General features: G+C 40.7%; 2 protein-coding genes across 2 annotated transcripts; both read right to left on the bottom strand.

Annotated features, from left to right (window-relative positions):
- Positions 1–26646: 26646 nt before the first annotated feature.
- Positions 26647–28476, bottom strand: NOG (noggin). The gene has a single exon (XM_005146155.4). The coding sequence runs from the start codon at positions 27932–27934 to the stop codon at positions 27263–27265; it is 672 nt and encodes a 223-aa protein (XP_005146212.1). The 5' UTR covers positions 27935–28476; the 3' UTR covers positions 26647–27262.
- A 27116-nt stretch (positions 28477–55592) lies between these two features.
- Positions 55593–112655, bottom strand: ANKFN1 (ankyrin repeat and fibronectin type III domain containing 1). Its single transcript, XM_013128315.3, has 17 exons — positions 112464–112655; positions 106992–107202; positions 102455–102649; positions 100935–101048; positions 86818–86915; positions 86303–86393; positions 82615–82722; positions 76061–76160; positions 74774–74906; positions 74087–74203; positions 70657–70872; positions 68395–68561; positions 66813–66963; positions 64882–65050; positions 61339–61505; positions 57911–58130; positions 55593–56402 (listed from the first exon to the last, which is right to left on the bottom strand). The coding sequence occupies exons 1-17, from the start codon at positions 112647–112649 to the stop codon at positions 55609–55611; spliced, it is 3237 nt and encodes a 1078-aa protein (XP_012983769.2). The 5' UTR covers positions 112650–112655; the 3' UTR covers positions 55593–55608.
- Between the last annotated feature and the right edge of the window lie 31524 nt (positions 112656–144179).

The following is a 144179-nucleotide window of genomic DNA, read 5'->3' as shown; positions in this document are numbered from 1 at the left end:
ATGGCAGAAACTACTCTTGACAGCTACCTGGAGAGCTGAGAGAAATCCAGGCTAGAAGATAAGAACTGTGTTTTATAGGAACTGTTTAGTATTAGCACCTACTCTTAAGCATTTCTTGCAAAACAAAAGTTAAGTCCCTCTGAATTTTCATGTGCAAAAATTAGAGAAGAAAACAAAAAGTTAACAATTCCAGAGTAACAGTTAGTGTAAAACTGCTGGATAAGCTTTAAATCTCTGAATCAGAGGGATTAGCAGCCAGTTATCTCACGTTCCAAGTAACTGTCCCAGCTAACACTTTACTGGCTATTTCGAAATGAGTGGAAGGAACAGTTTGTCCTTCTCCAATTTTGACCCAAAATTCCTTCCTAAATATAAGAATGTTGAATTAAAATTCAGAATCTGTTGTGATAAACTGGTATTTTTCTATGGAAAACAACAGAACAACAGAACTGCAACAATCGCAGTTGCAGTCTGTGGTGGTCAATGCTTTCATCAAAGCACCCATGTCACACACTGAGTCAGGAACCCCTGAAATGCAGATCACTCTCTAGTGTGCCCTCTTCTACTGGCTAAATCCACACAGTTCAGCTGATGTCCTAGTTTGTATCTGCATTTATCCTTATCATAGCAATCCATGGGCAAAATTAAGAGTGGGACTCTAAAAATTTGCTTCCATTTCTTAAATAAGTACATTTGGGATGTTCTCATCTGCCCTACTGTGATTACATGTAAGAGCACAGGTCAGATCATCATGGGCAGGATTTGACAACTCTCTGCGGTAAGTTCACCAGTGCAGTACTCTGATACTTCCAGTTGATATGGGTTGGACAGCTACATCTTTTTTCACTAATATCCGTATATTCCTCCATAGTTTTTCCCTGTAGGTGTCCTATTGCTCATGGGATAAAAATGAATTGTCTGTTAGAGGATGGAGAGACAGCGTCAGAGTTAAGTGCTCTACAAGCAAAGGGCTCCAGAAGTTCTCTGTGAATGCGGCAAAAGAGCCCTTCAAATTCCAACAACACAATTTTGTTCCTGATACTCTGCCCAGCTCTTCTATGCTGAGTTCCCATGGATTCAGCTTACAGCTTAATTCAGCCTCCTAATTACACCTGTGTAGTCCAGTGACCGGGTATTAAGAGACTGTTGGAAAACACAAGTGCTATTTCTGGCTTACAAAGTAAACTATAAGTTTACTTACCCCTTCCGCTTCCTTCCTTAGGTGAGGCCTTTAGTAAAGATTCTCAATGTTTTGTAGCCAGGTGAGTGACATTCCTCCTGATTTTCACCAGCAGAGAACTAGGCTTTGGCAAACTGTTTTATGTAGACAGGGATTACTGAAACAGTAATTAGTGCCTTTCTGAAGGCATAAACTATTCTGTTGAAGACATCTCCTGATGGAAGGGAAGGTTAGGGAAGGGGTGAAGCGATCTTGGATATGGATCCTGAAATTACTTAAATTCCACAAATCCTTGCACTTCAGTTTTGACTCAGAATGTTTAAGAACAGGGTGTAAAACCAAGGACTGGTTCCACAGCTGGTGTAAACTGGCATATATCCATTTACGTCAACCTTAAATGTGCTCCAGAAAGGTCACAATACCTGGAGAGTGTAAATAATTAGGTCTGTGGGTCAACAAAACCTGCCAACTCGAATTAGCTGTCAGGCCACTTGAGTTTAAGCCAAACATTGACTATTCATTGGAGAATGCTCTTCACAGTTGCTGAGACATCAGTGTTATTGCAGGTAAATATTTTCCCTGCAAAGTCCTATCTGATGGTCACTCTTTACACTTTCCCAAGGAGCAAACGCTAAATTCTTTCCTGAAGATTCTTCCTCCTTTATTGGGTTTTAGGTTGTATTTACGTCAGTGAAAGCCAGGAGGAGGAGTGATGGAGAGCTCTTTATGGGGTTCTGCAATGAGTGGTTGTAAAAACCCTCTAGCAGTTGGGTGCAGACAGCACAGTTTTCACCAGGAAAGAAAGCCTATTCCATGATCAGTCACTTTTTTCACTCAGTTTTCCTTAAGATATTCAACTGGCATTTCATTCCTAGTGGAACATTCCCCATCAGCAATTTCCATAACAATTGTCTTGCAGAACATGGTATGAATAAATGACGATGTGTAATAACGTGGATTAGAGTTTAATCATTGTGAGATAGATATATTCCAAGCAGTATTTGAAACTCATTTATATACAGGCCTAGAAATAAAGACCCTGTCTGGATCTTGACATTTTACTTGGCATTTTAAGGCTAAGTTTTTAAAAGGGGAAAGAAAATGTGGATATATATATATAAAAGTGCATATAATAAATATAAATTTATATATTTATATATATATATAATATGCACTTACAGCAGCTACATTGATGTTTACTGTAGATGTCTACTTTGTCTAACATCACTGGAAACCTATTTGTGGTTAGGAAGATGTTGCTGCATTTTCCACACGTGAACAGCCACTTCCCTATGGAGTGGCCTAAAATCTGTGCTGAAAATGCTGCAGTAGGTGCATGCCTGAGTGTGCCACTCGCCTAGGTGCAGTCTTGTGATACAAGAGTCTCTATTCAGGGCTTCAAGTTGGTTTTAAGAGTGTAGGTGTAGTCCATACTTCAAATCCCATTATAGACTGTCACCCAGCGGAAGCCTATTTCAGGTGCACCCTACTACTGTACCAGCATTGCTTCTGGTGTCCAGGGAACACTATCAATTATACCAATGCTGTTGGATCAGCTGTTGCTTTCTGAAACTGTCTCAGCAACTGTCCTTGCTCTAACCCCACAGCATTAACAGCATTACTGTAAATCTCCATTGACTCCCATTAGTCTTTCCATTAGACTTTTCATTAGACTTTTCTGGACTTCCAGAACTCTCTCTGGGAGGAAAAATGAAACAACAAATAACATTATCAGATGAGTTGTGGGAGGCTTGGCTAATGCTGGTCAAGCAGCACAGGCATTATTTATATACTGCAGTTAATTTCATATAACTGTAGCATCATTTCATTCTGTCCAGAGCCCTTTTTGCCTCCTGATGGTAATTTATATCTATTACAGCATTACAAAGTGTTTGAAGAAGTGATGTAGCAGACAGAATGATAATGTCTTCTTAGATAAAACCCCAGACTCTTACAACAGTTTGTAAATATTTACTGGCCTCTGTTTGCTTTCTTGTCCTAAGAACTGTGTCCAACTTTGTAACCACAGTAGTGAGAGATACATATTGAAATACAAAACTCCTAAATGACTATCCTAATGTCTTCATGCAAATCCCAAAGCCAAGCCCTTACATACAAACACTAAGTATTAAAAGGGATGGCAATACAAAGTATGTGCTGAAGAGAGGGCCTGTAACAGGCATATAAATGCAATCTGCTCAGAACTGACACAGTTCAAAATGGATTTGAAAGAAATGTTTAAAGGGTCAGGGCTAAACTCTGGCTACTGAGAATTTCAGTTTAACTGATAGTGCTACTCGAGGTTATAATGGCTGAGGGATGTGGCCACTGCCTAAAAATAGGAAGAGAAAGACTGGAACAGCTGTCACAGGGAATTCTGCTTTCTAGAAATGATCTATTGTGACAGTCATGGTGAATATAAGATTCCTTTACAGATGAACAAAAGGGATGGGGATTTCTGTGAGACAGGAAATGTCAAAGAACAATGATACTCAAGATGATGGTTTCAAAATCATACTGAGTAAAGCTGAGAGCTGTACCTTTCAGAGCTGCTCTAACTTCATAAGTGTGACGTTAGCAGGATTTATGAGGTTGCCACAGTACCCACTCAGAACTGGAGTGTAACCTGTACGTGGGTTACACGTACATGGATGTGCATTTCAGGACTTGGAAGGAGTCACTGGGAAGCACACTGGGCATTACAAGCTTTTGGAAATAAGCTATTCCTAGAATTACTTCAGGTCACATTGCCATAGATGGCTTAGTATTTGCCACGAGTAGCTCTTAACACACACACACACGCACACACACGCACACACACACGCACACACACACGCACACACAGGCACACAAACCCCAAGATTCCCAAGGAATAGCAGGTAAGGACTAGCAAGGGGATCTTATTTATTATTTGCATTTCTAAGGTATGCTTTGATATCGAGAGATTAGTGATCTAGTTTCTAATGACCTGATTTCAAGTCTTTGGTGTGCTTACCTCCCCTGTCTTACTGCTTCTGTTTTTTGACTTTCATATCACTTCAGTACATGCTTGACTTCAAGAAGATGACACTTTTCTTAAGGCAAAAGGATTATGTACATCTTTGAAGCTATTCAGGTGGTAAAGTTTCAGACCCTCCGCAAGTGACAGGAAGGTTACGTACTCTTTGTGTTCCTGGGAGCCAAGTGCAAAGCTCCCAGCCAGGTTCTCCTGTTGCTACTAATGCTACTACAGCACCATGTATATCAGCAGCAGAGCTCACAGAACCATGCCAGCCACTGACACTCCAGAGGAACATTGTTACTTGGCAGCTTGCACGGTGGCACATGATGAAAAGGGCACAGCATTGTGCCCTGGGTATCACAGGACTGGCCAGCCTGCTCTCCAGGGTAAAACAGAGCAAGACTGAGATGCCCTGGCAGAGCCATGCAGGGAAGTCTGCATAAGGCCTACCCCACTACATCTGACTCGAGCCACTATTATTAATCACTCACTTTCATGAGCAGTAAATTCACCCATAAAATTTAATTAGAAAGAAATCTGTAAATGCATTTTTAAAATAAGGCATAAAATACAAATGCCCATTAAGGGAGTGACATAAACACCCACTCGGAGCTTTACTGGGGAGCCAAGGAGGAGGGTTTCTTTGTTGTTGTTGTTCTGTAGTAAGTTTTAACATACTATAAAAAATGAGCATCAAGAAGCATTGTTTTGAAGGGGTAAATTATACACCCTCTGAAAGAGATCTCTGTAAGCTCAGTGCCCAAAACTGAACATGCTATTAAGCAGACTAAACAGTAGGCACAACATAACTTTGTATCATTAGAGACCTCCCATATATTTGCCTAGAAGCGAATGCTCTGAGTTGACTAAGCTGTTTTGCTTTGGTATTGAATAATAATTACATTTCTAGAAAGATTCAGCCCCAAATATTAAGCATTCCAGCCAGTCTTTCCAAAAGCAGAGGGAGCAGCTGCTAACGTATAGATACGGCTGTACCTAGGAGAGGTGAACGTTGTAGGAGTCATTCTGCATTGACACCAAACCCTTTCACATCACTGCTGTGCCAGGAAGGGCTCATGTGGGCCTGCTGCCAGGGCAGAGTAACGGAGCGCTGGTGGAACAAGGATGAAGCCATGCATGGCAAGAGACCTTTTTGGCCAACTTGTCCCCTTTGCCCCCCCAAATCACTGAACTTTGTATTGCTTGTTTGTACTGCTCAAGACATTTGCAAAATAAACTTTTTCATAGATGATTTATATGCAGAGAAGTTAAAAACAAACTGACCTTTCTCACCCATCAAGTAGTGCAAGCTTGTTCTTGTATCCGATTGCCTACTTTAAACAAGTGAGATTGCTCTTTGTTACGCATGGATATGCTTTTGTATGTGCCCACTTAGACTAAGTTCTGGGAGGAAAAGCAGCGTGGGGGTTTTGCAAGATGTGAGCCCATTTATCAGATGGAACTGCTGAGAAAAATCACCACTGATCTTTTCTGGAAAAACAATGTTACATAAGTGCTCCTGTAACTTCTCCCGTTTCATAAGTAACCTGGCAAGTTGGGTAATGCACATTCTGGGTACCATTCGACAGAAATATTTCTAATAATCCTCTCTGTGTACAAAGCAGTATTGCCTCATCCTGCTCTGGCATTTAATCTACTAGTTACTATTTTCAGACAGGCTATTTCCAAATCCAAATAAAAACAACAATCTCACACTTATACAGTGCCTTTCATCCTAGAAGATTCCAAAGAGCTCTGCAGAATTAAAACGAAACAGGCGTGTTGGACATAGGGTGGCTTCATTCATCACTGACATGCAGCCAGCCCTCGGGGGAGCAGGGTTAGTAGCAACAGCTCAGAGCAACACCACAGAGCAGTTTACAGCACAAGAGAATCAGAGAGCATGAATCTCTTCTTCCACATCTTACTGCAGTTACACTGAGTTCTGTGATGTTATTTGTGATTTGCACATGATGGTAAACATGTTAGGCTGTAGCTCAGTAGGAATGAAAAGGAACATTCACCTCCATAGCAACACCCTGCTCCCTTTGCCACCCAGCGCGCCAGAGATGTGACTGTGTTCAAATCTGTGAAGGGCAGAACAGGGGAAGAGCAGCATAGACTTGACAGGCACCTGAAGAAAATCGATGGGATGTGGATATCATCCCCATAAAAGCCATATACAGAATAAAACTTCCCCCAGCCTGCATTCTCTTTTTCACAGAGCTTTGTGTGCTCAAATATCTGAAGGCCATCCTGGCCAACACACAACTGGGAAAGGTCTACTGAAGGCCAGAGCCAATGTAACAGCTGCATGGCCACATCTTCCCTTGAATCGGAAATCTCTGGGATAGTCCTTGAAAGCATTCCAGCAGGGACAGACTCCACTATTACTGCAGCACCGTGGGAGCGTTTGGGAGGCAGCCACCCTTGGTTCCTGACTCCCAGGTCCAATGTAATCTGTTATTATTTACCTTCAGCACCTGCAGTGCCAGCTGACAGCACCAGGAATCCCAGCTCCGGAGCACATGTGTAACCAGGAGTTAGGATCTGTTCTCTCCCTGCCCACACACACTTTTACCAACCTGATACGGAGGTATGAGAACCTTTTTTCCAGGCTGTTTTTCTGCTGCCTCCAAGTGTCACAGCATAACTCAGTCAGGCTGTACCAGGATCCAGAGCTGGCCATATTATAATCTCATTTAAAGATACGAAGCCATAATTAGTGAACTGTGAATAACCATTCTGTATTATGATGTCTAATACTTGTCTTGGCTAATGCAAGTACAGGGCAAAGGGTATAATCTTATTTATATATATCAATGAACTGAATATATGTCTTTTCAAAACCCCTGAAATACTTTTGCCTGCACAACTTAATCTGTGGCACCAAACCTGCACATTAACTGCTTAGACTATGTCATGCCTTGATTTAAAGAAAAAAAAAGAAGGGGAAAAAAAGCACCAAACTTCCTTGTTAACCCTCTTACCAGGCTAATACTCCATTGAAAATCCCCTTGGTTGTAATGGATTTTGGTTTTTATACATACTTTATACAGCAGCGTATTAAAGTGGCTTTTTATAAACACAACACATAAGTAGCCTTGGTTGGGGTTTTTTTGTACCCTAAATCTCTACCAAGTCTGTTATATAAATGCTACTGTTCTAAAAATAAAAGAAACCCCAACAAACCAGCCAGGGAAATGGTCCGTTATCACTCACTGCATTAGGCTGCTAATGATGGCAAATCAGGGCTTGCTATTGATGGGTGAAATAAACCTCCTTACAAAGAGAACCCATCTTTACCTGGTCAGCACCTCGGTTCCCAGCCTGAGTTCAGGAAATCTTTGAAGGGCATCTTTAAGTACATGCTTCTTGCATCAACAGGTCTTAAAGATTATGCATTTACAAAATAGCACTGACTAAATGGGGTTTTGGTATGTGTATAGATGTTCTCTTGAGCTGAATAGCCATTACTGTTTCTGGTGTAAAACTTCTGGTTTATCCTTCAAAAGAAGGTGTTCTCACACCCTTCATTTAATGGAAATTTGCTTGGGCATTGCTTTGTCAGGTACTTAAGAGTAATGGGGGAGAGGAAAGTATAATTAATATAGAGCTATAAAATCAAGCATCATAAATTAGTCCACTTTGACCAACTACAGCACTCCATTATTCAAAGTGATTCTATTTGCCCCAGGCAAATAGCCTTCAGGAGCTGCAAAGGAGCAGCCAATGGCTCCTTTTCTCTCTCTTCCTTGGACTGATCTAGAGGATCCCTCATGGGGTGGAGCATGCTGGTCTGGGCAAGGATGTTTTGCTGTTGTCTGAGGTGGTCCAGTTCAGTACAGGGACTAACAGGGACTCTGCAAGTGCCACAATGCTTGTGCAGCCATAGGCATGCACTGCCCTGGCTGGTGCCAAGGACAGGAGGAACCACGACAGTTCCCACCTCCACTCTGGTAGTGGAGCTCCACACACTAGTGACAGAGCACTTGCTTGTTGCCCAAAGCTATTTTCACCCTGAAAATGTTTGTTAGCATACCACACTGTACCCTGCAGGCAAGAGCCAAGGGTTTGTAAGCTCTCAGTAGAGCTTTCAGAGGTGTGCACCCATAGCAGTATTTTACTGCCTGTGGCTGAAAATTTATAGCTCACTGTGCTGGTTTTGTTTAGGTCACACATCAGATTTTACTGACTTGAAGTAAAATTTTGTGTGGATACATAGGAACAAGTATTGTAACATATGCCCCAAACTTCAGTGTATAAATTGTGTCCCAGTTGCTTTTGAATAAACCAAGGGTATGATTTCAATCCTTACACATGATGTAATCTTTAGCACTTGTGGACTGGCACCTTACTCAGAGAACTTGTAAATAAAGACTACTGTAGTACACAAGCTCGTCTGGGTTTTGGAGACTGTGAAGAGTTCTGGTTTGTGTTGTTGATATCTGTCACAAGCTCCTTCACAGTCTCACTTCAGCATAGTGAAGTGGATGTTTTCACACCAGGAGGAGATGCGGCTCAATGGGAAGAGCTTCTACTCTGGCTTCTGTTCCTCGCTTTGTGACAGAGGAACTCTGACTAACAACGGCCTTTGATATCTCAGTGGATTCTCTGCAAACATCTAGAAATGCGTCTGCTTTGGAATGGCAGCATGATAAGCAACTTGAAAAGTACTTCAAACCCCCCCCCCCCAGCTTCAGTGGCCAAATACAGAAATGACAAAACCAAAGATTTGAGCTGTATCATTCTCACTCTATTTTGCAACTCTATCACTCGACAGGCAGAAAGCATTGAGAGCAATGCATTCCATAGACACCATTGTATCAGTTACAGATAACTAGGGTTTGTGTTCATCCAGTCCCACCAAAGACTGAGAGTCCCATTTGACTGGGCGCTCTCTAAAACCCCAGTACCAGGCTGAACATTCCACACTGTCATAGGAAAGGTGAGTTGTCTGGGAAGCTTGTTGCAGAGCTGGAAATTCAACTGAGCCCCCCACATCCCAGTTTTGGACAGAACAATGTGCATCTTCCCATTCAGTGCTGAGTCTGATGGTACAGGCCTGCAGTGAGATCTGTATGTCATCTTGTAACTGCTGTGGGAAATGAAAGCCCACAGCTGGCCCTTTTCTCTCTTCATGGGGAATAAGAGATATTCTCAGTGTGGATCTTTCCACAGGCTGAGATATTCTACCTACAGCTTTTCTTCTAGGAGAAAATATTCTAGGCATTTGCTTAATAATTTTAGCATTTCTCACTCATTTGTCTTTTTTTCCCCTTCAAATCCTGTCATGAGAATAAAAATAAATTCCATTCCAAATGGAACGTTTTCTTTAATCCTATAAAGAACGAGTATAATTGATTCAACTATAAAATTTATAGGCATGGAATCAATGCTTATTATAGCCCAAACATGCCAGGTCACTTCTTTGTGGCTGGTTTAAAGCTGTTCCGTTACGTCTAATGTTCAATGAAAATGCTTTAGTCTGAACATGAAAAGGTGAGATTATATTACATCTGCATGGCTGGTAGGGTCTGATTTCAGGGTTTCACACAGAAGACCCTCCATTGTTTTCTTTATACCTCCTCTCTGGGGTAAAACTAACTTTTTGACAGTCACAGTAAGTAGCTGCTATAATGCAGACACTAATTCAAAGTGGAGCTGTATTACTCCTTAAATAGTTCAGACTTTGCCTTTATGTTTTGGTGGTCAGGAAAACACTGAAAAATGGAGTATGAATGGAACTTAATCATGGCAGTGATGGCAAATCTTTTCAGTCTCTCTTAATTTTTCTCTTCTCAGACATCTACCTTCAGGGCTAGTTGAAAAGATGCAAGTGTTAAGCAGGCACAGTCATCCTGTAACTACAGCTCTACTCTTCTGACTATTAAACATTCCTACACACTTAAAGTTTGCAATTAAGCTACTAAACTTTTCAGCAGATGTTTTTTCTAAGCAGCAAAGTGGTTCTAACTTTTCTGCTGGCGTAGAACAAAGCAATCACATAAAACTAATGGTGGAACATTTAGTAGGGGTATTTATTAGAGCTGGATCCAGTCAAACAGACTGGAGAACCTCAGATTGAGCAGATTCCTGTTTTCTTACTACTTTGTTATTTCATTGTTGGGGTGTGCTTGGTGTAGATGTAATACTTCTGAAACAAAGCTGTGTGGCAGTGCTGTGATTGCATGGTGTGCCTGGGCTCTTATGCAGTGGTATCTTTAGGTTTCAGTTCCTGGCCCAAAGTTTGCCCTTGGTTGAACAGGTGTAATTCCCATTGAACCAAGTGGGAATTCCACAGTTTTAAATAAAAACAGCTCTTGATCCATTATCCACTTACATGCACTGTGTCCAGGGGCCAAGATACACAGAATTGACAAGTGATTGGGGGTTCCTCAAGAACTTGAAGCTTTACTACACAGGGCTGAAATAAAGCAGTGTTTCAGACAGCAGGGAGCATGTGGCAGTTTCATTTGTCTGAATTTCACCACTCAGAATAAAAGCCTTTAAAATCACCAGTCACTTTCCAGAAAACCCCAACTCCCCCCCCAGTTTATAGATCCTACCAGTGTTAAAGCCTAACTAAATCCCTGTGTTGGCTGCCAGGATCCTGGATGTCAGTTTTCAAGGCATATATTGCCCCAGACTAGTCTGTAAATAATTCTTAGTTTTATTCAGGACTTGAAAACCACATCACTAGGGGGCTGGACTTGTGGTTATTCATTTGCATATTCTATGTTTTGACCTAAATTGAGTTAAATGCGCAGGGAGAAGAAATGAGAGTCAGATTTCATTAAGAAAATAAAGCAGCTCGTGTGAAACTGACGTCTAGTGATGGAAAAATATGCAACTGAACTGAGGCCTTCACTGGTTATTTAACTAAAACAAGGTCTCCTTAATGACAAACACTCCCATCTTCAACTGCATCACAGACACTAATGGAAAAACTTGGCATCTCTCATTGTATGGGAATACGAGGCAGAACTGGTGAGGACTTTTTCCTGCCATGCCCTTGCCAACTGTACATTCCATCTGACTGAGGATTACTGATAATTTTTGGCAACTTCGTGGCTACAGAGGACTCTTCTGTACAACTATTTATTTATCCAGGCCTTCAGGAATTTATTTTTAACAGAACTTTTCAAAACGCTGTAAATACAAATATGCTAATTGTATTAACAAAAGGATTCCTACACCAAGCCTACTCTCTATTTGCAAGCATACTTTGGGGGCAAGCTCCTCAGTTGGTGTAGGTTGGTAGAGCTGCTCTCGCTTTGGTGGATGCCTGCCAAATTTACAACACTTGAGGATCTTTCCCAGTAAAGCAAAATGCTTATAAAAACCTGAACAAAAGGGAGTATTTAGACATATGTATATTCTTTCCTTAGCAGGGAAAATTTAACAGCCATGTCTCTGCAGCTACAAAAGGGACCTGATTTGCCAAGGCAGCATATATAGCATATACATGCCCTTTTTACAAGGGTGTGTAGTGATAGGACAAGGGGGAATGGTTTTAACTGGCCAGAGGGGAGACTGAGATGAGCTCTTAGGCAGAAGCTCTTCCCTGTGAGGGTGCTGAGGTGCTGGCACAGGGTGCCCAGAGAAGCTGTGGCTGCCCCATCCCTGGCAGTGTTCAAGGCCAGGTTGGATACAGGGGCTTGGAGCAGCTGCTCCAGTGGAAGGGGACTGGAACTGGATGAGCTTTAAGGTGTGAATGGGAAGGGGAAAGGGAAGGAGTGATGAAAGGAGAAACACCCTGCTGAGCTGAGCACGAGCAGGCAGCAGGGTTTATCTGAGCCGGGGACAGCAATGAGGGGCTGAGCTTGCCTAAAGTGGCTTTAAGCCACCACTTCATTAACTGGCATTTACTTTCTACCAAACCAGACAGAACCGACTCCAGCAGAGCCCTGGGCCACCTCTATCAGGGCATGCAGACATACCCAGTTAGATTATTGCTTGTCAGAAGACTCTGACAAAGCTGAGAACTGAGCTCTGGCCTCCTGTGTCCCCATCCAGAGCACAGGCTGTCATTCCCTACATGTCCTGGAAAATCTCAGGACTAGATTAGAAACGATTACTTTCACCACAAAAAATTCAATGACAACTTTTTGGTTTTGAGGGAGAGAAAGCTGAAATGTTTCAGTTTTGAATGAAGTTCTTCCCCTCTGCTGTTGGGTACTGAAAACCAAAGAATTTTTACAAGCAAATCTGATTTTTTTCCCTGGTTTTAACAGAAAGTTTGTTACCCAATCAGAGCCTCACAACTTCTTCAGCATCTGAACCTGAACATTTTCAGATGCAGTGCTAAGAGAAAAAAAGGACAAGATTTTTGAGAAGAGCAACTTTCCATTAAACATCACAGCAAAAGGGACAGTTTCCTGTGTTTTCTTCCTCTTCTTCATCAAAATGATGAGTGGTGGGAAGGGAGAAAGGGGCTGTGTCCCAGAAGCTCCACTCCAGGACTGGCTCTGGGAGGCAGTCACGTAGACTCGACACTAGTCACAGCCCTATCCCAGTCCCCTCCTCATCCTGAGCAGGGAGCTGGAATTGCTTTTGACCTGCATCTGCACTAAGCTGCCTACACACAAGGGGCTCACCAGCCATGGCTTCCTCTTCTCACCAGCTTGTTTCCAAAGGGGTGATGCACCCACATTCAGGCAGTCAGCCCGCTCCAGGCAGGATCACTGGCACTTCAGAAGGGTTAGGCTGTGTGTTTAGTGGGCAGCTGGCACTCATTTACCTTTCATGTCTCCTGAACTGCTTTTGCTATGCTGTTATACAGCCTGTGTGAAAATTCTGACCATGATTTAGGGCAAATAAGTTGGGTGGTCAACAGGCTGTTGTTATCTGTGCTCTGCCTCTCCTAACTTCCACTGCAATTAGAAACGCTAAAACCAGCTCAGGAACCTGACTTGTGTACCTGACATTACTACTACCACCAGCCAATAGCTGGCTTTAGATTGAATCTCCTGTGTTCAGTTTTCAAGTTAGTCATCATTACCTTTGCCGAATTAAGAGTACATGCACAGACTATGACCAAAGCTACACACAATAACGCAGTGAGCACATGCCTCAGCGCTGAGTGGCCCCTGTGTAGGCTCACCAGGGGCTGTGCTGCTCTGAAGCAGGAAAAGCATTATTTGACAAAAAGCAAAAAATTCTGATCTAAAAGATTTAATTATTTTAAAATGTAAAATAAAATATCCATAAAGTAACCTAAAGAACTTAAACGTTCCCTTCGAGGGAAATTCTCTCTTTTTAAAATTATCCCTTTTCCTAATAAACTAGTAATTTATGTAATCCATATAAAACCACTAACACTCATTCTTCTATTTTTAAATAACTTTGGAGAGCTTTCCCAAGGCTTATTTTATTTTTATGAGAAGGATTAAAAATCATGATGGGACAGATTCTTCCACACTTCTATCTGCTAACAACCAGCATACTCCTGCCATAATGCCAGCGACTAGCAGCTGGGGATGTGTCGTCGGGTGGAATTTGCACCACTCCACTGGCTGCAGTGCAGTAATACCAGGCTGACAGATTCACAGCTCTGAAAGCAACGCCATCTGATTTGGAGCTTGCTGAACAAGTCATAAATCAAATGATCTTTATGTTTCTAGACAAACATGTCAGAAAAAACAAGGATAAAGGATCTCTGTAAGGAGCTATTTGTTCTATCCAGCTTAATATTTGTATTGCTTCACAACAAGCCTGCTTATTGTGATTTGTTGAACTGCACAGGAGGAAGCTTTACCCTTTCAAAGTCAGTCCAAGCTGCATCCCTGTTTTTCACCCAGGGAAGGATGATGGGAAGAAGCGACAGCTGAGTCACCATCCTTCCTGGGGTTCACACTTCCAGGGATGCCACTGTGCTCCAACCCATCCCTAAAACACGCACAAAGCACAATCTACCCTTAAGTAACTCGACATCCGTGGCTTAAAGGAGCTTTAGTTTTGGATCCAGTTTCAGGCTAAAGTGCGGCAAGACTGAGTGAATGAATGACACTGGAAATAACAGGGTATCTCAGATGGCATTGCAGACACAGAATGAGAGGAGCATGCCGCCCTCACCTCTCAAATGGGTGAAGTCTACTCAGATAAGAAAACCCTGCCTGCTCTCTCATACCCCTCCCCTGCCCCTTATTTCTCTCTCAAATAATTCAGATGTTTTGGCCCTTCTAGACAAAAACTGGAGCTTTAAATTAAAATGTCATCTGTTAGTAAAGAAACCAAGCTATGTTTTTCATTCCTGAGAAAGGACTCACTTATGCTTATAAGTTGCTAGTGATTAAGCAACTGGTATATTTTCACACTCATTAAAAGAAACACGGTGTGTTCGCCTTTCTAAGAAAAGGCATCTTGTTTGTAATACTGTAATACATTGGGAACACCTTCTAATTGGCTTCTAGTACCCCGTGCCAAAATTCAGACACAAGTTTGTTTATTTACACAAGGAAAAAAATACAACATTGTATAATTAGCCGAGTAATGGACTCCTAAATTCAGCAACGCAGAGGAATGCAAAACTGACAAAGTTTTTAAGATTCCATTTTGGTTTATGAAATATCTCAATAGGTAGCCCAGACTGCATCACGGCTATTGTAGCCACGCGCTGCTCAATGTGCTGTTTGTGTGGAGATGGAAAACTTTGACATGTTTGATTTTTATGCAAGTCAATTAACTTGTTTTTTAAAACTGTAAGGGCATGCTTTGCAAATAAGATTACTTACTATAAATTATGAGAACATAGGGCTCCATTCAGACAAAAATGTTACACACCCCTTACACATGCATAAGTCTGCAGAATATAGTTCTGCACCCTGACAACCTATTCAGCTAGGGGTAGGAGCTTATTTTGGTCTATTCCATGGGGGCTTTCCTAAAAAGATATGAACAAAAGGGGATAGAGACTTAATTAGAATGTCTCTCTACACCCCACCTTCCTTTGCACCACCCAGGCAATTCCAACAGGCCAAAACCTCTCCTTATGTGGTGAAGGGAGAATTTATTTTTTCAGTTAAGTCAGCCCACAGCAGAATTAGCAATGGTATGTCCCCCTAACCACAGCACAGACAGACATTTGGCCATTCCCACCTGTGAGTTCTGCTCTCAACGCTCACACTTAAGCAGGTCTATTGACTGCAGGCATGTCCATCTGTTAACATTACATTCATTGTGCTTTGGTCCCAGCTAAGATGGGACCCTTACACCAAGACACAGAGGTGAGCTGTCCCTAGAAGAAACAACCCTGAACACCAGACATGGCACACCACTAGCACAAGTGAAGGTGGCAGAGGACTACAGTCAGCACGAATCATGTTCGTTTATAATGCAACAGGCATTGGGTCAAAACTTCTTGCTTCCAAAATGCAGGTTCTTCAATGGGTGCATGAGAAACTCAGGATGTCTATTTGGCATTCAAAATACAACATAAAGAACAGCAGATATGTACTTGGGGCTTGGAGGCAACCACAGTGCCAACACATACACAAAGCAAATCCAGAGACAAGTATGAGTCAGAGAGAGAAAACTACAGAATTTTGTCCAGGTCTCTTCCCCATTTACACATGTGGAGAATCTTTACCTAAGCAAATAACCCCATTGATCACATACGTGAACAGGAATTACTTGCAGGAAGGATGGTCACTTCATCTGATCCGTGCTCTATACACATTATTATATAAAGCCAACTCTGACTAAGTCCAAGACTTGTTCCTATTAGCTCTGAACATAGGAGAGACGCAGGCACAGGAGACGACACAGCAGAGTGTTTTGTCTTCTTTGCCAGCTTCAGTCTAGGTAATGAAGTCATTCTTATTTGAGTTTGATGCTAGATTGTTGGATCTAATTTAAAGTCTGCAGCACAGATAGTCCTTATTGCAGATTACTCATTTCCTTGAAATGAGTTTTACCTCAACAAAAAGGCTAAAACCAGGGAGGGAAGACTGAGAAGATTAAGGGACAAATGGCTTTCCTTGTCCCCTGCCTACATTCTGGACAATTCTTTCCACAGACAGTTTGCTATCAGAGCCAACTTGTAGCTTAGCGCAGCAAACTCACACTCATAGAGTCACACACATCCTCAGGAATACATGCATGCACACAGCCATTCAGAACAGGAGTTTCAGCCAACAGTCCTTCTGAAGTTAAGACTCCCATAACTGTGTTCGGAATAATGTCAGATGCTAGTCTGGTTAGGAATCAGCCATGGCATTTACCAGAACTGACCTGCCACATAAGGAAAGATACCTCCCATTCATCAGGGGACCCAGCGTGGCTACGTGCCTCTGAGCAGCCTTACAATGTCGGGTCAACTGTTGTTACTGGCAAGACACTGCTGTGGAAAGCCTGCAACAGAATCAGGGACTCATCACTACCAGTATGTGTTGCTATGGACACCATTGAAGAAAAGCAAAATCATTTGAGAAGGAAATAAAAGACTCTTTTCCACCAATAGTGACAGACACTCTAATAGGTTAGTGATCCTGGTGGAATGCTAATCAACAGCACATAGAAAGAGTTGGAAGTCACGCAACTTTTAATACTCCAAGTTAAGGAATATAACAGTAAATTCACGCAATACATGGCCATGCACACAGGATTTATACCAATACTGAAAACACAGGCATCACGTGTTAATGCCACAGATAAATCAGATAATACTTCTGTCTTACAAGTCTTTCTTCTCCAGGATCTCAGCTACAAGCCATATCCACCTGAAGAGTCCACCTACATGGTCCCACTGAAGCAAACACTTGAATGGAGCCGCATTCCTTGCTTGCATAGAACTGAACAGATCCCCCGACAGCAGCAGAGCTGTGCTGATTTACTGCAGCGATGGATCTGGCATCTCATTTGAGCTGTGAGACAATGTGAGTTTTCCATTCCTCACAGCTCTGGTGAATAATTTAAATACATGCTTGGAGTTCACCAAAAATAATACATTTACAACATTTTTGGTGAGCTGAAAAGTAAGAAATGCTGGCTCAGAATCACACAAACTGCTCTGTTCAGTCTTCAAGAGTTTCATTTTGATTGAGATGGGATTTTGGCTTACATAGGTTAAGCAGGAATGGATTTTTGTAACAGAATTAAACGAGAACTTTTAAACTGAAAAAAAAGTCCTTTTAAATTAAAAAATCAATCGGTGACACTGTGAAACACCAGAAAAAGGATTTGATTTAAAAGAAATAGTTTGATGTTTCAGACCTGGCCACTGGCCACATTTTTCAGCTGATGGGAATCTGTAAAATGTTACCCTGCCACTGAGTCACCATATTTGCCCCAGAAACACTGCTGAAATATTTTTCTCAGCTGTAAATCTATTGACCTCAGTTAAGACAATTTGCACAAGCAGGGCCAGGAGCATTTACTGTTTTAACAGAACCTGAACTATTCTGAGCAATTTACAGCAGAAATACAGAAGCAGGGACATGTTCTCAAAGGGACCTTCAATCTGGTTTCATTTGCAGGGCAATGAAATTACTCCAAAATCCTAAGAAGAGGGACAGGGGTTACAGAATAACCTCTCTAATTGCTCAGGGACACTAGAAGGCAGAAAAATCCTTTGAAATAAATAACATGCCTGACTCATATACTCCAAGTGCCATGGCAGAAATGATGCTCAAGAGCATCTGAGGCAGAAGATTAGAGGATGATTTGAAACGGGGCTATTTAATACTTGCAGTAGAGCTACTCATGGATTTTTAAAGGACAGAAGACTCATTGCACTGTACTGTGGATGCCTCTATATGCTCACTCAGTTATGAATATTAAATTGCTGACAATAACAGAACCCAAAAGCTATGTTGGGAAGAGACCAAGTATCTCCCACTACTAAGGTAAGCTGAAGCACAAGCTCAGCTGCTATTAAAAATCAAAGATCCAACCCAAGGCCTCACCCCTTGGGACAGACGGACAGAGCAAGGTTCAGGTCATGTCTCTCAGCCTATTCAAAGCTGATGTCACCAGGCATACAAGACAACGCTCCCCAGAAATGGGAGGGTCAGGTTAGTGCTGTCCAGGTTTGGCTCCAGAAACATTTGGCAAATGAGCTCCAGCAATTCACTTGCAAGACATAAATCCACAGGAAACCAGGTTTCACATGTTCCATGGCTTAATGTATTATAAATATTGCAATTTCCCCTCAGTGTTCAAGTGATTGTTTCCAATGAGCAGCACAGCAGGTCACTAGAGGTTGCAGTAGTAGCTGTCCCGAACCTGAACATTCAAAGGCATCTAGCACACTTGCAAAATACATATATTGTATTCTTTTCTAAAAGCAAGTCTGCACAGGGAACAGAAGCCTCCTACTGCTGACAGATTTCTTCAGGTCAAGTGGCAGCAGTCTCTGCACAGAGACCAGAGATCCTGCAAGATACTGACAGGCAATATTAGACCAGTGAAATGATGTTTATCCTCTGCCCCTCAACAGTACTGCTTTACACTATGGAGTGACCAAAGGAGTCCTTTGAATTGCAGGCTTTCATCTTAACTCTTGCAAAACAGCAAAGGCTATACTGAAAGTTTCTCATGAGCTCTTCAAGAGTGAGCAGTATAGCTTTAGGATCCAATTATTTTGCAGAAGGGATGATAAAAAAGACCACGTTTTGCTTTGCTTTCAGAGAAAACTGATGAAATTCCACAAAGCTAAACGTGCAAAAGAAAACAACAGATTTCACAAAACATCTACTGTTTGGTCAAAAATATTATAAGCACAAAATTACAACCACTTTCAGGGAAAATAAGGTAACAAAGAGAAACTCAGAGCTCATTACTGTTCTGTCAAAGGCAGAAAGACTTTAGGCAATAAGAAATAGAAAAAGAACCTTCTGAAAAGTCTTTGCTTATTTTATAATAGATTGAGAGCTTCAATTGCCATAGAATAACTGTACTGAAGTCTATCCACTGTATCTGCAGGGGCTGATGGAGAGCTGAAATGAAGGAGGGAGTGGACTCAACTGCTCCTTCAGGATGTGGCAGCATCAACCACGCTGGTGGGAGGCAGGAGGAGGGAAAAAGGTGAAGAGAGAGCAGCATTTCCTTACCTCTACTTCCTTCATCCTCCCTTTTCCCAGCTTCCCATTCTCCCAGATCCATCCTGGAGAGAAATATGCCTTTGAATCTAATTCTTTTGCTTTAGGATTTTTCTTGTCTGTTGAGAAACTCTTCTTTTTCTCATGACTTCAGAGTGAGCACATTGGAAATGGGATTTTCTGCAGCCCTTAGGAAAGTTATGGACCTAAATCCTACTTTTTTTTTTTATGTGCATCTATTAGCTCTTTTTGGGAAAAAAAGAATAAATCTTACTATAACCAGTTATAAAACTCACAGATCAGACAGACACTTGAGCAGTGAGGCCACATCTGCTGCTTCACTGCACGATGTTATCACTGTTTCCTACTGCGAGATGCAAATTCCTGCATCCAAACTCCAGCCATAGGGTTTTTCCCCCCCCATAGGTATCTGCTTGTTGAACAAGATGCCTAATGTTAGGCACCCAGGCCTGCAAATGTTAACCTTCAAGTCTGTTGGCATCTCTCAGAAGCTTAGGAGTAAGAGGAACCTGGTATGGCTGTCTGAAAAGTTTCTTTCAGATTGCTTTAAGTGGCTTGCGGATGATTACAGTCTGAGCATTTGACTCCATGCCACTTCATTACACTTACTCATTTTTTTGTTTGTACCATAGATGGGAAATTAAAAATGATCTCTTTAGAAACTCTGATATTTAATTTCCCATAAGATATGAGAGATATTCAGGGCAGTGTCTGGAAAAAAATTAGGATAATAAGGTGTATAAATCTCTGCTTCATTTGAAACAACGCATAAAAGCCAACCCCACATTAATTTTTTTGCTGAAGGAACTTCAATAAGTTTTAAAGTAAGTGTTTCATTTACTGCCACATGCCACACATACATGGCAAACAGTTTATACAAACCACAACACTCAGCTGTTCCTGGTTAGGTAAAACAGCCCTCCCCTGAACACCCAGGCTGCTCTGGGTTCCCTCGGGACTCGGATACAGGGTGCTGGGTGTTCTGGCCTGGTCCAAGGGAGAACCCATGTTCAGGTTTTACTTCAATTGGGTGAGCAGCCCTCTGTGGCGGTGCTCATGGAGCCCACGTTGAGTAAGTGCTTAAGATTTTGTTGGCTCAGACCAGAATGCTCTGTACTTTTGAAGACAGCTTAAGTATAGCATAACTATCCCTGACCTGGTGGTCCAGCCTTAATGCCTTCTTCATGTAGTTCTTAATGAACTTTATTAGACTTGCCAGTTAACTAGAATACTCCACTTGTATATACACAAGTGTGTTGGGGTTGTGTGAAAAGGTTTTGGTAGCAGGGGGGCCACAGGGCTGGCTTCTGTGAGAAGCTGCTAGAAGCTTCCCCTATGTGCAATGGAGGCAATGCCAGACTACTTTAAGTCAAGTCTGTTTTGCCTGAGCCAGTAACTGGTGAGTGATCTCTCCCTGTCCTTATCTCAACCCACAAGCCTTTGCTTGTATTTCCTCTTCCTACCCAGCTGAGGAGAGGGGTGACAGAGCAGCTCTGGTGGGCACTGAGCATCAAGCCAATCTGAGCCCACCACAACAACGTAACATCCGAATCCAGCAAACTACTGAATGAAAAAGGACTCTTCACACCCTTCCGAAGCCAACAGCCTATGAACAGATACAACCAGACAGAGGAGAGAGACCCAAGTGTTTCTAAGGCCATGAGAAAGATTTCTAATGTAGCACTGAGACTTAAGGCTTGGCTGTAACTTCAGTGAGGTTCATTTCCATGACATCTGATGTTCAAGTCAATGACCTCATTTCCTGTGCAAGCATCACCTACAAACCAAAATTTGTATCCACTGATCCCCAAAGGACACGATGAACTTGGAAGTCCACTTGATTTTAGAAGATAGCATTTCAGCTTCACTCACTGGCCTATAAAATCCCTCTATGATTTATTCATGTTTAAAATAGTATTTATGCAATCTGCTTCAGTATTCTGTTGCTGTATGAGAGAAAGAGTGCCCCTGGAGGAACAAATCAATGAGAACGGCAAAAAACCCTGACTAGATGTGCAGTATCTCTAAATATCCAAAGCAAACTGGGAGGGGGAGTGAAGAAAAATGATTTTCTGTCCATTTTTCACTCACAGACAATATTATGAAGTGCTTGGAACACCAGAAAGTTTGTTTTGAAACAGAGGAGTGATGTTTACACTGGCCCTTACATAAATATGCACTGGGTTTATATACTTCTCTTTCCTAATGCTTGAACTTAAAAACAGTTATTTATTGCTGAGAAAAGGTGATGGATTTTTTTATTGCACAGGTACAACACAGCAGCCTCGCAAAGCATATCCTGAATCCCAGCTTGTTCCATCCTTTGTTCAGAGCTGCATGATTGGAGGTCCTATGAAAGGGTAACCTCTAACCTGAGCCCTGAGAGGTTGTGCTGCCTTAACTAAAGCAGAGCCACCCAGCGAGCAGGAGGCATTTGTACTGGTAGGCATATTACTATCAAGTAATGCGCACCACACCGTGCAGCAGGACTCCTGCTTAATACAGTGGGGCATGGCCCTTGCATCTGCTGCATCTTCCTCTGGACCAAAAGGTAGGTAATACGTTGCCAAGTATAATGCAAGCCAGGTAATAAGCTGCCAGGTATAGGTCAAATATAAAGATATTACTATGCCAGAAAGAAAATAGTATTAGTGTTGTGTCTATAGAAGGGACTATACTGGTTATATTCTCCTACATTAATCCCTCCCCCACAAACCAAACAGAAACCCCTCAACAACAATATACCCTTATTGCTACTAAATCGCAAACACAGATCAAACATCCTCATTCCTGCTTCATTTTGCTCTTCGGATTGATATTCCTTGTGAGTATGTCGGTTCTGGTGGTGGCTTTGTGATCTGGATCCTGCTTGGTAGGATCTATGCAGAGACCAACAACTCATTCTACACAACCCACTATGCAGGCATCAGATGACTGTGGCTTTCAGTTACTACCTCTGGACTGAAGCCAGAAGCCTAGCGGTGAAAAGCTCTTTATACCATTACCAATCCCCCGAGCCACCCAGTCCTTCTCCATTGCATACAGGTTTTTAGTGTTGTGCCTTAAGATCTGTTCTGGTTCTGAGTAACGTTCTTTGTGATGGGAGTCTTGCCACTCCCCCTCTCATGAGGGGGAAAAAAAACCCAAGGAGGGAGTGTGAAGCCTATTTTCAAACTGTTATGATTATCTGATGCAGCTACTACTCTTGGATTCTCTAAGGGAGAGACATGAGTCCCGGGGAATGTCTGTCTTAGGTGAGGAGTAGGCTCCAGCCTAGTCAGTGCTAAGATCTGTGTGCCTCAGTCAGTACTGCTGCCTTCAGCTTAATGGTAGCTCTTGCATCACTGGCTCAGAACCATACCTAATGTCAGCACAAATATACCCTGGAGAATGCAGAACATATACCCAATGAGGCCCTGAACAGCTATTCTCAGCTGGTTTCCATATAAACTATCCACCTGAAGAGTCAGAGGCTGAATTGCACCATCTCTGCAGCTCCTGTCCTCCAGTTCAGCAGAGAACAAAGTGACTCAGCGTGACATTACCCCAGTGCAGATTTCTCTTCCAGTATCTTTTCTCTCAGACTCTTCTGAAAGCACATCACAGAGCAGCTGCTTTTCCCCACAGAGAACTAGCTGCAGCAGGCTTAACAGTAATACATTGGTACCCAGCCTTCACCAAAGAGGGCTGTAAGCTGCTGATCCTGCAATAACACCTCTAAGGATTTAGAGTCTTTAATGTTGATTGCTGAATATTTCTGTTCCCCTCTGAACCATTCCAACAGTTGTTTCAAGTGAATGTATTCATTCCTTTCCTTTTAACCATTGGAGCTTCTCGCTTGGTCTGGGAGCAAGGAAGAGGGAATGAAAGGGTCTCTTCAAATTTGCTGTAGCTGCTCTCTTAAAAGAGAGCATTGACACAGGTTCTGCAGCTCTCGCATGTAGCAAGGCTCCCAGAGGACTTGCATGCACAGAAAACTGCAGGATCCTTGTGGGCACTCCAGGAAGAGTGTGGCTATTCTCCCTGTTGGATGAGAGTATCGTATCTATTCCTAGCATGGATCTACCAGGTGGCAGCATTCCCCTGCCAACATACCTTTGGTTTGGCTTACTTTGAAAGCTATGATGTGATATTATATGATGACGTCATTATATTTATTTCTACTTTCAATGAAGATTCCTGGCAAATCTCCGACCTGGAATATCTTCTTTTTAATGGCTCCAAGATCCCTGCAGCTTGGTGCAGATTACATTTATATAACACAACCCAAGTCAGGTGAACTTGCTAGGAGTGTTTTTTGCAGCTGCTGATGTTACTAAATTAAGATTATTTCTCCATTAAAACTATGGAAGAGGAGAAAGGTATCCAGTATTTCTACAAACACTGCTGGGGGAATGTCTAGCTGTGGTTATTTCTGCGATGACTCCATCATGCACTCATGCAATCTCAAGCATTTATCTTTGTGGTGGTGTTTTGAAAATGCTAGATGAATCAATTGGATTTTTTTCAGTTAAGTACATGTGTAAGGACACAACCCTGTGATGGTTTGATGTGTAACAAGCTTCTCCTGGCTGGGTCTTTTTCTTCACACTACCAGGACTAACTTTGATTGAGCTTATTACAAATGTTGGACATCTTTAGTCTATGTTTTCAATCCTTTTATCAACTGTATTACTCCCAGCCCTTCCAAATCTGCCTGCACCATCACAACTTTCATTAAAAGTCACATGCTCTTCCTGATAAACACAAGTATGAAGCATTTGAAAGTCCTACATAAGGTACTGCTCTGCACTGGCAAAATCAATGTCTTGGATGCCAAATCCAACCCCATCAAGCCACCTCCCTTGAACACCAGGCCTTAACTTTCTTTAGTAGATTTGAATAAGCACACGGTGTGAAAGAACAAATTCTCATGGACAAAGACTCACTGCAGTAACAACAAAGGTGAAGTCCTAGACTCCTCACAAGGAGATGTAGCAAAGGTTAAATGACTCAACTGATGCTATACAGTCTGTGGTGTAGAAATTAATCTCAATTTCCAATATTACACTTTAAACCACTATAATTGCAAAAGTAGGAACTGAAGAGTAGCTAGAAGCAAACTTTCAACCTTTCCCTTCTTATTTTTTCCCCACAGTGATGTCTGTGAGGTCTTATGATGCCACTACAAAGATCAGCAAACAAAAATTGGCTGTGGTATGAATTGATTTCCATTTAAAAGAGCCATAATTCAATTTCGCTTTAAAAACATATTACAAAATCTAATATTAAGAAGATTTGCATAGAAACATTAATCAGAAAGATATTTTATTTGTTTGGCTTTAAACACTTCCACTGCAAGCCAAACATTTCAACACTGGGGCAGGAGGACCAGAAAGTGAACCTGACCAGAAACAACAGTGCAAACTATGAGTTTATTTTTGCTCTACCAGCAGACAAAATCTAGTTAGTTACTTAAAAAGAAAAGAAAGTCATGGGCCTTGTGCATGGGGAAACCTGTTTTTTTTAACCCCAAATATTCTGGTCAATTTATTAGTAATGGGGCACTCTTAGTTGAGAAAGGATGTAAGAACATACATCCTACAGATCACAATGACTATCGGATTAAAGAGAAGACAGATACGGTGATGGATATTTAGACTACATTAAGAAGACTCTTCTTTCACACTCACATAACACTCACAAACCCACACACATCTCTGCACACATAAAGACTGAGGCTCTATAAGCAAACAGCGCGTGGTGGTTCCCAGCTGAAGCCTCTGTTTGCCCCATGGCTGGGCTCACAGGCAGATAAATCACAGGGTGAGTCCCTTCGCTCAGCAGTGCCAATATCACTTCAGTAAAGTTTGCTAATGGGGCAAAGGACCTGGTATTGTAATCCAGTGACATTTTCAACCTTCGCAGAACTTTTGTTGACATTCCCGAGTCCCTGGCTGCCATCCCAGCATGAAATAGTTTCTGTTCACATAATTCTCGTGTTTACCACTCATGAAAAACTCTTGCTTTGGGCTTTTTTTTAAATAAACTTTTTCTTTTCCTTTTTTTTTTTTGCAAGTGAAACTCTGTCTAAAAAAATATTGGCCCCAGGCACACAAGGTTTTGCATAAATTCAGATGTGATGAATGGCTGATTTTAATGTTATTTGGGTATTTGTCAGAACCTAACAAATATACATGGTAATGGTGGTTCATAAACTTAAACATCTCAATATACCCTTTCTTCTAGAAATAAATTACGTTTGTTTGCCCTGCCTGGAGTCCTAAGGTAGCCGACATTAGGAATATTTTAAATGTGATCATCCATCCAGCGTGTCTTTCAGGCGCCACGAAGATTAAATGAAAGAATCATAAGATGAAGGTCTTTAACTTTTAATCCTTTTACAATGAACCCTTAGATAGACATGGGGGCAGGGTGCCTTCTATGTGAGTAATAATGCCTCTGTTCCTCTTCACTAGGTTAATGAATACCCTAAATGTCCCAAGATCTGATTTTTCCCCCCCCTTCCCAAACCATTGAAATTAGAAGCAAAGAGACGGGTGGTAAAATGCAGCGAACGAGCGAGAGAAGAAATGAATATGCATTCGGAGACAGGCGAGCTAAACGTCAGAGAAAGCAGGGCTGGCTTGTGGCACTGGCAGTCCCACGAGTTAAAGATAATGACACAGATGCCCTCAGTTTGGGGGAAACAAAACAGAAAGGTTTTTGGTTCCAACACAAATACGGAACAGGGTTTCCTGCGCTGTCAGAGCCTCTGAAGCGCACGTGGACAGTTTGTTTTTGCAGTTGGTATCTATGAGATACGGACCGCCGGGGCTCCCAGCACGGAACACTCAAACACGGGTTCGACCGAGCCACGGGCCAGTTAGGAGCCCGTGGGCCGGGGCCGTTCCCACCACGGCTTCCCGGCGGCCCCGGGCCAGCCCGGTGCTCCGGTCCCCGAGCAGAGCCGTCAGTGCGAACAGCACCGACGGGAGCCCAAGAGTTAACCGGGCTGCGAGGGGCGACGGCGGCCGGGCGGGGAGGGGTGCGAGGCTGTCATAGGATCGGGCTAATAACGTGTCTGCGCTGAAAGCCCCCAGAGCCCAAGGGTCAAGTTTCAGCAGTGTCCCACCACAATGGTAGGTGTGAAAGACACGTGTCCCCTTGTAAATGAAATGTCAAGCGGTTAAAAAAGAACCCCCCAAGCCAGCTGCCGCCGGGCCGCCCGCCTGCGCGCTGCGCTCAGCGCCTCCGCGGGGGGCGGTGCGGCGCGGAGCCGGCGGGACCCCCCCGCAGCACCGCAGTGCATCCTCGGTACAGCCGCGAGCAGGTTCCCACCCCTCCCCGCAGGCGCGGAGCGGAGACATCCCCCCCCCCCCCCCCAGGGTGGGCAGCGCAGGGAGCAAACAGAACGCAACGGCTCGTGTTTTAGTGGTTGACTTTAATTCTGCACTGCGCTTTTACTACAAGGATATAAAGAATAAATAGCAGATACTCTTCATTTACATAGGATTAAGTCATTCAAACTGTTCTCTCTATTTACAATAACATTGTGCTCTAGGCGCTTATTTTTAATTTTAAATCTAAAGTCCATAAGGAAAACAAGAACAAAACCCTCACACACACGCTTTCCGAATAATGGAAAATAGCTTTAAGACGTTTTCTTATCAAAAAGTTTGGTTTCTATTTTTTAATCCTTTTATTAAAAAAAATCAACAAAAAAACCTCAAAAACTCAAAAAAAAAACCCAACAAAAATCCTACTTCGTCAAAGCGAAGCAACTTCTCTCCGGAATATAAATACCGAAAAAAAAAGATACATTAGCAACGATCAGGATAATAGTCTTAAAAATACAGTAGACGCTGATTATTTCACGTATAATACTGACCTTTTAATAGTATATTAAACCGGTGCCATATATACACACAATATACATTCTCCTACACGTTACAGTGCATTACAACGTTAACCAGAAAGCAAATGTCCCTCATGTCTGTGTGAGCCCAGGTCCCCGCGGGGCGGAGGGGCAGCGCAGCCCTAGCAGGAGCACTTGCACTCCGCGATGATGGGATACTGGATCGGGATCCATGTGCACCGCTGCCCGCCCCGGCGCTGGCACCGCCACCTCAGGATCGTCAGATGCACGGACTTGGCAGGTTTGCAGACCATGCCTTCTGGGACTGAACAAGACCGTTTACTGTAGCAGCTGCCCACTTTGACGTACCGGGGCCAAAAGCGGCTGCCGAGATCGTTCCACGTGTATAGGACCGGGCAGAAGGTCTGGGACCAGAGCCACATCTGCAGCTTCCTGCGAAGCTTCTTGCTCAGCCTGTGCTTCTTGCCCGGCTGCAGCCCGTCGTAAAACTCCAGCCCTTTGATTTCGCTGGGCATCGCTCCCGAGGGTCTCTGCCTGAGCAGCAAGTCCAGCTCAGCTAGATCGTCCACTCCGAGCCGGTCCTCGGGCAAGGAAACAGCCATAAAGTTAGGGTCGAAGTGTCCGCCCATGAGGTTCCTTAGCAAGGTCTCGTTAAGATCCTTCTCCTTGGGGTCAAAGATAGGGTCCGGGTGCTCGATTAGATCCACCAAGGGCAAGTTGTCGCTGGGAGCCGGTCGGATGTGCAGATAGTGCTGGCAGGCTCCCTGCTCCAGCCGGAGACCCAGCAGAACCACCACGGCGTATATAGTCACAAGGCACTGGGAATGATCCATCCTTGGGAGACCGCTGGGGGGGGGGGGGGGGAGGGGGGCTGGGTTCACCAAGCAGCAGGGGAAGAAGGTGCAAGCAAATACATCAGAAAACTTGTACGGGGATATCCAAAATAGCTTGTCTTTACGGGGGATCCCCTCCGCTGCCCGCACCACCAGCAAAGGCAGTCCCCTCACAAGCCCGGAGAACAAGCCCCCTGCAAACACTCTCCTTGCAGGCGTCTCGTTAAAATTTCTCCCGGTAGAGCCGCTCCAAAATTCTGCTGCAGCCGCCGCTTCTTTTCACCCTCCGGCAATCGGAGATGCGCCTTTTTTGTTGCAAATTCTGCTCTGCTGTTGCTGCTCCTCGTTGTCTGCCCGTACGTATGGGAGAAGTTGCTGCCGATTCTTCCTCCCTGCTCCTCTCCGCCGTCCGCGAAGCAGCCTCCTCAGCAGCAACAGCAGCCACGCACGTTGGCACCAGTTTGTCTGCTTTGCAAGGACCCAAAGCCTTTAAATTTCCTGCACTTTCAGCTTCATCTCCATGGAAACCACAGACTCTCTTCTAACCCACCCCACCCCCCTTAAAAAAACCCCACACACACAACACAACCCCCACTCCCACAACAGTCCCGGACCGCGCGGCTCCCCCTGCCCACACCCTCCGCAGGGGCAGGCTGAGCCGGCAGCCACCGCTACCTCCCCCCGCCTCCCGCACGCCGCCGCGCCCCGGGAGATGCTGCTCTCCCCGGGGCAGCCGCCGGGGCCCGGCCCGCTCCGCTCCTCCGGAACGCGGCTCCACCGCCGGCTCCTCACTCGGCCTCGCCGCCGCTCCCCGCCGCGCCGGTCACCCCATGGGCGCAGCCCGCGCGGCGGCGGAGCGCGGCCTCCCCCTGCGCAGGAGCGGAGGCTTCCGCGCCGGCTCCCCCGCCGCGGCCGGGGCCGCTTGCCCGGCCCCGCACATGGGTCCCGCGGCGCGCTGCCCGCCCGCCTGGCCGCCCGCCCGCCCGCGGGGCCGCCGCAGACACCTCCTCCGCCCGCGGCCCCGGCGCCGCGCGGCCGCCGCCGGCCGCCTCCCCGGGCGGAGCGAGCCCTCTGCTGGCGGCGGGCACCGGACGGCACCGGCGGCTCTGCTGCAGCGCTCGGGGATGGAGAACCCCCGGAACGAGCGTCCCGCGCCCGCAGAAACTAACGTGGAACCCCCTGCGGAGCATCCCCGGTGGGAGGAGCGGGGTCCGCGGCCGCTGCTCGCACGCCAGGGGCTGCCGCCGAGCGAGAGCCTCCCCACGGAGCCCCGAGATCCCGCTGCGGGTCGCTCCGCTCCGGCCCCCGAGCGCTTCCTAAGCATTTTGTCCAGGGAGCTCTCCGAGAGCTCTCCATCATCAGCAACACCATTTCCAGCCGTGCCCCAGCCGGCACAGACGGGAAATCCACCTCAGCAGCGGAGACAGAAAACAACGTTAAAAATTGATACTAAACGGTACATCCACCGCAGAACCGCCGCCTCGCCAAGAGCACTCGCAGGACACCGCGCTGCAAGGGGGTGAACAGGCCATTAAGGTTCCAGTAAGACTTCCTGAAGTGCTCCAATCCCATTCCTGCAGCCTAAGCACTTAGGAACCCAAGTTTAATGGGACCGAAGTTCAGCCATTCCACCTGAATTATTTATGCACTTGTTTAAATGTTAAGCTTCAAATTTAGGGTCACTTTGAAAATAATACAGATATCTTCTTACTGAGATGAACATATTTCTCTTCCTAAAATTAACAATATTTTCTCAACTATTTTCACTCTAAGTTATATTTAAACTAACTCTCACTTTGCCTTAATCCTGACCATGTAGGGTGGTTTATAAATAATAGAACTGGAATAAATGACATTAAAAAGATGGAACACTGACCCTAGCCCATCTTTAAAGGGAGCCTCAGTGACACTTGCTGCTGTGATGTGAGTCAAGGATCTGCTGGGGGTTTACTGGATTTCTTTTCACCTGGAAGTTCAGGTCTCTATCTTCATCTAGAACCTGACAAACTTTCATTGCTGAACCCTGGCATACACGTTGTCCCTGGAAGTGAGAAGCCACACCTTTGTCTTTCAAATACAACTCCCCAGAAGTCAAGGGGTAGAAGCAGATGACAGACATTCTGCTGAATTCAGGACTTAACTGGGTATGACTTTGGTGCTGAGCTGAACATGGCCAGGACACAAAGGTCCCGAGGTCTGCGCAGAGCCAGTGGGCAAGCTCAGACACAAACTGCTTCTGGCTCGAGTTTTCACACACATCTTGACCTGCTCTTGCCATAGTTCCAGTCTGCTTCCTGGGATTTAGCCTATGGAAGCTGCTCCTCTACTGCTGTCCTGGGAAGGCTTTACTCACCCCTTCTTCCACACACATTCCGTATTTTTGCCCACCTGTCAGGACAAAATGTTTCTCAAAGCAACACACAGGAGCGTCAGCCTGTGCTCAGAGCTCATCGGCTGGTCAGTCCCCTTGTTCTGGGAAGGACTGATGACTGCTTGCAAAAAGGAGCAGTTGTGGGGATGACTGCTCAATCCCAGCAAGGGTGTTAATGGTATTTTTGGGTGCCTGTCGTTTTCTCTCTTTCCTCGCTCCTACCTCCAGCCAATAAGGAGGTGACTACCAGTACTTTTGAATTCACTTTTAAACCACCTTGTTTAAACACAAAGGCATGAATAATAATATAGGTTTAAAAAAATGCATTTCAAACAGAAAGCAAAAACTCAGAAGTTACACCTAATGTCTTGTATTTCTTCTTTTATAATAAACTCATTTTTACTCAACTGGTATTTGAGAACAAGTCTTTAACTATCAGCCTCTAAAGCCTAAAAATCTAAAAAAGGTCTCTAAGGGTAAAAATAAAGCCTATAAGCTTATGTCCCGGCTATTTTGTGCCAGATCCTACATTCAAAACTGTGATCCTAAGCAAGCACTTGAAGATCTTTCTCTCCCTGCAGGAAGAAATGTTTCTGGGACAAGGCTGGCTCAGAGGGACTGCCTATTTAAGGTACAAGGAGGTTTGTTCACAGCAGAGTAGGCTGGAGCTCCATAATTCCTCAAGTGCAGGTGTCTGCTGGGGCTGCACCAGGCTCCTGGCAAGGCCATGAAAGCTCGAGGGATGCAGAAGTGACAGAAGTCGCTTGTGGCCCAAGAATTTGTTGGTGGAATGGCTGATAGCAGGACTGGGAAGAGCTGCCAGTAACAGCTCTGCCAGAAGCTGCTGTGTCAGAGGGAAAAGAAATTGGGTTATTTCAGGGTTTGCTGAAAACAGCAGTAAATGAAACCTAGAGGTAAAGGGCCTGATCAGGCGCTGTGCATGATGCCAGCCCTTCCTGGGACAGGGAGAGGGGCCAGCAGCTCACAGGGGCCCTAGATGGTCACTCTACTGGCAATGGTGCATGAAGCAGCAGAGAATACAACTCCCTTTGCCTCAGGTTTATTGGTTCTGGAGTGCTGTCAGGAGTAAAAATGTGTTTTTTTTCAGCAGACAAAGCAAATACAACCTTCAAGGCACACAGGAAGCCAATGTGGGCAAAAGTAAGACACCACTTTGCAGGGTCACATCTCTGATGAGGAGAGAAGAGGTATGCAGCCTGCACTGCTCTGCTGCTGACTCTGAAAACACATTCTGTAAGGATCTGGTTTCAGCCCACAACAGCAAGGATGCACTGAAAGAATTTAGAATAGATTTGTTTTCCGTTAAATCTACTAACGGAAACGGCCTGACCTACTTCACCCAACCCAGTGCTCAGGGACATCCCACTGCATTCAGTCCATGGTGTTCAATCAGTCTGGTCTATGAGCCAGACTGCTATCACAGGCTCAATGCATGCGCTACTCTAAAACATGGAGGGAGTCTCACAGAAAGAAAGAAACCACTACAAAACTGGGATGAAGAACTATGCCACATGTGCTTGGAAAAGCTGTGCCTTCCCTTGGAGTGGAGGCTTCCTTACAATATTCTATTCTCCCTTGCACTTAAAGATTATTTAAATCACTATGTTACTGCCTTTCACTTCCTATTTTTAACATCTATTGGCATGAAATAGTGATTATTCATCACTAAGAAAGGTAAACCAACCACACAACCAGATGAGTGCTCTGTCCAGCTCTCACATTGTGCTTTCCTAATTTGTAGTGCAGGAATGCCAATCCCTGCCTCTTTCACAGGTAGCTTGGAGAGTTTGAGGAGATCCTACCAGTAAAACTGTATCAATGCAGAGGGATATCCAGGATTTTACTAAAATTAGAGGAAACCTATGACTGATATTGCTGACAACTGAATTAAATCACTTAAATTCTAGCCTTAAATCCTAGTGAGCTTCTAGACCAGCTCCCTCTTTTCGGTCACACCCCTATACATTCTGTAAGGAACTCCTTACAGATTCATTTTCTAAACTGTGAATCCCTAAAGAAATTCTAAAGGAAATGCACAGCTTTCAGACATTTTACACAGTTCATATATGCCATATGACCATCTACCCAACCCACATTACTGGCTACCAAAAGTCATGTAAGACCTCGCCCAGGAATCCATGCACCACAGCTATGCAATCACTGTTCTACTGCTTTTAAGCTATATTCATTACTCTGGAAAGGGAGATCTTTGCTGGATGTTTGAAACATGGTGTTGCCTCTCGAGGTACCTCATCCATCTCTCTGTCTCTTTCCTGATTTACGGAAAGGGCCACAGAATAAGGATTCTGTTAATGGACCACACAATGGCAGCAGGTGATGAGCTGCTGTGAAAGAGAGCTGAATCACATACTTTAGAAGGTACACATTTTCTTGAGACAGCCCAGTTCTGCCTTGAAATCCCAACAGAATGGAGATGGGGAAGGATACATTTGGCCAAGAATCTGTATCTGCAATGATAAATGATATATAAATAATATATTTTGAAACTAAGCTCTGGGATGAATGTTTTATAGTGGAGTAAATCCTAAATGACTGATGCATTACAGCAATGAAAAAAAGCAAAACTGAAAGGAGACCCCCCACATGAAACAAGTTAGTTATTAGTCTTTAAGACTGGCTATATGCAGAGATGTATCCATTGCCTAAAAAGAGAATAAAATCTTGCAAGGTCCTTAAAGAATTGCTCTATTTTTCTCACTTCATGTCATTTCTGCTCCTAAAATACTGTACCTCCTTGATTCCCAGCCCACTCTTCTCTTGCTCCTGCATTTTTCCTAAGGTATAGACTTTTGTCTTTAGAACAGAGCTTGTGCATTCATCTGCTGATAAACTGTTTATCTTAGCTTTTATGAGGGCGCCTTGCTGCAAGCCAGCCAGAGACAGGATCCTGGGTGTTTGTCCGGGAAGTGACGGGTATTTATACCTCCCCTTGGCTCTATATATCACAGGAGGTGGAACTCCACTGTCTCCGTTTCTCGCTTTTTCTCTCAGCAGTGTCTTCTGCCGTAAATCTGAAACTCTCAGAACAAAGTTTTCTTGGCTGCAACCCCACTTGGAGGGATTGGTTCTATTTATTTATTTATTTATTCACGCAAAAGGTTTGCAACAGAGGAAAACCAAAGTTCTTCTCAATCCTCCCCCTCCTCTTCCCCACCTCACCATCCTCCTTTGCGTGCCAAATACTAACATCTCAGCCGTCAGGAGAAGAGACCAGAGCTGCTTGAGTGTCTCGCAGTTTGCAGACCAATTCATTATGAAGGGAGAGGCCAGTGGGAGAACTGGCAAAGATGAAACAGAAACCAAGGCATTTTTTATGTTAAAAAATGACACTTATATTTACAAGCAATGGCTCCTGACTGGGATCTGAATTTCCACACAGGCAATGTTGTTTATCCAAACAGACTCCCTGTAGCAGCATATATTACATATACACACACATGACAAGTAGGAATGCATTTATCCTTTTTTTTTGCCAGCCTGCTTATTAAGGAAAACATCTATTGAGATAAACCAAGTTTTTATTATTCCCTTTGTATAAAACACTAACAACAACTGAGTGACAGAGATTCAATGAAGTGAGAAATACAGCAACCCCCCCCCCAATCCAGCCCTGTGTGCATGCGAGTGATTCATTGATGCCAGCTACTGAATAACCCTGATACATAACATTTCCCACCTCTGATATTTAAAAAGACCCCCTCGCCCTTTTAGCACCAATGGAGCCCTTCAAATGTTTTATTGCTAATTGTCTAATGCTCTGTGATGAATGGCTGCTTGACTGAAAATGACAACCCCTTTTCTCCCAACTACTTCATTTCCCTGGCTCCAGTGGGGGTGAAGAGGAAAAAATAAATCCGATTACATCATATTTTCTGTTGGTTATGAATGAGGGAAAATTAAACTTATTTGAAAAGTATTCCTATCAACTAAGTCCTGAATCCCTAAGTCTCCTCCACTCAGTAAATGTTGCCTGAGATGCTGGGGCAGAATGTTCTGAGAGACTCATGGGTTTTGTGGGAGCACAAAATCCCAAAGGCAGAGTTTAATCCTGATCAGAGAGCCAGAGGGAGCAGGATTACAAATATATCTAACTCGGAAACTCTGGTCTAAATCTAAACTGGCTGCACTTTGTGCTAGCAAGAACCAATTTGGCCACAGGGTAATAAAAGAGCAGAATTTAGCTCAATATATAAAACAACTCCTGATTATAGTTTTGCCTCAAGAGTAAATGCAGCAGAGGAAGGTCCCACAAATTTGGAACCGCTGCTTTATTAGCCATCCTTAAAATTTGCTCTGGCTAGAAAATCTGCAAGGATGAAGGTGTTTTAATAAGTAGAGAAAGATGAAACAGTGCCTCTTTCCCCAGCATCCTGTATTTATCACTTCTTTCCTGCTTCTTATGCTTTAGCCCTTTAGGGAATCCGGTATCTTCAAAAAGAAGTAGATCACAATAATCAGCCAGAGTTGAGTGCACAGCATTATCCTTGCAGCCACTACACAAAGTCACAAAACATGAACCCGGTGACTGGGCTGGCTGTGAAAAGCTGTATGTTCAATAGGATACTTTTCAAAGAAACTTGTACCTTTAGTGGCAAATGGAGTGATTTCCCTTCTCTAACAAATGATGAAACGGACACACACATGGCAGTATGGGATTAATTCAGATACAGAAACAGACACAAAGGAGACTGATTCCAAACCTGCTCATGTTCAGTATGAATCTCTGGGATGTGTTTCTTTGGCTTGGGAGTTGCAAGTCTTTGCCTGTGAAGGCAAAGGGACTCAGGCGGGTAAAATAATGAATCTAGGCTTCTCAGACACAGATCTGACATTTGCTCTCTCCCTCTGACTCAGGCTTTGACTGGGTTCAGGGATTAATTAGCCCATGCAAACGAGTTAGGTTCTCTCTTCTGGCAACCTGGTCACGTAGGAAACCTCCACCCCTCCCCTTCCCCACACTCTCCATCCCCATAATGAAGCATGACTGTAGTAAAACAAGTCTTTTGATGGTGCCTCTTCTCATCACTTTCAAGACAAACAATGTCTCAGAAGCCCCCCAGCTGCTTTTATTTTTCTTATATCTACAGTTACATCTTGGGTGTGTTTACTCATCCTCATTAAATATGTTGTTCTCCCCCCCCCCCCCTTTTTTAATATCCTTCTTTTCTTGCAGTTTACACAACACATCAATTACAGGATAGAGTTAAAAAGCTTTTAGAGCCATTCTTGGGTATAGAGCAGCATCCCTCAACACCACCATCTCTATCAGAGCACTGACACGGGGTATAGCAGGAATATGACAAGCAGCCTCACCACATCACCACAAAGAAAGAAGTGGTCCCAAATTACTACTTTGCTGACAGCAAAGCATCACTTATGCGTAACCAACTTCCTTCAACAAGCCTGAGTAAGGACTTTGTCAGGTTTTTTCATTAAAAAATATTAACAAGTGACTATTACCCTCCTTTTAATGCAGATAACTTGGAGAGTCTAAGGTGGCACAGTAAGAAGAAACAACCCATCTCAGGACTAACAATCAGCTTGACATTCCCACATACACCTTGGTCTTGGGATCATTTTCTTTCAAGCAGGATTGAAATAATGACACTTCAACAGAATATCCTTTCAAGTTTGCCTCCTGGAGCCACATCCCCTTCTAAAGTACATGTCATCATAATAAACACCTCATCAGTTCAAGAAGATGCCATAATGGCATATATTTTATCTCTCTCACTGTGTGAAGATGGTGATCTTCATAAGATGATGTCTCTTTGGAACAGTTCTGGTTTTCTTTACAAAAAGATCAAAACCAAACAAAACAGAACATTGCCCTGACCACTGTGGAAGTTCCACCAGGGTTATCCCTATTGTGAACATGAGGGTTAACTGTTGTAAGTAAACTGAGCACTTCAGCTTAGGTATTGAAACAGGCCTGGACTAGGGATTCAAAGAGGTGACATTTTTCTTTGTAACAGGAAAAGAAGCAGAAGAAACAATGCCTCATTTAAAGTGTCTCAAGCTTTTTATGCCACTTTCACTTCTGATCTCTCCAGTTTCCTCTTTGAAAAAGTGGGTAGGAATAACCCTTCTCTGCGGACCCCAAACTACATCACTCACTCTAGGGGTAAAGTTCAGCTCCAGATATTGGAGTCTGTTCATCATCATTCTGTGTTAGATCTCTTAAATAAGTAAACAAAAACAAGGAGCCTTCTCCCCCCAGCCTAAGAGAGCCCTTGTGCCCAGGCTTTGGTCTTGCCCAGTGGCTTACTGTTGCAGGACCTGAAGGGAGCAGGGTGGGGGGTGAAGTGGGGGAATGGCCCTCCAACACTGGGAACTGTTTGTAAATTACCCTAAGCTTCCCTTAGTCATTATTCCATTAACTGCCTCTTGGTAGATCTGTCAGTAACTAAGCTGGGACTTATTTGTAGAGAATCAGAGGCTATTTGCTGTACTAAGTGAGCCATGAGAGCGAAAGGGTTTGGGATTTATTTGTAATTACAGTCGGGATTTTTTTCTTCTCCTTCTTGCCTGGACCCCACTGGTACTTTCATTCACATTCCCTAAGCTGAAGCTGGCGCCAGGATCACAGGCTGGCCCTGTGTTTATGTCATTGAGACTAGGACAATATTTCAGTGTGGAGCCAGACCGCAGGGATCCACTCTATAAAACCCTCACTAAAAATAGACAGCCGCCCTGCCCCCAGGCCCGCAGCCCGCCGGCACCCCGCGTGGAGCACAGCCCTCGGCCGGTCCCAACGCGGCCCCGCTCCAGCTCCAGCAGCATCCCATGGGCTCCTTGAGAGGGGATGTGGCACCTCAAGGTGCCCTGCTCCTGGCTGGGTGGGAGCATCGCCCTGAGTCCTGTTCTGCAGCAGCCTCTCACCAGCCCTGCAAAAGCTCTGCTCAGGATGCAATGTGGAGCTGGTGAGGTATCCTAAAATCCAACTGCCTTCCTGGGGTATCATGGCTGTAAGTGGGAGAGTAAGAGATACCTGAAAATACCAGTGCTTGGGACTCCTCCTTTCCCTATGTAGCCTGTAAAGGCGTTCAGAGAGACCCCAGCAGGACAAAACTGGGTCAAAGACTTCACCTCTGTCTGATAAATCTTTCCTGCAGCAAATTAAAAAAAGAGCTGAACATTTCCATCTCATAGCTGTCAATTTTATTCAAAAGCATGAACCGGGGCAAATCATTCAGCCTTTCAATGCCAGTGGTGCGTGATCCCTCAGTTTGGGAGGATAAATGTAGCTAGTAGAGTGTTTACTGATTAGTTCAACAGCTATATAGATAAGATACAAGGCAGTTAATGCACAGATTTTCAAGGTAACAGTCTGATTCTGCAGCTTAGAGCCTGACATTGGAAAATACTTCGTTCAAAAAGCCTGAAGTGACAGAAAAAGCTCACATGGATTTTAATGGACAACAGTTTTCCAAAAGGCAGCAACAAAGAGCAATCAAGCCTCCTGATTCCTTTACATCCCCATTTGTTTAGCTGCTGAAAAAGCATACCCAAAGGCAGTAGATGTGTGTATGCTCACACACACAGAGGTATCCCAAGAAGGGATGCTGCCACTGAGTGCCATCAAATGCTGATCTCCAAGAACAAACCCCCTGGAGAACAGCTTCCTTCCAGATTCCTGTCACTGAATCACTGTCCTGGCATAGGTCACGTTTATGAAATCAGTAGGAACTGGACCCAAATATGAATGCTTGCTCAAACCAGTGGCAAAACTGCAGTGTGTGCAGGGAAAAAGCCAGATGCTGAGCTGTGCCACAAAACAGCTGGAAAGGACCATCAGAGTATGTTAGCTGGAGGACCACATCCCACTCTCTCACTCAAGGCTCAGGCCAGGCTGACTGTTCTCAGCTGGGCTGATCATTCCTGATCAGGTGCAGCCATCACCTGAGCAGAGATGGTCATATGAATCTATGAGAAAGCTGGAAACTGAAAATGAGAGCTCTGAAATCCCAATAGTGCTTGCAAAATCCTGTTGTGTCACATGTGACGCTGCTTATGATGAAACAAACTACATCATTCACTGGGCAAAGAAGATATTTTGTACAGGGAGATAAGACTACCATATCATGCATTAAGAATGTAGGAAAATAATGGCTGCTTGTTGAAAGGCCACTTTCAGAACATCAAGAACACAGATACAGTAGTATACAAGGACGACTGGGGTGTTGTAAAAAGATTTATCAGACACACTGGGAAGACAATTGAACACATTTCACACAAACTGGTACATGATTTGTGCACTGTGCTGTGTGTCCCTGCTTGCTCAGTGATTATTCTGTTGAGTTCAGCTTCAGATAGTTGTTCACTCTGTACTTTAGCTAAATCTATCAGGTGAATGTTAATGCAGGGTAACGAGGATCCCTTTGCAGTAGGCATTGTGCATGCCAAATGCAATTCAGGCTCTGAATTGTGGATCATCTCAATAGATTACACAGATAAAAGGTGAGAAGATAAAAGCACATGAAGTACTGAACTGGCTTGCCCAAGGTCACAAAATAGCAAAATTGAGAAGAGGGCTCCGCTGCCTAGGAACCATTCCTATGTTTTGTAAGAGTATAATGTTGGCAGGGACAGGCCACAGGGCCTCCTGGATTTTACAGCATCATCTGATTTCACTACAATGGAAGTTAGTAATCAATTAGAAAGGGGGATCCAAATCACAGCTGCATGAAAGGCAATGGCAGAACTCCACAGTGGCTTTATCAACTGACAAGGAACATGACAGAATAAGAACTGTAGCTGCAGGAAGCAGTTGTGCAGTGTGTGAAGAATTGGCTGCTCTCTGCACAACTTCTCAAATTAATCCTCACAGCAAGGAAATACCACACAGACAAAATTTAGTTTAGAAGCAGCCTTCAAAATTTAACATAAGTGTTACGTTTTCTAGGGCTTCTCACTATTTTATGCTGAATAGTCACATGGGACAAGGACGCTCAATGGCAGATATAAGATCAGAAGGGGCTGATCCGTCACTGATCTTTACGGATCCTTCTTTAATAAAAGGTTCAATTGCATCTTTCGTATCTCTTATTAAATCCTCAATAGAAGGAAAGAAATCAGTAGGCAAATCAAATACATTTGACAAAGCTCACTATTTTATGCTGAATGAACAGTCCTGGTGACAGGGGAGCTTCACTTCAATCACCTTCAGTCAAAGTGGGATATATAAAGGAATGAAGCTGAAGGACCTTTGTGCGGAGGAAGCACATTTTTGATAATGAACTATGTTCTATCATGTGCCATCAGTGTCTGAGGAATAGTGCTGAAAAGTTCTCACACTTCATACTACAGATTTTAACTGCTTGAGCAAATGCCATTTGCTCCCTGTGTACTTCTTTCTGTAGACAGCGTGTGGACTTTCATCTTTGGAGCAAACTGATCGTGCACCTGACAGTGGGTATGCAATAAAAGATTTTGCAGAAATAGGGCTCTCTGATTTGTTACAGTAATTGGATGCTAAGTGGCAACTGAAGCAGAAGATTACAAGATAAAGGCAATGCTTGCAGGAACTGAACATCATCACAGAAAAATGAATTCTCTCCCTGAGTTCTGCCAAAGAACCCCAGTGCAGCAGCATATAAGCATATAAGCAACTGAAAACTTTTCACAGGTGGCCACTTAATGTATAGGTCTCATTTTCGACAATGCCTAAGCTATGCAGCCTCAGCTGGGACTCCATTCATAGCCGGGTGTGCACTCACAACAGCTGCAATTCAAGACAACTGGAACTGGGCTTTGAACACAAAATCCTGATACAAAATACCAGCTCTTAGGTGGCTTCCATAAGCACACCCACCATTAGGGGATACTTGGTCATTTTGGCTGTAGAGCATCTATGTCTTGGTTCTTCAGCCACAAAACAACATCACAACCATGATGAATAAAACCTGTCAAAGATTATTTATAGTATCATAATACCTAACAGCTTGGACATGGACACACAGTGTTTGTTATCGTACAAATGCATAAGAAAAAGGCATCCCTGCTCCCACAGAAGCTTATAGCAGAAGTTAAAACCATGAGGTAACATGAGGTTGCTTTCACAGAGCCAGTGCTGTGAACTGCTAGTGAATCTAAAAGTGAATAAATCCAGCTGGGTGTTGGATAGGTTGCCTCCACACAGAAATAATCATCCAGAAAGAGGTAAAAAACCTGTCTACATATGCTAGAGAAAGACACAGTGATTTGAGTTTTCCACACAAACCAAAACAAAGTCTCTACTACAGTTATTTGTTTGTTCTTTGTATTGCTGCTTAGCCAACCCAGTCAGATGTTAGAGCCCGCTCTCTCCCAAGCCCTAGGAATACATACTACGGGGATTGCTCCCACCACAAGTACCTCATTATGTGACGGCTTTTTCAGCTAATCTGAAAGGTAATAATTTATGTCAATTTTAAAAGAAAAGCTGCTCTGCCTCTGCAGACCTCTGCAAAGTGAACAAGCAGACCTGAGACTTCAGTAATCAGCTGGATTTTAGACATCTTTTCAATGCACTGCAGGTATTTGTTATGGGAGCAATCTGCAGACTCCCTTGAAAGGTTTATGGAAATGTATTCTTTTAAATCATTACTCAGCTTTTCTCCCTGCCCTCCACCATTTCAAGGCAGAAGTACATATACAGTTCTCTCTTTTCCTTGGCATCTGGACAACTCCTCTACTGTCACTGCCCTGTAGTCCTCAGCTGGCATTAAGAATTCCAAAGTAAATGAGTGTGTTGTAATCAGGAGAAAAATATTGTGTCCTGGTGGTGTTGATGTTTTTGCAGCTCAGCTTCTCAATGCCACCACAAGTTGAGCTGCATATTCCTTTACAAAAATACGCTTGCATTGGTAACTTGGCAGGCCACTGAATGGATGTTGAGTTATTTACCTGTTTACTGTTGCTAACAAAGTTCAGTTGTTGAACTTGAAATAAGGGAGAAGAGGCACCTTGACAAATAGGAGGCGGTTAGCAAGCAGGTGGTGGTCTTTATGGCAAGCAGACCTTTAAGTGCTGGTCAAAAGGCTTCTACAAGTTTCTGTGAAACTAACAAGCCTATAGTAAGAGCAGTGGATTATAGCAGAATACCTTTAAAGAGACAAAGATACTGACCAAATATCTTCTCAGTTTAAGCATGATTCAAAAAAAAAATCCACGTAAGCAAGATAAGCCTCAGCAGATATATGTTATAAATCTAACTACAGGCAACTAAAGAACAGCATGAGCCAACACTTAAAACCAGTGGAAGTACTTAAAGGAGTGTCGCTGTGCACAGTCACCCAGCCTAGAGGAACATATTACTCAGAGATCTGGAAGTGCAAGGACAGGATCTTAGAGCATGCTGTCATTTTAGCTCTGCCAACTTTCATTCCTGCTAAACTGAATCCCAAAAGGCAGGTCTTACGTGTGTTCATCTCCCAGAACCAACACTTATGGGGGCCATTCTACTTTCAGTATTTTTAATGCATTTCAAAAAGTGAAGTTCTGTCTCCACTTCCAGTAAAACTGGATGCACAAAATCCCAATTTATATATTCTGTAGCCTCAGTGCTCCTCCATTTTTGCCTGCCCCCACACCAACTGACACCAAAACAATCTTCAAAGTACACTTATCTGCACCTTCAGTTGGCACCTTCTTGCCAGCCTAGAGGGTACAGGGTAGATCCAGAGCTGTGTGTTTGTTCAGGCTGGAAGATTTAAGTCAAGATCACTCACACTGACAATACGTTTCTAATGTCCTTTCTGGAGGTCTCAGTAGAACACTGGGGCAAAGTCAGCACCAAGAGATGCTCTCACCCCTGAGCAAGGTCGCTGTGGGTCCCATACTCACTCCTGACTGTCAACAACTCAACTGATCAGACTACCTCCTTGCCCCCCAACTGTTAAGTAGCACAGAGGTATTACTGCACTACAGCTCAGGCTCTCTGTGTTCTCCAGCAGGGCTCAGTGGATTAGGACAGGGACAGAAAGGCCATAAAGGAATAGGTACAGCCCAACTGCACCATTTTTTCCACAGCTGTTGCTTTTTATTACAAAAGGGCAGTGACTATGTGCTATGAAAGTGCACAAAATATGGAGCTAATAATAAACTACTAAGCATCATGTGGAGTCTAAAACTATGCTTCATTTCAGTGGCTGCTAACATGCAGGCTGTTTAGACTAGATAACAATGTAGACCAGAATAATTCCTGTATGATTAAAGCATGGGAGACAGTAACTGTTACACCAGCAGGACTAGCTACATTATGCTGAAAATACCTATACCAAAAGTACATGGTGAAGTTATAAGGGAATGAGGACAACTGGCTCTTTTTCCACATATTGCACATAAAAGAGGGGAGCTGCTATCTTGTATCATCCAGTATGAAGAAGTATCCAACATATATTTTTAAATATAAATAATACCCCAATACAGGACATGTTCCAGAGGCAAAGTTCAATCTGTTCTTCAGTTTTGCTTATAACTTTGCACCCAGCCTTAAATAACAATAACACACCACTGGAAACCAAACAGCCATGGGCACACAAACTGAGCTGAAGTGTGACCACCTGAATTGACTTTTCTTTTAATGACTTTATACTTGTTTATTTCCTTCAACTTTCACAGTAAGTATGTGTGCACAATGAGTAACACATGCATAGGACCGAATACAAACTATTTTGAGAACATAGCTCCTCCTAATTTTTTTCATGCGAATACATGCTGTGGTAGATGTATCTTATGGCATATGTTTTAGAGTTCATCATAAGTCACATTTTTGCTTTTCCTCACTTAACAAAAGGTATTGGGAAGCAAATAATTCCTTTTCATTCCCCCCCCCCCCTTAACAATAAGAAATGTGAATTCAGAGAGGCAGTCCAGTGCAAAAGGCAAGTCAATCTTCAGTAAGTTTCTCTAAAAGTGACTTGTATTCCCTATTTCTGCCCACAACTGCTCCAATACCCAGATACCAGTCTTACAACACAGTTTCTTTTCAATGTTAGGACACCTCTAAGATTAGAAATATCCTCCTCATGAACACACACACACTGAACACGAGCTAACAGCTCTTAGTCACCTCTGGGTTAAACTAACTAGAGTTACTGAGGTATCTTGCTCTAAGGTATGTTTTCCAATCCCTGAATCACTCTTACAAATCTCTACTGATCCTTCAGAAGTCTGACTTCCAAAACAGGATGAAATACTTTACATTAATACAGATCTGTATGTGGTAAATCTGGTCATCTGGCAACGAACTAAAGTTAAAAGAATTGGTTAAACAACAAACAGAGCAGCCATTTAGCATGAACAATACCAGTGAAAGACATTGGTTTGTCACTTCAAGTAAAATTTTTAACATGAAAGCTGAAAACACTTGGAGTGTAGTCAGATAGCTGATGCTCAATACAGCTCCACTCTCTCTGGCTTTCATGGCTTCAGTGGATGCTGAAATGAATCTGCAGTTTGTTTTTATAATTAATTGCTAAAACAAAAACATTTTTTCCCAGCATAGGTTGAACGGATTTTCTCTAACCCGATTTCACAAATAACACAGAACATATTGAAAGGGAAACAGTAAAACTGTCACAAAAACAATGGACCTCTCACCAGCATGCGCATTAGTGGGCCCAACAGCACGGATCTCATTTACATCATACTTGCTCCAAATGAAAGCTATCATCAAGTGTGTAAAGGATATTCTAGTCCTAAATGGTAATGATCATTTAATTCAATGGCTTCTAAACATGCTATACTGGATGCAATCCCTGCAGAACATGACAGAACAGTGCTTGGGATAAGTTTCTTCTGAGGTGCCCCTTTTTTTCTGATATTGAGGGAGTTTGATGATTTACTTTAAGGAAAATTATTACCATAAAAACTCCAGCTGAGAAAATGTGCTTTTGAAGGCCTGTTGCATGAAGTCTTTTATTTTACCTACATTCTTACCTAAATCCTACCTTGACAGAGGCAGATGTAAGACCTGTCTTTGAATAAGTCCAGAATTGTATGTATTTATCACATACTTTACCACTACTTAAACAAGCAGTACAGTTGCAGTAGCCTCATCCTTTGAAAACCTTTAGGACGCAATGCCAGCACAAAGCTCAACACAGAAATGAGCTTACACAGAAGTAAAGCTCTATTTCAAGTCCAATGGATTAATGTAAGGAGCAAGTTCAACAGCACTAAACTCATCCTGAACATTGAACTCACAGATTGCAATGGCATCACAGGCCAGAGATGGGTTTGGCCTGCAGTGGCTATGGCTATCTAATTTAATTAACAGTTATGTTCTAAAACCCCCTCCATTTACAAGTACTAAGTAATACGGTAAATATGGAACAAATTATCAGCAACAGCAGGGGAGATTTAAAATATGCATCTTGAGCTTGGAGTCACTCAGAAACCTGTGGTGATGCAATCCCTCAAACAGAGCCATCTTTATGAGCTTCACTTTGCCAAGAATGCATGTGCAAACCATCTTCCCGAGGCTCATCCCTGCGGATGACACACAAGCCGCCCTTGGCTGCTGAAACGCCTCATCCACGTGGAGCCATGCCTGAATGGTTTTGCACCTCAGGTGTTTCCCAGTGACTTAGAGCAGTGTTGTTCAATCCCTTGGAGGTGAATACCCTTACAGCTTCACCAAGGTAGGACACAGACCTCTGCAGAGGAGGTTTAAGGCTACTGGTGGTGGCTGCAAGTTGCAGCTTGGGGGGGTCAGACCAGCCATGACTGTGCTGGTGTGCAAAGGCACACCCGGGCCGCCCCATCCGTGTCACAGCCCTCAGGGCCCTCACGGAGTTACCTCAGAGTCCCGAAAACGATAAATACCTGAGGCAGTGGCAGCAGCCATCAGTGGTTGGCGTTGAGGAGGCGATCCACACGGGCTGAGCTTCATCAATGCAGCCGCCATACCTGCAGCATGTGTCCATTGCAAGCAGCGCTTTAATAAACACTGGGGACCTTTATTCACCCCACCTGTGCAGGTCGGCCGCCATTACCTCAGCCTGCCCAGGAGGGGGCGCCGCGCCGCTACCCCGGACGCCATTTTGCCGTGTGGCGAGGGAAGCGTGTGCTCCCCAAGCGTGTCTTGCCGTGTGCGGGCAGCAGCGGGGCGGGCGCAGGGGGACATGGGGCAGCCGAGGCTGGGGGTCCGGGGCAGCGTTAGCCTATGGCTGGTACTGCGAGTGCTGCCTGAGCTCCACAGCTGCTTCCCATCGCCATGGGCTCTGGCACCGCAGCAGCACCAGGGCTTTGGGTGCCGAGGTGTGAACCTGCTAAATCTGCAGAGCTGGCCCGAGGGGCATATTTACTGTCAACCTGGTGAATGGGGACATACTGAGTTGGGCTGCTAAAAACGTGTTTCAATGGAAGATGGTCAGTAGCGTTGGAGTGGTGGTAGATTGGCCTGGAAGGTGATGTGGTTATTCATGATCCTCAGCAGACATAAAGAAGACAGGACAGGAGGTTACTAGCAAGTAAAATCCCAGCCTGTTGGCGTTGGGAGATGCTCTTGATGTGCAGGATGGGCTTGAGCTGATGTCCTGGTGCTCTGAGCACACAGGGAGCATGGAGGAGAGCCCTTCTGGGTTTGCTGCCTGCTGAAGGGGGGGCCTGGGGAGCTGAGCGGCAGAGCACAGTGTGCTTTAACTGAACTGCAAACCTCTGTGATGGTCTTCAGTAACTTTCCTATCCCGGGGTACCTAGGAAAGGGTAGCACATACTCTGTGCCTCACAGTTATGCAGGGGCTTCCTCCCCACAGCCTGTGCCACAGCCACATCTCACCGAATGCCTGTCCATAGAGACAGGCTGTGGAGCGGATACTGCAGTCAAGCTGCAGGGTCAGCTGCAGTAGGGATCCAGGCTGTGACTGCAAACACATGTGAAACACTGCATCTTCCCAGATAAAAAGGATCAACAGAAACCCCTGCAGGGCTGCGTCCACCCCTGTAAAACAGAGCGAGGGGTCGGCAGTGCCGTGTGGCTGCTTGTACAGAGTACCTGAAGCAGCCCCTCCGGCTGAGCCCGTGGTGTGTGAGTGCACACTCGGTGCATCTTACATCTGGAGACAGGCAGCGTGTAGCTCGTGTGCTGGACCTGTGCCAGGGTTAAGCCCCCAGTAGTCGAAGCTGGATCCCTGGTAGCACTCGTGATGGGAGGTCAGGCGCAATGAAAGAGCCCTAGTAGTTTGAGTAGGAACACACCAGCACCTCTCCTGATGGGAGGTCAGGCGCAGTGAGCAGGAGGGCCCCCCTCGTGCTGGCAGCTCCGTTCCAGTGTTTGGCTGGACTCCAGAAGATTAAAATAGAGCCTTAGACTGTCCCCTCGGCAGCACTGCCAGCCAGAGCCCTGACAATCCGGGGGTTGTACTCAAACGTGAGTCCCCCGGGAGCCTGGCTTTACCCTAACAGCTGAGGCACTGAGTAGGTCGAAGCAGGCTGGGTTATTGCTCCTGTGACTCAGACTCGAGGAAGAGAGGGATCAGGATGGAGCCATGAGAGAGCAGGGGATCAGAATGAGAACACAAGGCACAGAAGGGGGAAGGAGCAAGTGTGCCCCATAAGAAAGCTTGAGAAAAGCCATGTTCTGTTGGGGCTAGGTTTGAAGCATATATAGCCGTGAGATTGGGATGTTAAACTTATCAAGCCCAACTTCTGATTTAGCTCCTTTCTGTGACCATTTCAGGAACAGCTAAGCAAAAAAAAGGGCATCATTGTCCTTTCTCAAACATTTCGAAAGCAATATGGGAAAAGGTGAAGGTTGCAGGTTGTTGTGAAACACCTGTGTGTAGGTGGAGGATGCGTTAGTGGTCCAGAAATGATCACAGTGGAGGGGAACCGGAGCCACATTCTCATACGTGTGTGACTGATGTTAAGCACTTACACAAAATGCCTGATTTTCAGAAGCGAGGAGCACTCCCAAGTGCCACTAAAACCAACAGCAGCGGCAGCATTGCTTACAGAAGGGTGCTTCAACATAGTCCGCTATTAGGGATTTAGTTATCACCACTTAATGAAGGCATCCACGCTTGAAACATTTTGCCTCATGATTTTCAGAAAGTGATTAGAAACAAAACATTTTGGCATTGCCTTTTTTTCCCCCTAAAAAAGCAAATTGGTTGAAATTTTAAAACTAGGTTGCAAATACTGCCTTGATTAAGTCAAAAATTTGCTCATCTCACCAAAGGCAGGGATTTTATTTTGATATATACCAAAAAAAGTGGTTTTATTTACTGGTATTAAAGGCTGGTTTGTCTTTAGACTGACTTTAATATTAGTTTATAAAGCTCCAAAATTGCTCCCCACTTTACTGTTTCTTCTGTGTAACTGTGTACGTGAGCAGCAGAGCAGAGGACTCTACCTGATCTTTTTTTCCAGCATGTTTGCCATAATAAAAATGAATTGGATAATCAGAATAATTAGCTCTGTTATTCACACAGGTAAGGAGCAGAAATCCTACTGATTAGTTAGGGGTAATTATTAGTAATTAAACCCTCTTAAACCAGAAACATTTTACTAGCTCCTCTAAATGAACATACATTTGTTTGAAAAGAGAGTTTGAAGACAGCTGTCTGGGGAAGAGAACAATGAAGCTTGTTAATAAGGATCTTTTGTGTGTTTGCAAAACAACCACACACCCCAAATCAAACCCAAAGCTTTTATTTAAAGGCAGGATTAAAAAATGAGTTAGTAAGTTTGCTCAGAGAGATGACAGTTTATATAAGTTAATACATCTGAATAGAACAGTGAAATGGTATCTTTTGCTGTTAGAAGAGCGAGTCAGAAACATGCCGATAAGAGTTTGTTAACTTCTTTCCAGTTGGTTTAAAAGCGTTTCAGCATAGAACACAGAGGCAATTATAAACCAGCACTGTCCTTCAAGGAACCATGGCAGATGTGTTAGAAAGGTCTGGAAGGATTGCACTGTTCACTTACCTATCTTCTCATATAAAGAAGAAATCTCAGCTTGGGGCAAGCAAAACATAGGAACAACCAGGCTCTAAAAGCTGCGTGGTACATGCAGAAATGCCCCAAAGTAATTTAAGTACATGCACACAAAAATCCTTCTTTGTCTTGCAGTGTTTTTTCTAGTTAATTTCTTAGCTTACTGTACACAACTAATTACTTGGATTTGTTTTTCTTTCTTTTACTAACTTTGTAAACGTGGTAACAATGTTTTGCAACTGAAAATGAAGGAAGCAGAGGTGACGACCGTCACGTTTTATCTTACAGTTTAAGCAGTATTTCGCTCTGCTGCTGAGCTCCACTTCGGCTGTGTTTTGGTTACAATATTTTCCATGTGTGAAAATACCCACAGATACTCCAGTAAGATGCTGTTATCCTGAAGCTTGCAAGGAGTTGGCATGTCCTGGCTGGAATACAGACATTTGTCAACATTTACATTACCACATAGACTTGTGCACAAGCTATGAATAATTGGCTGCTGCTGATGTTGTAAGGATGCTAAGCCAGAAAATTGTGTCCGTGCTCTGTCACAAGCTCTGTGTGTGACCTTGGGCATGTCACTTATTCCAGTTACAGCAGTATCTGTACAAAAGGGAGAATAGTACATAAGATGCTGAGGGGCTCTCACAGTATGGTGGTTAAAATACATTTAGTAACCTCTCCATCTTGGAAACAAGGTAAAAAGTGACCCAAGTCCTTTCATTTCAGCATTGAAAATGGAGTTGTTCTTATTTCTCTTGTTTACATACAGTAACCCAATTTTATCCTACATTGGAAATGTTACCATGCTTTTCGAGAACAAAAATATGTGAAAAATGGAGGAGTCACAATGGAAGAGTGTGTTTCACTGTTATACGGTAATTCCCCTCAGTAGGCAATATCTGGGGTGTTTCTTGGCTACAAGCAGATTATACACCTCCAATACAGTGTGTTTACAATGTGGCTTGAAAGCACAGATACACACCAGAAGTGTGCAGTGGATTCTGTCTGGGTGGCATTGCAAATACCCAGCCGAAAGCTGCCGAGCCCATATCACAGCCCTGGGCTTGGAGGGGGTTTGGGCTGTCAGCATGCAAGATCTTTATGGTATTCACTGCTTTGATATTTGTATGCCAGCACCTTTTGCAGTTGTAACACACAGATTAGAAAGATACCACTTCAAATCCAACTACCCAAGTATCACTCCTGCATTGAGACAATTACATTTGTACAAATTGAATTTCAATTCCTGTTGACTTTGATAGCAGGTTATTTTTTGTTTTGCCATGTTTTGTTTAGGTTTCTGAACGTGTAGCCCAAAATCAAAATTGGGAGATCATATTTGAAAGCTTGGCCTTAGAGAAAGTAATTTTCTAACAAAAGAAAAGAATTCAGGGAAAAACACAAGCTACATTCAGATTTCCATGAACTGTAAAGCTCATATAGATGGGTACTTGGTGATGGTCAAATACACAAGTGCACATGGTATTTAGGATTCTGAATCTATACCCTAGCATTTTGTTGTTAATGAGGGAGAAGACCTGAAGTACATCATCTCAGAAGATCACAGCAGTGGTAAGAACACAAGAGCACTTCAAGTCTTCTAAATCTTAAAAGAGCTGGGTTTCTATGATATTAGATCAAACAAAAAAATCTATGTTAAGAACATTTTTATGACAATGATTCACTCGAATAAACCTGATTTCTTTTACCAACCAGTCTTTTTTCTAAAATAGTATTTAATATCTGAAGTTATAAAAAATATTTGTAGTCTTGAAAATTATTTTTATTGTCTATTTTATGTACTAGACATGCCTCTTTCAGGAATTATTAAAGAAGCATGAGTCATGCGGCACTCATTTACTCTTGGCTCGTGGCCATCCTCAATATATATTTTGCTATTTTCAAACCATTTGCAGGTACATATGCATGAAAATATTGTTGTGTCAAGTCTCAAGATCACAGCACAGCCTACATTGTTCATCTAGATATTTACAAAGTTTTAAAGCACATAAAATTGTGCATTATTATGTACCAAAGTTTAAACTTTAACATACGCTTGGTTGCATATATAGCAACAAGTTACAATAAAAATCTGAACAAAGACAACCAATAAACAGCCAAATTGCTATGTACAAACAAGGCAGGAAGCAATTAAACACTGCCTTGCACATTTCACTTAAATTACTTTTTCTCTGAGGGGAAAAAACCAAACAACCCCTGTTCCCATCCCCCAAGTCCCCAGTAACCCTCAACAGTCCTCGTTTTTATCAGGAAAATAACTGGAACTCCCATTACATTGAGTAGGGGGTTCATTTGCATAATATGGGAGAGAAATTTGGTCCCTATTACCAAATGTAGCAGTAGATCATGCAGTATAGGTAACCCCTCAGTACAACTGGTAACACGGCAGCATGGTGGGCTCACTCTGAGCCTGCTCCAACAACTGTCCCTGTGACCTCCAGGGGGATGTTCCATGTTATAAATCCCGTTTTGTCTTCCTTACACATACCATTTTTGCACCAGCATCAATGTGTTGTGTTCGTGATGATTCCACTGATCCAGATCCTCAGCTGATGCCAAGCCAGCCTTTTGAGCCAGTGGAGGTAATGCTGATCTGTACAGGCAAAACCTGACCTGCCTTCAGTGGAACTACTCTTGATTTACACTGGTGCAAAAGAACCCGGAGTGAGGTCCAAGGACAGCACAATCGGCCCCAAACTGACCATTATATAAAGCAAAACACAAAACCTCTGTGCGTTCAGCTTAAAATCTGCTTAATAAATTATTACAATTCACAGTAATAAGGTAGATTAGTGCTACACCAACCACTTTCTCTAATGTTAGCTCAATTTCACATAGCTTTTCCAGGGAAGAAAATGAAAATAAACATAAAAGTTCTATTCTTATTATTTGACAAGCAAAAGACAAGGTTTCCTGTAGCCTAATGACAGACAAGCTTACTAACACATTACTCCATTATAGTGTGAGTGGTTTAAAGGCTAAATCTTGCCCAAGGTGCTGTGGTGTGGATACGTATTCTATCCTGGCTTTTATTTCACCCCCAAAGCTCAGTTTGAGAGACAGCAAGCTGGGTAAGGGCTCATGAACACCAGGACCAAGAGATGTCCTCTGAGCTGGTAGCATCTGCACAGCTTTCAGCAGTATGTAAGGCCTGCTCTAGTTGAATCAACAAACTGACTTCTCATGACTTTGCTCACTTAGCACAAAAGAGGCCAAAGCTGCCAGAGGATAATGCACAGCCTGCCTTGGGGAACATTGTCCTTGGGTTTTGCAAAGAATATAGTGTTCCAACAGCTCTGCTTCTCACTTCTGGGCATGATTTAGCCTTGTGAATTCTACCTGATGGAATCAAAAGATAGATTATACTTACAAATAAAGTATTCCAGCTACTTAATGCTTTTCTGTAGTGGAAAAATCAGACCCAACCTGATGAAATCTCCGTTGTCTGAAAATTCAAGGCCTCTTTACTAAAAATGCTTTTTGCTGATGGCAAAGTTCAACACCTCAGAGAAATTCAGAGTAAGTTTCCAAGCTGTGTACCATATTTTCAAATACACTATACCCTTGTTGTTTGTAAGGCTGTATTGAAGTTTTACATAACAGTCATGAGCCATGCATTTAAACACCTTAAAAGAGTTGACCAGCAACTTAATGCATTTCTTTATACCTTTGAGAATTTAAAGATGCACCATCTCTTTCCAAAACACTCTAAACTTAAATGTTCAGGATAAAATATTCCATCTTTCCCCTCCACCTTTAATATCTATATTTAAAAATATTATAGATTTCCCTGTGCGTGCTTTTGTTGTCTGGAAAATCCAATTGTCAATTAACACCTAAAGGCAAACAAAGAGGAAATACAAGCCTGGAAAATCAGTGCTCGAGGCACAGCTTTCTTGAGGCAAACTGTCCATGGGCAGACTGCCTTCTTGCTGCTGCTAGGAATTCCCTTGCAGTTTGCCTCTAACTCGCTTCCTACCAGCAGAAACAGGAAAGTTTTAGTCCACTAAACAGAGAGATATGATCACATTCTTTTTCTGCTGTGGAGTCATAATATTAAAGCAGTATGTTTTTTCCTAGCCTGTCAAATCATGCCTAGAGATAGGAGGGTCTGAGTTCAGCCCAGGTGAAAATACACTCCCTAGAAAATGCAGGACAAAGTTCTGTGGCAGGATATAGGAGTAAGAGTGAGATGGCCAGAAGTTTACAAAGCCTTAGTACCCATTTTAGGGTAGAGTTTCAGTGGGTACAGCCTCACTGGAATGAGCTGTCTGCTGGCTAATGAAACTGTAGTGTGCTGGGGGCTCTGAGCCACAGCATTTCCCAGTTGTGTGCAGGAATCCTTGGAGGGGCACTCGAGCCCAGCCTGGAGAAAGCATTCCCAGTGATTGAAATGAAGATCTGAGTTCCTAATTTTAATCTGATTCCTGACTGTGAGCCTTTATTCTAAGTTCTACTCAGAGGAGCCACTTGCACCTTTATGGAATGGGAATACAGTTCTGTGTTTTGCAGGATCCTTCTGAATTGTTGTGACTGCTTGTGAAATGCGTGAGTGATCTTCCTAAGACAACTGCAGAAGCATTATGATTAGTCTTATGACAGTACTTGAAAGGCACCACTTTCTACTATTTATTTATCTCTGGGTGTTCATTACTATTCTTTTAAGGCATTGCTCTGCTCAGTCACCCACTGAACAGAAAGGGATAATAATTTTGAACAAAGAACGCATATTTCTAACAAGAGACAATTCAATGCTTTATAATCAGATGTATTTAAAGTCAGAACTATCAGTTGCTACTTTGACTGTTAAAGTATGTGGAAGAACCTCAATCTAGAGCTAATAGAATTAAGGAAGCATGCCTCATTGGCCATCACGTAAACATTACTTCCATGTAACAAAGTTAGAATCAAGATGGGGTACATTGTGGCTGGCATTTGTATTCTCAGAGTCAAATTCCATCTTAGCAGAGCAGATTATGATGAAATCAAGCTCTTTCTACCAGTAAAGAATCCAGCTCATTATTAGATACATGACTACTGCTGGAAAAGTCCAGCAGCAGGGGTAGGTAACAAAGATTTTTACATCCTTACCTAACCACCAGTGTGTACCTGTTCTGCTGTAGGTCTTGCTACCTCTTGCCCTCAGTGTCCCTGAAGAGCCGAAGCAAAGCAAGGTAGGTTTCATTTAGGAACATCTTGTTTTATCTCATCACTTCCTGCAAAAACATATGGCCTCAGCATATTGTTATTTTTATTCTTTAATAGACAGTTTTATGGCAGTTTTGCTTAGAGGCTAAACAGATTAGGGGAGCCTGGGCTAGGTGCTGTATCCTAGAAAACAATCTAAATTATTTTAACTTCTGACTATGAGCATTACACTGTCTGGCTCTCCTTGGTGCAAAGCCCTCTGCTAATGAACATAATCTAATGTAACAAGCTGTTACTGCCTTCAGTGACAGTAAAACATCACTGTTTGGTTCTATGGTGTGCGAGTCAGGTTTTTCCCCTGCAGCTCCATGTGGCATACAACATACAATGTATGTCCTTCTAGCTGCAAATTGGCACTGACACTTCTGCTCCCCCCGCATCTTCTCACCCACAGGAATTTTCAGTATGGGTCTCATTCAAACCCTGTGGAAGTGAATGGAAATCTTTCGATCCTCACTGAGCTTTGGATCAGGGAATGAATGGATAGTTTGGGTGAAAAATGAACTTCCCTCTCCCAAAAAGAGAAGTTACAAATATAAATCCCTTGTAGAAAGTTTTTGCCCTTGTATCACTGCAAAGACTCTTCTTGGCTTCCACATACTGGCCAAGCATAAAATAGTGAATAACATTTATTTTTGAATTTATGGATTGAGTTCACAGGGATTTTAATAGCACTGGGGTTATGGAAGTGCTATTTTAATAAGGACCACAGATCATGGGCCCAAATCCTTACCTTTACCTCAAGGACTTGTAAACTCAACTATTTAACTCAAATCTCTTTATTGGAGGCCTTAGAATGTATCCACCTGGAGGCTGAAAAATTGAAAGGTAGAAGGCTGCGCAAACATGGAGTGAGGGAATTTAACCAGCAGGAATGTGGCCTATAAAATTAAACTTCAAGAACTGTTTAAGAAAAATTAAAGCTTGTGCAACAGCTGGGGTTTCTCTCCACATTCGTTCATTTCTTAGTGACTCAGATGTTATGGTTCTCATTAATAGAGATTTCATTTTTGAGATCATCTCCTGTAGTACTATAGGTCTGATTCTGGTTGCAAAGGACAACATCGTGACTCGGTGTGATCTGCCTTTAGACAAACACAGCATGCTAAAACACCACCTCCCACTCTCCTTATGATACAATATTGGTGGCCCAAATAATGCATTCGAACCGTACCCCAAATTCCCTAATCATTACAGTTATCCCAATTTCAGACATGGTGATCAAGTACCCCTGAAGTTTACAGTGAATATTCAGGAATAAAAGTAGGAGCATTTCTTTTCAATGGGTGTATGAGCATGCTGCCAACATGCAGAAATGAGCTCTTGTGTTCTGGGCAGAAGAAAAGACCAAGCTTCAGTCTCACTTAGACTCTGCATCTTACTCCTTCAGATCTTGGCCTCATTCTGCCTGCCCTTGACTCCAAAGATTTACCTGCTAAACTTTTATAATACATAATTTGAAATCTAAGCTGCTGAAAAAAACCCTAGTGATAATTATGTCAGGCTCTGACAGCACTCAGAGATGGTGTTGACTGCATTTTCTAGGTACCGAAAGACTTCTCATTTCTCTGTAAGTGAAACTCTGGATTAAGTATGTTCCTAGAGCAGTTAGCACTTCAGTCATAAGCAGCCTAAATCCATTCAAGAAGTAGAAAAACTTACAGGAAATGATGGAGAGTTGGTTAGTACAAGCTTGGGACACAGTCCTAACAGGAGGACACCAAGGATGTTACAGTTTCTGCTAACTTGCAGCCAGAACCACTCATGCTTAAACTTTTGCATGCTCAGAGAGACATGGAAACCAAGAGAACTGTAGAACATCATTACTAGATTTACAGCCCCAAATTGTTATGTTTTGTGGTGACTGCTACAACTCTACCTGCAAAAGTGCAGATGCCAATAATAAAGCTTACATCATGACAGATGGTACCTCTGTAAGACCAGAAACCTGGTGATGAAGTCAAAAGATTAGGATTCTTTTGAGTGGCATGATTTGCCATTTCAGGAGCTGGAGTTTTCCAAGTGGTTTTGAAAGTATGGCCCTATATGCATGATGCTCACTCTCTCATTGTGTAGCAGTGGGAAGCAATGCACAAGTCTGAGGTTAAAGTGTGCTGCTGAAGACTTCTGAGACAGCAGAACCCGACTGGTCATCTGGACTCATTTTCTGTTGCATAGCACTGTGCACATCCCTGTGTTCTACAGACTGTGTACTCACTGCCCAGGACTTGTGGTCTTCATCCAGAAATGTTTTATAAGGCTCCACGTGTATCTGGTGGACAGTTTGCCTTGACTCCTCATACTTGCCTTTCCCATCTTCTGGAAGGCTGGATGCATGAGGCAAGAAAGTGCTCCGAGATCCATCAATGGGAATATTCAACTGCTCAGTGGAGATAGGCTCCTGAGACAAATCTGAAGGTCTCATGAGATGCTGAGTATACACCCCTTCAGACAGAGAGCCAGACTGTGTCTCACTGTACACACGCAGCCACCGATGCTGCCGGCTGAAGTAGTTGTAGTGTTGATGTTTTCCTAGCTTTTTTTTCCCTAAAAAGCTCAGTGCCTGCTTGGAGCTAGAGGACTTGTCTATGCTTTTCAATGTAAGCCCTGACACTGTTAGATTGCTCGTGTCCTCTGTGCAACATTCAGCATTAGTATCAAAGGCACTACACTCTGTCAGGCCTTCTTTCAATGTTAGGCAAGGCTTCATGTCGTGGACTTGGAGAACATCAGGTGCACTGCCACCCAGGCCACTGCTGGCCTGCTGGGATATGTCCTGTGAGGAGGAGTAAATCAGGTCTAATTCTCTGGGGCTTAATGCATCACTGGAATCATAGTCGCTGTCAGTTGGAAGGAATACTTCAGAGCAGCCTTCTTCATCTGAGCAGGGCTGGGAATCTGCAAAGAGAACTGATTAAGAAGACAAGCACAGGAGAGAAAAGGCTTAACTCTAATTTATGGGTTTTTTTTTCCTCAGTTTAGAGTCAGATCTACAATTCTAAACACGTACGTGTATTTTGTGTGAATTGGGATTATGTTCTGAAAGAATCTTTTATCTTCTTGTCACCAAATTTTGTAGAGATGGAGATTTGGGAGAGAAAAACTCTAATCCAAGTTCTGTTTTTATTAAAGATGTCAGTTGAATTACTCCACATTTATACCTCTGTGAGTAGGTGCAACTGTGTGTGTGCCTAAGAGGTTCATTTGGAGGCAGATGAACAAAAACTACCCTTTTGTCCATCAGGTGCTTTACGAGTGTTCAAGTACAAAACAGAGAACACTTAATTCAGATGTGAATTTGTTGACCACACCATCACTAGAATCACTGCTGTCTTTTGGCTGCAGCAGGATCAATAACATAATAAATAGTGGCATATGGGATAGAGTGGGTTGATGCTTCACTGCCCTTCAGGTTTTATGTTAGATCCAAGGAAAAGAGATGTAGATTTTATACAGTGCTGCCTATTCACTTTGAGCGTAAATCCCCCAGCAATAGTGAATCCAGCCCATGCAGGACAAGATAATGCTCTAGTTAACATGGTGCCAGAGCTGAGGATTTTTCTGCATTCATGGTCTGTAATACAGGGAAAAATCAGCTTAGGGAGAGATGCTGAGAAAGAACACCATGGTGTAATGGAGTGAATGAAAGCACCATTGTCTCTGGGTTCCTTTCAACCTAATCTAATCAGAGTACATACATTCATTTTTCTTTAGTGTATTAAACTTCCAGTTTGAAAAAACCCTGCAAATTATTATCACCAAAATGGTCATGGCAGTTGTTTAATGCAGCATCTGGTGCTTTTGTTTCTACTGTTCCATTTACTTATTGCTTGAAGACAGCTCAGCAGAATGATGGATTACATTTTTCTCCAAAGTCCTTATTCTGTTAGCAAATTAGGTGTTACTGTTTAATTTGCTTCACCTTTATTTGCTGTCATCCATTTCTTTCATGAGTTTAGCTTTCCAGCTGTTCAGAGAAGGAGCAACAGTCAGTGAGGTGGGTACTTACTTGTGTAAGTCAGTGTTTTAAAGTGCTTGTCTGGAACACTGACAACACTGAGGTATGTGAAAATGACTTTTAAACTGGACTATTGGCACTAAAATTTGCTCTATTAAAACAAAGCAAAGTCAGTGACAGCACTTGTCCCTTCCAACCTGTTCATTTAATAACGTGGAACAGTGAGTTGACAGAGTTGGCTGATGCTGAGCAATTATTCTGAGTAGCTAAAAATTGATTGCAAAGATTGTAGAGGGATCTCAGGATAGATAGTGGCAAATGATTGTTAAAATACCCTGGCAGGTATGGGAAAAAGTTGACTCCTTTTATAAAAAGACAGTACAGGAACTGTTAGACGTGAAAGTGAATTAATGGGTTTTGTTTGATGAGCAAAGAAGAGTTCTCTTACCACTCACAGCTTTTCTTCTCTGGAGTCTAGCCTCAGGTGAAGGGGGAGGTGAAGGAAGACAATCTAAATGTGAAGAGGATGAACTGATTTTCTTCTGAGAGTGTTCTTCTGAAAGATCCACAAACTTCTTTATGGGTAGGCCAGCTGCTGGCTGCTTGTATCTTGCATACTGCAGTGCTTCTGTGATCCATCTCATTTCCTTCCAGATCTCATCGATTTGCTGTAGAGAAAAGAAATGGTGAAAAAGCAAAGTTAATTTGTGTATTGATTCTACCCAAGTGGGTGCGTGGATGCTGCCAACAGACAGAAGCAGGATCCCCTGACAGAACACTTCAGATGTGGATGATCTGAACTGCCTTTGGTTCGGTGCTTGTTCTCATTCACCACTGCAGAGTCTGGCTCTCAAATGAGATACCTCAATTAAGAACCTGTACTTGGGGGGAGGGGGTTGGGGTGTGGGTGTGCGAATTCAGGCCTAAATTCTGACATGGAAAGAAAATGAAAATGATCTTTTGATGGAGCAAAAAATGTGATCAGTTTTGTGGCACAGTTGAAAGTTGATTTCATTCTGTACTGTCATGAAAGCAAGACTTCTTGAGCATTCTTGCAAACCCAGGATTATGTTCCAAAGCAGAGTGCTCCTATCAAACCTAGTTTTTAACAGAAGGATATACATACACATAGAAGAATATACATTCATGGAGAGTAGAAGCACAGCTATGAGCCAAACTACAGGTTTCTCCCTTACCATCATTTTGGTCTTCATATATTTTAATAGTATAAATCTACAGTAAGACAGTTCTAACACATGCCTGTTGATGGCAATAAGAGACAAGTGCCTAAATCAATAGCAGGATATAGCTTTAAGTATCTATGAAGAGAGAAAAGATGCTGTTTACTGTGGATCTTGAGAGTCTTCTGATAATGGAATACTTTTACCATCTTCAAGCAATTCAACATGTTTGATGACAGAGCAGATGTTGCTGCAACCAGCAAATGACATTATCCTTCTGCTGCAGTACCCTTTCTAGAACTTCCCTTGCACTTCTCTTCCTACAGATTTTGCATTTAAAGAAATGAGCCTTCATATTAATATTGCAGTGTTTAAGGGAAACTGCTCTGCAGTTATGCAAGCTGTGTTCTGCAGGGATGCACAATGAGAGCCCTGGGTCAGGAAATGGATAGGCAAAAGTGAGTGGTACTTTGTGCAGCTAATATTATCAAATAGAGAAGTAACAAAGGGACCAGAGAAGAGGAGACTGCAGACTCTCATATTGCAAGATGAGGGCTCCAGCACATATTTGTAGCTGAAGATACTTCTTCACAAAATGCACATTCAGGGTGTGAAATTTATTGCCAAAGGATACTGTGGATGCCAGATTAGCTAGGGTAGCTCTTGATGAGCTGTGTTGGAGACAGGATCACTGGAGAGATGGATCTTTGTCTTGACCTAGTATGGCCATTTTTATGTAAAGGTGAAATCCCAACTCCAATGATGTCAGTGCAAGCCTCGCCACTGAGTTAATTTGAGCTAAGAATATACACTGATAAGAATAGCAAATGGCTCAGGGATTAATTCATAATCCTACATCATTTAAAGACTTCAGTGTTGCTCCATGAAGAGAATGCCAGTTAGCAATCATCTCACCTATTTGATTTTGGAGATTTTATATTCTCTGTCTGTGATCCTCCCTCAATCCCAAACAGAAATCACAGTGCATGCGATTTAATAAGATGCAAATCCTGTTGTTTTTCTCTGTGATGCCATTCTGCAGCGTCTCCTGGGATAATGGACCAGTCATTTTAATGAACTGTGGTTCTTTTACAATTCAGGAACGTCTGAAGCATTACACTGCATAATTCACAGCTTAACTTCAGTTCCAGTTTCAGTGTCTGCGGGTTTCTTGCTGTGTAATGTTCTGGTAAAGTCTCCAAGTACCTTATCTGCTCTTTTATTTTATTTTAATCTTTACTTTTCAGTTGCCCTCTGACTCCTTTTCAGAACTGCATTTATATAGACTCCCTTGCTCTTTACAATGTTTGGTTTGTGTAGTGACTTCAACACTGTCTTAGATCTAGGATCACACAAATGCTCTTGCGGTTTTGTGGTCACCACTGAAGATTGCGGTATGTGGTGGGCTGAGATATTTTTGCCAATAGGTGAAATACAGCTGGTTTTCATTTGAGGGGAAACCTGACAAGGCTAATACACTGTCACAATAATTCAGCACAAAACACTGAAGTTTCAGATGTTGTCCCATATTTTCCCAGCGTATATATGTGACTCAGACACTTTGGAGAAGAGGAACACAGACCAGTCTATACCGTGCATGCATATTAACGTGCATATACTCAATTCTGATGTGAAGGAGAAAAATGTGCCAAATTCTCCTGCACACTGGGAAAAAGGTAGATTTTCTGAATGTGAGAAGATGAGAAGGAAGGAGGTGTTTGAGCAATGAAAGTACAATGGAACATTCCTCTCTGCCCTCTTGCATGTTGCCAAAAGTTCCAAAATGGACAAGGCAAAGGAGGTCTGAATTCAGAGTAAAGAGGAATAGTATCATCTTCTTCATCACTGTGGATAAAAACATATTATCAATGGGATAAATGGTTGTCTCTTCCCCTATTCCAACAGAAGTTTGCTTGAATATTAGGAGTGCAGAACTGTTAATTTATCTGCACCTCAGTTGCAGAAAGACAGATCAACCATGTCCATAGGAGTTTTAGCTCTGAATTGCCAAAATGGTTTGCAAAAGGACAGGCCTTGCTATGGGGCACAGTGGGGTGTACTTGGAAGATCCCTGAGTTGAGTTGGTAAAGCACTGATCTGGGAATAGTGCTGAAAATCAGTGTAAGATACAGAGAACAGCAAATTAGACAAGAATGATAACATGTGTGGTCCTTCTGCATTGGAGGACTGAAGCTGTATCACTGCATGGTGCTGGACAGACTTCCGGATGTTCAGTGCAGAGCTGCTCTCAGCACTGTGATACTGTTGATGAAGATTGGCTCAGCAAACTACTCTGAGTTTTCATTTAATTTTTTAATTGGCAACTTCTCATGGTGAAAAACGTCCTCAGTTCACAGAGAAAAACCATTACACAAATGAATGCCTGAGCCTGGTACTAGCTTACCTCACATTAGATGGGAGTGAGTTTTACAAGCAGGCTGACACATTTCTTTATAACAGTCTAGTATAACTGTCATTTGATTTTGCCCATAAAAATCCTTCTATAAAAGCAACAACTAAGGAAATCATGTTCTGGGTTTGAATTTCATAAAAACAGAATTGCACTTTTGATACAACTGCTCTTTTTATGATGTCTGTGAATAATTCTCCATTTAGATTTCAAGTTACAGCCCTATGCAATTTTTAAGAAAGCCACCTTAAAATCTCCTTGGAATAGGCAGAAACAGACTATTACCTGTATGTAGTCTGTAACTTGCTGGTGTCTTTGTTTGGCTGCAGCGACTTCACTGTCTGAAATTGCTTCCCTTAGGGATTGCTGGGTTTTCAGAGAGTCCAGCTCTATGACAGCAGAAAGGCGGCAATACAGGCTTATAAATTTTTCCTTGTAACAGCAAAAATGAACTGTGAAAAGACCAAGTGCAAAGGAAACATTGTTTTATTCTGGTTATGAAATATGAAATCCTTAGCTTTCAGAGCACAAGCTTTATTAGATATAATTACTAACTCTGGATGAGTTACTGTAAGCTAGAAATAAATAATACAGGCTCTAATTCTCCTCTCATTTACACTGGGTTTACTCTGTAACTTCACTGATTTCAAAAGAGCCATTTCTAATTTATATCTAAGTGAAGGGATAATCAGGTCCTTAGTATGCAACTCCAGAGGCTATCTTAGCCTTGATAGCTTCAATCAGAAAGGCTGTTTCTGAGGCTTTTATAGCTCATCATTTCTTTTATCAAGAAGGCAGTGACATGACTGGAAAATGGAACTCAAAAATGGAACTCATCTCTTGTTTTTTAATTGAGTGTTTCAGACAGAAAGTATCAATTCAAAGGGTGATAACTTTCTCTTAGGCTAGGCTGGCTTAAATCAGTAACTGAAATGTAAATGGCTCAGCAATAAAAGCATCTCAGTGGTATCACTTTGGGTGAAACAATTAAAACTCCATTAGGTGTTAGCACACATCATGCTCTGAACTCTCATGCAGAAGGTGCAGATGTGACCTCTTGCTTTGTGTAATTTGACTTTGGAGTGGCACAGAGCTGTCTGAGCTACCTCTGAAAGAGGTAATTAGGAAATAGGTAACACAACAGCTCCAGTGCCATAGAGCTTCGCAAGTGTTAGTTTTCCTGGCCTCTTAAAGCTCCATTATAGAACCTGCAATTGCACAGGCAAGACTTAGCAGTTATCACTATGAACCTCTGCACAGACACTGAAATTTGCTGAGGGAGAGCTCAGAAATACTTCCCCATTCAGTGATGTTTTAATAAATGCAAGCACAAAGCATGATCTTGTTATAGCAGTGACTGCCCAGTGGTTGCTGCTGCTACTTCTCTGGGTTGGGGCAAGGTATTTTTCAGGGTGTTTCAAGTGTAAATTGCATGTATTGTTCTTATCATAAATATCAATAAAGAAATCAAAACAGTATCATGTGTCTGTCTGTCCCATGCAAACAGCATGATAAGAGTAACTGAGAAGACTTTTTCAAACTGAGAAATCCACTCACAGACACATCATTAGCATAACAGTAAAGGCCTAAGCTGAACACAGAAATCTCACAAAAAAGAGTGAAAGAAAGAATTCTACCTTCTGGTTTCTCAAAGATGCTGAGATATTGCAGGGATCTAGTCTGAATAGTGTGTGGTCTTACAGTATATGTGCCATATGTGGTGGACTCTTGAGTGAATTACAGCCGCGGTTTCAGCTCCAGTGCTGAAGTTTCTAGCCTTTGTGGTTTTAAGTCAGACCCTTTAATGTTACTTTAACAAATGTTGCTTCAACATAGTCTTTTGTGGTTATGCAATTATATAGCTGGTAGCCACCAGCTAATGGGGAATGGAAGCTTCTAATATTTGAGATGTGAATCACAGTCACTTTATAGAACATCAGGGATACATATATAATGTCATATAGAAATGTTATCTGTGATTGCTTATATAAAAATACTCAAACATAAAATTCACTTTCCATACTGTTTTCTGCACCATGAACTGCTAAACAGAGAGGTTTGCACCGGGGATGCCTTTTGAGAGATTGCTCTGTTGCATGGTTATCTGCATCACATCACCTCATTCAGTGTCTATTGCTTTCTCAGCCTGATGCAAACTATGTCCCAGAAGTGAGAATGACTCCTGTCCCCACAATGAGAGTTAAATAGTCTGTAAAGCCTCTAGCACAGAGATTAACTTCACCAGAAATGAGTATGCTTCATGCATTAACTTGCAGAGTGAGTGCAGCAGTCACCTCTCATTGGAAGAAATGTTACACGCAATACAGAGTCCAATAGTAAGCTTCAGGGCTGTGTGCTGAGAAGATAAGTCTGGCTTTAAGGCATTAGAGCCATGGACATACGACCTAAAGCATTGAACTAACTCTTCTAGTTCAATTACATCAGTTTTCTTTTAAGGGCTGACTTTTCCTGGGCAAACTACACCAGCTCATGTATTGTGGGTCTGTACCACTCGTAATTATGTGGCAGCTCAGCTAGCTGTCATCTGTCCTCCTGCAAACAACATAAAACCCCAGAGCTGTCACAGACACCACTTTGTGTGCCCTGGCTGATGCGGAATGAACACTGTTGTGTGTTCCTGTTTGTGTATTCGTGTTGCTGAATGATGGTAGGTCACAGATCTATTGTGACTGCAGAAATACAGTGTTGATAAGAGCCTCCATTAACATCTAATCATTGTTCTGCTACGTTAGTGATTCTAACTGCACTTAGCAATGACATTCAGGAAATAGAACGGTAATGGTGTCACATAAGCACCTGAGAGAGATACCAGTGAGGACACAGTTGTCACTAGAGACCTATTCTGTAGTGGCTGTGTGTGTACTGACTCCATCAGTTTTGGCTTATATCTTTCTTCTCTTCCCCACGGCAGAGGGAAGAAAGATATCCAGTTTTACAGGCCAGAAGGAAACAGAGGAGACTAATGTGTAAGGCTCAGCAGTCCCCATACTTACAATATTCTTTCTAAGAAGAACTATTAAGTCTTTATGAGCTGTTTTTATGTGGAACCTTTCTTTTCTCTGTGGACCAAACAAGAAGAAATGAGAAATAGAGGAGCTTGAAGCTAAAGCATCATATGCCTTCTGTGAGACAGCTGGAAAACTCTGTTTTGGGAAATTCTTCCCCAGCCAGCAATGCTGTGGAACAAGAGGGCTGAATCTGCTGCAGTGCAGGATGCGCTCCCTAAAGAAACAGATTCAAGTCCAGTGCTTTGGCATTTTCCATAACTGCAATGGGACTGTCTCCTGCCTTTTTCCAGGAATCAGAAGGAAAAATGATGACCCTCACATGGGAAACTCCACTCACCTTTCACAAAGCTGTGAGGGAGTCAGACCTTGCAGATAGTCAGACTATCTGCAGTCAGAAACTGCATAAATTTTCCTCTACAGAACTAGTGATGATTCTTGTGACAATTTAGAGGGATTCTTTTTTGCATCTCCTTTCACACTCCAGCCTTGCTGTGTTGTGTGTAATTTTCTTGGTTCTGTTTTTATAGAGCACATCATCTTCCAAATAAGCTTCTAGACACATACTGGATAACTGTGGGCTTTGCTCTATGCTTTGCATTTCAATAACGATTGCTACAGTATATGCTTTAACCGCTCTGCTCCCTCTATAACTTGTACACAGTTATAGGTAGTGTTGTTGCCAAAGCCATCATGTGATTTATTGACTCTCCACTGGGACAAGGGGGAAAACAGATACAACTTTGTGATTTTATTATAAGGAGACTGGGTTAATATTTCTAGGTGAAGCAAGCTACTATACCGAGTTCAAACATCTGAAGAGGGAGGTTAAGAAATCCTGAGTGTGGGGTGTAAGGATTATTCTGTCCTGGGGCAGTGCAGACGTCGTCTGAGGCAGGGAGCAGGAGAAGAAAGGAGACATTGTGACCCAGTTCCAACACCTCCTGTGTATACAGACGGAAGTGCTTAGCCTGTAGAGGGACACGCGCGGGGGAAGAAATAGGAGAGAATTACAACATGGCACTTATATAAACAACACCCCAAATGATATAAAACATTAAAGAAAATTTGCACAACATCAAGCTCGGAATTTTTATAAAACATAAATATTTGGGGGGGGGGAGGCTAAATGTGGGTTCATGTCACTACATAAAATAAAGATTTAAAGCTGCAATGTTCCACATTAAAACAACACACACAGGCACAGCCCCCCTGAAAACAACATTTATGTTTCTTATTAGGCAGAAAATGATCACATGCCATGTGCTTTTCAAGATTATGATTGCATAATTATGTGAAAACATGAAAATGGATTCAATTAAAAACCTTTAAGATTCAATTTAGGGTTGGTTAAGAGAAATATGCAGCTCTCCCTCAACACAGCACTGAAAAGGTTTAACAAGTGCTGCAGCAAGAGAAAATGGCACACACAGGAGTTGGCCGGAGGCTGCTGTAGAGCTGCTGTGTGCAGCACTGCATTTTACCCTGGGCATGCACCAGCATCACTTCCCATTGTTCTGTTACCACCAAAATAATACAAATACATAAAGAAATCTGTTAAATTAAAAATGGAATTAATTAACACAGGAGTTTGGTCTTGAGCCATCAAAACATTTACAACTGTTTCACTGCAAGGTCATGTTTATGTCTATCTCTCATGTACAATAGATGAGCTTAAATGCTTGGCTGAGCTGCAGCCTAAGGAATATACTGCACATTCCTAGGTTAGGAAAAAAAGATACACAAAAGCTATAACCTCCAAGAATATACACCCTCATAGAGACCTGTACAGAGCTCTATTGAATTAGAGTGACTGACCACAAGGCAGCACACCATCTGTCTTAATTTTGGATTTACTTGAGTCTTACTTGGCTCTTCCCAGGCTAGAAGGTGCAGCACTGATGGATTCCTTTTTAAAAGCAAAGCCTAAACCTTTCAAAATCAAGAAATGTAGACACAGATTAATTTATTGTAAGGCCACATCTTTCTAGCTGCACAAACAGACCTCGAAGTGAATATAAAGATGATTTACTTCTTCTTTAAGCCCTCTTTACCCATGTAGACCAAAATAAAATGGAATTCATGTAAACAAGAAACAAACTCCTTAGCTTATTTTTTCATGGATCTTTCACATCATACATTATCCCCCCTGACTTTATTTATTCACATATTAATTTCTTGTACATGAATGTAAAGCCAGAAGCCAGATACCTCTCCTCACCCACAGCAATCTGGAGGTCTAGAACGATGTGGTTTAGGAGTGCTACGTTTGTCTGTGTGTAAAAGAATAGCAAAATGCTGTGTCTCCAGCAGGCTTTTCATACACTCTCACTGTTGCCTCCAGAACAGTTTATTGCCCTGCTTGCCTGGAAAAATACCTGTTTTTCTTTGCCAGCTGGGTAAAGGGTCTCACAACGACTAGTTTAATGCAAAAATGCCTCTTTGCACCTGCCTGAAGTTGCACAAATGCTAACAGATGCAAAAAATAGGAGCTAATTAAATATTGTCTCTTAATCCTTGCATATTCAGATACTCAGGAAAATAATGGGTTTATTGAAGATGTTCTTCTCACCCTCTTCCCCTTAGAATAATGGAATACAGAACTTCTCTGCTTTTCTTTTCTTGCAACCATATCATTTAATCCCTGCTTGCAAGTCACACAGTTTGTAGCTTTTAGTTGTATGCTTAAGAATCAGTTTTTAAGAAGGTGATAAATACCACAGAGGAAAATACCTGATGCAGAGGTAGATTGATCTGTTTAAGGAGAGCTTTCACTGCCATCTGGAGCTCATACAAGAACAATTGAGTAGGGCAGTCTGAAGTATGATCCATACTTTCCACAGATTCTGAGCCAGAAAGTGTTTGGATCCATTCCCACTCATCTCTGTATGTTGAGTCAAGTTAAAATTAGAAATACAACAAAAGTTCAGTGCACAAGCAGGAATTCAGTGTATGTGCATTTGGGATCTGTTGATAGTTTAATCCTCATATAGCAAAACATTCTAAACTTGTGCAGCCCTGATTGTTTGTGGTTAACAGTCTGACTTTGAGACGTGTGATTTTTCTAGCACATGTACATCAAGCTGAACATTCCTTGCAACCCTGGAAATCCAACTGCTTTAAAAGATTTCACCAAGGCTTCTCACTCCAGGATTTCTTTTTCACATACTTCATTCCTATCTACCACAACGCTTTCAGAAGCATGCATTGGAAATGACAACAGTGACAATTAGCAGGAAGTTTCATTTCTGCGGCAGACTCTCTTCCACTCACTGGAGCCAAAGAACTTCCTGGTTTGCTTGACATATATCCATTTTAGACCTGATAAACATGGGAATAATCTTTCTGGATCAAATCCTTAATGCACCCTGCCCAGTATTCAGTCCTGAAAAGCAGCCAGCACCAAACATTCAAGAGAGAAAAGTACAGGAAACCCCACTAGTAGATGAGTAATAGATGTGGTACAGTTTGCTCCTAAATAAAGATCTGATCTTAAACTTCAAGAGTCAGAGATTGGTATAAACTCTGAAGCACTTGGCTTTATATTCCTTCCAAAATGTTAATGTTAACTACTACATTCTGGATATCCTTGTTGTCCATGCAGACAGCCAGTTCCTTTCCTCATGCAAACTTATCAGCTAGTTGCTGAAATGATAAGGGATTAAAAAGCTCCAGAAGGTAGCCAATAAAACATGTTGCCCACTAGGCAAGGACCAGGCAGTACAAGTAAGTGCACTTGGCCAATTGAAAAGGGAAGCAATGGACAAAGGGAAAAATGGCCTTCCCAGAGCACAGCAGTTCAGTGGCTGATAGCATTTGTCTTAATACGTGCTTTGAATTGATGTATGTTTTCTGTGGATTAGAGAAACCAGGTATTACACAAGGAAACACACAGAAAAATCACTACCATCAACACCCAATGGTCAGGAGAAATCAGGAAAAAGGATGACATTGAATTCACTGGAGGCTGAATCTGTGATGCAGGCTATGATCTTCCTAGCAGATATATGGAAAATCATTACCAGTGTGCAGAATTTGAGTGAATTTGAGCGAACAACATAATACTATTCCTAGAGACCAATGGGCTCATCTGGATGTGTTCTAGATAGGCTTTCAGACTGCTGGAAACACACAAGTCCACCTTAGTTCAGTGGTGATCTCAGTGCTGGTACACACCTGAGCCAGACTTTGCTGGCACCTACAATTTTGCTATGGTAAAATTGCCTTAGCATTTAAATTTGATCAGTTGTTTTAAACTTGAAACAAATGATCTGTATAAATATATGTCTGTATAAATATGTATGTATTCACTTACCTGGAGACATTGCTGTTGTCTCGGATTTTAACATGACACAGGACATTGGGCAACTTCTGCAACACAAGCACTTTGATTTGATCCACAGAACTGCAGAGTTTAAGGTAACCCAGGTACAAGCCGGGAGGGAGGCGCTGCTGACTTCGTTTGTGGTAGGTGAGTATGTCCTATTTGAAGAGAAACAGTCCTACATAAAAATCTCATATTTTTTCCACATAAGGGGAAGTCTTTGGAATAAAAAGCAACAAATTTTTTACAGCCATCTTTTTGTTTCAAGTGTTCCCAATTCACAAAGCATTTAAGCATGTGTTTGAGCATATAAATAATCTCTGGTAGTTTGGATGCGCTTGGACAACTTAAAGTCATACACAAGTTCTCTAAGCTCTCAATGTTATGTAGGAATTGGGTCTAAAACCTGAGGTTTCAATCTTCTACAACGGTAGTATTTAAAGTAGCTTAAATAGCATCCACCTCTGCACACCTGCCTGGTCATTTCAGCAGTGAGCTGGGTCAGGGAATTGATTCTGCTGAAAAACCACTTGGTAAAGGAGCAGCCAGAGCAGTTCCCTGGTTCACATTTGGTGTGTAGCTGCACAGATGGAGTAGAGCAGCACTGGGACAAAGCTGTCCCTTGGGGAAGGTGGGAGAGAGGGAGCTGTAGAAGCCAGTACTGGCACCAAAGAAATCCCTTCAGAGTCCCAGCCTGCCTGTTCTGTGTCACCTGCTGTCAACAGGGAGATCTCACTGAGCACCACCATTGGTGGTTTGCTAATTTTAATTAACGGCTGTGTTTTCTGCACAAATGTCTTTACCAACAAACAGAGCTTAGAAAGAATTAATAATGGTGGAGGATTTACTGAAGCCAGGAGATGCTTTTAAGGCTATGTATAGCAGTCTCCCCAAACTAGCCTTAAAGTGATGTCTGCTGCCATCCTGAGAAATGTGTGCTTCTGCAGCGGGCGAGGATTAAGACACCTGGCCTTATGCCTTTACTCTTGGAACCATCAAATTATCTGCCAGCGCTGTACTTGGCTCTGACCAATGCAATTAGACCCTCATTTTCACAAGCACTTCATGAACAAAATACCCATTCGATGATTAAACAAGTAATAGAAGAAAGGGTGGGCATTAGATAGGAATGTGTAAACCACCAGGGGAACATTTTTTCCACTAGGATCTCTGTGGAAATCTGACCAGGCCTGCATTTTGGGTTTCCTAATATAAAACTTCTGCCCAGATTGACTTTTTTCTACACCTTTAACACATTTTAATACATTAAATCTAACATCGATCAGGTAAGTTTTACTGTCTTTTGGAAATGTTTTAATGTTCCTAAAAGCTGGTAATGTGTATTTTGATTGCCTCTCAGCTTCCGGTGCAAAAAACGCAGTCTCTGCCCAAGAAGGTGCCTCTAATTCAAACCTAACCATAGTAGTCATTGTCTAGTCGAGGGTGCTAAAGAAGGGACTAAGACAGTGATTTGTCTTGTAGTATTTTGGGTAACCATGCAACTGAGTTTTAGAGGTTGGCTACTGACACTCTGGGAGACATAGGTTGTTATTACCTACAGAAAACATGGATTAGTATTTAACATTACCGTTTAACATGAGTTTGCCAATAACCCTGATTCCTGAAGGGCTGAAAGCTCATGGCTCTCAATGATGGTAACTGAAGTAACTGTGCAAAGTGACTTCTAACATCAATCATTACCTTTTATTTTCCTAATTGTGAAGTGTATGGGCACGTTACACAGAAATTAAAGGAGGGCTATGGTCAGTAAAGAATTCTTTAGCAGCTATACCAGGCTCCAAGGAACTCTGAACCCCACAGAACAAGTTTATTGAGTAGAACAGTAAGGTTTTAAACCCAGATTTTAGTGTCCAAGGTTGGATGGAAAAATCTTACGGAGTGTAGAAATTGTGTCTGTATAGGTGCTTAAAACCATCCCAGAGAATTTTAAAGTTTTTTATATCCCTTGCTATGAATTCTATAGCATGGTTTCCCGAAACTGATAGAAACTACTATTCTATGTTAGGACTTTGAAGTAATTTCTTCAGAATCTCATGGATATTTTACATATTAAGGATCTGATCCCAGACCCACTGGAAGTAATATGTCTTTGCTTTCAATGGGAGGCTTGCCATTAATTTTATTGGGCACTGGATTAAGGCCTAAAATTCTACAAGACTCTTCCAAAAGTCAGGGCTCTGGCGCAGGCTTTACAAAAGCAAATAACATACAGTAAGAGAAGCAAAGCACTACCTGGATTGTTATAAGCAAGATGTCTAATGCTGTTGGCTCCTCTGGAGTTGAGAGGGATTTCCTCTGGCTTTGTAGTTTGGATACCTGCATCCATTTGCCATTGAAAAAGGAATAAAGACTCTCCACTTCTCTGATAGTCACTATCAGCATATTGCCATGTCGATCCTTGATTGGCTCGTAAAAAACTCTGCCTAGGTTGTGAGTTCCCAGCAAATTCTAGAAAACAAGCATATCATAAAACAAAAGTTATTTGTCACGTAGCAGGAGAGTGGTGTATGTTGAAACGTAATGTTGTGCTCACTGACGTGAGTCCTGGTGACTTCAATAACAACGAGACACACAATCTGTCTCAAACACTTGCCCTATATCATTTCATTTAGTGGCAAAAGGAACAGTTTTTCCCTAGCTTGTGCTTGTGGATCCTCCGACATATTTGGTTCAGCCATGTTTAGTCTAACATTTAGTGGAGAACAGAAAGACCATTATGACCCAGCGCCTTTGTAAAAGGAAACACTGCAAAGTAATTCACTTAGACAGAACTTCCTATTTTTCCTCTGTCTTCTAAAGATCAAGGGTGCACTTTCCAAAAGCACTCAGTGCTGGTCTATTGGAGACTCCTTTGGTATCAACGAAGCCCTTCTGATTTGAACTTACTGAAGAGCTAGGTGCTTATCTTCACCTCCCTGTAACCAAATGTTGGCGATGATACAAAGTTCTTTGTCTATCCCCAGATCATTCATAATGGATACTTTCAAGTATTTGCTAACTGTAATTTCCATTTTCCATTCTCTGTTTTAAAATTATTCAGATTATTTTCAGCAACAGAAGCGAGAGGTCCTCATATCTGTGTTGAATGTAAATAATTTGGAGCTAAACTGTGGAGTGTGTTTCTGAAGGAACACAAAAGAATTTGAAGAGACGTGGACCCTTTTACTTCAGATACCAAGAATGTGCTCGACAAAACCAGCAGAAACTAACAAACTCCCAGGGCAAAGCTCTCCAGGAAAATATGTGAGGATTAAAGAAAAGTAATTTTAAAAGGCTCCACATAAAATACATATTTTGGTCAAAATCCCTTTCCTCACACAGTAAGGCATCTGCTTATAGGTGCAAACACACTCAATCCAGTGACCAGCCACTGAAGAGATTCCCAGATGTCTTAAAGAAAAATGCTTGACATTTAAAATATGCTCGTTACTTTGTGACTTTTCAAGAGATCTACAGTGAGCTGGGTAGGTAGGGAGGTAGTTTAAAATGAGAACTTGAATTCACAATGTAGCACATTGTATGTTTAGGGAAGTGCTGTACATTAACTTAATGACACTGTAAATGGATAGATTACCCTGAAATTATTTATCTGTACTTAGCAGGCAATATTTACTTATAAACTGTATTATTAAATTGCTTATAAATGCTAGGTAGTCAGCACAGTGACTGCCCTTTACGTGGCATACATAACTTAGTTATTTTAGCCTTATGCATCCCTCTCCAGGGCATACTGTTGATGTCTGTACGGCACCTTCTCTCTTCTTTTTAACTGTTCTGCCTTTTGAGGTTAGCCCCAGTCACTGATTAACACTGGGTGTCTTGAATATACATCTTGTTTTAATCCGTGTGCCCACAGGTGGAGCAGACCATGCAGGTAGATGTTAGCCATCTAGTTGTCAGATGAATCACTGCAACATATGAATGTGCCTAGGTGAAAACAAACAGTTCTTTACTGTCACTGACTGTATATTCTGAATGGCATTGCAGCATAAAGAATGGAGGTACTTACTAATAAGAATATGTGACTAATTCATATACTAAAAATTCATATACCCTGCTCAGCCTGGCACCCCACCACTTGTGTTTTTTTTGCTTTAGTTGTCTAGTAGTAACAGGCAAAATTACTGCCCTGTTGTCTCTGAATCTGCTGATCTAGTCCCTTAGCAGCTGTGTTGTCACTGATCTTTTCCATTCTGTCCTGAATTCCTGCAGAGCCAGTCTATTAACTGCCTCAATAAAATGTATTCAACCATATAAACTTTACTGAGATCTTTCCATTGGTGGATCCCATTAGGCCACACACCGTTAGAGGCTGGCAGGCCGGTGACAAGCCCTGTGCTCATCAGAGGACAAAGCTAGCAGAACAAACGTTAAGGACGATAAATTTGCCGGAGTCAACAGAGCAATATACCACATGGACACATTTGCTGGATCTCTGTGCTTTGAGTTCTGCTCTTAACATCTCTGGTAGCAAATAATAACACAATGTACTAGAAACCTTGCTTATCTCCAAGTGCATACTAGCAATGCTCAGTTAAAGGCAATCAGCACAGGGGAATGAAACTGAGCTAACCAGAGGAGCTTGTGCTACCTAAGCTGAGCTAACCACACCAGAGGGAATATTCAGCAGATATAGTTAAAACTTTCTCTAGTGACAGCTCAAACGACTGACAAGCAGCTGCTGCTTAACACAGGTGGTCCTCCAATAAAGGTACAGCAGGCTGGCATTCCAGATATTTCGGGATACTTTGGGGAAATCAGTCCCGACAGGTGGTTGCCCATGAAGGCTACTCTCCTGTACAGCAGGCTTTGCCAAAAGATGTAAAACAAACCCCACACGGATATTCTTAATAATGGCCACAAAGTATCTGGGTTTCATAGTGCTGTAAAACCAGCTTATTGCATCGGCTGGCAATAACAAGAGGGATGGTTGTGTGGCTAATACATGAGCCAAGCAATATCAAGGTCTTCATTAGTTCCATGACTGTACCATAGATTTTTCTGGGAAGCTTTGGTGACTTCATTCAAACAAAAGGCAGGAGAATGCAGGGCCTGGATATGCTTTTTGTATGAGATTTATGCACGCATCTTTTTGAAAATGGATCTTCCCACAAAAGTAAGAATTTCATGAAATTTCAGCTTATCATGAAACCCATTCTTCAAAAGCCTTATAATACATGTTGAAATGTTCTGCTGAAGAGAGTGTCATTGTTATTTGCATATGGAATAGTGAACTGAAACACAGAAAGATTATGTGACCTGTTCAGTACCACTCAGTTTGTGTCTGTAGCACAGACTGGAACAGAACCAGCCTGAGTGTCAGTGCTGTGCCTTGGCAATGTGATATGAATAGTGCACACAGTGCTGCTGCCCTTACCACTGTGCTGAGGGGTCAGCACAAGACCTGTGCACCACTGAATCTCTCTAATCTCTGTCTTTAAGGGTTAAACAGGTCTCTGTTAGTTCTCTGCACAAAGGTACATTTCACCTTAAAAAACTTTGCAGCTCAGTTAAGAATTCAATGAAAGATTCAATTTTACTTCCTTGCTAACAATCCACAATAGCATAGCCATCCTGTTGGTCAGTGAAGTTCTGCCCCACAAGCTGTACTTGAGCAGTTTGTAAGGCATGGGTGAATCAAGAAATATGCAAAGCAACCAACCTGTAGCTGAGCTGCTGCTGAAAGCATCTTTTGCCTGGCTTGAAGTGCTGTTGATGAGGACACGGATATAGACATATTCTGCCTTAGCCATCTGATATCATCCCACATGCAAGACAACTGCAAAAATATATCCAGTTTAATCAGGTTTTGTTCTCAGCATTTTACAAAAGCAGAAATGAAACTAAAAGCATTTTGGACTTGGAAAAACCAGTAGCTATTGCTCATTTTGAGTGTCTGCGGGTGGCAGTGACTTGCCTAGATAAACATGAAACAGACTGAATCAGACCCAGAAGTTGTTCTGTAACCATCATGCATCTATTTCAGTTGCTTTTTGGAGTAATGTGTAAAACTGATTTACTGGTTTTTGGCCTATAAGGAATAGTGTGAAGATATTTTGAATAACAGCATAGCCATAATACCAACTTTACATTTTCTACTTATTCCTTTAAGCTTTTCCTCTAAATGTCCATAAACCCTTTATGTACCCAAGTAGCCATCACTTGTGTAGGCTTCTACATATAAGAGTTAATTGTGCCACTGTCAGTGACCCAGTCAGGATTTAACCCATGTAAATGGTTTGTTAGCTTTTTAATGACGTCATTTCTTACATTAGAATGATGAGTTAAGGCCTGTGCATTACCAGCAACAAATTGGTAGAAGCAATACATGAAATTAGGCTCCTGTTACCTTTGTGAACCACAGGAAATCCTGCATAACTGAGCTACTGTGGGAGTCATCAATTTCCACAATTGGGATTTGATCTTCATTGGTTACTAATAAATTGTCTTTGTAAAAAAATATAACAGATAAGTAGAGTCCCCTGAAGAAAGAAGGAAACAATTATTATCAAACACCTTTCATGTCTATTCGCATCCATGCCAAATTTCAGTCAAAGAAACATAGATGTTAAGTTCCAAGGAGACAAATCCAATCATCTGGTCTTAACTTCTGTGCTGTGCAGATCATGCAACTTCAGTCAGTGAATTCTGAAACCCATTTGGGAAGCTTATCATGTTAGATGATGTGAGACTACAGGAATCTAAGAAATTATGAATCTGTGCAAGCCACTGACATCAGCTTTAGTAAGGATTTTGCCAGAGTAAACAGTACACAATAGAGGCTTTATGCCCCTTAGAAATCAGAAATTTTACTTAAACTTTTTATCATTAATGGGCTTAGTTCTGCCCTCCTTTGCTTCACAGTAAATCTAAAGTAACTCAATTGAAATCAGGTGGGTTATTATGGATTTACATTAGTGTAATTGAGTGTAATTTGGCCAGCATATCTCCAAACTGTTTATAGAGATCATTCCTTTCAATATTTACCCTTGCAATTAGTTACATACGTTAAGTAGCTGCCTTAGGGAATTTAAAGGCTCTGGAGAGCTCTTCTGAAAGAATCAAACTCTTATCAAAATAGAAAGAAGAAAAAGCAACTGAACTCCTGGCAATGAAAAAGACATAATCCAGCATAAGCAGCTTCCGTGTGCTAAACCAGATCGTCACGGTTGAGGGTTGTTTGGGTCACACTGCGTTGCAAACCTAGCTAAAGATGTTGGAGGATTCTAGATGTGTTGCTTGTTGCCAGTGGACTATTAAAACATGTTACCTGAGCTCTGCATTTTGTATTATGAATGAAATAAATACCATAGTTTCATTACTGAGCAGCAGGGGCAGTGCTTCCAAAATACCTCAGAAACTGTCCTAGTGTTTGAGCAGAATATTTCACTCCGCTGCAATTCAAATCCATTTCCAAGAGTAACAATGAAAAGATTCTGTTGATTTCAGTAGGAACTGGAGCATATTTTCCTATGAGCTACACTAGTCTTACATGTTCTTATCAGGTTCATTGTGATCAATCGCTATTTCATTGCCAGTGGAATATTCACATATATTTCTAAAGTGCTTTTTGCTATAAGAGCAACAACTGCTAGCTAAAACTTGGTATGCTTGGGAGATAAAATGAATGACAAACCGTTTCAGAGTCTTCACAAACTTGTTTGATGAATGGAAAAGGTGCTTCAAGCTTCTGGAAACTGATTGCTTGCGACCAGCATTCTGTAGTTTAGAGCTTTCTAAAATGGAAAATAAAAAGCAAAACAAACCCAGCACCTTAGTTCCAGTTAGTGTCTCATAAAGAGCCTTTGTCTGTTGAGCCACAACACTAAATTTCAGTCAGGGCCCACTGTATTCCCTTCAAAAGACAACATTTAGAAACATGCTCAAATACAACCTTTTGCTTATATTTTCAGTATCTCAGAGTTATGTAACAATAAGTGAGTTTCATACTTGCAGCAAACATGGACTTGATAAAAATATAGCTTGAACCACAACTGCATACTCTAATGTTCAGAATGGATATGAGTTATGCAAGTGGCCTCAAAAACCCAGGAAGATATTCAATTCATCAGTAAGCATTTTAGGGTGTTGTAATTTCTTAGTTTCTGTCCATACATAACTTAAGCTTCTAAGAACTGAATAACTGGCAGCCACTAATACCACATCATCACAGTGACCTGAGTGAGAGCTTTAAGGAAACAATTCATCTTCCTCTATATCACATTAAATGCGTGTGCTTTTGCTTGGATATTTCCCCCCATCACAACAGCTTCCACTCACCTGTATTGTTTCACAGCTTTCACAGTTACATTTGCTCCCTAGTCATCTGGAATCCAAGGAAGAAGTGTTCAATTCATTTGCTCACTTATTGTAAAGCTGAGACCTGCTGTGTGCCTGCAAGGATCTCTGGACCAGCTCTCTCAACATAAGAGTTTTATGAAGTCAAATCTTTTGCCTAATATTGTAAAAAATGTGGTTAAATTTTTATACATTGTGTTATTTTTCACTGTGATGAATTTATCTTAATGTCTTTTGTTCCCTCACTCATGGCCTGAGTTTCCTTGTAAGCCAAGGAAAAATCTCCCAGTGGGAACCGGAACTCCCAAGCTCTGTGGAGCAGCCGTGTCCACCTGTGTACCTGTGCACAGATTTTGGAGGGTATGCCAATAGATGGCAGTCAGGAACATGCAGGATTGTGTAATGTAAAATGTGTTGTCAGTTGTTGTCCACTTATGGCATTTAAAAGGAATGGGTGCTTAAAGCTGTTTGGGATTCTTTTGCATTGTCTTTTGCAGTGTCCCTCCTGTCTAATGCTGTTGTAAGGGAAACAGATGAAACATTTGATTTAAAAAAGGAATTAATTCTTCAGATATTTACTGTAATCTGAAAAGAAAGACAAAAGGAAAACTGAAACCGTTTTCCAGGATCTGACTCGATTTGGATGAAGCACGGATACCCATCCAGCCTGAAGTGTGAAACGTGTTGAGGGACACCCTTCTCCAGTGGGGAAAAAATACATCTCATGAATAACCCTTTGCTGAAAGCTGCTAATCAGTCTGCTTAGGTGCTTCCAGAGTAACATATTTCCCACTTATCTTCAGTGCAGAATAGGAGGTGTCTGTCTGTGTCTCCCGAGTGAGTTCTAAGTTTGAACATTTAAAGAACATCTAAATGTGCTATTGTCAAAACCCCATCTGTGGAAGTGCTCAACATATTTTAAATGATGAATAAATTTGCACTGCAATTTGCACATTGAAAACCACAGAAAGAAGACACATTGTTAGCAATAATTACCACTTTGCTGAACAGTAAGTACAAAGAGAACAAGGTTCTATTGGGGGGTGAAATCATGCACGATGTATGAGACTTATTAGATCATCAAATCCATTGTGTTTTCAGTGCAAACTTGTTCTCTGTGGCATATTCTCCACTGCGCTGTTCAGTTTAGGTTTAACAGACTCATCCAAAGCCATGACTGCTCCTTTGGTGCAACTGATCTTTGCTTTCTTTTCCTTTAAAAAAATCCATTTGTTTTTCTATCCATACCTCCTGAGATAATTTCTATTTTACTGTGACCTTTTTTGGTATATCACAGTAATGGAAAGCAAATGGTACATGAGACCTCCTGTCTCGCTGCTTCCTTCTTCTGAGGTTAAGAACAATTTAGGAATATAAATTTCATTCTCATTATGCAATTTTTATTTGCTTCTCTATTGCCTCCATCTCTATGGAGGGAATGGAGGAGGAAATTGCTGATGGCAAAGCAACATAATTCTGTATAAAGCACCCAGAGACTGCAGCATTAAAATAAGAGGGCACATTACAAGTGAAATATACGTTATTGGGCTATTCAGTGGTTTGGGTTCAGTCCACAGCTTTGCAGAAGCCAACAGCAAAAGAAACAGTGTAAAACTAGATGGAGACTGTAAACTCCTACATTGCTATTGGCTTGTTTTACAGTATAGTCTGTCCAGAAGCCAAAAACCATGGAGCTGAGATTAGAAGATAATTTGGATCTACAGGAAATAGAACTTTGTCTGTTATTTAATTAACTAATAAATAACATAGAGTAACCTTTGTAGAAATGCACCAGTAACAACATCAATAAATGATACAGCGATAGAGCTGTGAGCTCTTTTAATAGATTCTCAGGAGTGAACAGATAGTGGCTGAGATTGGAGAATTTCCAGTGATGAGACTTAGATCAGAAGTGTTCAAAGCTGGAGTAAAACAGGCAATTAACTACAGCATTAGCAGGTTTTCTCTTTCAGGTAGAAAACAGAAATGCTTCTTTGCAGTTCACTTCAATAAAGGAGATACTTAAAAGAACATAAGTCGGCTGTGGAAGAGTAAGAACGACGTTGCATGCTCAGGCTGCCAGCATGCATCTGGGATCTCTGCTCTAGAGGAATGTCTGTTATGCCGTGCCATTTCTCTGAGGAGGAAGATCATCTGGAATTCTTTGTCCTATCACTAGACAAGCGGGTGCCTCTCCTCAAGTGGGGCAGATGTGAAGTGTATGGAAATGGAATTACCTCAGTGCAAAATCATCCAAGATCTCAGCCCCACAAATCAGAGGGCATGTGGAACAGCTAAATATCATTTAGGGTGACCCTGAATAAGGAAGTAAATTAGCACAAGATGAACTAGATCCCATTGAAATCCTAGTGGAGGGCATAAAATAGGGTTGAGAGTTTTCACTACTTGTGTAACCTTATGTAAATACATCCAATAGCTGGAAACTTTCAGATGAATTCAAACTCAATTTAACACTGCACATTTTTAGCAGTGCAGACAACTGACGCTGGGATAATACACATGGAGATGTAATTTCACACAGAAGGTAGAGGCATAAGTAGTGGCCAGACACCTAAATAGCTCGAGACCATGATAGATTCTGTTTTACCTCACCTCAAGGTGAGATGTCTTTCACAAGACAATTCTGTATGTCATGAAGCAGCTCTTAGCATGACAGTCATTGGGAAGTATATTTTGGATTACAAAGTCAAGCACAGGAGCAGAAATTGTACCTTTTTTATTCCCTACCTGAACTTCCAAGTCTATGGCCTGGTTTTCAAGCCTGATTTTGTCTTTTCTCAGAAATAACTGTAATCTAAACTCTCTAAATGCCTGGTGGAATCAAAGAGCCTTCTCTTTGTTAAACGCAATAAAACTATGTGCCCTGCTTGTGAACCAAATTATGATTAGAACATTTTTATTTCACCTCTGACTTGTCTGGTAAAATACATTTCAACCAAATTTTAGAAGGAAAGTATCTGGTCAGCATTTTACTGAAGAGTTGGGTTCCTTTCTTGATGAAGCATCACACAATTGCTTAATCCACTCAGAACTGTTTAGGAAGAATAATCTACAAGAAAATAATACTTAAAAAATACATTTGAAGTGTTGCCAGGACATACAATTGTAGTAACTCGGTTATGATAGTCTGTAGCATGGTATTATGAAGACAAATGGATGACTGTTGTTTGTAATCATCAGGGTTTTCCAGAAGATTAAACATATGAAAGCAAAGCTTCCTAAGTAATTCCCTAGGAGATTTCATCATATCACAGAGCAGGTTCAAAAGCAACAGCTGATATAATTCCAAAAGCTCTTAAACTCACTGTACATTCCAGTGTATTCTTCCTGGCATTTCTGTAAGCTTGTTTTCTCTAGCGGCTGCAATGCAAAGCAGAGGGCAAAAGGCAGGCTGCAGTGTGAAGCCTGAGCGAGCAGGCTTGGGCAAGGGATCTGCCTGGAATCTGGGCAATTCACCCCTCCCAGGTCACACTGGAGCTTTAGCACACAGCCTGGCTTCTCTAGCTCCTCTGTGTTCGGAGGCTTTTGCCTGTGTTATCCGAGTAATGTCAGATCTTTCACCCTCATTTTTATCACAGTCTCTTGCATTCACCCTCCACTCTCCTTCAACCAGCCTGAACAGCATAAGTGTGATACCTTACAGAGTAATCACTTAGTGAAAAACCAAGGTGCCAGGACACCAGGTTTGAATCCTGTCTCTGTCTTCACCTAGCTTTTATTCATGTAGAGCTGAATTCTGCTCTTATTCATAACCCACAGCAAATCAGTGGCTGTAAGCAGATTTAGGGATACCCTACGAACAATGTCCAGCTATTTCCATCTCTAAAACAACTGAAGAAATCAGAGGTTAGAATATTAATGTCTAATCAAAGGAGAGAGAGGTAAAGAGAAGAATGGTAAGGAACGGATAAATGCCTGGGCAGGTCCTCAGCTTGTGTATCACAGCAGATCCTTGCTGACTGCTATCCCTGTCAGTCCAATCATGCTAATTCACGTTAATGAAGAATGCATCTCAGACCTCTCTATTATATGGAGTGAAAGCCATTATTTGGGTTTGTCAGACATATACAGTAGCTTATCTGAGATCCTTGATTAAACTCCTCAGATTTCACAGAGATTCACCAGAATCAAATTTCCGAGTCAAAGCAGTGTCATAATTCTTAATTTTCTGTGCACTCTTTGTCTTGATTCTTTACCAAATTACTGAAATACAGGGGATTGACATCAGCCATATATTTAAGGCAAGTCCCAAAGGCCCTTCTATTATATTACAATCCTGATTTATCCAAAATATACTACTGTGTAATGCTAGCATTACAAGCAATTATGAGATTTTTATTTGGTTGGAGGCAAGGGCGTTGCTCAGGCTGACTCCACAGTGTAGCAGTGCCACATGTAAGCTCCCACATCCTCCTTCAGACATGCAAGAAAACGTTCTGAGCGAAACAGATTTTCTATATTGTTGTTATTTATTATTTAAGGAAAGGGAGTTAGGAAATCAACAACAGAGTTGTCTGTGCTTTGCTTGGAGACTGGGGTTGATTTCTGGAGCAGGGGAATTTTATAAGAACCAGGCATTGGTGTCAGATTCTCAAAAGAAAGGCTTTTCTGCATGTTGTTTGTAACTGCTGCTGTTCTGCTATGTCACTAAACCAATTTATACTACTTTCTGATATTCCATCACTTTTTCCCTGTTTACGAGGAAGGTGACCTGAAAGACCTGAGATGTGCACAAACTTCCGAAAGGGAAAACTGTACCATGGAAAAAGAGACTCCTTCAATAGCATGAAGAACTGTGTAAGGGATGGAATACATCATCTGTATTTTCAGTAGCAAGGCCACCTGCAAGTGATAATGCTTGTATGAATTTTAATTAGAGAAACAACATTTTCTCGCAAGATCTCCTTTCCCTTTCCAAGCAACCCAGCTGAATACTGTAAGTTGCTATGGTTGCAGTGGGTTGTTGCAGACTGTGGATCATGGTGATAGTGACATATTTGCACGTAAAGAACAAAGGCTGCATCTTTCTGTTTCAGCCAGATGATTTTAGCCCTATGTATTTCTATGACTTTAAATCACTTGGTGCAGCTTTACATAACAGTCATACTGTGGGAAGAAAAATGAAAACTTCATGGTAGTTCAACTTCTCTGTTTAAAATAAGTTCCTTTGCAATGAAGCATTATTCCAGTTAGAAGTTTATTTTAAGAAAATAAATAGTACTTTTCAACAACCCATATAGAACAGGAGTTTTTATATATGCTTTAAAAAGAATGCCAAGCTGTTGCCTTGGCTCGTGAGCTGTTAAAGGCACAGTCTGTTTCTCATGAATGAAGAGCAAAAAGCTGGCTGAGATTCTACCTCTCTCCTAGTTTTGATCTATTCTATTTGAAAATGTAGCAATCTTATCTTCCCACTGCATTGTGCAAGTATTTTTCGTTGGCATCACATCCACTGGAGTATTTAGTGTCTTCCATTTGGAGGCAGCCAAGTCTCCTCTTGTGATCCAAAACAGTTGTTAAGTCTCAAAAGTATTTCTTTATATGAAAAAATGAGGGAGATCCTTGAAACACTGGTGAAATCCCATGTGAAACTAATTTGTAGGAAAAAACCCAAACCAAGAGGTGTGTAGGGTACAGAGGGAGAAAGGCTGTGTCTGTGTGCGTGTGCATTGTAGCTTTCGGATGTTTTCATCCGACTAATTTCAAGGGTTAAGAGCAAGATAGTGCACTAAAGTGATTCCAGATGGGCCAATATTAATATCTTTCTTTTCCTGATGAATGAGAAGGTATGACCTAGTTAGAAAACTGCTAAAATTACAGGCGCCAGAGAGGCTTCAGCTGGTGCCCTACCACATAGATATTCATCCTTACCTCTGCAATTATGATGCTGATGAGCTGCTCGAACCTGCTGAAGGAGGCGTTCCAGGGCCTCAGTGTGTCCCCTGTGCCGAGGTTCTCTTCCACTGCAGTCTTTCCAGTCTGTTGAACAAAGGAAATAAACAGAAATGAAACACAAAGGTGCAGGAGAAGGTTTTAAAACCTTTTCTTGCCTCTGATACTTCTTGCCTTTAGAGGATTTTTACATCTGGACATGCAGGAAGAAGTGGCAGTTGTTTGTAAGTTTGCTGTTACTTGTACGATAAATTTCCTTTGCTTTGTGCCAGTTGGGTAATTAATCATAATGATTATTAACAAAGAGCTCACAATCAGCTCCTAAAAGCTCCGCTAGTGACTGACTAGACAATGGCTATTTCTCTTCAGTACATAAGTGGTCTCTGTTGTCGCAGGGTCAGAGCTGCTCTCAGCCCATACCTCACTGACACTCTTGGTACCTCAGGAAGATCACACTGCTGCTCTTCCGCTTGAGACCCCAGGAGGTTGAATGACTCCTCTACAGTTATATAGGAAACTGATTGCAGAGCAGAGAAAGAGCATCTTCCTACATCCAGAGCTAGCTCTGCAGCCAGAGAAACATGCTCTGAGTGAAATCACTTCTGAAAACCTGCTCTCAGCAGATGCTTGAACAAACGCTGGCGATTCCTGCCCTGGAGCACACGCTCTGCTCAGCACTGCACTCGTGAGGCAAGAAGCTGCGGTTTCTGTCACACATACCTCCAAAAGACTTTGTTTTCACTCATTTGCTGCTTGCTACAATCTCAGTCTTCATTTTAAGGAGCAAACAATCTTATCACAAATAGAAGGATGAAGCTGTGTGTATTAGAGAGGAGCTTTGTAATTCCAGATTTGCTTATTTTCATACTTCCCTTAATATAAGAATAAAGCATTGCACTGGTTTCCTGACCCAAAGTAATGGTGGACCAAGGTATTAAGAGATCTGTCTGCAAGGGAGACATGTTTCCATCTTGCTGGCATAGAGGCTGTGTATGTATTCACAGCCACCAACAGTTTGCTCACTCACTAAATATACAGATCTAGTTTCTAGTGCAAGTTTGGAGTCAAGCATTCCTTCCAATAGGCTCACTATGCCAGGGATATAAATATGTATTTGCTGTCATTTAATAGAGCAGCTAGAGTAAGCCCCATGAAGGGGTGGAAAGAGAAGACATTTGCTATCCCTATAGCCTGTGGGCAGTTTTAACAGCTGCAGAGAGGCTCTCCTGCATGTTGTATGGTATTGCAGAGATCAAGGGCTGACTGCATTTATAGCTCTGTGTGGGGACACCAGTTCTTAGATCCCCTGTGAGCAGCCAACCTCAAAGTGCTTTGGTGTCATCAGGCTGGTAGAGGTTTGAACAACCTCATGATTCCTCTGTTCCAGAGGTTTCCAAACTTTCTGATACCCTGGATTGCTGACACCCTTAAACATAACATAGAATTCAGACTAGCATCCCTCACAGTCCATCACTCATGTGCTAGGGAATAAGCCTAGAAACGCTACTGCCTGCTGTGATTTCACAGACCAGCACTTTCCAGGCTACTGTGTATGTGGAAGAAATGGGAGGACAGTGGCAAGCATTGACTGTCACGCTACACAGATGAATCTACAAGGATGTCACTTTGATGCTCTGGGATTGGAATGGATCAGGATTAAGCCCTGGGGCTTTAATTTCCCTTGCATATTCTTCTGGCTGCCGTTACAGACAGCTTTGTAGAGTATTAACGTATTCACATTTAATTTTTAGCTTAAGGCCGTGTTTTGTTATGCAACACTGGTATAATTTCAAGTTGCTGCCTGCTTGCCAAGCACAAGTCTGCTAGTTTTCAAAACCAGTGGTGAAGGCAGTCATGTGGGTAAAGCAGTTCTGTCCCCAGTAACTGCAGTGATAAACAGCATCTTGTCTTTCAAGCTAAAATTCTGATGTTATTATTACTTAATGAAAGCATTTACATTTAAGCTGTGAGGGTCTCACTTGCTGTGAAGCTCAAGCTACTAAGGATACTTAATGAAAATACCCTTTTCTTGCCCAATATCTATATGCAGTGAGCTAAGTCTGCCTAATCCTTCTGTGTTCATCAACAGAGAAAACATACATATATAACCATGAATAAACATTTCTCTTTGCCATAAACTCATAAAAAATCACATATATATCAAATGATGCTCCTGCTTTCCTACAGGGAAATCCTAAAGACTTGCTACCTTTCAGAGAAACACCTCCACAATGATTATCCCAGGAGCTTCAGAGTCCCTGAGACACAAAACATGGGAAATGAGCTATATTCTCTGTATAGTTTTTGTGTTAATCCACCGAAATCTGCAGGAGAACTTCCCCTGCATCCCAAGGCTTTGGAACTGGCATGTATAGTCAGATTTCAGGTTAATAACAGTGGACAAGAAATAGACAGGGAAGACAATGCAATATGTTCAATCAAAAGTGTGTCTCATACAAAGATACAGCCTTAAATGCCACCTGCCTTGCCAGGGATGCCCAGTGCTTTGGGGATGTTTAGTTGAATAACTACCAGCTACTGCAGAAGAGTCTGCTGCTCAGCTGCTGTAAATGTTTGGGTTGTGGGACCCAATCCTGTATAGATATACCTGACTATAGTCAAGGTAATTGCATGTCACTGAGTTATTCAAAACAACCCTGAAGCAGTGAGTTATCCATGTAGCCAAGAGCAGAATTTTGTCCCAAGTTTGTAGCACATTTTTGTTCCCAAACAAAATATTTCTTTAGTCTTGTTCTGGCTTTATTCTGGGATAAACAAGAACAAAATTGAAGCAAGATGAGCTAACGGTACTACAAGAGCCTCATTTATCCAACCTTCTCCATTATGAATAGGTACAGCTTGCTTTATTTCTTCACATTAGCATTCAAGGTTATTAAATTGTTATGTTAGCCTAATAAAAACTAATGCTAATGCAATAAAATGAAAAGTCCCACTTTACTGCATTATCAATACAGGAGAAGCTGTCATACGCTGAGCCAGTTTGGCAGTGAACAGAAGTCTGGAAAAGCAACCAACAATACAAGGTCATTAGAATAGATTAGAAATTACAAATGAAAAAACATACTCCTAATGGAGTCTGAGAAAACAGGTTTGAAAAGAGACATTTTGGACATGTCTAGACCATCTTAGTGTATACAGGCTAGATTCTATCAACATGTGTGTCCACACTAGAGCGTATTATACACAGGATGCTATAAGAACAGTCCAGTGAATGGGATCTATAATGCTACAAGGAAGAATACAAAATGACATATGACACTTGTGTTTTGTTTCTACGAGTTCAGATTCACCTTTTGATCCATTCATGTACTGAGAAATGAGGTTCCATATAGCAGAACTCTATTAAGAGAAATGAAGGTTAAAATGTTTGTCACTTTTTCTGAAGTATTAGTGACTAGATGACAGTATTCTGTCAAAGGACTGGAGGAGACTAGCAGATAAGACATGTAAATATACAGAGGTGATTATTGTGGTTATTTCTCAGGAGTGGAAGGAGCTGAGTTTTATTTATTTATTTATTTCACTGCTAGGCAGCATTTAAATTATCCGCTTTGGAATATTTGTCTTTTTCTGTTATTTGAAGACAGAATATTTTTACCAATCAACATCACTAATCAACCTAGGAGGGCAGACAAACTCAACCTACTTGAAGGAGAAGCATATTCAGGAGTAGATTTGCGTGGAGGTCCCCATCCTCTCATGTTGTATGCTGAAACACGGACATAATACCTCTGGCCCTGCAAAAAAGAACCATACAAAAATAAATAATGAAAATGATTGCCATCATCATATGTGTTCCTGGAAAAAGTGGAAGAGAAAGAACTATTATTTTAGCTGCTGGTCATCAGAGTCAGATCTAGATTTTCCATGAGCCTTTGATCTGCTCTAAGATTATGCTGTGATCTAGAAAACAGCATCTTTCACTGCGCTCTTTTCTGATCTCCCCTAAGATGACATAAACCAGTTCATGCTGTCTGTCTATTCCTTTGTGACTTTCAGATTATGGATGCCAGACATATGATGTTTAATGACTGGAACTTGTTGCTTGAAGAAAGGCACTCTACAGTTATTGCCAACAGGCAGGGAAGCAAATAATCAGTGCCTTTGTATCCCTGGGGCGGCAGGGGACATTGAGACCTGAATGAGTCCTTTGGCACATACCGTTCTGAGACCTGTGATGGTGCACCTCAAAGACTGAAGATTATCCATAATTATTTCACCAGCCAAAGGAGAAAAGTCTTCTGAAGAGCTCCATTCCACTAGGGAACAAATAGCAGGAGAAAATAAAATCAAATACCAGTCCAAGAGAGGATATCAAAGTACTCAAATCACTCATAGGTCAACTTCTTTCCAAGCAGTTTCCCATTCCATGTGGGTACTAAAAGCCATGTTTAACAATAACATTTAACAAAGCTTCAGACAATAATTAAACTATATCTCCGTGTATGAGAGAAAAAAAGCAAAATACTGCTCAAAAGCTTTTCAGGAAAGATTGCTTAAAAATGCACATAATCACAGAATTGTTAGGGTTGGAAGGGACCTCTGGAGATCATCTACTCTAACCTCATACACCGCAATACAAACTACATTCAGTCAACATTTGCCCTCGTTTAAACAATTTCCTTTTAAAGAAAGAAGAGTAGTGGAAAAGAGTAGGTAAAGGATTTGGATTTGGACCTGCTAATGCCATTTGGCAGTTTATACATCCAAACTGACAAAAAGGGCTGTTTTGCAATTGGATCTGCATAGGTAGGAATGGGCAGAGAGTCCTTTTGGCTCCACAGGTCCACAAAGTTTTCATCACCTAACCCTGGCTAATTTGTATAGAAATATCCTCCTTGGACTGGATCTGACGCTTACTGGAGTCTCTTCATCGGTTTCAGTGGGTTCTGGCTTTCTTGTCCAAGCCTGATGCTGCTGTGGTCACTGAAATTACAGAGCTCCACAAGGATCTACTATGTTGTATCCACTTTTAAAGGGAATTAAGTGGCATTGGGCTGACGCATCCCTCCTAACCTATCGGGCAGCCTAAATTACAATGGGTACCTTCACCAGAGTGCTCCCATCAACTTGTACAAACGACTCATATAGGAGTAGTCCTGCTGTCAGGACTCTTCCCAATGCTTGCAAAAATGAATGTGGACATAAAATAGTATCAAGTAGACCACAAGTACCTACTAAGGGATTTTAAGAAGGGAATCTATGCAAGTGGGGAAGTGAAGGCTGCAGGTATAGGAAGAGCCTCTTTTTCTTCAATTATATGTTGTTGATGACATGAACCATAATTAGAGTTAGGGTTAATCCTGGAGACATACCTCTGGGATTTAGTAACTTGCACCTTCACACTCAAACTCAGGAAAACCTCTCAAAACCATAGTGAAAATAATCTCTTATTCTACTGTAGACATGGGAAAATTCCATCAATTTTCTGGATTTACACCAAGGACAAGAATTCAACCTACAGCTTTCCCTTAAGATTCACAAAATAGTTTCTAGATACCTTTCTGGTTTTGCATATTTGTTGGTATAAAAGTCAATAACTTCGCCTGGATCAGAGGATAAAGGTATTTTACTTTCAGCATGTGGAATTTTCATCTTCTGGCTGCGTCACACTGGTATTTTCACGTTAAAAGAAAAAGGCTTCACAGAATTTTGTGCTCAGTATATACATTTAACTGCCAACACATTTTTCTGAAGCAGCCAAGTATCAATAGCACAACTCATTTTTCCTTTCTCTCCTAATTGCTCCTTTTCTGTGATTGCAGTTTGTGAATGCACAGCATGTTCTGCAACATTTTTCTGTTTGCTGCAGTGAAAAGGATATTGGCTTTGTCTATTGTCTTTGAACTTCTACAGAGGGTAGGTTCCTAGTTTTCCAGAGGTTTTAAATACCTAATTGCTGCCACCTTTAGTGGAAGCTATTTCTGTACATTAGTATGAATACATAGAGAATGTTATGGTACTGTATGGTAGGTTTTTGTTGACAACTTAATTACAGGAATACATCTAAGTACCTTTGAACTTGATGGCATGTCAAGTTTTCCATTGTAAATCATGATTTTCAGGGTTCATAACTCCACTGTATTAAATCATTGAGGACATTGTATACATGCTGCAAACTTAGACATGTCCGTTTTCCAGAGGGATAAGCTGGAGAAACCCTGTTTGAGCTGCTGAACATGTTATCAACAGGCTTGCAGTCACTTCAGATACCATTCTTCTTTTCAAAGACAGGTTCATGTAAAGCAAGATCATGTCACTCAGGACAGGCTTTGGCAGCAAAACCTGTCCTCCCTGAAGCCTCCAGCATGACTGAGTGTGCTGCTCAGCATGAGGGGCTAAGGCTGTGCTTTAGGCAGCACAAAACAAAACCCAATGGTGAAATAAGCAGCTTTAAGTGGCTTTTGAGCTTCCCAAAGTTTTAGTTGTTCTGTGGACTGAAGACTGCCCAAACATAAACTGGAAATTCAGATGATATATTTAAATTTGGGTAGCTTACACAAATAAACATTGCAGCCCTATTCTTGATGTGGGTCTTCGCAAGCCATCCACTTGTGTTCTGGCATTTGGAAAGGAGCTCCTAATATTTAGAGTTCTCTGCCTGGAGATGAATTCACTACCTTAATCTGAACAGGATTGCAATCCTACATGTTTGCCAGCATGTGTACAGCAGGACCATCATGATATTAATATCAAGACTAGTAACAGCATGGCAGTTTGCTCTCAGAAATAGTCAAGGACCACTGAGTTCAGAGAAAGAAGCTGAGTTACCAAGGGGAGAAAAGGCTGACATTGCCTTTAAAGCTCTCAGCTGAGGAACTGGGTTTTAAAAGAATAAATCACAGCTTTGTCCTTATCTTCTAGGGCAAACTGTTGACCCAGGTCACATCAGTGAAGCCTCATGTGCAATACAAACATCCTCATCCACTTGTGGGGTGATACAGTAATCTCCCAGTCCCGTGAAGGACAACTACTTGCTAGGGAGAGGACCTAGTCCTTTCAGAAGGTACTACAGGGACTCAATACCCCTTTGAGCCCCTTCACCAGTGAGTCCTTGCTGGCTGCTAGGCTGAGGTTCATCTGTGCTTCTCCTTACACAGCCAAGTGATGCCTTACACTGTGGTGGCTGAGACCCATCAGACTGAAAACAGGAATATGGTCTTAGCTTGTGGATTGGATTATGGTTATCATTAAAATTGAGAATCCCCCTTTTAAAGGATGGTTACCAAACAAGACAGTTTCTACAAAGTTACTCAAAGTTCAGTTTTCAAACAGATGCATTTTAAACCCTCACATTTGGAAAACTCTTGCCCCCCAGTTTCAATAAAAAACTCCATAACTGAAAAATAAATATTTTCCAAACAGCTGGCTTGGAATAGTGCCTTCTTTTTCCCCTTGTTTCAATGTACTACTGAAAACACATTAACGGGATACACTGAAGCATTGCTATTTTTTGACAGAATGTCAGTCTCTGACTCATGAGATCTGTCATAAAGAAACTCATAACAAATTTTGGAATTTTTTGCTTACTTTTGATTTTAACAATTTTTCTCCCCATGATTTTACTGACACAAGTGAGAAGAAAATTCTATGATATAGTTCTAAAGAAATGCAAATCAATGTAAGGAATTTATAACTGAAGTTTATATCTGCTGTAATACACGGCCAGATTTCAGCTTTCTGCTGTAAATTTGGCTAAAAATAATACATAATATTATACAATGCTCATTGATTGGCTTTTAAACCTTTTAGAAGGATGTGAATACCAGTGTTCCTATTTTATAGATGGAAAATGAAGGCAAGGAGAGGTAGAGCATTTTGTTCACTCAGTAGGTCCCAAAACAGCTGACAAAATCCTACGACTGTTATGTCAGTGTCCTTTCTGGCTTTGTGGGTTACATATAGCTCTTCCTGGTACCAGAATAATGCTACATAACCATGGTCTTATACATGTGATTAATCTGGATCAAAAAATCATGTCTATTCAGGAGCAAGCCATCATGAAGATTTTACTGAACCTTTGCCTTATTTCTGGGAGAGACTGCTCTGGTAGCAAACAAAAAGTATCAGTCATTTGAGAAACTGAAGTACTTGGGACTTTAAGATAGAACAAAAGGTGAGGTAACCTCAGCACTGGAAAAGTTGAATATAAAAATACTCAAGCATAGAAAGATGAAGAGGGCCCTTTATAAGAGCCCAGGAACAAGAGCTGGTCTTGTAGATTGTACCAACCGTGCTGTAAAGAACCTGAAAGCTGTTGGGTGAATTAAGGATGGAGCATGTTCCAGTCCTGTTCTGAACACCCCAAAGAGCTGCTTTGTTGTGAACGCTGAATGTCTTTGCTGTTGCGGCTTTCCATCTGACACTTCATGTTATGTCAGAGCAGGGGTTTTTTGTGTGTTTAATATATTGGTGACTATGTGCTTTAATGAAGGTGCCCTGTATTCCGGAGCGGGCAAATGCACGATGTGTTGCTGCGGTCGCCAAGATAAGTAGTAATTTTTAAATAAACAGCAGTATAAACAGTTACATAAAACTCATGTAAATTGCTGGCACATAATTTTAGACTGGCTTAAGTTATGTAACTTACTTGTGGCCAAGTTTTGGGGGTTTTTTAATACTCAATTCATGCACCTTGAAATAAAAGGAGAAGTTTATTTTCACCTGTTTCTTTTCCATGAGCTACCTCTCTGTTATACAGAGCTTACCTTACAAAGCTTATCTGGGAGACTGACAGACAGACAAGAGACAAAGTGAAGGCATAAACCACCTCCTGACCCTATTGTAGATTTGCTCAGGAAAGAACCTTTGTCTGAGTCAAGTTAAAATCTCGAGCAACAGTAGAATTTGTCACTTCTCTTGGCATTTGCTTTTGCTTGGACTTAAATTACTCACTGAATTGCTGAGTTTAATTAGCCTGAAGGACAGAAGTTCTGCTGCTGAGTGGATGTGGTCTACAGAATGGTGTGCTGAGCTGAGGCTCTGGCCTTTATTCTTGCTTTTGCTGCTGATTTGCTGTATGACCTTGGGCAAAGCATTACACCACTTTAGTGCTTAACCCAGACTTAAGCACAAAGATGCTCTCTCCTTCCCTTCCTCCCCATATCCGTGGCTAGGCTGAAAGACACTGTGATCTTTGCTTGCATTTCCAGGGGCCTCCAAACATATAATTGCATTCTTCAATAGCTTCCTTTAAAACGCAAAACCAAAGGGAACACTGACACAGCAGAAACCACTTCATACCATCTTTTTCTGCCTGTTGATTTTAGGAAATAATATCAATGGTTTATGTTCATAATGTCTTAGCAGCTTGATTTAAGGATACTGAATGCTGCCATTTGGGTGAAAAAGATCAGGGTGAAAGTACCTAAATGAATGTATAGCACAAAAAGAGAATTGAACACTAATGAAAAGCAGGAATCAGTTTCTTGGTGTAGACAGCATCACCAGCTCCGATGGCGAACACTGACCACATACTGCAAACAGCTGCCTTGAGCTGCTCTTTCCAGCCTGAATTAAATAAGGAACCCAATTTTTGCAGATTTGGGTTCAGGCTCTGTTCATGCCTCCCTCATGTTTAGAAATTCTCAAGTCATACCAGCTGTAGGGAGCACTGACAGAGATCCCAGCACAGCGCTTCCATTAGGAAAACCCAAATGTTTGGCACTGAGGAGTTTGTATTTTTTTGTCTGGATTTGTTTTTTTGCATGAAGGGTATAATCCATCCACAAATGCACACCAACAGAACATCTGGAATTGGCTGCTTTCTGCTCCAGGAGTGTAGACAGGGATAATATGATATGAGCCACAACATTTACAAAGGGAACAGGTGAACTTTCCAGTTGTTTGTTTGTTTAAGGACTCTAACTGGGATTTACTGCAATGCCTAAGGGACTTGGGCATATTGCTGTGCAAACACCGAAGTTAAAACAGTGTAGTCATAGTCTGGGAGTAGGCTTTCTAGGTACTACTTAAACTAAAAGCTGAGCTCCTACGTGCTCCAAATACTAACGTCCATTATTGTGGACCTTATCTATTATTTCAGTTATTTCTGTAAACATATTCAAGGCTTTTTGTATTGGATCAGCAGAAACATCAGAAAAGCTGAAGGGGAGTGAAAGGAGATGCAGACAAGCAGCACTGTGTCCACCTGAAGTAAATAAAGAACTGCTGTGTTTTAGTGTGAAGGCTGCACATGGGCTTAAGAGCCTCTCATTACAATAACAGTCAGAACAGCATCAAGAAGAGTACCAAGAGCAGCATTCCTAGGCTATTCCTAGAGAGCACATCTTCATTTGAAACTTCTTTGGGTAGAAATCTCCATGATACTTATTTCAGAGAATTGCTTTAATAACCAAACACTTGATTTGGGGTAAAGCTTCCCAAATAGCTGTGGGCTCCTTTACCTTTTACACCTGCTAATAATAAGCAATGATGTTAAATAACCTTTCTTGTGGCCCTGGTTTTGGACATTCCTTTGATCCAGGCCAAAATACTCAGTTTTATGTCTTGATGCTTATAGGAAGCCTTGTAACAGCAGGCTGGGTGCCAAAGACACATCTTTGCTTGATCATGGTTTCACTAGTTCATCTTCTAGCACAACTACATTATATAAATGATTTATAAGATACCATTTTTATTGCGTTGTAATAAAATTCTCACCAAGAGAAAATTAAAAAAAGACCATTTTTTTCTCTAGTATTCAATCAGTGTTTTCTAAGCTCTAAATTCTGTATCTGCTTGTAATAAGGTCAAGCTAGTACAATACAAGAAGGAATTTCTTTCCTTTCTGTAGGTGAAAATGCCATTTCTTGCTAACATTTTATAACAGCTAAGAAAATGTGCCATGTGGGTGCATATTGCTTTCAGTGTGAGCCCATGGTTAAAAAGCTACAGTGGATTATAACAGCCAAGATTTGTGTCTCAGCCCTGCAATGGCAAACATATCCTACTCTGGCTGTGAAGAGAAAAGTGGGAGGAAATACATGTTAGAGCTGTGAAAAGGGATTGGAGAATAAATGGGATTCTTATGCGAAGGCTTCACATGATAGAAGGGTGTAACAGGCTTGGCTCTGATTCTGCATATTTCCCCTTCCAAGTGAGTACATTTTACTCATGTAATCTGTGTAACCAAATCTGGTGGGAAGCTTAGGAACGTAAGGACTACTCATCTGTGTGAAGCATGGGTTAGGCTCAGCTTCTTCCCAAACCAGAATACATTAAAATCTAATTAATAAAGAGCAGTTGGGAAAATTCAAACAGGAAAGTCATCTAGCACAATGCACAAGACAAACAAGAACACCGCACAGCACCTAACAAGCAAAGTAAATATCTAATGTTAATTCAAGTAATCTGTTTAATGGGATTCCCCTCCTCCTTCCCTGGTCCTACTCTAATATACATTTAAAGAGGGACTTAGCTGCATAGATACCAATTAATCATATTTAAGACTTTTAATTCTTTATAAACTAATCCCTATAGTAATTTAAAGAGCTTTTACTTGTCCCCTGCACTAAGCTCATGTGCTCGAGGCAGAGCAGCCTTGATTTTGGGAATTTTTACTTAATTAATTTAATTTAATTTACTTCATTTACTCATTTAATTTATTGCCAATTAACACAAACATCTAATCACTTATTCAGAATAAGAAAAAATATAACCAAAAAGATAACACCTTTCCACTACCTTTCCCAGGCTCACCTATCCTTTCCCACTCCCAGTTTCCCTGGTCTCCACTATGGGGTTGCCCTCAGAGATGGGGTTCTCCATTACATTTAGAAGTAGCCAGGCTGGTTGTCGTCAGCACCCAGCATCTCCTGACCTCCCCTACACCATTGGCCCCTGGCTGCTCAAACCTGCTGTATATACCTGACAAAGTACTCAGGTGCTAGCTAAGTGGGTGCTCATGTGTGAGCTCACTGGGTGCTCATGTGTGAGCTCACTGGGTGCTCAGACATGAGTTAGTAGGGTGCTTGTGTGAACTGCTGGATGTTCATAGTAAATTAAATGGCTGTTCATGCATGAACTCATTGGGTTCTCATGCATAAATTGATTGGGTGTTCATGCATGAACTAATTGGGTGCTCATGCATGAGCACAGAAAACTGTGCAATTTATGCTCAATACATATGTAAAGGCCCAATTCCAAATTTACATTCATTTATCAGTTCTGTGGGTCTGTGACTTCAGACAAAGCAATATGAAGGGGAACCTTGCCACAGTCCCTTTGAAGACATTCTGGTTTTAAGTCTCCAGTGAGGGAGCATTCCCAAACCCATAAATCAGAAGATCCACTCAATCAGGAACCTTCCTCAAGACAGAAGCTGAAGGTCTTGAGTTCCAGTCCTGCCACTCACTACAAGGAAATCACCTCTTCTATGCAATATCTATGAACTGGAAGCTTTAATGCTTAGCCACGTACAAATAATTTTTTAAAAATCCTTATTTTTGGTAAGTCAAAACGAATATGAAAGGTAAAGCAATGTCTGGAATTCAGCAACGTCATGATATGAGTCTTTTTTCTTAGACACCAAAGGGAGACAAAACCAGAGCCTCTATGTCTGGGTTTTCTTGTAGCTGTTCATCTGAGCTGCTGCTCAAAATCCTTGTAAAACACAAAGCAAGAGGAAAGAATGACTGAATTGAGTAGCTGGTGTCTGATCAACTACATGAGTTAATTACACCATCACTTAATATGTGATCCATGTTCCAAGGTGGTTTTAAATAGACAGCAAACTTGAAAAATAGAAGTTCTTAAGTTTTTTTGTAGTCCAATGACATACTACAGACATTGACAGGAGCTAGAAATAGAAAGGTTTGTTTTAACATTTATACATTTCTGTACTTGCTAGGCATAAAAATAGAAGTCAAATTGCACAGTCCTGGTAGCTACCAAACGTAATGTGCAAATAAAGTGCCTGGGAGACCTAATAAAATGCCATAAATGAACTACTGTAAAAAATATCAGACCACACCTATTCAGCAGGATAAATTCAAATGTCTTACAAAGAAATGTATTCTCTTTCCTTTTTATGGAGTAAGAACTGTTTTGGGGAAAGAAAGAATGAGTTTCAAAATATACAGTGAAACCTTGAATAATAAGTGAAAAGGATTTCAAGATCAAGTTGAATGCAGAATGCTACTTAATGCCACGATAGACTGGAACAGGATCCAGCAGTGACGTACCAGCTACTTTAAGAAGATTCATAGATATCAGTATTAAAGCACCACATTTTCACTTTTACAAGCAGTCATTTCCATAACGGATTTTTCTAGAAATCAAAGAAATCACAGAGTTTCTATTTTCTAGACTGACTCTGCTACGAGAGCCACTAAAGTGAGGAAGAAACCTAGAGATGTCATATATATGTATAGTTCTACCTAACCAGACTAGTCAAATCTATCGAGTCAAACCCACTGTACAGCACTAGAAAGATCCCTGCAGGAAGCCTGTTATGGAACAAGTCCAAACTTGATCAAGCATGACAAGTCAACTATTGACAGATAAATCAAATGCAGAGCTACAAAACATACGATATATGCTGTTTGTGGTGCTCACAGGGACAAGCAGAAGCCCACGCAAAATGGTAAGATTATTTGGTTGTGGAAGGATTACCCCGGAGAGTAAAACCCACAGGATCACACCAAATTGGTAGGTGGGTTTTGTAAAACCTCTGAGGTTTTTCACACTGAAACTTTCAATGAGAAGTTTTCATTGCTACAGTGAGATGTCAGCTGCGAATCCCAAATACAGATAGTTCTGAGGTACAGAGCATACATCATACAGGCCCAGCCTGACAGGCTTCCTTAGCCACGATCTTGGGTGCTGAGACCTTAATAAAAAGGCAGCTCCATTCATCCTTTGGTGAGACTTCCAGTGATAACACCAAAGTGTCCTCTACTGGACAAAGGAACTTGCCTATAACCAACCCATGTCATGCAGCCATGTGACAGCAACATACTGTGGCTACTGCCCATCTAGCTAGGACTGAACCAGTGATTTAAAGACAATTTAGATTATTCTGATGCAAATATTCTGAAACGAACCACAAATTGCCTTGGAAGAAGAGAGCAGGGAACAATTTTTATGTCAAGATTCAAGCAAGACATAACTCTTGTTTTCCGGATCTAGGCTGACGTGTTGGGTTTTTTAAAGAGCTACATTGACAGAGAAAATGACAAATTCTTCTCCCCATCCAACAGAAATCCTAGAAGGCAGCTGAGCAGTGCTGGAAAACGTGAAATACACTGCTAAAATAAGAAGCTAAGCAAAAAGGTAACAAGGGCTAAAGTAGCCCAGACAGCTTAGCATCGTATCTGGAAAATAACTTGGCATCCCAGTGCACAGCTACATCCAAACAGAGAGATCAGCTCTGTTTGCTACATCAGACATGGCTCAGACTTCTTTTTTTCTCTTTCTCTCTCTTTAAACATAAATAGTTCCAGGCTCTTAAATAAATTAGCTCAATTTTGGCTATACAAGCTGTTTCATTTCTCCTCCAAAAGGGAATATAGATGTTTGTTTTACAAGTGTAAATAAAATATAAACAGAGATTTTCCATTACATAGTGATCCTTTCCAGTAGGTAATGATCCATTTTTCTTTCTTATCCTGTACTTGGGGATCACAGCATTATTATCACTACTTTGGATGGGAAATGGATGAAAAACATTGTGCAGTAAGGGGAGGTTTCCCTGAACTTATTGCCCATAATAGCAAAGTAATAGATTTAAAATGCATGGAAAATACATGCAACAAAACTACTTACCATTGTTAATAATTTTGTTCTGCTCTCTTTATGTGTAGGTGTTGCGTGGGACATGTGAACTCTAGAAAGGATAATTAATGAGAGAATAGTTCTTAAAAGCCCTACAAGCTCTTACCACTGGCTCTATTGAGACTGTTCCTAGGAGTCAAGTGGTGTCTATCTGGATTATGTTGCTGCTGGGGTTTTTTGGCATGAAGATAGTTACAATAGTATAGCTCTAGGATAAAAAAATGCATCATGCAGTAACAGTAAGACTGTAAGCAGAAGGTTCACCTACCTTCAAACTGGCAAGTTATTTTATGTATTAGTGTGGAAAGCTTTGATTGTGCTTTCAAAGATGCAAAATCAAAGTAGGTCTTAAGTACCTCCTCGGTGGGATGTGGAGTTTGGGTTTAGGGCATGATTAGCCAAGAGCAGGGGTTTTTCTTTTCAATATCACAGTGATGCTTCACATCCTTCCTAAAACTGGCTGGGGTTAGGTGTCTCTGGCTTTGAATCTTTCCCTAGCATGGAGCAGATTATTGCTATTATTATTGATTTATGTCATGCCTGTCTGCTTCCAGCCTCAAAACACTTTACTAAGTTACAATATACATAGGAATCATTTCACATCAGCCACCACCACGCTGTAGCCTACTCTGGAGGGAAACTGAAGGGAGCCATTAGGATGGTGCCTGCAACATTAAACAACAATCCAGGAGAGGAAGTAAAGAATACTCTGGCTCCTTAAAGCAATGGCTCTACAGAATGCAGTCACTGAACTGCCATCCAGCTGGGACACCAAAGTCAATACCCATTCACCGTGTGTGGTTAAAATTAAATCTCCTAATGAAGTGAGATGGTTTTAGTGGTTAGAGAGTGAGTGCAAAGTATTATTCTCCTGTATTATTATTTGTAAGTTATACAGCTAACAAGGGAAAAAGATCACACACAGGAAAACAGCAGACTGTTAGATAATGTTCCAAGCCCAGTTACTAAATGACATTTGGGCACATAAAACTTTGGAAAAAGTATGTTAAAAAAAAGATGACGACACAGAAAAAAGGAATTGGCAGTTTCACACTGTTTTTAGGGAACTAAACTAAGCTGAAGTGATGTCAGTTTTTATCACCTATAATTCAGAGCCAGAGAAAAGAACATTATTAGCTTCTGTTAATGAGCAGGTATTCCCTGAACACTGCTGCAAATGCTCCTGAATTTTAGTTTGCTTAGAAAAAGAAATGGTAAAGTATTGAGGGGAAAAAACAGCTTATTCGCTTCCCTGAAGTAAAGTGCTTATAGTTTTCTGGAGAGGAGGTTCATATACATCTGACTAAAAAGATCCTCTCACAATGTTATCAAGCTCTCCTTTCAGAGCTAGTAATTGCTAGCTGGTTCTAATCATTCTTGCAAGTGATCATTTGAAAGGTTCATTTTATGACCCCTCAAAGTAGCACAAAGAATCTCACTCCATAATGTAATAAACAATTCTACAAGCAGTGCTTAATTAATTCCCGAAAGTCACCAAAAGGAGCTATTAATGATCTTTCTTTTTATCTAACCATAAATATAGATGTCTCCTGGGATAAAGGATTTAAAAAGGACATTCTGGCAAAACTAACTGTCAACTTGATAAAGCATAAAATGATCACCAGTGAGGGTAACTCGAACTACAGCAGCAATGCTACCTAGTCTGATTAGAGCGTTAGGTCGGGTCGGATTAAATTTCTCTGACTGTTGTGCTTACCAAAAAGCAGACAGAACTGACACGGTGCAAAACAGACTCAAGCCAAGTGAGTACATAGAGGAAATACACTACAAGCTTTAGAAAATGTTTTATGAAAAACCATTTCTATTTGGGAATTTGCTTTACTGTGCAAATATCAATAGCTATTACAATTTAAGTGTGGGCAATATTTCGATGCTGTTTAAAACACGTGTTACAAAGAACAGGCTGATATTTTGAAGGGGACTTCAATGTTTTAGGAGCCCGAGTATCATTTTCACAAGTAAATCAGGCAGTAGGAAGCCCTTAAATGAAATTTAGTCTCCTGGCAACCCAACTCATTGCTGAAAATTAGATTTAGGCTTCTAAAGGGCTTTGATGTTTTTGAAAATCACACTTCCTGCAGTACTGCACAGCTGACTAGGTGTAATACAGTAATTTACCCCTCCACTGAGGCTATCAGAATGGAATCACTTTGATGGCTTTAGTGATAACTAAGAGGTTGTTGGGTTTTTTCCTTACACTGTAAAAAAATTATTTACTGGCCATAGCCAGTGGTGATGGGAATCTGTGACCAGATACAGCAGGAGGAAAGAAAGAGAGAATCTGCCTTTTCCAGAATAAACTCATGCAATCCTTTGGATGCTTATGCTTGATGCCAGAGGAGCCTATGCACTGGCATGTCCCACCTTTAGAAGAGCTCCATGAGCTACTGGACCCTCTATGGGCTGGGGCTTTCTGAATCCCTCCTGTTGAAGCAGTTGCTGTGACACCCACACAAGGAAACATGAAATAAACTGCCCCACAACACAGCCATTACCGTTCTTGCTATGTGTGGGGAAATCCAAGATTCAGATTTCTCTCATAGGAGTTTTTAATTATTAATACAAAGAAACAGAACAGGAAACATTGAGAGACAGTGGGAAATAACTAAAAGGACTTCCAGGCTCCTTGTTCCTTGACCACTCTGGGCTGGGCAAAGAAGGCCTCAGAACTTCAGAACAGAGCTTTCCGTCCCTTGACCTGTGGGAAGACTCAGGCTTCCACTGGAACATGGAGGCTGCGGCACATTGCTACACTCAACACTGAAGAACATATTGTTCCAAGCATTTTAGAAAACCTAGAAGTTCCTTTAAGCAGGAAATTTTAAAATTTCTCATTTTTGTTCTGATCTTCAATAAAACATTTTTTGTTATTTTAATGTTGGAATTTCCTGTGGAACAGAAATTATGTTTTAAAACCATTTCTATTCAACAGTGCTATTCAGATGGAAGCGTTTTCCTATTCATTCCACTTTGCAACTAACTGGTGCCACCCCAAATGTATTGCTCTTCCAAGAATGATGTGGCAGCCCTGGAATAGCTAATTAGTTGGGCTGTATGATGCCTCTGCCAAAAGTTTCAGCTTCCAGAGGCATTCCTTTAAGAAATGGTGGTGTGGGTTTGGCATTTACAAGGATACACATGGTTTTAGGAGCCCACAGGCACCAAAAGTTAGTTTGTGTTTTATAACTGCTCATCTCAACCCAGTCATTGAGCCGATGTCCTAACCACAGTGAGTCAAGCAAACTTCTTCAAAGCACTCATGGAGAAATCTTTTGGTTAATTTATTTTTCTTTTTTTTTTTTAATAAAGATTTTGTCTTTGGGGAGTCTTTTAAAAAAATTCCACTTCTATGGCTATTAACTGGGAAAAGAATTCAAACATTAGTAGCTTTGTAATAAATCTCTTGTAGATAAATACCTGTGCATTTAGCCCTCAAAGTTTTGTACATTGATAACATAAATGAAAGATGTCTAAATCAGTACCTTTATACTTGGTCACCACAGCTGAGTTGACACTCAGAGGTTCTTGGAAGGTGACAGTGAGTGATGTACTGCTTGTTACCATGAGACAGACATTGGTTGGCGCCTCAGGGGCTCCTGGGAGAGAAGAGAAAACATCAGCTCTTCAACACAACAAATCCTATTCAAACAATGTTTCTGAGTCTTCAAAGAACCCACTGAAAATCACCCTGCAATTGTGAGCTTTGGGTTGTAGGTGTTTGTGTTCTCTGCCTTTTGAGCATTTTAATTAGTGCCCCTGCTAACAATATCCTGCAGACACCATTTGTTTCTATCATGGTTTTTGGCTCCTTTCAGTTAAAAATATCTTCCTGCATATATGTAACCCAATAAAACAGATTCATGCTAATTATGTCAATGAAAAGCCCCTATAAATCTCTTGGGGTGGGTAGGAGGAGAGAGAAAGGACAAAACCACAAAGAGCTAATTAAACCTTTATGGTTTCACTCACAAGCTCAAATTATCAAATCACAGAAAGCATTTTTACATTATTGTGATGCAGAAATTGCAAATTCCACAAATGTGTCAGTGTAAAAGTTCCAAAATGCAGTTGTCAATTGAGGCCTAATTTTACTTTTAGTTTTTAAAGGCTCAATTCACAGAATATCAATGCAGGAATCAAACAAAACATGTCATGAGTAACTGCTGGGATTGTTTTAAAGAATCATATTATTAGAAGCAGGAAATACAGCAGTAATGTATCTAATAGAAGGAGCACTAGATCTGTCTTCAAGAAGTAATCTCAAAATGTCATGAATTGGAGAAAATTATTTCTAAGTGCATCTATAAGGGTTGTAAAAATGGTAACGATTGTATTTCATCAAATAGGATGCAGCTAAAAGATCTACACGTGAAACAATTAAACCCTGTTTATGCTTTCCTGTGGCTCAAAATTCACATTTACTTTGGGTATAGGGTCATTTGTACAACTGTTTAATGTAGCCCAATCTGTGACTATGCTGATAAAATGTTAGATGTGGAGGCCAAAATTGAAATGAATTTTTGTAAGGAGAATGAAATTCCATTGTTTGATCATTCTGAATCAGAATAAGTTAAAAAAAATAGTCACAACAGAACAAAGGCCAATGTCCCTCTCTCCCTCCCTATTCACATCTCCTTTTCTAATCATTCTGTTTTAAACTTTGAGCACATTAAATGAGATCGAGGAGTAAATGTGAAAAACAATGAGCAAGACTGAAATGTTAGATCCTGATTTAATCTTACCAATTTTATGCAGCCCAATCCTAAGAGTTATGAATTTGTTGCTCTCAGATATGTGGCCCTCTATTGTTCTGACATCTAGCTCTTCCTCATTTGTGGGAAGGCCGTTTAGCCATATGCCTCATTTCTTTCACCCTAACATTAGCCTGCTTCACATCAGTGCTGTGAGGATCACTTGATGAGAGCGAGTTTGCTCAACAAAAGCAGAGTGTTCCCAGTTGTACAGTTCATCTCAGATTTTGCAACTGATTTCTTCTACTTACTAGCATGCTCGTAGCCTGCTTTCATGCGCTTGTATAACCTGTATCTCCATTCCCATGCTTTTAGTTGCTTCTCTTTCTCTGTGTTGTCTGTACCAAGGTCTTCATTCACCACTTGTGCAGACAATTCAGTTATTCGCTGCTGTGCTTCCTGGACCAATGTACTCAGATGCACTGACCTGCTTTCCATGTTAACAACTACCAAGAGAAGGGAAAAGTAATTGCTTGGTGGACTTCCGTGACAAAATTCTGGCCTTGCGCATGCTGGTATAACACATACAAGGTTAAATACTTGAACGCTTTGCCTTCTAGTCATTATCTTGTCATCAAGTGTATATATACGTTTTAAACTGGTGGAATATTAAAAACCAAACTAAAATAATAAAGCATTTGGTTTCTATCCAACTCACAATTCACCATAATACCATAAGCTTTCATAGAAAAAATGGGTTTTTACTGGTTATAAACACATACAATAAAGCAAAGAGAGATCTCATGGACAAACTTAAGAATGAGAGTTTTGTGTCTAAGAGCTGTGGCTGGTATAGAATGGATCTTTTCTCAGGTTTTCATTGTGCCACAATTTTACCTGTGTAGTGTCTAATGAGCTCTCTGACAGGCTGGACAGACAGTGAGCAGCTTGACACAGAGATTTTGTTTTGCTCCAGTGCTCAGAATAGTTTTAATTGGACATTTAGCAGTTCAGATTGCCTGTATGAACTACTCTGTGCGACGCAAAGGTGAAAAGAAAGATCACATAGGTTTCAAACTAAAATAGGTTTGATTTTAGCCCAAGTCTACAAGACTGCCCTAAACTAGCCCCTTGTTATACATGAAAAGCGATGAATTAAGCCCTGTTTTCAACAACGTTCTTAGCCTGAAATTGTTCAGACTATTTGCAGTTCAGAAAATAGGTCTTGTAAGGGTATTTATCTGAAAACAAATGCAACCACGGATCTGATGTGCAGTAAGAAGGAAACAGTGTACAAAAGATGTAATTCTGAAATCACTGAAAATTACCTTTTTTTGGTATTTTTTTTTCTCTGGTGTCTGTTATTTTTGCAGAAGAGCTCCAAGAGAGTCTTCATTTAAAAGGCTTTACTGAAAGCACTGTCCTAGCACAAACTGAGCAGCACAAGCTGCTCTTAGCAATGATGGGGAGTTGCTCTCTTGTACAGCCAGGCTCTATTTTTCCCTAAGGACGTTAGAGGACAGCATAAGTCTTGCAAAGGATGCACTGGTCACTCACTTGCATGTGCAGTAGCAATTTCTGAGAACTGTACCATACACAGGACCAAGACTCTGATAGGTTTTTGACATCAAAACACCACAGGAGCAAAGATGTCTGTGCATATGAATGTTTCATTCCTAAACCAGAATCATAAGGATTATGGGACAGATCAGATCGGAAAGGACATTCTTTAGTCCAACCTTCATGTTCTGAACAAAGTCATCTGTGAGGTCTGACCAAGTTACTGAGGCCAATACCTATCTGGTCTTGAGAACTTCCCAGGACTGAAGCTTTACGGACTCTAGGCAACCTATTCCACTTCTTTACTGTCCTTAAGGTGAAAAGGTTCATCTTTTATCCAGTCTGAACCTCTCATTTTATTTGCCCTCTGTCTCTCATAACAGTATCACAACTGAAGCTCAGCAGAGTCCAAGAATAACCCCACATACTGATAGGAAAAGTGCCATGGGATCATTAAAGCCACAGGAGGAGAGAAAATTACTCAACACTTCTGACATCCAAAAGGCTGTTTTTGAAGAATGTTTGTCTCCAAGATTTTGCTTTCAGAAGCTGGCTGGAAGCCATCCTTGAAGATTGATCATTCTTCATATGGACATCAGAGACATATGGCCCGCCTTACTGGAATCTGCTGGTATCCTCAGAGCTGCCTATTTACTGGGAGGCCAAAGGTGATACAGTTTCCTGGATCTAAGCCTGCGATAAGCATGCAACACATCTGATAGTACAACAGGGCTGAAGAAGGAGATTTTATGTGCCAGAACTTCAGGTAATTGAGAACTGGCATCAATTCAAGTTCTCACTAAGGATGTGGCTCTATCTGTTTAATCAAGATTCTGATCCACAATTGTCAGGTCTTGGAAATGTGTCTGATCAGCCACTGGAAATTTTAATCTTATTTTTATTTGGGTTCACATGAGCAAACCAAGCCAAACAATGAGAATGATGAATAAGAGGAACTGAAAAGGTAACACAGTGGACTTTGCCTCCTCCCAAAATAAATAAGTATTTTAAATGCTTCACTGTCTGATCTCTGTTTGTGTTTAAGAGATGTTGGGTTCCTGTTCAGATTTACACAGTCTGAGCTCCGTGTGGAAATTAAGACCATAGTTTTACTTTCTATTGCTTTCTCTGCTGTTGTTCCTATTACAGGCAGAAGTCCAGGTGATGCAGATGTAAGTTATCTGTCCTCCAGATCCTCTTTTCTACAGTGTTAGATTAGGGGCTATAATGAGATTTCACCTGGGTCACCACACAGTGGATGAGCAAGACATTTCTCTATAGAAAGCTTTCTGTGTGCTCTTGGAATGGAGAATTCTCCTGCCTTGCAGTCTCCCAGATCTGTGCATGTGTCCTATAAGCTTCCAATAAGATTTAAGAGATGTTTGTGTCCTGTCCTAAAATTGGCATGAGTCGGAATTTTACTTTGAAATTCCACTCAGCATGCGGAAGCCTTGCTCAAATGCCCACCACGAAGAGAAGAAAACTCTCCTGCTGGGTGCTGCCTTGACATCATACAAACAGAACGGATTTCATCCTAACAGGGTTGCTGAAGTGCAGAAAGCAAAGCAGAAAGACAAATAGAAAGTGAGTGATCAGGTCCATGAGAATGAAGCCACATACAAAGATGCTGTGAACTTCTTGAGTGCTGACAATAACTTTTTACATTTTGCTCTCAAGTAGCACAACTGCAAACCCGTAAGCTAAATAGAAATCCAACAAAGCAAACAATCTGATTTTTAGTGAGAATGCTTCATCCATTATTTCAATCAGAAAAGCTAAAAATCAAGATAAGTGAAGTGGAAATTTGGTGGGTATATTTTGAAATGGAAATGAGGTGGTTATATATTCATATTCTCTGTGTTCATAGGCATGTTTGCATTAATTACAGGAAATGAATACTAATTTATGATTGCCCCTGCTCGCCATCAGACTGCATTTATTTACAGATGAGGTCAATGAAAAATTAGTTTAGTCTTTTTTACTGCTGTTTAGAACACTCAAGACTGTGTTTTCCTCTAGATTTGTCATGGTTAATGAATGTTGCTTCAGCAGTCAATCATGTACTCTAAATGCTGTCACACTTTTTTTTAAAGCCTCAGTCATGAACCATGACAGAAAAATAAACAAATAAATATAAAACTAAAAAACTCTTTTCACTGAGCAGCTACACTATGCAAAAATCTCCAGGGAAGGTTAAAGGAGGCCAGAATAAATGATAATATAAGTGCTGTGGACATAGAAAAGCAATAAAGGTGTACCAACACTGAGGGTCTGGCAAAAAAGCTCAACACGCACACGCACACACACTCTCCAGTGAAAAAACTGGCAATGTTAGTAGCCTCAAGGTGCAATTTCCTGGAGCACTGAGATTGACATGCCAGCACTAAATGTTGTTAATTTAACTAACTTCAAATTAATGGCAGAGTCTGCAGTGGCCGAACCCCTCAAACACAGTCTCATTATAGCCTTGCTGGGAATGTCCTAAATATAGGCATTGACAGTTTAAAACAAATTCGCATACATTGGTGTATTTTTAGACACAAGTAAGGCGTCAGAGCTTGTGTCATGATATAGGGTTGATTAATTGGGTTGGTAAGTCACCCTCCAACCCACAAACTGGGCATTAAAATGCCTATGAAGGAATACAAAGGAGTTTTAGAATTACAATATGTAGTTATAAGTGATAGTGGTATTCTGGTAAAGTGAGAAGGTCTGGTTTGTGTTTGGATTTTCACTGGTTCTGTAGAACTTTGAAATTCTCATTAAAGTGAGATTTTAGGCCATTTAAAGAGTAGGACTGAAGAGTCGGTGGGTAATGGAAGTGATGGATTTCAACACAACCTGTCACCTGAAGGCAGCATAACTAAAATCAGAAGGATAATCAAAATAAATCAAAGTCTAGACAAGCTATTTCACTTTTGATGACAAACTCCATATTTCAGACCATGACATTTGAATCACTCAGTTCCTGCATCCATATTTTTAAAGATCTTTTCCTCAGCATTGACATTGACTCTCCTGCCCCAGTGTTAATCACATTAGAAGCTCAGCCTGATTCATCTGTTGGTGTATTTGACATAGAGAACAAAACAAGATCTACTGAGCATGTATCCAACAAGCAGATATTGCCGCAAATGCCCTCCAGCATCGTGGCACTATTGCTGATAAAATCATCCTTATGATAAAACCCGTCAATTTTTGTGTGTAAAGTAATTAATTTGCCAAAAGAGCAGCAAATCTAATCTACAGGCAATTATGTAAATCAATTAAATTTGTGTCTTTACTTACAGTGTGGGCTTTCCTTTGCCCCAACGTGTAGAAGGGTCCTAGCAATAGGGACGTTGTTTGTCAAAATGGCAATGTCCAAAGGAGTTAGTCCCTCACTGTTTGGTGTGTTCAGGTCCAGTTCTTCCAGTGTGTATTGATAAAGAAGAATTTGAACAGCATCCAGATCTTGCTGTTCTACAGCCTCAAACATAGCTTCATTGCACTGGAAATTCTGTGTATAAATAAAAGAGAAAGTCAGTAAAACTTTTCAAATGTGTTTAAAAAATAAAATGAGAACATTTGTACTTTCTGAAATTGCTGTAAAATATCGATCCTCAGGCCACAGCTTAGGTTCAGCTGGAAACGTGGAACAGGTTTGCAGCAAAACTGAGTTTTGTCTGCCTCTGGACCTTGTGTGCTTGAACTTGCTGCATGTCCCTGGAAATATTCAAATGAGATTCAAGCCGATACAAAACAAACTCATATTTATTTAGACATCTGTCTTGTAATCAAACTATATGACCAATATTGTGTGTTTTCGGTGTGAAACTGGATGAAAGACCGATTTTTGCAGAGTTTTGGACTACTGAGTTTTCAAACTCAGCTGATCAAACAAGCTTTTCTGGAGAACATTCTTCACAGCTCCAGTGTGAGCAGTAACAGGTATTCTTCATTCAAACACTTCAGTCATTTCTAGTGCTCGTAGTCCTGCATTCAGGTGGAAGTAGGAGCAGCTTTGAAATGTACAGTCCTTCAAGAAGAAGTGAAACTGAAAAGATTGGCATGCCCAGAAAGTGGTGTGCCTGAAGAGCAGAGAATACAGCAGCCAAACACATGAACATACATGGAACCAACTCTCAGGCAGGGAGAACCACTGAAACTTTTCCTTACCACTGTCAAGGAGGTAAAACAATGGTAGGATACAAAGAAACCTCTCACTTAAATGAGCTGGGAAGAAGCAGGTGCAGGAGAGTAGAAGGGCCTGCAGGTTTCTGTTCTGAGAACATCCTTCTGGAGCCTACAGTAATGACATGTTATGTGCCAAGATTCTTTACATTCTCTCCCACTGTCCCTTTCCCATAATTATCCAGTAGATTTTTCTCCTCTTAAGAATGAATTAGTAGAAGCAAGAGGCCCAGCTAAGCAAGGAGAGGGCTCAGCATGTGGTCACATAAAGGAACAGAGATCTGTGTAGATATATTGTGCCAGTGGGCATACTGGAGAAATGCATACATAGAGAGGAAGTGATCCAGATAGATGCAGATACATGACGTAAACTGGATTCCTGTGTCCTGAAATCCACATGGAGGAAACAGAGAAAATACAGAACTGAAACAGCTTTCTGCTGTGATTAGAAATAAGGATTTCAGCCACATCAAAACTTCATTTTCTTTTTCAAACTGATGTAGCTTTATTTGGTGTATCCCTGTCCAAGTTTTGCTCTCAGGGAAACAGCACTTTCTGGAAGAGCACTGATCTGATGGAAGATTTTTGTCTCCTCCTAAAAAACATAGACTAATAGTTTGCTAGCAGTTCAGAAACCAGGGGTCTACAGCTACCCCTTGGGATTCGATCAGTTCTACATGGTTTGTTTCAATTGTGCTTCAGAAGTTCTTGGGCCTGACAAAATTGTTCTGCTCTACTATTTTGCATGCAAAGTACTGGTACCACACTACAAAATACTTATGTTAGACGAGTATGTAAGGATGAGATGAATCATGCAGCAATAAAGCAAATCTAGGAGAGGAGTGCTGACTTGAGAACGTACCTTTTAGGCACTTGAGTACAAAAGATAACTCATGCTGGAGAAATATTTATGCTGTAGTTTTCCATGCAGAATAAAAGACACTGCTTAAACAAGTGCGTCATCAAAATGGGTATCTGTCAAATTCTTGCTTATAATCTAGAGATTCTTCTCTAGATTGTAAGATTCAGAGTTAATTTCATTACCAACTATTTAGCTCAGGCTGCAGTGTTAGGTGTAAGAGAAAAGGCTCAGAAAAAGGAACAGTTAAATAGAAAGCAGCCAGATTTGTCTTTCTTTATCCACCCCCCGTCACAGCAAAATAATGTCTTTAAGGACGTATACTGTCATTAGAGGGGGCACAGCTCCAGAAAATCTTAGAATAGAGGCCAGCACATATTTCTCTTATTATAAGGTAAAACTTAAAGACATATTTTTACTGCAATGCAGCAGTTCTTTTCATTCCAGTAGCTCCACACATCTGCTGCCTTGTTTATATAGCACCTTATCTCCTGAGATCAGAGATCTTACTCTTATTCTGGTGTTTTAACCCTACTCTGAAGTGCTCTGGCTAGAAATTAAATAATTTTAATTAATTTAATTCAAATGTCAAAATATTTTAATTAATATCATCAACTGCCACTCGAATGAATGCTATGCATTGAACAGCTGTACTCAAAATTAACATAAATAGATCACTGATGTTCCACCTAAAGAGCTGGAAAAAATAGCAGCTGTGCATCTTTGCTCTCTGAAACTTCATTATTATGAATGCAGAACTAAACTCATAGACTGAGTTTTCATAGAAATTATTAGAAATGCGAAATATATTCACCAATTCACCAAAAATATATGCTAACATTGTAAAAAAACATTAATTTCCTCACAGTTTACACCCATTTGAAATTCATTTTCTACTGATTTTGGAACTTCCTCTATACTGTTGTTTATGGAAAAAAAGGGTAGTTAAGCTTCAGAAGCATCTGCATTTTGATGCAATCAGGAAACAAGCAAAATTGTATTACTCTTGTAACTGATCACAGCTAGGAAAATCTACTTATTTAACAGCACATTCAGAAAAGGCTTACTACAAAGGGAAGTGGTTGAAGTAAACTGCATGACTACATCAGTTTTCCTTTCTTTTAGTGGTTTATCTTAAGAAACATGGGCTAATGGTCTGAGAACAGAACAAAAAGGTCCTGCTGATGATACTGCTTAGTAACAGGCTTGTGGTGCTCACTTAGGGAAGGAAACCAGCTATTCCTTGGTTCACATTTCCACTGCTGTGGCACTGGTACATACAGGGTTTTCGCCTTTTCTGAAATCAGAATGGCCATTCTCTTTTAATTTACTTGATATTTGAGCATAAAAGTTAAATGAATTGGCATTTGTAGTGCGCTACCCTAGGCACTCAACACCATTACTTGGCTTTAATTCCAGTTTTGGATGAAACTCATTAAATCCTGTATTATCTCTCATGAGTTCCTCGTGCTATATGAAAACAAAGCATCTCTGTTACATAATAAAACAAATGATGGAGAGGTTCAGTATCACAGCTGAAATTAACCTAATGATACAGCTGACAAGATCATCTGGCCATTTTCACATATATATGCACACATTTTACCTACCTGAATTATTACTATAGAGTTAACTGCTAAAAGTTTGATTTGGATTCAGTTGTCAAAATTCAGACCTGCCTCACTGCCCTTGAAAATGCATCTTGGATTTTTTTTTGCTTGCCAAATGAAATACCTGAAGTATATGTGCAATTTTAGCCTGAAGTTGCTGAATAGAATCTAAGCACATGCTTAAGTTAATTCCCCATAAATGCTCTTGCCAGCTAATCTGTTGGCGAGAATGTTTCACCAAAAGGGAAAAAAATAAAAGCAAATTTCTATTTCTTCATTTCATTAGAAAACTGATTGAAAAAGCTGCACTGATTTAAACAAGGAACAGAGCATGAATTTTATAAGCTACTTCATCCAATCCAAACAATTATGAGACCAAATTGCAAATACCAGGTTTTCCAAATGAACAATTCAGACACAAGCAATAGACAGAAATATGCTGGCACGTCTCATCGCTTCAAAGAGCGTAAAAACATGGGAGCTGTGATATGGCCTTTCTAACTGGGCATGTATGCATCCCTTCATCCACATAGCAGTGCGCATCTATCCACGCTGTTGCTATTTTGGTCAAGAAACATCCTTGTCAGACAGCAAAATATATACTGCATTTTCAGCCATGCCAGTAGACTTCCCTGTTTGGATGTCTGCATCGAGCCCAGCTCTCCAAGTCTACAAAAACCCTCAACACACCTGACCAGCTTTTCCCCAGCTATTTGCTTTCACACAGAAAACAGAAATGTATTTGAAGATTATATAGTTTTCTGCCAAAAGCTGATCATATTCAGTGTAAAGCACCCTCTAGAATTGCAGCCAAGCTGTAAGAAATTCAGACAGGGTTAAGATAAGTATCTTTAGATCCATGTGCTCAATTTTAGCCCTGCTGATATTGTCACAAATGTTAACAAGAGCTTTCTGGTTTTTGCCTTCATTTACATTTACTAGATAACTTTCTTCCGCTTTGAAAGGACAAAACCACTGAATTTAGACAAATTGAATCGCATTTACAAGTGATTGGGTAAAGCTTAGGGGCATTTTTTTACATTGCTTTTCCCTTGACTCAGTTCTACAAGCTCTAATCATTAGCTAGACAGCTGTGCTATGTGATTAATTTATTTAGGTGTTACTCTGATGCACAAATGTGTATACTGAAAAGGACTACAGTATTGCTTTGCAGTAAGTAATAACCATGTTCCAGTAAGTGATTCAGTGCTGGAGTGTTTAGAAATGCGATCTTATGTAGCTTAATTAAAATGAAGTGCCCCTTTCAAGATATTTGCTCTAGGTTTGACTGAAAAAGTCCACTATGTGCTACTGGAGTTGGAAAAAACATTAAAGTAGTTTCTGCAAAGACTTGTTTTGATAAACATGAGTTCAAGAATAAAGCTATTTTGGGGCAGTGCTATGTCTGCAGCAAGACAACAATTTACTGAATGGAAAGTGTTGCACAGCAAGAGAGAATGGAAAGAAAACTCTTCACTGGCCAAAGCTGAAAGAAAACAAACCCGAACAACTGTTGTTCACTTGTCTGGAAACATGATTTTAGTCATTGGCTTTGCTCTGTAGCACAGAAGCCTGATGATTAGAAAATACATCAGCTAGCAACTTGACCTGGAATGTTTCCACCCCTTCTCTTATGGATTCCTTGTTATATATTTCTAGAGAAAACTGTGGAAACAACAGGCAAAATGGATAGAATGGGATCCAAAGACTTCTAAGTTCAGTTGAAGACTATTCACTGGCTTGTGGACATCAGCTGAGGCCCTAGACTGGCAGTACCTGGAGGTACCTAAGACATCTTAAGTTTTCACAAAGTACTTTTTCTTTCTTTCCTGTAAAAGAATCACTTGTGTATATATACATATATAAAATCCATATTTTGTTAAATTAATGCCAAGACCTTAGTCCTAAAATAAAGCATTATCACTTAAGTAGCTTGTCTTTAGCCTTCATGAAGGTCAGACTTTAACGCAGGATCATAAGTAGTTAATTCTATGAAGAGCATACAGCTCTGGTCAGGGAACAAAGTAAGATGATGAAAATAGTACAGGTTAAAAGCAAACCGAGTAAGGAGATGAATAGGACAACAAATTGCCCATTTGATAAATATCAAGTAATTACCATTGAGGTCTTACGGAGGCTGAGCCGGTCAGATCGAGCTCTGAAATATGCTTCGTCAAAGGACGTATGACTCCCCTTGAGCTTCTCTGACAGGTTCCGATACAGCCGCTTGGCAGCATTCGGAGAGGAAGGCATGCTGTTCTTTTTAGTCTGGAGGAGACTTAAGTTATGCATTTGCTGTGTCATTTTCAGCTAGTGATTTCTAGAAGAAAATCGACAGTGGTTTAGCAAGGTTTTGCTGCACTAACATCATTGATCAGAGCTGTATCATTGAAACACACATTGTAAGAGTTCTGTGGCAAAAATCACTTTCACACACACAGTGTTCGAACACTCAGAAGCATGGTTTTGAGCTTGTTCAGTGGCAAATTGCTCTCTATTTAGTGCCAGGATATCTATGGGGTGGGAGAACTAAGGATGGAAAAATAAAACAGACCAGAACTCTTTGCTAATTTGTATAAGAAGGGGTTTTGTTTAGTTGAGAAAGCAGCCTTTTGACAGTGTGAGTTCTGGTCATGCAGGTGTCCAAGAAAAGTACACCCAAATGTAAATGTTACAATTTGGGTAACATGTACATAACCTGCAGTCTGCCAATATGATGGTTTCTTAAAACTGAATTGAGAGGAAAAAAAAATCTAAGTGATTATGGAACACAATGCAGGACTGAATTTTAGAACTGGTCAAGTGACTTACATTTGACACAGACAACTGTGGCAAGACACATGCTTTATTTCCAACATTACTACCTGCTAGCAAACTGTGCTCTAAAAGCATGTGGTGTTTTCAATTGGATAGATGGATTCTCCTTCTCCAGAGACTCAAGCAGTATTTCTCACTCAGAAAGAATGGCTGGATTCAAAATACTTGTTCATCTCTGAACCCATCACAAGCTACTACAGAAATAATGCATGAACATACATTTAATCTGCATCACATGCTGACATGTTATCATCCATATGAAAGTCCATTGCTGCAGAGAAGGTTTTTGTTAGTTTTGATGAACATTTGGCAGGGAGGGAACCTGCTCTGTAACTGAAACTCCTGAGGTATTAAGTTGGAGCAAATAATAGCTGAAACACAGAAAACCTGCTTGGGCTCTGCTGTAGGCATAATGAGGCATACGTGCATTTTTAGTTTAAACTACCTATGGCCAACTAGTGTCCAGGTTATTGCAAGCAAAAACCTTACCCTGTTTTACAGGTAAAATAATCTGTGACTCTAATATATGCTGCTTACAAGTCTCATACCGAGTGTTTCTCCCCTCATTTAATGAACAAGCACTGGCTTCGTCTATGTATTGTGTAACTTTATCCTGCTCTGTGTTTGCTCTGTCCATTTAGACTACAAACTCTTCCAAGAGGGACTGCCTCCTCTCTCCAAGACTGCCTAGCCTAAAAGGATTTCCATATTATCCCATAATTAAACGACACTTTCTATGCTCTATGATTACAGCCATTTTTCTGTATCAGGAAAAACTGAATTAGTACTTAACTCTCTGGGAATGGTTTTGCCTTTCTGAAGGAAAACAAAGAATCAGATTTGACCCAACTACAAGCACAGGAAAATATCCCCAGGGATGTCTGTGAAAAGGTGACAAATTTCTTCACATTTCCTTTTTCCCCTGATAAGAGCATGTACACATTTAGAAGACAGAATGTCTCTCTAGAAGACCTCACAAATGTGACAGTAGACCTGGCTACCCTTTCAGACTACCTTTTCCTGGAAATAATCTTTAGATTCTTTGTACTATGTACTATGGTACAAATCCTGTAACTTTCTGTTCTTATGGTCTCAGCCTTTGTCTAAGTAGATCAGACTCTAATAACTATAATCATAAAAACTTTCTTTACTAAACACTCTCCCTGCTGTTGAGGCTGCTTGGTGACATGAATTGGCCCCTAAGATTAAAGACACCACCCAGGTCTCATAAGCTTCCTACACCTTCTTTTCTCATTTGGATGTTGTGGTTAAGCAGACATCCTGAGTGCAAAAGTATCTGATTACAAGTAGTCTCACATATTCTCCAAGCTCGTGGGGTATTGAAGAGAGAGCAAATCTGTGAATGAAGAGAGAGGGAGTCAACATAATTGACATGTGTGATGAGAAGACTTTGATAAATTAGAATAACAGTGTGTGCAATCAGAAGGGAATTATGTGAGCTGCATCCTTGAAACTAATATGCAAGTGGGGATATCATAAGAAACAAGCTTTCTGGGACTCAGGGAGTGACAATACTACAATGATTTTAGACTGCTTCTCTCTGAGCTTATGGAATAAAGGTAATGTGAGGCTCACACAAGCAATTATTTCTGCCTTTTAATTTTTACATGCATTTCAGCAGTGCCTACAAGGACTAACGGAAATCACTGTCTCTTCAAATGAAGCATTTTATTCTCTGCCTTGCCAAACAGACTAGATAGAAAGGCTTAGTAGAAACCAAGAAACAGAGCAAATCAAAGTCTCTGTTGTGAGAAGCTGCTTGTTAACGTCAGACTAGAGCAAAACACTAAAATTATGATCACCTATGCCAACTCACAAATGTTCTAGACACGCCAGAGTGTTTTGGAGCCATGTGCTGGAATAAGTGTGGGTTAGGAAGTTAGAACAGTTAGAACTGTATGGAAGTTGCTGATAAGCGTTCAGTTTTAATACTGGGCAAACTCAGAAGAAGACAGCCTTTTGTTTTAGAGATGCATCTCTGGAACCGTTTGGGAGGATAAACATGAAATAAAACTCTTTTTAAGATGGTCAAAAGATTTCATTCACATCTGTCTCTGTTCAGCAGAGCTTCAACACTTCTGTTTGCTTTCAGTATTTATTACAAATAAGCTTAAGAAATAGCCAGTTGTTCCCAAAGATGAGTACTCATCTTCCACTGGTCCATTTTATTGGGATTTTAAAGAAACTCAGCAATTTACCTAATGGTAATAATAAATAGTAATTAGTAACAAGGATAATTTTATTCTCAGCTAGAGTAGCACTTCCAGAGTTTTTATTAGTATATGGAGCTACAGATCATCGCATATAAATTTCTCCTCTTGCTTCTGCTTGCAAGAATTTCTTCCTTTTATCAATAAAGTAAGGGTCAAGAATCAGTCTCAAATTACAGATAAAAATACACCAATAAATGTCACAGGAATGCTCTTAAAGGAAGTTTCAATTTCTTAAAATCATTTAATTCCAAGAGTACAGTCACTGAACTCCAAATACCATGCAGTTAGTAATGAACTCATGACAGAGAGAACAATTGGCATTTACCACACAAACCTAAACATCATCAAGACAAGGACAAAAAAGAAGAGCAGAGCTGTGCAACACTTAATTCAGAGGTAACTCAGCATAAAAACTGTTTTATTGGCCAGCAACAGGGTGCTTTAAAAACCAAATTCAACTACAAATGAATATAAATTTGTTACCATTATGAAAGCTTTACTTTTTTGATTGGCAAATACTGACCCAGTATTAATGCCCTTTTAAAAGCATATTGCAGAGAGAAAAATAAATAATTAAATATCTAAATTCTAGATCACTGTCTGTGGTATGTGGCACATACGTGCTGAACTGTATAGACAGGTGCACTAGCAGGACACAGCCTAGCTGAAAAAGCATTAGCTTTAGGAAAATACAACAGCCAAGAAACAATGAACCACTATATGTGTTCTTAAATATGTTAGGAAACATAAATTTATGGAACAATTTTACACTTGAAACTAATAATTAGGAATCAATGCATAAAAGAGTTAAATACGACTTACCAGCTTAGGCTATCCCAGGCAAAGCGTGAACAAGTTGCTGGTAATTGTCCACTGTCACTGTCTGATGAATCACATTGGCTTTGCTGTCTCTACTGCTTCAGCCTCTGGGAAAAACGAGAAAATCTCTTCCTTACACTGCATGAATGATCAGATATGAAAAAGCTTATTACCAGCAATGACTGAAGTCCAAGCTCATTGATAAGATCTCAGAGCAAACCAGCAATTAAAAGCAAATAGTCCTGTATCACAAGTAAAATATTTGCTACCTTAACTCTGCCTTAGCTACCTGTGCAGCCATAGGAATGATTGATACATAAAGCTTTTGCCTCCATAGTCAAAGATGATTCAAGCTCTGTGTGCTTTCAGCTTGGTGCATCCCTTAAAATTGATCAGCAGCACAGAGTACGAGTAGGAAAAATAATTACTGCCAGAGTAAACAGAACTGTGATTGTAATTAATTTGCCATGAAGTAGTAGCAAAAAGATGCTAATGCAGCCATCTTAAAGCAGTTAGTTTTATGTTAAATCAATAAAAGTGGGGGGGAAGTGGGGGGAAGAGGGAAGAATCACAGTCCTACACTCAGTCCTTTAATGCATGTTGCATGTGATGTATTGTTTCTTCTTTCTTCAAGCTATCACTACAGCTGTCTGCAATCATAGCAACAAAAGCAACAACCACATCCATAGCTATGGGCACATCTGTGAGATTTGGAAGCTCCCAGCCTGAACAGGTTATGCTTAAATTAAGATTATTAAATAAATAAGAAAAACATATTTTATTGATGCCTCTGTTTCAGCTAAACCAGATCCTGTAATTGCTGCATCAAGAGCTTCCAAAAATAGTAGAATGGGGATATTTTTAAATGCAAATGCTGGATCCCACAGGACCCCACAAAGATGTTCTGAAATCAGAATATGGAATAACCATACCTAGCCTTAGACCCCTAATCCTAGTGTAGATGATAAGAAAGGACAACAGCCTAGGAAATAGTTATCCTTTCTGGGGAGTCCAGTGGGTTAAATTCATGGAACCAAAACACTCCTGAGTAACACCTGGCAATGGACAAAACTCAAAACACACTGATTCCTGAGTCTGTCATAGCCAGTGATCATTAACAGCTACAGAAAAGGTGGGGTTTATTGCTTTTAAAGGGATAATGGAGCTACTGTGGCAATCTGCTGAGAAAATTTGACTTGCTTTATTCAGACATGGTGCTTGAAGTTCGAAACCTCCCAAAAGCCAGTCTGATTCTCCCACCCTTCAAAACCAAGTTAGGGATACTGTACCTCATACCAAATAGCACCCTTTTGCCAAAGAAGCTAAAATCCATCTTGGGCCTGACATTTGTATCTCATAGGACTTACTATACACTTTTTGAGTTAATCTGGATGTGAACCTAACCAAAAAATGATTTTTCTGCGTGCACATTTGCATTTCCTCACATCCAGCCTGGATTTCACCTCTTTAGTTTAAAACTACCACCCTTTCTCCTGTCACAACAGACCCTGCTAAAAAGTCTCTCCCAGATGGCATCTATATTATTTTTATTGCATATTCCCTGCATATTTTGCTGCAGCAGAGAACTAGAAATTGTGGTGACAATGAGCTATGCACAACATTCCTTCTCCTACACCATGAACATCACAGGCAAATCATGTATGGGATTCCCTCTTTTGTTCTGCTGCTCCAAGGACCAGTAGCAAGAAGGCTGCAGGACAGCTGACTGAGGTTACTGCTCCCTGCCAAGGAACTCTTTCAAAAACCACTGAATACCTCTCTAACACTGGGATACTATCTGGGAAAGAAGCATGCTGCAAATCTGAGATGTCTAAATTAGTTAAAATTAAATGTAAGCATAAAAATCCCATTTTCAGAGCTGTGCTGAATAGGGATGATTCTTCTGAGTCAAAATCCCTGATTAAGTTTTTTTTGGTCTCTATAGAGTCCATCTATGGAGCTCACTTGTGAGGGAATTCTCAACTTGCAGCTGTTTTCAGGGCAAAAACCTGCAGTGTGTTTACTGAAACCAGGCTATTCTTAAACATTTTCTAGCAATAGCTCATTGTGGGGCAATACTCTCCCCTTTCTTCTTTGCTTTCTCCCTTCAGCTTGGTGGAAAGTAGAACATTTGCTATTGCCATTTAAGTATTTATAATGCTTAATGCATCAACACAAACATAATTAAGAACATTAAAAGATGTTTTCTTGCCCAGGCTAGTTCTATGAAAGACAATGTTTGTTTATATCAAGCAAACAGATTTCTAACCTTTTTGTCATATGAACTTAAGTTCCTTATTAAGCTGTTCAAAAGCCAGAAGACAAAGCAACACTCAGAAGGTAAGAGAATTATGAGTTTACTGAATGATAAAAGCATGAAATTAATTACTAAAAATGCTGTGTGTAAATAAGTGTGAGAGATACCTACATCTGGAGGTGAAGTAGACTTCAAGATCTACAGAAACCAAAATCCTGGGTTTATGATAAAACACATGTAAGGACATCTGTTAGCCTGATCTTGTACAGAAACCTGACTGTTCTTAGCTTTTGATGATTCCATTAGACGGCTCAAAGATTTCAGCCATTTATTATTTCCCTTGCCTATATTTCATACTAATTGAACAGATTATTTTGTTTGCTGTACTTATACTACTTAACCTGTTACGACAGACTTTCATTCCATGTTTCATCACTCTGAAGTTTACCTACATGCAGTACACATCATGAGCTGGCTCCACAGGCTGCTAACATTATTATTACTACTGCTAAAGTGAGGATATCCTGAAGATGTACACTGAGCAGTACACTTCATTTAGAGAGGCCACCCAAGTTGGCTGATTAACTGTGGAAACGTTTATCCTGTATTGTTCTCAGCTTTATACACCACAGATATTTTTAGCAGCCAAGCATCACATTGTATTGGCCATTAACTCCATGAAGCAAATCCTGTTTGTTTCTTCTGGACATCAGGAACAGTTCTGGATGAGAGAGGCTGCCCTCACACAGAGGATGGGAAGCTCACAACTGCTCCCTGTGAAGTCAGGCTAGCGGGAGACACTCATTTTCTATTCGGCAATCAATAGGTGGCAGTATCCACCCAGGTCTTCAAACCCCTCCTGTGGTCCACGGAGCAGCAGGCACACACAGGTATCACCTTGTCCCAAGTATACAATGTCCAAAGGGTAATTGCAGATGGTAGCTCAGTAGCAAGCACGTCCTCCACGTACAGAAACCAATTCTCCTCCGGTCTCTATCACCTTGTGTTTTGACACTATGCACACACTCAGCTTGTGAAGAACACTTGATAGTCTGGAAACTGGGTGGGAAGTCTGGAGCAAAGAAACTCAGACATGTGGAACTTGAAAACTTCATGTGGAGCCTGACTTTACATCCAAATCGGTCAATGGCAAAGCTGTCATCGTCATTAGAGACAAAGCTGTACCTTAGACTTTTCATGATTCCCCTAAAAGGGCAAACACTGCTCAAACGTAAGATGTGACATCTTGTACCATGTCACGCTGGGGTCAGGCAACGGAGCCAGGCAGATCAGGTCACTGGGAATGGGATCTCCAGCCTCTGTCCTAAAGTAGCATGGTCAGTCCAACTCTGACTTCTGTATGTTCTCTCTTTTTGGAAATCCATGACTCAAAAGGTGTTAAAGTGACTCTGCTCAGATATTGAGGTGCTTTTCTCATGCAGCCAAAAATATACAGCGGGAAAAGTTAAGAAAAAAACAAATCCAAACCCCTAAAACTCCAACAAGCCTATAGAAGTGTATCTTTGTCGCCACACTTAGACTTTGCTGCAGATTTTTATACATATAAGCTACTGTAGTGAATTCCAACTCTGGTTTTGGCAATTTCTACCTCTCTGGCTCCCTGTTTACCTATCATCTTTCACACATACCCTTTTGCCAATCTGTTAATTCCCTGTCCTATTCCCTGGTCTCTTGTATTTCCTCAAGGACATTGATCTGAGTCTTACTGTTTCACTAGTTTCTTTCGCCAGTGTTCTTGATCCAGATCCATAGCAAATAACTTATTATTCACAGAGACACAGAAGTATTCAGTATGTTCATAAAAAAAGACAAATATTTCCCAGTTCATCAGTCATAGACGTGATCAAACTCAAGAAATTCTGAAATTGTGAGTGAAGAAAAAATAATTGTCTTTGGATTAAGTTTAGAAAATTTCCCAATGAAATAATTTTACCAAGTGTTTTGAAATATTTGAGACACCCATGATGTAAGTGGCTAAAACAAACCGAGCTTGGCACCCCGGCTCCTCCAGGCTTCCTGCCTTTGCCGTGGTTTCTAATCTCAGCACAAACTGGATTTCAACATGCTCTGCTGCAGGGCTGAAGCTGGCAGATATGTCAGTGCCTGGGACTTGCAGACTCCCACTTCCACAGGAAGGGACATGGAAGCTAGGAGTTGTCCAGCTTTGTGGCAGCTTGGATGGCAGCAGTGCCTTGGAGCTGCAAGCCCTGGTTACTTGTATTTCACTGTATGGGTTATGGGTTTAAGTGAACTAGTAGGACTGCAGAACTGTTTGGCTGGAATCCTTCAAAGATGGCATGAGTTTTGTCCAGTTTGCTTTCAACAAAGTTGCTCCCCCCCCTACCATGTCTTTTTAATTGGAAGATTCCAGAGAAAAACAATCCCTGGCTGCAGGGGAATAGAAGCAGGCCTGGAACATTTGAGGCACAAAACAGTACTTAGTTATTTGGGATCATTTGGAGTGTAAGTTAAACAGAAATCCCTTAATAGAAAAAGTTTGTCAGGTCCTTCAAGCCACTACTGTTTGAGACAAGGAATCAAAGAGCAGCATGTGGATGCTAAGTGATGCACATGCATATCGTGAGATGCTCACAGACATGGCTTGATGGAAATGCTGCCCTATTGCAAAACCAAGGCAGAGCAGGACACTCTTTGACAGCAGGACCTGCTGTCATTCTCCATATTGGGAAAAAACCTAAACCTGTGCAAATACATCTATATTCAGAATGGGTATAAAAGAACATACATATCTGAAGATATTACTGTTCTTCAGAAGCAAATTACCAGCTAAATAACCCATCATGGAAATAATGAAGTTGTCAGCAAGAGCAGCTCAATGTGTTGTTTTTTGTCAGTCTTGTGTTGATTATGCTATCTAGTCAGACACTTAGTACACAGCTAATTTATGCCACGTATTGTTTGGCCATGACTACTCCCAGCTGCACTGCACTTAATCCAAGCTGCAGCAGAAGATTTTACAAACAGAAATTAGCAGTTTTTCATAGCTGGCAATTTCTAGATTAGGAGAGAATAAGGAAAAAACAGCATTTACCAAAATTAAGCATGGAACAAAGCTGAACAGAGGCAGATACACAAGACTCCAGGGAAGAACCCTTTCTTTTCCTTTTTTTAAGTTATAGCTATGAATTGGTGCTGTATTAAAAGAACATCTTTTAGGGTCATATTTTAGAGTCATATTTTTCATACTAAGAAACAACTTTGGTAACAGAGGAACAACTTCATCCTATTCTGTGAGCCCCAAGCAGTGTTTATTTCACTAAACACATACAAGAGCAGCTTGTTTGCTTCATCAAAGCAGAAATTTAAGGGCAATGATTTCCCTTTAACAAATAGTTCACGGTGATTAAAATCATGCATTTCAAGAGCTACACTTTCAGAAAAACCTTGATACCCTGGTTGCCCATGCTGGGCTGGATGTTCAAAGGCAGGGTCCCCTCTACACATCGTGCAACCGATGCTACATTGAGTGTGACAGAAGGACCCCAAGAGTTGACTGTACTGGAGGCTGAAATCAGCCTGACTTGGAGGAAATGGCAAAAGCAACCCATTGTGACTGGTCCAGAGGCTCCATGCATCCTTGGCATTGAAGTACCCTCTCCTGAGGTAGTCTAAGACCCAAAAGGGTACCGATGGGTTTTCAGTATTGCTGCTTTGGAGACTGAGGAAATTGAGCAGCTGGCCACCTTGCCTGGTCTCTCAGAGGCTCCTTCTGTTGTGGGGTTGCTGAAGGTCAAAGAACAGCAAGTGCCAATCACGACCACAACAGTGCACCAGCAGCAATATCTGGTGCATTGGTGCAACCGATACTCCCTGATTCCTAACCGTAAGCTGATCCATAGACTGGAGAGCCAAGAAGTGATAGCCCCCCTTCAGGGGACTGTTTTCCAATAACCTAACATAATCTGGGGAGAATAATTGTACAGATCCTGATAGCGACAGACTATTCTAGATAACAATTCATAATAACAGCCTGTTTGTCTGCATCATCAGAGAAAGAACCACAAGATCTGTCTCCCTAGACCAGGTTTCGTGAGTAATAACTCCCATGGGTCATCTCTGTAATAGGGAAACATCACACTTCCCAGCTATAATAGTTTTACACAGGCTGGAACCCATGCTGCAATCATTTGGTCTGATGTGACTGTTCATTTACATTTTAGTTAAAATGAAAATAACTCTGAGGAGTTCCAAAGCAGTCTCTCACAGGAACAATACAAATCTTAAACAGAACAGAAGCGATTGCTGTGAAGTAACTCCAGGCTTTCCAATGCAATTCTATTTCACATGGAGTTAAAAAACTCATTTAAACATTCATTTTTGCTGAGCATTTATGATAGCTTTCAAATCAGACAGATTCAAGGTTTACTACAGAGGCAATGTACATGGATATTCAAGAGTTTTTGTTAAAGCCTTTTGTAATGCACAGGGACAAGGACACCTGCCTGTGAATACTTTACAAGGGGTACAAGGCACAGCAAGACCAATGGCAAAACTCAAACTATGCAATTGTTCTTTCCTGAAATCCAGCATTTCAATAAAGGTAGAATTCAAATGCAGGAAATGCAACCAAATCTTTCCTTTGTAGAATATGGGGCATCTGTAGCATAATTTGTAAAAATCATCACATTTTTCTTGCAGTGGAAGCTTCTATGTAGCAGTTAGAATAGAGTTCATGCAGACATCCTCTCATCACTTTCCTTAAGCCCTAAAACTGATGAATCTGTTACCTTTCAATTCGTTATGTCAGCCTCTTGCTAAGCAATAAACATTATTACTAGTCCTCACTTTGCTCCCACAAGTCCCATCTCCCCCAGCAGTAGAAATGAGGACAGAATATAGTGATTGTTGCTCTCTAATGAGAGCATACTTTTTGGATGGATTTAGTTCATACTTGTTCTTTCCGTTCCTCCATCTTCCCCATGTCCTAACTACCACACTTATCAACACCAAAGGTGAGAAATGAAGCCGAAATGAATTCTTCCTTTTCATGACAGGTTGCAGCAAGCATTGCTCTGTTTTCCAAGAGGTCAAAGAGAATCTGATTCAGACCATAAGATTCTTGCGTTTATTTCCAGGAATTCGAATTCTGACTTAGCAAAGCACTTGGGATGTGGCCTTCAAGCTGCTTATCCTTTCAGAACTGAAAAAAACCATCCAGATATTACATTCATTAGAGTTGTTCCAGGAGACAGATGGGGAGAATAATTTGCTGTTGTGTTAAAAGATCTAAACCTGATTTGAAACAAGGACTCATGGTCCAATGGAACAACATTCTCTGTAGCTAGAAGTGCTAATCTGACTTCATCTGAATGGAGTTAATAAATATTTGCAAACCCAAGCAGCTTAGGTGGCTTAATTAAGAAAACACTTGGTTTTCACCTTTAGGAATTCATTTCCTCCAGGGTCAGAGTTTGGTGGTCTTACAGCTATCACACAAACTTCTACACACTTTGCAATGATTAATGATCTCTGCTCAGAAAATTATGAGGTGCTATAAGGAAAAATTACGTGAATTCACACAATGTGAAACCTCTCACTGAGCACCTTTCTTCTGCAATTTAAAAAGGGGCATGATCTGTATGCATGTATTTCATAGATAACTTGTATAAAATTAACCTACAGCATGGAAGTCTCTTATATCTTAATGCAGTGAATTGCTTATAGACAACAATGAATCCAACTGAAATCTTGTAGATCCTAAGCACTGGCAAAAGAACTACCCTTAAGGTATCACTGATCAATGACTCCTGAGCCCTGGTGCAGAAAAAATGCCCACAGGTTTTAATTCAGATGTTGCTCTTGACTAACATTAAAAAAACAAACCAAACCAACCTAAACCAATCAACCTTAAACTCATTTGAGCAGCACTGGCAAATACTGAGCATACCCTGCTCAGAAATAAAGCACTTATTTTTCCCTGTCTTTTGGTGATAGGTTGTCAATCTCCTTTCAAAACATGAACACGATTACATTACGATGCTGTTAACAAACTTATGCTCACATGACGGTGTATTAAGAGTTGATAGCAACAGCTTTTTATGTAGAATAACCTGTTTCTTTAAGAAAAAAGGAAGTAATGGAGATTAATGAACAAGTTAAATGTTCAAGAAGCCCAGTTTTAATATGAATACCTCGCTATGTTCTAGCTGTGTTACAATTTGCCTCAGCTTCTGTTCTCTTAAATATACAGCTGATACATAATTGTGAAACTTAAATCATCAATATTTGTCAAATATTAAGAGATTCTCAGATGGATGATAGTTTATTATATACAGTCCTCTAAGAAATACTTTGTAAGTACTTGATCTTTTCTATTGCCTGTACTTTATAATAAAACTGTATTTTGGTTTTAATTAGGGGCCCCAGTTAGAAAGAACTTGAGAATTATCCACTATCAGTATTCAGAATGAATTTTCTGTCTTGCTTCATCTTTCAGATGAATTTACTGAAAAACAGAAGGCTGAATTGATTATTCCAGCTGCACTTCATAAGAAGCAGTGTTAAACATGAATCATAAGAGTCCTGGAATTGCTGGTGCAGATGGCTCTGTTGCCTACTGTTCAATATAAATAAGGTGAATTTTCTTGGCAGAAATATTGAGCTACAGGGGGGAAGGGGGGGGAAGTTGAGCCAGAGAGAACGACTTCAACTTTGATTCATTCTCTCTTTGATAAAGAGCAACCATGAAAAACAGCACAAAAATTCCATTTGAAATTTAAAAAGAAAAGAGCATTTGATAACAGAGTAATCCCTTCTACAATATTCTATCAGAACGCTCAGATGCATTTTCACACTGACTTCACTCCAGAAATGTAAGTTTTGTACAGGAATTACTGTGCAAGTACCAAGCTTGAAAGTTCAGTGGATTGCAAATAGGACAGGAAAGTTGGGAGAGTGATTTGTCCAATGGTTGCTCAATGTACCTGTGGCAGAGCTAGAATTGAACATTAATATTGTTCCTGTGCCTATTTATTCCTAAGAAGAGAACCTGTGCTTCAGCAGCAAGCTGAAGTATCAGCAATTCAGTATTACAGAAAAGTTTGATTACTGAGCCCACTATTGGAGCACAATCTCATGGTCTAAATACAACTTTTTATTTTCTGAAAAACATCCAGACACTTAGAAAATCATGTTCAAACAAGTACAGTCCTTAAAGAAGGATTCTTTTGAAGGGTGAAAACCCCAAGACAGTAACTACCAGCCTCCTGACAATACAAACTGACAGGCATTCTGAAAATTAAATGCTCTGAAATATCAGATACAAGTGTGCTGTGAGAATACAGAAAAAGACAAGTGAAGCAGTTCTGTTTTAGTGGAAGAAACAGAGATGCAAGCTCAATAGCACCAGCCCACTGCAAAGATTGCCTAAATTCTCCTCTATGTATACCAGGATTTAACTTATTAATAAGTAATAGAAAAAAAACCCGTGATTCATAGAATTCCAAGTAGTTCTAATGTGAATTTAGAGAAATAATTCAGTCATAGTTTCACACCATGAGAAAAACATCAATTCTGATTGGGGTTTTTCCATATTTCTAAGAACAACCAAATGTGCTTTCAGTATGCAGCATCTTGCCCAGCAGGCTGTTGAGAATAGCAGGGAGAATAATACAGCTGGTTACTCCAGCCAGAATCATTTATACATGAAAAATAAGGAGTTCAGGCTTTAGAGTGAAATGAATCTTCTCTAATTTTAAGTGAGGTTCCACAGCTTGATGCAATATGATCTGCATTCCATAATGGGGTCTCCTATTTTATTAGCAAATGATAACCACCCCTCTAAGTTATTGCTATTCAGGTATCTGCTAAAGATCTGATGGTTTGTAAGCTTCCTTAGCTCTTTGATTTTAGTTTTGCATAGGGAGAATCCAGAGGTTACCGATATGACACCTCACAGCATATGAATAATATCTTTCTTCAACCTTAGATTCAACTGATAAAAACACAACAGAAACACCAATCCTAACAAATGTTGGCAGAACTGAGCTACTGCTGGTTTGTGTTGTCAATCAGTTGTCAAAGTGTAGAAGAAAGCTGTTTCTAAGTTCAGGCAACATTTCCAGTTATGCACATGGTGCTTTCAGTAGATGACAGTGCAAAAATGCTACTTGCGTACCAGAAATACATTTAAAATGTGAAGTGGAATGAGTGATCACAAGTATACAAGAAAATAAAACAGAATTGCAGTGATAAGGTTTGAATTTGCAGTTGAATTTGCCTGCAAGGTATGGGCTTGAGAATGCTCCACAACAGAGGTAATTCCTTTTGACTTTTCATTGATCTGTCTATCCAAAGAAGCATCTGAACTGTATTTCCAAACAAATAATTACATAAAAGTAAATGACCCTAGCTCAGGAACTTTTCTCATCCTTGAAAAGCAGTGCAGAAAGTGAAGGGATAGCTATACTGAAAATTACTATATCAATGTGTCCATCTAATAAAAAACAACCGAGAGAATTAGAATATATTAAAATGTTAGATACACACAATGAGCCTTTTAGACATGGTTAGAGAGCAATTGTATTTCCTCCAGTAGAACTACCAGGTAAATAATTCTCTGTAAATAGTACTTTAGAGAAAACTGCTTTCAGATGATTTCTGAGTTAAAAGAAAGGCAAAATTCACTACAGCATTTGCTTCAAATTATGCAACCAACTAATTATCAAGTAGTTTCTTTCAATATGGAACAATTAATACAACTGAAGAGCATACACAGATGGGTGAGAAAATTAAGCTTATGAGTGAAATGTAAAAGTCAGTAATGTCTGAAAGTAATTACAGTGGAATTGTATTCCATTAGTTCTATATAAAAAGAACTTCATATGAGTTCTATATAAACTCATTTTCACCTCTGTGTCTAAGATGACAAGGCAGTGCACTGATATAGTTTCACATATTTTGAATAACATGGGATTTTACCCTGTTACTAATCCAGGAACAAATGGAAAATGAAGAACATTAAAAACACCTTCTTTCACAATTGATAGGTCAGGATTAAAACAGGTAAAAAAAAATGGCATTTGCATTATCTGTGCTGCTCTGAAACTAATAATATATTGAGAATGAGCAATGCAAAAAGTATCTTCAAAAAACCTCAACAAATGAAGACCACCACTCATGGATCAGAAATTACCAACTAATGATACAGATCACTATTAACTGCAACAGGATTTGAGCCTAAGCAGTTGCTTCAAGAGTGCATGTTGATTGCTTTAATTCTTTTGCTGGACAGCACAGAAGATGTAGAGTGCTTCAACTACAGGTTGCACACCCTTGTCCCTGTTACCTGTTTATGTTCTTTTGCTGGCATCTTTTATGAAATCTGAACAGCAAAATCAAAAGCTTCTTTAACTTCCACTGATCTCATCATAGCAACAATAAGCAGTTGTCAAAGTGTGCAACATCCACCTATTACTGCTTTGGGGAAAGATCTTTATAAATCCTGAAACACATTTTGTTTAAAAAGTGCAGATGCTTAGAAGTAATATAGAAATTATTATGGCATCTGCAGAATTCTTCCAAAATAAAGACTAAGGCAGAAGGAGATGCTGAAATTTAATTCAGTACCAAAAGACAGACAAAGGATAGATTACAGTAAAACTAAGATAGATGAAAATGTGATTATCTCTTCTTATGAGTAGCTGTACTTTTAGATTCTCTGCAGTTTAAACTGATAAAATTTCAGTCAGTAGAAGAAAGTGAGCCACTACTTTAATAAATGATTTCAAAACACCCAATAAATGTGTATCTGAGAAGAAATGGTCCAGGATGAATTAACATTTATCTTTATAGAATCGATTTGTAACAGGGTCTAGGAAAGGAAAACACACAGGTCTTCCAAGAGTGACTTCTGATCATAATTTTTCAATTACAATAGCAGTCTGTAAACAGCTGAAAAAGTAGGACACCCTCCCCTTAGAAATATTCTGTAACAGAATAAATAGGAGTTTGCTATTCCTAAAGCTAAATGAACTACAATTACATAGACTTTATGCACCAATGAAAGAAATGCTAATTTATTGGGTCTTCAAAGTAAAAACAAATAACACAGGACCTCTGAGCTGTCTATCTATCTATCTGAAGCGCTTTGTCTTCCTGTAAAGCCCTCAGAATTACTGCCCGTTGACTGAAGTATTATACATGGGAATATAAAAAAAATAGAAGTTTATTGAAGAGATGGATAAAAAGCTTCTGAGTAATAAAAACATATTATAAAATAAGAAATCTGTGCAACTGTTCAATTTGAGGCTTTCTGTGGCAATCTAGTGACTGTTTATTACAGTCTAAAGGTGCCCCAGTTACTACATCTGTGCTGTCTGGTTAGAATGTAATAGAAGACAATTTTAAAGGTGCATCAGACTTCCTAAAAGAAATGTTAGATAACAGATTATTTCTCTTAGAAAACTCAGGATCTAGGTCTTCTCATTGCTTTGATGTTCACCTTCATGGCAGTAGTTCTGCAGAATGCATCATATCAGCGTGGGATTTGGGATGAACTGCTCTGGCAGCTCTTCCTTTTAGTTCTGCTGTATAGTGAAACATAGGGGTGTGACGAATTCCACATGAGTTGTCAATATCTTCAACTCACAAACTATTACTTGGACAAGAAAACTGACTGTTACCCAGGAAAATTGCACTGACAATTTACAAGCTACTTAAACAACTTAATGACAGCCTATTAGACCCAGAGTTTTACTGCACTGATGAAATTGCTTGTTTGTATTTGGAATTATAACAAGGTATTTTTAGAGATGACAGGAAAACATTCAAATGTCTTCTTTCACACTAATATTCAACTACAAAAGCAGCAATTTGGAGGATTGGCAAAACAGTACTGTGGAATCACAGGTCTGATCCAACTGCAAAGCACTGGTTAATCTCTCATTAACTTTGCTACTGAAGGAACAAACCCTTTCTGATCAATGTCTCAATTGTGTCATGAACAAACCAGAACATGATCATTTCATAAGTGCTGGCACATTTCCCTTCCTTCATAACAGTAAAGAAAAATTGCTCTCTTATGTCCATTCATCACACTTTAAATGAAAAGGAAAAGATACTTGTCTGATAGATGCAAGAGCTACATTAATCATAAAATATACACAATTATCAGCAGAAAGATGTTATACATCAGTGGTGTCCTCAAGTAACCTTCTGGAAAGCTTCTTGAATATATGTGACATATCACTACTTCAAAGACTGGGCAACTGAACATACTTTTGCACCCATTTACATACAGAATAGGTTTTCATGCAATTCCAAGCAAGTCTGCTAGATTTGGAAACGTTTAATAATTAACAAACACTCCTTTAAGCTCCTAATGTAGCTGAAATTGCTTCCATTCTAGGAAACAAAGTTAATAGAATGGATCCTGCTTTAATCTAAATCTTCAGGCTTTTATGACCTTAAAGTTCTGTTTAAATCTCTATAGAGGAACCTAAAGGTTCCACAATTTGTAAAATTCAGAGAGACAATAGATGCCTGCACTCACTGAGGTCTGCACTTGTGAAACTCTGGATTCAACCCAAAGAATTCACAAGATTTCACATACGGGGGTAGTTATATATTTACTTATTCATGATTCTTTTTTTTTTTAAAGGTAGCTTCCATTGTCTACATTTATATATGAAATGTGAGAGAGGAAGGCCAAGAGCAAGCAGGTTGGGCTTGACCCTGCAAACACATGAGCACTTCACTATATACTCATACCTCAAGCTCCTGCAGGAGCAAAGTCTTCCAGTCAGAGCCATCCCTGAGCTGTGCACCAGACAGAGTAAGGTGAAATAAGACCCCCTTGAGGTGTGACCCTGTCCTTAACTAGAACAATGGGGACTGCACATTTCTAGAGCTAAGAGGCAGAGATGGACAAAGTACTAGAAAGGATTCCTTCAGATTTTCTCATTTCTGAAGGGTATGAGGAGAGTTATCTCAAGAGGTATAAGGAATGACCAGACAGATGATAAAGGCAGTCTTTTCATAGATTGCAAGATGAGTGGCAAACATCCTTGTGAAATACTTATCTACACTAAGAAGTATCACAAGTATTACTTTCTCAATTGCCAGCCATAGATCTGCAAGCAAGCCCCATACCAAAAAAACAGTGAAGGGATTTGCGCACACGGAAGCTAACTGATTTCTAAGGCTAAATTATATTAAAGCCTTTACACAGCCATTAAACCTCACGCTCCTTTACCACAGCTGCTTTACTAGTGGTTGGAGGACTGTAGTAATAGGACAAGGGATAACGAGTTGAAACTTAAACAGCAAAGGTTTAAATTGGATATAAGGAAGAAATTCTTTACTGTGAGGGTGGTGAGGTACTGGAATGGGTTGCCCAGGGAGGTTGTGAATGCTCCATCCCTGGCAATGTTCAAGATCAGGTTGGATGAAGCCTTGGGTGATATGGTTTAGTGTGAGGTGTCCCTGCCCATGGCAGGGGGGTTGGAACTGGATGATCTTAAGGTCCTTTCCAACCCTAACCATTCTATGATTCTATGAGCTCCCTAGTGAACAGGACATTTCTTTGATTACTACAAGATAAATTAAAGCCACATTTTTGATATGCATATGCAAACCCAGCTCTCCACTTACTAGGGTCACATCTTTGCACTGCATAAGGGCACTGACGGGACTTGTGACCAACATTCCAGTTCTGCCATTTTAAGATGCTCTCTCCAACCTCTTCTTTGGATTCCTGTGCCACACATGGTAACAAGATTAATGATCCTGTTAAAGTGTCTCCTTGCTCATGCAAAATGCAGTGATTTCCAACCATGCATGTGACACCAGGACTCAGCACACCAGCATATCAGATACCTCCTAGACCTAGGTACAACTCCAGCTACATTTATAGAACAAGTCCCTCCACTAGATTTAATACTAATGCCAGTTCCTTCCAGCCTACTTCATTCAACACCAGAGGTACAACTGGATTAAAGATGTGTTTTTAAAACTATTGAGAAAAACTGATTTGAGGTTACAAGTGGTGTGCCTCAGAAAGTGCTTCTCTGAGACAACAAGCAATCATTTAAAACAAGCATAATGCCCCCTCTCCATTTTGTGTATGAAACCAGCTGAAAAAGTCTCACTATATGAAGAATAGAAGCTTGGGATGTTCTGCAACACGCACAGTTGTTTGAAACAGGAAAAAAATGCTGCTGAAATCCTTACACTATTAAGATACGAATAACAAAGGTAAATATACACTATGTAGTGAGCAACAGGAAAAAAGCTTTTCTTTCTGTAGAAAATCCTATGGAAGGTGAACAAAACCATAGAAATCATTTTAGTAACTCATACCATACCATTTGAGAAAGATTTTTAATCCCAGTAACTGACAACAAAGTAGATGCATTTACAACAGGTTTCTTGTCCCCCCCCATATATCTGCAGCTAACTGCAACTCTTAAAGGCACTCACTTGTTTACCTACCAGGCTCAGCAAGGAAAGCTGTCATTTAGAAAAAGAAAATAAATAGAAATCATTTAAATTTGGAACCTTTCTTGTTCATTCTTCCCCAATATGAGTTATTTGCCCTTCTCTTCAGATCCTTCCCTAACCTCTCTCATCAGGATTTCAAAGTTAGATGATCAAATGTGTGGAGAAGCACCTAATTTCTCACAGGCACTTCTGAAAGCTCCTGACTAGGTCTACAGTGAACAATCTTCTTTCTCTCCCCCTGCCCCCACCCTTTTTCTGGCCTTTGATCTTTAGAAAGCACAAACCCCATTACAGTGAATAAAGTCATAGCCCACAGAGTCAATCCCCTACTATTTACGTCTTTCCTCCCTGCCCCCCTTAACAACCAAGACTCTGGCTCAGCCAAGCCAATGAAGCTGGGCTAAGACGCAGCAGCAGGTATCATCAGCACTGTGACAAATGAGAATGTGCGTCAGGGGAGACTGTTTAAACAAACAGTTGGATGCTTGAGAAGGAAGACAGAAGACTTAAGATCCTACTCTTTTTTCCCCCTCTTTCTTTCTCCCTCTGTCTTCAAAACAGAAGATTAAGTTTGCTGTGAACGTGAGCTGATGAAAAGAATTCAAATAGTGCTTTGAATAGTGCCACTGGGAGCGTCACAGGAGAATTACAAATTGCTGCTGGAGACACCAGTCTCCCTTTACAGAAAGTTAACATAAAAGTACACATATCTTCTTTCTATAAGGTACTAACTTGTAAATTAACCTTTAATGGAGTATAAATGATGTCCTGAAAGAACTGCTTATGCAGCTATATTTATGATCTAGAAAATTGCAAATATTTACAAGATTATAGGTGTTAATGGTCTGTCAGAAATGTTTGTATATTGTACATACATTAAACCTCAGTGTAAGACCACCCTGCTATAAAGACCACCCCATTTCTTGCCCCATATAGAATTTCACTTTGATTCCATATATTTCATTCCTTATAACAAGGCTAGGCCCCAACATTCACCCAAACCATTCTAGACAAGGAACTTCACCTCCATAGGATTCACTTATTTCACTCTCTGTTCCCAGGTACCCTATGTAGTGCTCTAGCAGCCAGTACTATCATTGCTATTCACTTTCAGTAAGAGATCTGAAGAACATTCCAAAGTGCTCCACTGCTCACAACACACTCTGAAGGCAAAGCAAGGCTGGAGGGAGCAGCCAGAGACAGACTTGACAGAAACAAACAGTACTTCACTGCAACACAAGCAACAACACCTTCAAACATTCCTGCCTCAGTTTCCCTGCTCTGATATAAGCCAGTCACACTTGTTAACAAACCATCTTCACCATCACTGAGTCCTCCTCTAAGGAACATATTTACTGTTCAAACATGGGTCATCAATAAAGAAAACAGATAAACCAAACCCTGCTGTTGGGCCTTCTTTAAGTCCTCTGTTTCCAAGAGCTTCTGCTGCTGTCTACACAGCAGGTGTAGACCACAAGGCCTTTTATCTAGCTGGTAGAGCAAGCCCCTTCCCCTGACCCAGCACTTCCACATCAACCCCTATTCCCTGCAGTTGTCTCCCTCTCAACTAAGCTGCTTGTTCTTTTATCTCCCCCTGGGTGCAGCTAATTAATCACATGTGGGGCTACACCCTTACCCCTTAATGCAATATTCCTGCCCTGTGGCTCACTAAAATTCAAACTTTCCATTTTCTACATTCAGATCTCAGGACTGAGCTTCCCTCCCCTTCCCCCCATTATTTAAACTGTAATTTTCCTTACAAAAATTTTGAATTGAAGTTTTTTGCCAGTGTTACAGTGAAATAAAAAGAAAACATCCCCTCAGAGTTAACAGCAAATTCTGTATTTGTCTCTGATTTAATGTTTCTTTGGTAAGTAATTATTCATAAATCCTTTCCAGACATAAGTTACAGTGACAATAACTCCAATGCAAGCTATTGAATACGTTTGCTACTTAAAGTAAGAGACTAACGTGCCCTCTGATCTATTACAATTTCTTTTCTGGGCAACTGAGTAACTTTGTCAAAGATTTGATTCAAACTTCTGAATTGAAATTTCTTGTCTAAACAGTTGGGATTTGTCACTTGTGATGGTGAGATTTCAGACAGGTCAAAGTTCAAGTTTTGAAAGAGGAAAACCTCTTTGTTAAAATGTCCCTAACTAGAAGCAGTTTCTTACTCCCAAGATGTAACATTTTGTAGTAGTTGCTTTAGAACCTTCACTGTATTCACAGACAAATACAGCTGCGGAAAAATAAATATTTTAGGAACAAATACTTGGGCCTTTGCCTAGATTTTATTACAAGAGATTATTTTCTTTCGTAATTTATCATTTGCTGTACATTACCTGCTCAATGACTGAAAACAAAGTTCTTCCTTAGGATAAAAGAGTCAAAGGAAACTTGAAAAGCCTTTTTCCCTGCTGACCTCAGGCACATCTTTATTGATATCAAATTGCTCATATTTTTTTGCCTTGCCATATTCATTTTTATACCTGCTGGGTCAGATCTTCAAATGATGTAAACTGGCATCGACCTAATGGCTTCAATGAAACTATCAGAGCTGGGAGTCTGGTATTAATTATTGGAGATTTTCTGTTATCCAGAGAGATAATGTAAAAGCAGTTCCTCTCCTAGCTTTGAAACAGAACTATCTGTAAGGTAACTATAGAGATACGTCTTAGAGTGAGCTGTTATTAGGAAAACATTACATTTCAAGATTTTACATTGATCTTCAAATTACCTAATTATTTTTATGCCATAATTTGTGTGAAGACAATAATAAAAGTGAAGTTTCTCACAAATTATGAAACACTTAATTTTCTTAAGAATACAGAATTTGCCTGGATAGCTCAAAGAAATGATGCCATTTCAATTTTAGTGCTGTTTCACATGGAGTGAACTGGGTTATGTCACTTTGGCTGCTACTAAGGAAACAACAAAGCTTATATATAATTTCAGTTTTCAAGCCCTGTATTTGCCCTGGGTGTTTTTGGCTGACATAACCAGATGGAGTACCAGGTCTCCAAGTATTCCTCCCATGTGGAGTGTATGGTTTAATCAGTCTTCTCTATGTTTTCTTCTAAGATTAATCAGTCAAAAGGGCTTTTTATAGAAGTCCCTAGATAAAACAGTGTTTTATTTTTATAGTCCTAGGGGTCATCTTCTGGTCTGGGGGCATCCACTGGGCAGAGATCAAACCCCAAGATCTCTAGCAGATCAATGAGAAGCTTTGTTGGAAGCACACACTGTACATGTCATACAGCTTCTGTACTTCTAACGGGTATTTTCCATGTTAAACAAAAGTATTATAAACTATGTATTTATAACTCTGTTTATAGCAAACAAAACCTCCACACAACCATGCGTCTGGGCCAGTGAACTTTGCAGCCTCTAATATTAGCTTTCAAGGACAAATACAAACCTCCAAGATTTCTCTGATTATATTCCTGAAATGCCTCTCAATCATCAGATTGCTGAACTATGAATTTCCATGAATACAATTGGTTTTCTTGCTGCCAATAACCACACTGTAAGAGTGTTTTCCACCAATAGATGAAAGCATCCTGATTTACCATATGTATATATGTATTTGCGGCTGGTTATATTACTTTTATTTGTATTATTTTTATTCAGAAGTGTACATCTAACTTTGGTGCCCTCCCTCTTCATACTTATACAGAGGGTGATTGTGGACCTTGAATCAATTTCAACAGCAGTTAAATGCCTATGTGGATCTGAGCCTTCATCTTCCTGCAGCCATGTTTTTCCTCTGTAAAAGAAGAATACAGTCCTTCTTTTCCTCTCCTCTATATGTTTACATCCAGACTGCAAATTCTTTAGGGCAAGAATTCTGTTAATAAATGTTGGTTTAGTGCCTACTACAATGGGTATCTGCTCACAGTGGGGAACTACTATGCTGCAAAGAAAAAATAGTAAATATCACTGACAGTAAAAATCCAGCTCATCGACTAAAGGTGCATGAAAAGAATTTTGTCCTGTAGGACATCAAAGTTCTTAAAAATTCATATGTCAAGTATTGCCATCTGAACTAAATTAGTTTTGTAGAACTAAGATTTCATGGCAAATAAAAATAGTATATCATCTTAATAAAAGCATCATGTGCAAAGGGAAAATAAAAGCAAGAAAGATATAATTTTATAGTACTTGCACAGTTCTTCTTACTCTGAACTGAAATTCAAAACTACCAAAAGAAGCAGCCATCAACAGCCACATAATCAATCTGCTGCAAAGCTGGTGCTGGTCTTCAACTTATTTGATACAAAGGACAGCGAAAACAATAGGAAAGTTTGCAGGAGCGTAGTAAATAACTCTAATGCTTTGAATTGCAAAGGGTAAGCAGCCTACCAAAAGTATTTATCAAAGTCAGGCTGGGGGAAAGAAACATCACCAAGCAGAGCAGTGCAAGCCAGATGCTTGATCAAATGGGGTCAAAAATGCAACCCTAATTTTCATAACATCCCCATAAAAATTCAAGGAAACTGCTTTCTGAACCTGTTATGGAAGAGATTTTTTTGCAAGTTAGAGGGGAGCTGCAGATTGAGATTCTATGGAATAAGGTCAGAATTACAGAGGAAGGAAAAATAACGTATTCATTAAATAAAACTAAGAACATGAAAATCAATACGAAACAATTGCTAAAAGCAGCTGATGGTTATGTCTGGACTTGTGAGATCAGATTTACAACTTTCAATTTGCACTTGTATTGGAGATTCAGATCAGAGTCGGATCTTTAACCCTTTCAGTGAAGAAGACAGAATTAGTGTATAGTTGGAACCAACATACTTCTGTGAACTCCTCAGACTTGCCCTTAAATATAAATAGAATAAAACAAAAAAGGCTTTTCTAATATTTGCAGCTTCTTTCAACCCATGTCACTGCCGCTTTATTGCTGCACACCATCTGCTCAGCAAACCGAAATCATAGAACTGAAAATGAACACTATAGAGATTAAAACTGGGGTTTAGTGTCATTGTTTGAAGCTGCTCAGAAGCATAAAAAATGTTCAGCTTTACTGATGATTTTAATTTTCTTTTAATTTGAAATCTCAAATTTCAGTGAATGTTCTTATATAAAGTTCATATTTACTTTTTTACCTGTTTTCCAGTGGGGTGGGGTGGGAGGGAGAGTTTTTTCCCTCTACTTTAAAACTTAGAAATACTGGACCAAAAGGTTTTATAAAATGCTCTGAGGCTTCCCAGTTTGGATGTGGGGATTTTTTTCTACTTTAGATACAAAGGTTCAGTTCAAAATCAGTTGTCCACCTCTGAAAATTCTTATACTATCTGTGATGTCCTTTTGCTTGTGTTATAACAAGAATGTTGTAGTCAATGTTATTTTTTTCTGTATATGTAGTAGTAGATGTCACTCTTCTAATTTTCTTACTGGGACTAGAGATCATTTGATTCAAAACAGAGAAACTGAACCTTATCCACAAGGGCTCACAATCAGACTGGTCACTGGTGCACAACACCCCATTTCCAGGCTGAGCACTATTGATAACCAATATTCTCACAGATCTGTGCACTCTGGTACAACATAACTGAGGGGAGGTAATAAATAAGGAGTTGAGGGGAGGGGGTGGGATCACACTTGGTACATAAATACTGTATTTCTGCCTCATCCTTCAGTAATGAATTTCTTTAACATCTTTAAACACTGGTGTAAAAAGTAGGAGCAATACATGCAGTTACAACATTGTGTTGATTTTTATATGTGTGTGTGTATACACACACACATATATACACACACACACAATCCTAAAATCCATGGAATATAATATATTGAATATTTATTTCTATGGAGTGCAGACTTTAGAGAACAGTATTTTATTGTCAAGAAAAAAATCAAGATGGATTCCCCCCACCTGCACAGGCCAAGATACCAGAGCCTAAAAAATGGTAATGAAGAACGTCTTATTCAATATCTCTTAAACATACTGAATGATGAAGCCATTAGAAATTAAAGGAAAAACAGATTTTTAAAGTTCTCACGATGCCCTTTAGCTGCCATTCAAAAAGCCATCTGACATTTTCACTTATCACTATCAGTTCTGGTGCCAGCAGCACTAGGACAATGCTCAAAACAATGACAAGCATTTCATTTTCTGGCTTTGATATTGCAAAACAATGGAGCAAAGAGAAAGGAAAACTTAACAAATTAGTTGACAATTTTCTTTTTGACTCTTCCCTTTGGTTTCCATGAAACCAATTTACCTCCTGCTGACTTGCAAAAGAAACACAGTGTAATTAATTTGCTTCAGTGGACAGTGAAGGAATACCAGAATGCAAACACTAGAGCCATTGCTTTGGTGTATTTTGGCTGACAGCTTAAGTTGTAATTATTATCTGCTAACAGTTTGCACAAAAGTGTAATTTCTAATGCAAATGAGTTATTGGAAGAGCAGACAATGAAGTTTTAAACAAGCAAAAACCATCCACATCTGAACATACTGGCCACACTCTTTTTGTAAACAGAAAATTTACTGACTTAGTATGTTGATAGGACACATGGCATAAATAAACTGTACATAGGGGTGACTACTCAATGCAATTTATTTCCATCAGTGATTAAAATAACCTTCTAAATGTAATTTTTCTCCTTCTATGGAGATTAAAGTACAAATATTTTTCCCCTATTTCAGAAGAAAAGTAATTCCTAAATAATACTGCAGCTGAAGCAGAAGTTGCAACTTTCTTCTAAGTACTCAAAGCCACTATAGCTGAGGAGCATGGTTATGTTTTGTGTTCCTGAAGCCTATGAATGAGTCTATACTCAGGGTTGCCCTATACAAATGTTATCCATGTATCACATATATGCTAAAACTAACACTTCTACAGGTCCTCAGGCCTAGTGTACAGGGGCTGCATAGACTGTCTGTGATCAGCTCACCTAGACTGATGAGGTATGTTGGATTAATACATGTGCTTGAAGTTACTCCACAGCACATGCACATAAAGGCTGGAGTATCAGAAGCACTTCTGATAGTGGAATTGACTTGAGGTGTTTCTATTCCCCACATCTCCCCATCTCTAGTTTGATCCATACGGAAACAGTTCAGTGCCCTATGTTCTGCCATAGCAACTGTCTGTGATGCAGCTACTCCAGCTAAACATAAGTCACAGCCTTCTGGGGCCCCTATGCTAAGTCCAGCTTGAAAAATTAACACCTATGCTGTGCAACACCTGTGCAGCCAGCTCCTCACCTTGAAAGCATCATGTCAGACCTACTGTATGGGGTATAATTGTTGTGCACATGAGGAAGAGAATGAATCTGTGCATGCAGGGAAAAAAAATATACAGAGCTAGTGGAGCAGGTTAGATGCTTCCTGAAAGACTTGACTTACTGAGTGAGTGCAGCCTGAATTGAAAACACATGTGTGGTAGGGCAGGTCTGTCCAAACTTCTGGCAAGTGTCAGATCTGTTGGAGGCAGACAGCAACTGTGTAATGCATGCACACTTACTCAAGCATTTCTACTACAGTGCCACATGGAATGCAGCCACTGATGCTCTGGTTGGCCTGCTGTGTTACCAGAAATCCTGGATAAATGTTTGAATAAGTCAAAATCTTTGAGGCTAAAGCTTTTATCCAGAAAGAGGAAAACCTGGAGGTGTGGTAACCCATGTTTCTTCTTCAGTAAGCTCCAATGTGAAGAACTGTTCCCTAACTGAAATTCTTGAACCACTGCAATGTCTATAATGTTAAAACATGTCAGTTTTAACATGTCTAACCTGACACATGACCCAAGTACAAGCTAAACACTCCCATGCTGGACTATGAGATAATGTACATGTATACAACAGAGATAAAGTTTCTTGCAGCTGCAGGATACTTCTTCTCCTTTGCTACAGTAGCACTGTAGCATGAAGGAAGCAATCTCACTCCTCCTCCACTCACTACAGAAGGGATTCAGCTTGCCATAAAATTGCATGCTTGATTCAGAATAATATGATTGATTTTCTCTCTTTTTTTATAGAAAAGACATCTTATTGTTAAATGAACATGGATTACCAGGGAAAAGACTCCACAGAAGTTATGACTTAAGCTTAAAAGCTGGTACAAGTTAATTGTTCTTGATGCTAAAACAGCTTGAAAAGAGATTTCTTTTGACAATCACCCCTAAATCTAAAAACCTGCTGCAGAGACCACTAGTCTACAGTCCATCCTGCACTCTACACTTCTGTCTGTGAAACAACTAGAAATGCAACTTTGTATTGCATTGTATATACAAAGGAAACAGATGAGAAACTCACTGTTTGTGCCAAATTTGTTTTGCCTGATTTGCTATTTTGGTGCTAAAATGCAACTGGAATGATGGTGCCTGCAGATAAAATTAGAAACTTGATACTACACTTGCTAAGTTATGTGCTATACCCACACATTCAACATACCTGCTTAAAACGTCAGTGGTGCTTCCTGTCATATCTAGGGTAGGTGGGCTCATATTTCAAGCAGTGGTTGAGCTTAAGAAAGATGTGAGCATACAGATAGAGTAGCAGTGTGGAATACCTGATAGCACACTGGGTTAGGGAGTGAGGAGACTTCGTTTCTATTCTTGTTATATGACTGTGACCAAGTTGCTTCCTGTTTCTCTGACCCTTTCCACTCTCATCCATCATCTGTCTGCATAGCAAGCTTGCTTTCTTACACGCAATACCTAATAAAATAGGGCCTGTGGGTGATCCTGTAACACAAATAATATCTGTAAAATGCTTCTCGCCTATGTTTATTTAGACATCCCCTCTATGTTTATGATTCAAGAGATGGCAACATACAACTGTCAAACTCACAGAAGACATTATCATAACTCCCAGTAGCAAATCAGTCTTCCAAATATGTGAACCATGAATGATGCCAAAGGCTTTTTTGTTTCCTCTGTAGTCTGCAAATCTTCTAGTACATATCAGGTACAAATATACATTCAAACACCAATTAGTATCTTTTATTTTACATATTAAAGCATGTGGAAAAGTTGGTCTCTGGCAATGTGTCCCAGTGCTAGATCTCTCTGTTATTCTTTACCCATTTTTTAAACCCACAGTTTCATACATTATTCTTTTAACTCACATAGCTTTAGATTATTATGGAAAATGCCATCAGGAATTAGTGGTACTTGAGAGTTTAATTTTCTTAATATGTACTATTATCAACAATGCAAAAAGAGCAGAAGTTATGTTCAAAGTGAATAAAGTGAATACAGTGAATAAAGACTGATCTAAAACTTGTATTATGGCTTCCTAAAAATGTGAACAATAAGACAAATGGGGAAAAGAGTATGAAAGAGAACTGGAGCTTTTTCACCATTATCTGAAGACCAAAATTACAATTTCTATTACACATGTACTTTACTATCAGCTGCTGCACAGTCTTGTTGGAGCTACATGCCAGCTCTGATCAAACCGTAGAACACCAGGGATAACAGCTGGCAAATGTAACACACACTCCCTGGTTAAAGTTCATGTCATCAGCAGAGTAAAATGCATAGTGCTAAACCCTAAAGTGTGTTTAGCATTCTGCTCTTAACCCTGGAAAGCATTAAGCACATGATTTTCTTTAACCCCCTGAAACACTTGGTAGTTCCACTGAAAACACTGAGACCACTTAAGTACTTAAAAATGCAGTGGGAGCTCAGGTGGGCTGCTGGACTGGGACCAACACACTTTGCAGATCTAACCAGTAATTCGCAGCCTTGTGCTCAGCTGAATGCGTTTAGATCACCCAGCTCTGTACAGAGCCTGATGCAACAACTTGCAGGTGACTGCAGAAGCACTAGGTCTGTGATGGGTGAATGATGCTACAAGTAATCTAGATAAACTCACATAACATGAGTTGAATTCAGTCAGTACGAGTTCACTCAATCTTGGTTAATCCAGACTCACTGAGTAACAGCTGCATAGTTGCGTATGCTGCCTATAGTGTCTTGTGGTTTTTGTTTGATAAATGCATTCTGTCTCTCACTAATCTTATACCTAAAACAAATAAAATTTAGAAATTGCAATGTATCCTAACACTTTCCACTTCATGCTCCATTCAAGCAAATGTCATGATTGGAAAACTCATAACAAAATCTCTTTTAAAACAGTCTCTTTAGAACATAAGACTGTTTTACATGTTTGCATTTAAGAAGTAGAAAATAAAGCTCAGCACAGCCATTTAATGGGAACAATCTTAAGGCTTGTCCACACAGGAAGTTAGGCTAAATTAGCTGAAAGGTGTGAATTTAAAGTGCATTAAGGTGAAGTGAAATACAGTCACTTTACTTCTGAATGAGAACATTCACACCAAGCTTTAATGCACTTTAACTAATATACTTTAAAATCATATCTTTAGTTAATTTGTCTTAACTTCCTGTGCAAACAACTCCTCTCTAGCACTTACTGAGAGCCACAATGTAGACTGATGTGGGTATATTTATAAATATGCCTATTAACCTTAAGACTTTGAGTCAATAAAATTTGGGATGTTAAGTAAAAATAAGAAATATGTCCTTGCATGAACTTCCTATGTGCAATGGGAGTGCAAAGACTCCTAGTGTTCCTAGGGCAAACATGTCATTAATTTAGCCCAGATCTGTACAGAAGTATACTAACTACTCAGAGCCAGATAAAAAATAGGCACTTGTGTATTGTCACTGGCTGTATTAGGAACTTATTCCTGAAATAAATAAAACATAAATAAATAGAAAATGACATATTATTTAGATAATGTGTATTGAAATTCACCAAAATGGGTGAATAAAGCACTTACATTTGAACTCACTTTAGAAAAAAAGAGAGAAACAAAGGCTCTAAAATTCTTTCATTTCTGAAGAAGGTCTCAAAGTCATGATTATAAAGGATGCCACAAATTATCCAGAGAAAGTAAAACAAGACTTTGCCTCAGATAACCTACAAAATCAATACCAACAGTGTTTTTCCTGCCACTGCTCACGTTAATAAAACATTTTCAGCAACAGCTCTTACAGAAAGAGAACAGAGATGTGCTTAACACCTCATGCATATGTACAGAGTGACTTAGTGCTCTGACAAACCAAGGAACAATGGTCTGGCAGAACCACCAGTGTTTAGGCGGTTGTTGTGCTCTAAAGACTAACACACCGGGCTCAGCTACCAGGAGTCTGCTTGGGGGTAAAAAGATGCCCTTTGCCAGAGCAGGGAAAAAATCTGTTTTTCCAGCTGAGCTGGCAGACTGACATTGTGTGTCCTCAGCACACAGGCAGCCCAGGATGCAGCCCCACATGTTCTGAAGGTTACACAGAAGCCTCCAAGGTAGCCTCTAAGTCACTTTGAAAAAGCACACAGTTCAAAAGGGAAAATGCAATAGTGTGGAGACTTTTTCCTGATGCCTTAGAGAATGGCATAGTGGACCACAGAAAAGATTCTCTTTAAAAAGAGGACTGCTAAAATAACAGCACTGATGGTTGTTGAAGCATAAACTTGTCATGAAACAAATATGCTGTTCAGCATACACCACCTTTTCTAGTTTATCAATGCACAAAAAGGCTTGCCCTGATTAATGTACTAGATGTTCTGATTGACTAGGTTACAACAGAACAGAGATAAAAAGATGTCTAGCAGGTGCTCTATTAACAAATATTTGCATCAGCCTTCATAAATATTTTGAAATGCTGAGCATTCCCCAAAAAGTTATTTTAGTGAACAGAATTCCATCAGTTAAAAGCTTCCTTAAGCGCATTGATAGCTTTGCTCTTACAGTTTTACACAGTAACACAAACCAAGGGTATTGTATTAACCCAGTGGCAAAGATCTAGGTGCTTACAGTTCATCAGAATAGAAAAGACTGTCCTTGCTCTGGAGTCCTGGTGCTATGTACTGCACATTACAGAACACACTCAGTGATGAAAATATCCAGGTCTGTTTAGCAGCTTTTTCTGGGTGCAGACTGTTGCTTAGGCAGCACATGGCCTTATGCTTTGAATCTCAGAGCCACAATGCTCTTTTATTTCCTCATGTTTTCTGATTTCACCTAACTGGGCAGCCCATGCTCTGTTTTGGAGCATTCAGTACTAATACAACCTTTGGACGACTTTCCCATAGCTCAGTATTCTGCATTTTTAGCTGTCTGAGCATTTAAATCATGGTTCATTTTCATTATGAAAGCCAGTCAGAAACTTGAAGTTTCGTATATAAACCAGAAAGGCTGACCACTAGGTTAAGAGTCACAGGCAAAGGCAGTAAGAACGTGTG

The sequence above is a fragment of the Melopsittacus undulatus genome, chromosome 11 (assembly GCF_012275295.1).
Source record: "Melopsittacus undulatus isolate bMelUnd1 chromosome 11, bMelUnd1.mat.Z, whole genome shotgun sequence".
NCBI classification, from domain to species: domain Eukaryota; kingdom Metazoa; phylum Chordata; class Aves; order Psittaciformes; family Psittaculidae; genus Melopsittacus; species Melopsittacus undulatus.
Note: the sequence above shows the minus strand (reverse complement) of the source record. Positions and strands in the feature narration are given on the sequence as shown.

Coding starts and splice junctions, on each gene's coding strand:
- ANKFN1 (XM_013128315.3), bottom strand. CDS start 112,649: ATGACACAGCAAATGCATAACTTAAGTCTCCTCCAGACTAAAAAGAAC. Junction 101,049..102,454: donor AGCAGGCTACGAGCATGCTA/GTAAGTAGAAGA, acceptor CTTCTCTCCCAG/GAGCCCCTGAGGCGCCAACC. Junction 66,964..68,394: donor GACAACAGCAATGTCTCCAG/GTAAGTGAATAC, acceptor CTCAACATACAG/AGATGAGTGGGAATGGATCC.
- NOG (XM_005146155.4), bottom strand. CDS start 27,934: ATGGATCATTCCCAGTGCCTTGTGACTATATACGCCGTGGTGGTTCTG.